The sequence below is a fragment of the Momordica charantia genome (assembly GCF_013281855.1).
Source record: "Momordica charantia cultivar OHB3-1 chromosome 2 unlocalized genomic scaffold, Mcharantia_2.0 BLBB01000002.1, whole genome shotgun sequence".
Taxonomy (NCBI): domain Eukaryota; kingdom Viridiplantae; phylum Streptophyta; class Magnoliopsida; order Cucurbitales; family Cucurbitaceae; genus Momordica; species Momordica charantia.
In genome coordinates this window covers 4,479,095-4,613,744 of record NW_028275160.1, presented here as the reverse complement: position 1 = coordinate 4,613,744, position 134,650 = coordinate 4,479,095, and the positions used below count along the sequence as shown (strand labels likewise).

Here is a 134,650-nt window from a genome sequence, read left to right as displayed (position 1 = left end):
ATTTATTAGTTAGGGTACTTTTGTATAGGTTAGGCTTAATAATAAAGATAGTTGAATGTAGAGCATATAATATACATGTAATCCTTTGGTGTGCATCTAAGAGATCAAAGTAAAAAACTTAGCTCAGCTCGGTGATAATTAGCATCCGACCCAGCACCTGACCAAGAGTCAATAAGTTTAAAACTCTCCGTCCCATTGTTTTAGATACCAACCAAAAAAAAAAAAGAAAAGACAACGGGCCCTAGGAAAAGTATGATGCCTCTAATTGTTCCTAACAAACAAATATTAATCTTACATAATAATATAAATTTGGGTGAAAGTAATATACATTTATAATTATCTTTAAAAAAATATATAGATATTTATAATATAGAAGAAAAGAAAAATAAATATTTATTTGCGCCAGGTGAGGTGATTTGCGTGAATTGAGTTAAGAAAAAAAAGCAATTAAGTAAATTATAAATGGATTTAAAATAAAAACATTAATTAGGATTAGGAAAGGGAATGAAGGGGGTCACATGTCCGCAACCGCCAATCACGCTTCACTTTTAGCTCCGCTTGCCAACACATTCAAAAAAGTGAAACCCATGGATTCAATTTCCACTGTTCATCTCATTTTCTAAATTTTCAAAACTATTTATGCGTTCGAGGAAAAAAACATATATATATATATATATATATATATATTTTTACCCCGCTACACTGGCAGATTCAATTTTTAAATTTTATTTCACTAAATCAATTTATAAATTCTAAATTAGTACCTTCAGTTTCACTTGTGGTTGAACAAAATCATGTTTTGGGTGTTACATTATTTGCTTAAATTTGGACTAAATTTGAGTAGTTTCTTTGGTTGGTTTTAGGTATTGTGTAGACTTGGAATATGGGTCTTGCACGTGTCGAATTTTACCTCATGTTCTAGTTAGAATTCAAAAGAAAAAAAAAAGAACAGTAATATATAAAAAAAAAAATAGATAAAACAGTTTTAGTATTAAAATAATTTTCATTAAATAAAAAGAAAAATCGTGTGATCAAATGGTGAATAAAACTCAAAATTTAGCAAGAAGAAGAAGAAGGAAAAGGAGGGGGGAGATTTTTGTTTTGTTTTGTTGGGTTTACCTGAAAAGTAACAGAAGAGAGGCCGTCTCTTCTGACGAATGAGGTCTTGGAATTTGGAACCCATGCGTGAATCATACAAGCCAAAGACTCCCACTGGTTCAAGCTCAACGAATCTCCCACGAACATTATTTTCTTCCCCCTCCATTTCTCCAGAAAATTCAGCCCATTGAACCTGCAAACAAAAATCAAATCATTCCTCATTTCTCAGCGGGGAGGAGAGACGACATGTCGCGTTTGGGTTTGAACTTGGAATACCTGGGGAGAGCGCAGGAGAGGGGCTGCCAGCGATACTTGAGGTACGACTTGTCGGGGCGGCCGTACTTCTGGCAGTTGAACTGCGGATCTACGAAGGGGCAAGTGGAGGAGTCGTAGAGAGGGTACGAAGCGTCGAAAACCCACTTCCCCTGGAACACGTTGCATTTTCCGGCCACTTTTCCGGCGGCCCAACTGCTGTTCGAAATCTGGGCTTGCGTTTGGAGGAACAAAACGCACAGAAGCAGCACTGCAAACGCAGCTCGGAATAAGAAAGAGAAACCCATTGTGATTGTGTTGGGTTCCGATCCCCTGTTTTTTCTTCCCCTTTTTGAAGTAAAAAGGAGGATGGGTGGGGGTGGGGGAAATCTTGTCTGAAACCATCTCCTTTATATAATATCCATACGAGAGACTAGAGAGAGAGGGAAAGGGAAGAGAGAGAGAGAGAGAGAGCTGTTTGGATGGAACATGGAATGTAAATGGAAATGGGTTGGATCCAAATCTTGAGAGGGCGATCATTTTGGTTTTAGCTTTAATTTTACTCTATAATTGACTCATTAAAGATTCCCATAGGATTATAATTCAATTGCTTAAGCTATTTATTCTCAATTAAAAAGTTGAATTCGAAAATTTCTTACCGACCCAATCGTAAATTGATTTACACTATATTGGTTTTTCCTTTTCTGTATCTTTTTCTTTTGCCAGGGTTTTTATGGTGCAATAAATTAGGGAGGGGAAACAAATATTGAAAACAGCGATAAATTCTGTTAATTTAATTATCCCACCTGCCTTTTGAGAAAAAAAAAAGAAAAGAAAAGAAAAAGAAATAGAAATAGAAGGCTATCCCACCTGCCTCCACATCACTATGAGAGGATGAATACACACTCAAAGTTTCTAGAATATATCATCTTAATCACAATATTGGCTTTTCAATATTACAATTCAAATGTGAGATTAGACCAACATAAATATTGCTGACCATTGATGACTTTACTAATTAAACTTTGGACTAAAAAAAAATATTTAACTAATTTTAGTTGATAAAGCTAATGTTTTGGTTAAACAATGACATGGGTCGGTCATAGTTTCAATTTAGTCCTATATAATTTTATAAGTTTAAATTTCTTTTTTATGATTTTGTCGAATTTTACAAATTATATTTGTGTTGTCATCTTGTTGAATATGCGTGACATGTTCTGTTCTTTTATTTATGTGATAGTATTTGTTACTAAAAAATCATGTTTTAGTCAAGTGTTTTAAGATTCAGAGTTAAGAAATTGAAATTTTTGAAATTATAAATACAAAATTGAAACTAAGTTTGTTGGAGAGAAAATATGAACCGATTAAGTCAGCTTACTTAGGTCAAATTCGTCCAACTAGTCTAAGAGAGAAGGCCTACCTACCACATAAGTCGACTTGAAGGTCAAATTAATCAGAGAATCGTCCAGGTCCTCTCCAATCGATATGAGAACACCGACTTGGGGTCTGACAGCCAACCTGGGGTTTGACAACCCGTATGAGCCTACGGTCCCCTCCCGCTACTTAAAGAAAGAACACTCCTCTAAGTCCACTCATTTAGGTACGTCATTTTGTCCGAGTAGACATGAAATAGCTCAAACCTTCATTGACTTAAGCTTCGCAGTGTTTATTCCATTTGTGTAAGTCACTTCTCATGTGCAGCTTGTTCGTCCTTAGTTTGTTCCGACTCGATGTGGGTCGATTTATCTAGTTCAACAGAATTCAATATCAACAAAGTTTAAACCATGGAAACCGAATTCATAATTTAACATAATTTATTATAAATTATTTAAAGAAAATTTTATATAAGATGTCTTTTGTTTATTTAATGGATGAAGGTCTATATAGACAAATATTTTGAATTCATAAGACAGGATTTGAAAAAAAAAACGGGGATGAAGGAGTTGTCAAATCAAAATTAAGAAATTTAAATAAAAAGGTTAGAAACGAAACAGAGATGGAGTTATCAAAATACAATTTACTATTTAGAACAATTATACGTAAAAGAGCTTTTAGAAAAGGAAACTTTTTATTTGCCTTTATCTTTTTTAACTTTTTAAAATTCCTGTATAAAGTTATTTTCTTTTCATTTATTAATTAGTAAATAGTGTGTCTAACGTTGGTTTAATAAGTCAAATTCAATATAACGAGGAAAACAAAAAAACAAAAAAAATTCAATATAATGAGGAAAGCAAAAAACAAAAATTTTTTGTGTTGCAAAGAAAAAAAAAACCAAATTCTATGCTACGAGTTTTTTTCTTATCTAAAAAGAAATATTTGTAGATCTCGATTTGGCCTATTTTTCATTATATCAAACTATCAAAGGCAAGATCATATTTAAATAAAATCATTAAATTATATAGAATTAACAAAAATAACTTTTAAAAATAGAAAAAGGCCACACGATTTAAAATAAATAATTAACTTTAAGAACGGCACTGGCAATTTCACATTGTTCTTTTTTAATAATTATCAATATTGTCTTTTTTAATAATTATCAACTTGGGTATAGTTCCGATCAAATTTAAATACTCAAAAGTTAAAAGAAAAATAATAATTGATCTTAAAAAAGACAAATTTATAATATAAGAATAATATTGAGCACAGTTCAATTGGTGAAGTGAGTTATATTGAAAATATATGTATATAAATAATGTATATAATATTTTAATTATTAAATGAAAAGAGACATGCTGTTACTTCTTTAATAGTGTGGGCCCGTCGAAGCCAATCAAAACTGGGGCTGCTAACACCGCATTTATATCAATGTGCGAAATATAGACTTTTATTTTTGGCATGTAATTTCCTGAGATAAAGCCTTGAATTTGTAATGAAATTTTATTCCCATTTTTTATTTGAAAAAAGGCTCCACCAGAATAATCTTTTTGATAAATAATAATTATTTAGCGACAACAACTGCAATTATTCAAGTCCAAACGTTAACGCTTGGAACTAAAGATTTCTTGTATGTATAATTCGAATATCTTTCCTCGAAAATTAAAAAAAAAAATTAGAATTTGTTAGAAAATAAAAACCAATTAAAGAGGTGAATGACTCGTATAAATGTTAAACGGATTAAATATTAGGAAGTAGTTCAAAAATAATAATAATAATAAAAATCGTATTTTAGAGTTCAAAGCTGGAGTTTATTGGCATTTGGACTTGTATTATTCTAAGCATTGAAGTCCAAAAATTGAGTTGTCAGTGTAATGAATGAGTGTACAAAGTCAATTGCTTGTCCAAACACAAGTCCTTTGAGATAAGAGATAACAATTAATAACGCCAAGAACATCATTTATTAAATAACCAAGTATTTGAATTGAGCATCTTATTGTTTTATCAATTATCATTTACATATAAAATAATAAGAATATTCTTCTCGTATCCCAATTTTTTTAATTTCATTAGTAGTTTGATTGGACTTCAAAGCACCACTAGAGTAGTATGCCTCAGCCACATACACTCTAAACCTTTTAGAACCTAATTCGACTTCAAGCTTAATTTGAATGCAATAGATTCTTTGTCTTTTGAAGGTGGGAGTCTGTCATAAGGGGAGTATTGGGAATTAAGACTCTGCAACTATAGCTGTCATATTCAACGTTTTTCCTTGTCGCTTGAAAAATTCTCTGACGGAAGGATGATTCTTCCGTCAAATGTGAGCAGATTTACAATAAGTTGAATCAATCCCCTTAAGTCGAAGTGAATCTTAGCTATGCTTAATTTGTCACAAGCCCTTCCTCCTTATCTCAAGAGTGTTTGAGTTGGACATGTTGCGCTTGATTTTATTCCCTAACAATTTTTATATAAATAAATATTAAAAAGAATCAAAATGTAGAATACTGTGTTTGTATCCCTAATAATATCGACTCTTAACTAGCTCATCGATAATTGACATATACTATTTTTCTCAAGGTCAGAGGTTCAATCGAGTTATATCCCGAAATGTTGTCCTAAAATATATATATATATATATATATATATATATATATATATATATATATAGTTGACTAAAAACTTTGGGGGAGGGTTTTCTAGGTGGTGGGCATGTGCTTCTTTTATACTCACACCTTCTTTTACGAGGATTTTGTCCTTTTACTTTGAAATTGGGTTGCTGATCATTGAGACTCACAACGACTTCAAACTTCAACAAACCTCTACCACGTACAAAGAGTAAACTTTTTTTTTCTTTTTTGATGCATTTACCATTTTATTAACTACTCACATGTTACATGTAACAAACATATATATCGAAAAAGATATTCAACCGATCATCGTTGTCTCTACTCGAATTATCATAAGATTCATGGCCCATCAGATTAGGCAAAACAACATGTTATCCTTATCTTTCCATTTTATATGCTGTTGGTAAACATTAATGGCACATTTGAAATCAACATTATTGTAACATTTGATTGAAAAATAAAGGAAAAAAGGTTGTATGGTCCCTAAATTTGGAAAGAGACAACGAAAGGTTTGAGTGCTTTGCCCACTCGATCCCATGAAAAGTAGATGCAAATTACGAATAAAAAAATATAAATAATTTTAATTGCGATTCATCTCAATCGTTGTTAATTAAGAGCAAAAATTAATTCAACTTCCAGTAAGACTGCTTTTCATTGAAAATCTGATGGGAAACAACATGAATTATTTGTTGTATATTTGAAGTTATAGTTAAGATTTAAAATAATAAGATGAAAAAAATAATCATTGAAACAATCATATTGAATGAATCTTCCTGGAAGTTGTCGCCTTGTTTGTCGTTATAATTTATCCACCGCCTGCCTGCTCTAATTTGCCCTCCCTTTTTCAAATTTCACTCCCTCTGTATTATTCATTTAAAATTTAAAATAAAATAAAAATTTTAATAAATCATCAGAGACAAAACCCATTATGCCCACATGCCATTCACCAGAACACTTAACGTCCAGACTTTTAAAAACTGTTTTTGTTATTTTAATTAATTTAAATTTTCTTTTTTCTTTTTGGTATAAAATTTTGTTTCTTTTCACTTTCAATCAAAGTATATATCATAGACATTTGATATAATCATAGGAGTTTGATTTGATCCATCAATATGAACATAAACTCAATAAACCAAAATATTACTTGATTGGAGTTTTAAATCTTCCCATCTTGTGTGGTAAGGAAGATAATTAAATACTAGACCACCACTACCAATATCTCTTTGTTCATGAAAATAAAAACTTAAAAATAATAATGTTAATAAAAATATTTTCTTCTTTATCAACAAGCAAATGAAAAAAAGAAAATTCGAACTCGTAATGGATTTGTCTGAAATGTGTGAAGTAGCAGCGCACACTCGGAGTACGAAGGCAGTTGTCAGTGGGTTCAGGCCCGGTTTCGCCTTGGCACTTGTCAACTGGCCATGGCGCTGCCCCACCCCTCAAATTTGACATCAGTCATATATCACACAACCTCAACTCAATACCAAATAAAACTCTATAATTCATTAATTATCATGTTTCTCTATCTGTTTTATGCAGTTTCGTTAAGGGCACGTTTGTTTGTGGTGTGGGGAAACCCAAGAAATAAACATAATAATAATCACTTTTACTTGTAATTCAATCAATTAAGCCATTTGCTATTTTTCTCCACTGGGCCCAACCAATGTAAGTGGGCCCAAAATGAAATAGTGCTGAAATGGGCCCACACTCAAGTGGGTTAGAAAATTCTCAAGCAGCAACAGGTGGGTCCCACCATAAAAATAACAGCAATACTTAGCCATATGAAAGTCTTATCCAGAAAGTTCTCTTTTTTGGGGAAAAAGGAAGAAACAAAGGGGAAGAACTAAGAAGAATATTGAATCTTAAAAGTGAAGTTAATTCACAATTATTTTAAAGAAAAAGGAGTGGTGGTGTCATTTGACAATTGGGTTTGGAGAGTTGGGCCAGGTGGGCCAGGTGGGCCAAGTGGGCCATTGGGCCCAGTGGCATTGGATGTTGTGAAAGTTGCTTTCTATATTGGCAAAGAGAAGAGGTGTGACTGTGACATAGATTTGGTTTGGGAAATTCTTTGTTTTTTGTCTCATTACTCATTCATTCATTTGGCTTAATCACATCATTTGGTTCCTCATTTTACTTTCATCTTGTGTGTTTTAAAAATTTTCAATCAAAATTAAATGGAATAACAAAATCATAATACGATATTTCAAATATATTATTTGTTATAAATGTAATATGTTAACGCTCTTTCGAAGCTAAATCAGTATTAAACTTGAAGATGAAAATCTTCTTTTATTTTCTCGTTAAACTGATATTTTGGTCGCTGTACTTTCAATCTTGGTTCATTTTAGTTCCCATACTTTTGAAAATGTTCATTTTAGTCGATGTACTTTAAACTTTGGTTCATTTTAGTCCCTGTACTTTGAAAATGTTCGTTTTGGTCCCTATATTTTTAAAAATGGATTATTTTAGTCACTTTTTACAAAATTTTAAAACAAATTTTACACCTAACGAAAACTCTTCAGTATCAAGTAATGTTTACTTTTTAAGAAATATATTAATTTTAGTGTCGTGTTGAAATTGTGATAGAAAAAAATGAGATTGAATAAAATTAAGGGACCAAACATTTTGAAAATACAGATACTAAAATAAACCAAAATTGAAAGTATAAAGACGAAAACGAACATTTTGAAAGTATAGAAACCAAAATGAACTAAAACTAAAAATATAGAAAAACAAAAAATTTTCCGATTTAAAGTGAGACTAAGCTCATTAATCTATAATCAACTTATAATCCTAAATCGAAACAAATCGAAAAGATTTTATCTCTTTTAGGAAGGGAGGTGACATGGGACAAAAAAGGAAAGTAAGGGACGGGGAAAAAGCAATTTTTATAAATTTACCAATAATATTATCTTAGTAAAAGAAATTTATTCGGTGAAAGAACTTTAAAGCGCACCAAAAATATTCCTCATATTTTATTTCTCTTCCTTGCATGGACAGGGAATCATCTACTTTACATAGATGTTCTATTTTGAATAAGCATGAATTAAAATAAAGTTACTAAAATTCCTTTATAACATAATAAAGAATATATCGTTTTTAATCATTTAGAAAAAAAAAACCCCTTCTTTTTCAGTATGTGGCTTTCAAACTATAGTGCATCTTGCCCCCTTTCAAAGTTCAATGATGGCAGCTAACAACTTGGAACAGCACATAATTGACAGAATATGCTTCTTTTTTTCTCCTTTCTTTTTTCTTCGAAATCGTCTCTGATGTATCATCTGTTTGTTGCCAAACATATAAAAAGTTTCAACAGTGCAGTTCTTGATGGTTTCCCTCCAATGGCTTCATCATCTAAAATGACAGTACAGTACAGGCTATTTGTTTTCTCTTTCAGAAGCAAAATCAAACTCAATCGTGATATAATATGCACAAATTATCATGATAACTACTACCAAGCAAGATGGTTATTGGGTGTAGTTAACTATAATACAGAGTGTACCAATGGGTCTTGCCACTTCTATACATGGGAATTAGATAATGTTTCTGCACATTGAGATTCTGATACTTGTTTTATAGATTGCTCACCTTAGCTAGGGGGGAAGGTGGAGTTTATTTTTTTACATGTCGTCCATTCAAGTGTATTAACAGCCATGGAATCTGTTTTTACAGGCTCCAAGCCTGCAGAAGCTGCCAGTCGTGTTCCGAGACTTCTTCGGTTGGTAGTTTCTGTTCATGTTTCTGGTTTGGGATTGGACTGATGCCAAAACTGTGCTTCACTGCAAGCTCTTTGTATTCTTGCTTCCTCTTTGACTTCTTTGTGAAAGAAAATGCTCCAGTTATCTTCTTCTGGGGAAAAAGTAGACAACTCTGTAAAAGATGAGTAAATTGAAACATACCCGCAACTCGGGGTTAGATTATGTTCAGGGAGAGAGTAAATGTAGTACCTTGTAAGGTCTACATCTGGCTTCTTCATTGGAATCGAAATGAAAGTCATCTTCATTCACCAAGACACATGCTTCATCTAGTTTCGCCTCATCTGCATGTTGAATGTTCTCTATTCCATGTTCAAGGATAGTGGCATCATGCTCAATTTCATCAATACTCCAAGCATCTGATCTTCCTGTGTAAAATAAAGAATCCATCCATGTTTGTCAGTCACTAAAATAAAATAAAATCATCATTGCAGAAAGAGTGTAACAAAGTAGAGTTACTTGAATGATACTATTTCATATTTGTATTTTTGATAAAATATGATCGGTCTTTCACGGTTTTACCATGAAGGCTCGATCTCTAAATCCTTGATTGTTAATGACTGTACGACCAGGGGGTGTTGGAACTACTCGAGAAATGTGCAGCGAGTTGCCAGTCTGCCAGACAGTTAGTTGATTGCCTTTTGTTTTCGGGGCTAAAGTGCACCACAAAGACAAACAATTTATGTAGGCTTGTAATAGCTAAAACAGAGGTAAGAAATATGAAAAAGGAAGAAGAAAGAAGAAAACCCAATTCCTAAAAGATAAGTCCCTATGTTGAAATCAAAGCTTAAGTGAGTTGATGGGATGGGGATGGTCTGGTTGGCCCAAGTCTATGAGTTTACCAGCATCTTTCATGACTTTTTTTATGCTGAAAAATTATTACAATCAGCATCAAAAAGTTCCCCCATCACACGAAAAGCTAAAAAATCGGGTGGCTTTAAACCAAAATGAAACATGCTGATTTCCTCATCAGGATAGCCATTAAACTACCTACACATTTTCATTCAGAGAGGATTCTCTCTCTGTGATTGCCCCATCAATGGTTGAAATATCTCCAGCTGCCAAGCAAGAACAAGAGAAAATATGACATAATAAGTCAGAAGATATCATTACCATCTAACTCAGCTGACGAATCACCATAGGATAAAAGTCTCGTCTCCTTTTCATTGTCCCCAGTGGATTTTGACGAAATGCCAGCTGATAAGTTATTGCTTTGAATTTCAGTCTCATTAGAAATTTGCATCACTGAATCACACCTTGTGTCTTTGACCAACAATGGGCCTGCAATATCACCTGCGAGTTCGCTCGAATTTTCACATTCACTATTTGAAATTGCACAGCATGATGATGCATCATTTGCATATTTCCACACAAGGTTTGTTGAAGAAGTCTCAGTAAGACACTTGCATCCTTCTGATGTAGATTCTCTTCCATCAAGTCCTAGCTTATCATGTATATCCTCATCATCTTTTTTTCTGGAATATCCATCAATATGAACTCTGTTAGCAGAATATGGAGATGATACCAAGTGGGGATTATCAGCATGGTGATGTCCATGTGGCAGCTTATGGATAATCTCTCTTTTGGTATCAGAAGTTACTTTTGAGTTCTTAGTTGACTTTTCTTCATCAAATTTCGGACGCTCTATCTTCATACTCATCACTGGTTTCTTGCATATAACAACATTTTCATGTCGGTCAGGAGCTGAATTAACTGCCACCTTCTCATCATTCAATGCAGATGGGGGAAGTAAATCTTGTACGACTTCAGAATAGAACTTTTTGACGCTGGCCCCAACTACTTCCACCTGATTCTCAACATATTTAACAGTATCCTGTCTCGAGATCAGGAGAAAAGAGTAGACCAAGTTAATGGGAGAGTGACATCTTCAAACAAGAAACAAAATTGAAATTACACAGACAGCAGAATCAGACAAGGAATGATATGAAAGAAAGAGGAGGAGATGGAGTAGACAGCTGAATCAAAATGCATACCTGACATATAATGTCTTCTACCTCCAGGCACATAGTTTCGAACTTTTGGTACAAACGGCCAACCCAAGCAATGCCTTTTACATCCATCGCGAGTTCAAATTTAACCACTCGGAAGAAACTGCTGACAGCCTTCTTGAGTGATTTAATGATATTAACAGCTCCTCAATTGCCAATCCCGACAATAAGATGATACTACTCTGTTCTGCAAGATGTATCATATAATTTAGAAAAGCACCAAAATCGGTGGGCCTTAATATACCATTAACGTAAGATATTTTTCTGATAGATGGTCAAAGATCATATCCAGTCCAATATTGTAACTAAATAAGTTGCTAAACTAGCTAATTCATATTGTAATAGGTCCGAAATACCAGTTTCACAAGAATAACAAAACCACAGGCAATTATTGTGATAATAGAATTATTAAATATAAAATATAAAAAAAGAATCAAAATAAAACGGCAAAAATGAAGTCAGCAATTTTAACAACTTGTTAATAAACACTTCAAAATCAGATTAATGAAATAAGAATCAGAAACAACAAACAAAACATAAAGTCCTTGTTATTTCAATGCTACCACATTTGATTCTGAAGAGCAAGACCAGCGTAAATCCTAAAAATACGTGATTAAAGCTTTAAGATAGACAGGATCATCTGAGCTAAAACGAACACCATCTAGCAAAAGTAGTGGTATGATACAGACTACAGATCAAATAATCCAGCAGAATAAGTTGTAACTACCTCATCACAATATCAATTAAAATGCAAGCCTAAGCCATGACCTTTACACATAACCATAAACCGAAAATTGAAGGGCTATCCGGGAGCTATTCTTAAGACATGTTTAGGGAACTATCTTTTTGTGAGTTGTTTTCTCTGGTACTATTTGATTTGCTCTTACAGATTACTTGCGTTTAGAACAAGTGAAATTATTCCTTCGAAAATCATGGGCTTTTGAACGGTAATTTCAAACGCACTATAAACTTAAAAAGCCATCTAAAACAGCCTTCAAAAGCAAAATTGGAGGCAAAAGCAGAAATAGAGTGTCGAGATATTTTGTGTGTTTGGACCTTTAAGATGTCATTTTTTTGCATTATGCGTGATAAAAACAACAAAAACTCATCATAAGGAAGGAACATAATTGTGTGTTTTCGGAAGCCTTGAGGTTAGGGGAAATCTATCAACCAAAGCACATAATGAGCACTTAGGAAGTTCTTTCAATATCATACATGTGCAATTGTCATATTGTCATAAAAGATAACCAATTTGATGAGAGAAACCCCTCTAACTCTCATAACTAATTCTGTTTCTCAACATGAATTTTCAATATACTGTTGCCACAATCTGAATACCGGCAGCGATACGTTTGGTTTCATTAAACATTTGTCTGGGAGGTGTCAGGAAACACATAGAGATGGGGAATTTTGGTTGGAACGAAGGAGGAAGAACCCTTCATTATTTCCTTCGACAGCAAAAGTTTTCCCTCAAACCAGAGCATCAAACTCAAAACACCAACATCTCAAAAATAATTATAGCTAACTGCAGTAATTGTGCAGAAAACTCACTCTAATCCTCAATAATTCATAAATGTAAATGTAAGCCGTAAATTTTGGTACTTAAAAATATAATCAGCCCCAAAAATGGCCTACCCACTATAAGAAAAGGGTCAGAAACAAAGTTCTTGGAGAGAATTTCGAGAAAACTCCAGCCAGATTCACAGTGATCATCAAAATTATCTCAAAAACCACATTTCAATCAACAAAGAGGACTGCAATACAATAAGATAACATATCATCTCGATTACCAAGTAAAAATGAAGCTGAACAAAATACAAAAGTGGCAAACTTAATCAAACAAAAGTCAAATAATCGGGGAAGAAAAAAGTTCATAAACAATAGTAAGATAAGAACAAGGCGATGAATAGAGCGAAACAATAAGGTTTAGTTGCCGACCCTTGAAGCTTCAGAAATTTGTAATTGCAGAATACGGTCAATATTCGATACCCAGAAGCCTAAAGCTTAAGAAGGCGATTAAATTTTGCATAAGCCTCACAGTTTGGCTTTCGGAAGCCCAAAAGTAAGAATATCGGGACGAGAAAGCAAACGGGGGAAAGAGGAGAGAGAAACGTAGAAGGGTAGTTTGAGGAAATTCCTATACCCTTAGAGTCTGCCACGTGTCAAGACAAGATAGAATGAAAATTCTATCATTCTCTGGAACTTTGGGTTATATACAAATTTTATGCATGCAAGTTTAGAAATTGATTTTTGGAAATATTTCTCTCAACTAAAAAAAGTATTACTTGCGTCCTTAAGATTTAAAGTTCGAATCTCCGATCCGTTTTTTAACTTAACATAAATGGAAAAACAAAAAAACAACAAAAAAGGAAGTTAATTTTATAAATTTAGATAGGGTTAAAGTTCTAACTTGAAACATAGTTATTGTTGGAGCAGTCATTTTTTTGTTAAATTGTAAATTAAATTGTTTTGCAAGAAAACTACTTCCTTATTCTTAGGGATCACAACCTGAATTCATCAATATTCGCAGCATAAAACAGATAAATACTATTATTATTTTATTCATTCCAAAAACTGTTTCCAAAAAATATCCACCAATACAAACCCTAAACTCTTGATAATTATTCATAGCAGCAGACAGCAAACCTACGCTGTTTTCAAGAGTTGTTTGTTGAACCGTCCACACAGCAAGATAAAACTTGTGAGAAATAAAAATTTTCATGATGTTCCATATTCCCTTTTGTCTCTTTACTTGAGCTTCATCACAGTTAATCTTTTTAAACTGCTGAGTTTATGGTAAAATCACATAATTTTTGGATCACTCTTTATTGGCAACTCTCCAAGCCTAATCTCACAACTAGGTTAAACAACAGTACATGAAATCTCTGAACTGTAAAGTGAAGCCTAAGCAATTCGTAGCGCGGAATCTACTGAAAACAGAAGATCAATAGGGTATTTGAGAATGTACAAGTTCCATGTCACAGTCCACATGTCACCCAGCTGTCTGGAAATCCCCGAAGTCATCATCAGGTACATCGAGTGTGCTTTGAGCTTCAGCAGGATTGGAGTCTTCTTTTGCTGGTTCTGAGGTCTTGTGCTTAGAAGGTTCTTCCAGATTGATATTTGGTGGTAAATTTGTTGGAGATTTCTGAGCTTCAACAGGTGAAAGTGGTGATAGGGGAGGTGGAGGTGGTTTGATACAAAAAATGGACTCTTTTTTTGTGCTGCCATCTTCTTCTGATGAGGAAACTTTCACATCCAGCTCAGAGCACTTCTTGATGTTGCTAGTGCTTTTCTGTTGGCAACAAAAAGAAAATATGTAAAGATAAAATCAATCACAATGAAGCAACGAACAAGTAGAATCAGTCATCATTGAAATGGAAATCGGCTTACTTTGCTTTTTAATTGAAGTACTATAGTCTCGCCATCTTTCAGACTGTAATCAACTGAGGATGTGTTCTGGAACTGTTGTTCCATCTCTTCTGCACTCTTCTTTTTATTGAGATATCTTTTTTCAAAAAATTATATAAAAAGTTCATTAGGTTTACTGATATGGTAGATCATGTCATCGCTAAAAGATGCAATTATACTTCAAACTTCACAAGCAAGTTCTATTTTTTGGATGACCAAGTACATGAAAATGGAATAATTGCAGAGTAGAAGGAAGTCTACTTCATATGATCATGCAAAGCTGCTTGGAAGTCATAAGCCTCAGTTCTTTCCCGAAATCCTATGCCAATAAATGCATGCCGACGGCGACCACCTGCATAGTTTTTCTTTTCACAGTTAGTAATTATCCATTGGAACACTTCGTGGTTTTCTTTTTTGTCACCGTGAAGTTTCACCTTAGCTAACATAAGACCAAGTGAAGAGGGAAAAAAATGAATTACTTAATTGGCCAAAGACTGAAAATGACACAAAAAGGTGAAGCATTAAGTTACTATATTACAATGAATTGAGATAATTAAAAGTCAATGGAAAATGTGGGCGAGAGAGACAGCCAGCTCACCAATATTCTCTTCTACGCGAAGAACAAAATACCTGCAACAATTGAACATTACATCAGACATCTTTAAATATAGCGTTAAGACAAGATAAAGATGTAGACAAATATATCCAGCTGAACTGAACTTCTAACTTAGACACTGACTACGATAGCAGTTAACTACTAGTACTAGCAAGCTCAACAAAACTTACAATTTAGACATAAAAGGTTAGGCCAACAAAGAATGTTGGTATATCGATTAGACTTCAATTAAAAATGAAATCAACCTGCTGCTATCAATTACAGTTTCAACTGGATGCTGTTCTCCATCTCTTAAGAATGCCCGAGCATATAATTCACCTATTATAATAATTATCAGCCGGTTAGTCTTTAGAAACACACCAAATATACCTCAACTGCAATAATATAATTCACCTACCATTTCAATACTACAGATCCACAATACTTCTTTTGTAGCAACTAAGAGATAATCTCACCTGTTTGTTTCTTGTTAAACAAACAAACAAAAAGAGAGAGAGAGAGAGAGAGAGAGAGAGATAATCTCACCTGTGCTCTTGTCTTCAAGTCTGATAATGCATTCTTCCCCCTTGCTCACGACTTTCAGTTTTCCCTCCCAGGCCCATTTATTCACATCCCACTCATCAGCCCTTATAAGAGCACATGTGGAAAACTAAGTCATAAATGGCGAGCATACACAGTGGATTTTTAAAATATTAAACATGATTTAAAGTATTTATTCATTAAGCATCGGAAAATGACACATTTTCCATACTAAAGTATTTATTCTTCACAGCTAGGGCATAAACCCAAAAATATATATAGTATGCAAAAAAGAAGTATGAACTATTCTGTTACGAACTATTCTACAGCTAAAGTTATCTGTTTATAATGTAATAAACAGATAACTTCTTTTTAATAAAAACCGATATTTCATTGTAAAACGAAATTATACAATAAATAGATTACTTTATTTTCATTTTCATTGTTTTTTCCTTTTCTTTTGGGGTAGGGCTTGAGATTCTAAAAATTTGGAAGGTAAGGAACCTTTTTAATACAGCTCTTATTGTTTATTCACTCAGTATAACCGTTAAGATCATAATGACTGAGAGTTAGAAACATCAGCTCTGTGACAATTGAGTGCTAACAGCTCTTATTGTTTATTGTCCCTTCAGTTCTAAAGTGTGGTCCTTTGTGTTCCCATTATTCAATATCTGTTGGTGTTAACAGGCCCTACAATAGATAATAACGAATGGCTACTGTGCGGGCATAGCTTTAAGGAAAAGGCCAAGACTTTGTGGCCAATGCAATAAAAGATCTTATATGAGGATATTGAAAAGAACATAAGACTCTTCAAAGATAAGTCCACGCCTTGGGGAAAATTTTTAGATCTAGCTAAATTCCAGGCATCTAGTTAGTGTTCCAAATTCATATTGTAATTATACTCTCTTTGTAATATTATCTTAAATTGGAATAATAACAAACAAGTCAGCAGCCGATATATTTATATTGGAAACTAAGTAACGAAATCATCAATTTGATCTAGGGGAAATAATATTAGTCAACAACAAAGTTTCTGTACAATATCAAGATCATATTGCAATTTACAGTTATATCCATTGACCATTGCTATCAAGGAACAATTAAAACCTGTAGGAAGCTGCACTTTTTCTTGGGGGTATCTGCAGAAAATCAAAAACATCAGATTAAGGACTTTAAAAAAGATCAATCTAATTGAAGATTATATGTCCAGTAGAACCTAATATTATCACACACTCGAAAATAACTTGTGTTTTTACGTTACACAGAAGTGAAAACCCAGCGGATGCAGCACACTAGCTTTTTCACGTTCTACGCAAAAACATAAATTCCACAGAGAGAGCAAATGTGGATGCAGAAACATAGCAACACAAATTACACGCACCAACAAAACATCAAAAGCAACAACATACATATTCATTACTCAGATATGTCAATTTCACGATTTACAAAAGTAGAGCGTAAGCACAACAAAAACTCTTCAGAAATGGAAGACATTGCTACAGCAAATGCACCAAAAAGGCCAAACATGATACCAGCAAGAGAACATAATGAACTGTGGTGCTAGCAACTACTGCACGTCCGAATAGTGACAAAAGAAGTCCACAGAAAGCTTAGATTTCTGCATCATAAGTAAAAACTTGGATTTATATGAGATGCGTACTCGGCTTAGGCATAATCTACTTACCAAATAGACATAACATTCAGAAACTTGAAAGAGAACAATCTCAATTGCTTCATTCTCCTCGTGATCCTCCTTGACTGCTTGATCGTTCGCCGTCTTCTGCTGCTCCTCCATGGAGAAAAAGAAGGAGATTCAAGAGATCGTGAGATCAAGATCGAGATCAGAGAACTACGACAAGCAATCCCCTGAGATTAAACCCGGCTTTGAGAAAATTGAAACAAATAAAGTAATTTCTTGTAAATTAAGAATGAGCAGAGAAATTGGATATGGAAAGAAACTGGTAGCCAGGAGGAACGAATCGCCTTCAGTTCCCTTCTCTGCTTCGAAGAAGATTGAAGAATCGGGTACAGACGAAGCCGGAAGGCACCCATAATCCAGTGCGTCCGGTATCATTTGCAACCGTGTAGCAGAGCAAAAATCAACCGTTCGATCATGACGTGTCATTGTAGTCATGTCATGGGAGAAACGGTGATTGATTGGGTTGGGATTAGAAAGTCTAACAAATTGACGGTCCAGATGAAGAGGACTTTTAATAATATGAGTCTAATATTAAATATCGTCTGGATTAATTTTTGTTTCTTATTTTTTTAATGAAAAATAAAATAAGGTCTGGATAATTCATGTTCAGATTTTAGAAAAGTAAAAGGCAATATTCAGATGGTTGGAATAGAACACCAAACTATTGGAGTGGTTTGGAAGATATTAACAGGGTAAATACAATTATACTGTAAAGTAGATCAAAATAATCATAATCAATGTGGTTTATGTATATGATTAGAAAAAATCATTAAAACCGTTTTAGGATTACCCATTTTACTCGTTAAATAGCAAAACAATTTGCAGAGCACTTGAGATTAATTTTTTAGCATCTTCTTGTAAGGGGTATGAAAATTTTTCTATACTACCTTCCTTCATTTAATTTTTGGCTATTGAAGCCGTATTTAAAAATAATGCCGACCCTATTAGATAAAATAATATATTACTTTATAATGAGTCAAAATGTGAATGAAACGAGTAAGTAAAATAGTGTAGTCAAGGTATCGATTATAATACTAACAACATTTCGAGGAGAAAAAACATTTTATTTAATTTTTTTTCTTTTCTGTATTAGGAACAGTGTTTCATTCAATAATAGTTTCTTTCAATTATTGTAAATACTCTCAAACTCAATATTACATATTCATTATCAGTTTTAATTATGTGGGCAACTTTTTTACCCAGGCATCGAGAAGTTAGACAACTTTTTTTACCTCCTAAGTGAAAAGTAAACTTTCATATAAATAACATTGGGTATTCATAGTGTCGATCCAGCTTACGCACACCTCAACTAATCTCACGAAACAACCGCATGACCCTACAATATTTGATGCCGGGAAACACATAGGAATTACTAATTCCTAAAGTAGGTTGTATTATAGAGAACAATGAGCATTCTTGCCTAGAAAATAAAATGAAGACTAGGCTAGGGTGGCAATGCAGAATAGGAAAGGGCCGAGCTGACTGATACGTGCCCAATTCTACAAATTCTCATATTAGAAAGACATGAATCAAAGAACAAGCAATTAATATGAAGACTTGAAGCAAATTCTCATATCAAATTTCTTGTGTTGTATAAAATTGTCTTTTTAAGTAGCATTGAATTTGTAATGTAGCAATGAAGTTTCAACATGTAGATGGTAGCAAGCATTAAAGTGGAACGGTTGCTGTCACTGTAACATGTCTTGGGTCTGTGAGTTTTGATCTCACATTCACAAATCCAATCTCTCTCATTCTTCCTTCCAAATCAGTGAGGTGATACTCATCTAGATAAGGCTCTGTGCTTTTTAGTAATGTAAACAACACCGGAGACAATTCCTGTAACAACACAGAACAAAATGTATATAAAGATTTCAGAATTTTCTTTTATCCTATGAAGCATATAGCAGGGAAAGCCAATGTTTTCTTGTTTTCATCAAAATCATACCTGAACCGCCTTTGATTTGGGCTGCACAAGAGAGCAAATGCAGTATTAGACTTGTTATGCTGCAGCAGCTGAGTTTCTATTATTCATATTGAGACATAAATGCATTGACAGCTTACCGCTTGGTCAGTAACTACAAATTCGCCACCGGGTCGAAGAAGCCGAAATGATTCCTTGAGAATACTGACTATTGCTACTTGGGGACATTCATGGAACTGAAATAGTATAGACAAGAATCATGTAGAAAGTAAGGGTCCGTTTGATAACGTTCCCGTTTATTGTTTCTCGTTTCTAATTTTCTTAAGAAATCTTGGCATTTTACAATTAAATTTGTTTTTTGTTTCTCCTTTTTGGAAACATTGTCACAATTGTATAGAAATTTTTTGGAAACAATCAAAACAAGTTTCTCATTTCTTGTTCTCATTTCCAATTTGTTCCAAAACATCGATAAAACAATTGTTTTATCATACTTGAATTTTTGGAGGTTTGAACCATGCAATACATTTTTCTTTAGAAACAAGAAACAGGAACGTTACCAAACGAACCCTAAATTTCCACATAACTGCACAAGCACCATGAGGAACTTAATGTCGTCCCAATCTTGATCCTTTCTAATCCAAATGTTATCCAAAACCTCATTGGCTACAAGGATAGAGTCTCTAATCTGCTTTTACTGGAAATAGTGATTAGGAGAAAAAATCTTAGTTCTAAGTGTAAGGGCTCTAGAGATGAGTTTGCAGATAAGATTAATCAATCTAATGGGGTTTTTTTCTCTAGAAGCGATCGAAATAAGATATTCTTTAAATTATCATTTAGAAATCCAATTTTCAAAAAGGATTTGCAAATTTTTACTTTCTTCAGATTCCATTTTCACGCCCAATTCTTGTTTTAGCCTAACCACTTTTGGTCCTAAACATATTTTTAATCCTAGTGTTACAAATAAACTGGGTTCTTCTAATCCTAATCTTCACTCAAATTTTCTACTTGGCGGGAACTTCTAATAGTAAAATAAATAGATAGCATTGGAGTTATCATATATAGCAACTTCAGAATAAGCATGGTTTTCTACTCTGTCCCACCACATTCAGTACATATGGCATCTCCAAGAGAAATTTCTTAGGACGTTTGATCAGAGAAGAATTCTTACCATAAAAGCAATGGAAACTAGGTCGAATGATCTTGAAGGCAAGCTACTATTTTCTGCATTTCCATGTAACCATCTTATCGAATTCTTTCTTGGAGCGCTTTTCTTGTCCATGTATTGAGCCACCGCAAGGAAGTAAGGAGACAAATCAAGCCCCTACAACCAAATGAATTCAACCTCAAACATTACTCCAAATTGAACATTTACCATCTATGCAAGCCTCAAACAAGTTTAAGCTCTCGTCCCATTATTAGGAGGTTTTGTTCATTTGGAGGGAGCTAAAGGAGAGTAAATTTACTTACGGTCACTTTGGCTAGGGGAAACTTGTCAGCTAGTTGCCTTGTACTTAAACCTACCGAACAACCAATATCAAGAATGTCTAGAATAGGATTTTCTGAATATTGTAGATGATGCTCTTCAATCGTACGAAGCCAATTTCCAAACACTATTTCCTTTGCTTCATCTACTGAAGAGGCATCGGGTACTGCTCGCATAATCATTGACATGGTTGCGGGCTCTGCTTCTGCTGCAGCCTACCAAGGAACATATATACGACTTACATACATAGCTTGTATTTACTTATCAAACTTAAAACTTTTCTTAGAAGATATCATCTAAACAAGACAATATCAATTGGTAGCATCTATAATCTATTTATCACAGAGTCAATCTACGGACTTCTGTTGCATATGTTCTGTAAGGTGACAGGTGACTACTTACAAGCCATGAAAGATGACCCTCATCGTATGCATGGAAAGGCTTCAGGTAATCTGTTCAAAAAGAAGCAATCAATTTTGATTAATTACAAAACAAGTTTTCAAAAACTCCAAATGTAACTGGTAAATAAAAAAAGGGTTTGAAAAGATCCCATGATACAAGAATTAAGTATATATAGCTCTGTTTATCCACAGTTGCACCAAATGATGTCTTTAACCCTTTCGCGCTGGGAGATGTCTAACTACTAAATCTTATTTTTCCTTCAAAAAGGTGTGAGAATGTTGGATAGGAAACAAGATGATATTGGTGCAACTTACCATGACAGAACATCCCAAAACAAATAAAAAACTTATAATGGTCTTCTGCAAGCATTAACTTGATAATCTTAAGACATTGAACTTAGGCGACTAGTCCTGTAATCGAACAAACTATTTTAATGATAATTTCTGAAACTCAAATCCACAGTCCAAAGGAAATCAAAAACACGTTAATGCAATGAAATAATAGTAGATGAAGAAATTAGGAGATTACAGTCGGGGTAAACAATTGAGAGATCTTGAACGCTGTCGAGCTCCTTGTAAACGTCAGAGTCCAAAATCTCAGAAGTCATTTTTCGCCATGGAATGTTCTTCTTCTCCGCTGTACTGCTCGAACCCACATGCCAAAACTACATTACAACCCAGAACCAGAAAACTAAAAAGCCAAACCTAAAACGAAAACGAAGTTCCCCAAAAGAAGTGTACACAATGTAGACCTGATCAAGACTCGTCTGGCACCGAGCTTAAGAAGGGAAAAGAGGGGTTTGAAGGAAATTAGAGCGCCCACAAGCCGCGACAGAGATGTCTCTCCGGACCAATTTGGACGCTCCAATTTTCCCTCTTCGAACACCGCCATTTCAGACCTCGCCGATCTCTGAAATTCTATCAAGCCCCTCTTGCTGCTTCTTAGCCGTCCGATTCTCCGGTGACCATTGCCGGAGGTTAAAGCGATCCGGTAACTCGGTCCGCACAATGCCATTGGAGGTAATCGACTCGCCGGTGACCCCTCGCAAGTTTTGGAAGAAGTGAAAGAAGAAGAACAGAGGAAAACAGCCGCGTATCTCTCGTCATATGAACCGTTCTATCATATTATGACACGTGGATATTCATCAGGATTCTCTTATCCATTCAATTTACTAAAATTGTAATAAACAAGCCCATGTTATGCTTATGGTTGATGTTTTTAATACTATTGTCTGTTCTTTTTCCTTATAATATTCCCAATATGAATGTTTGAGTTAAAAATCTTTCAAGTAGAGAGCTGGAAATTAAAGATTTAGGATAAGCAAAAAAAAAAAGATATTACTAAGAAATTGTAGATAGAGTTGGTAATAAGTTAAAAAGATTATGAATGCAATGAAGTTGATGATATTGATATTTTTTATGCTAGTATTGTTCGAAATCTTAGGTATGTTATGGTATGTATCAAGTGTTGTTAGAAGATTTTTTGTTCGTATTTACGTTCCACACTTGTATTTTGTGTCTTCTTCTTACCTTAATTTTCATTTCTCTAAAGTTTAAAACACATATATATCAATCCGTCATACATATGTTTTTAATTTTGTGTATGATTAAAATTTTTTAATTTAATACTTACAAAATTTTTATTATTTAGTATAAATTAATAAATTCATCATTAAGTTTCATTTCAATGTAAGATCAAATAAGAGACTAATATAAATAAATGTGTAATGCAGTACACATAGAATGCACTAACCACAAGAATTCTCACTTATACGGTAAATATTCAAAATAATAATAATAATAATAATAATAACTCAATTAACTAATAATTAATTATTTTTATTTTTTAAAAAAGGAAATAATATATCAATTTAGTCATGATTCAGATTACTAATATTAAAATGTTAATATTAAATTCGAATTACAAATTAAAAGAAACAAAGAAAGAGAATTAATGAATGATGGCTCTAATATGAGCATAGTTCACATCTCCAAATGGTGGTACATTTTACCTCTATTTCCAAAATTATTTTTAATACTTTAAAACAGATTTTTTTTTTCTGAGAAAGATATGTTTAAACCGATTAAATGATGATGAGGTTATAAAAGTTATGTCAACTTAATTTTATTAACTGGATCTACCGATCTATTACATATCACTGATTTTGATATATAATTTGGTTTAAAGTGTAGTTGATTTACCCATCTTTATTTTGTCCTTTTGGTCTATTCCCTTACGTAACATGGTGTTAAATATCATCCTTAATTTAATGGATGTGTCACATCAACATTTTGAAAGTAATGAAATTAACAATTTGATAACTTTAATTGATATTAGAAATTGTAACTTAACACAGTTTCTTTATGTAGGCTCACTGGCCCACACAAGAGTCGGCCCACACAAGAGTTTCCTATCCTTCTACTAGAAGAAATTCATTTTTTCACTGAGTTTACTTTTTTTTTTTTTTTTACACTCAAGATTTTTTAAATGTCGGTACCAATAAAGATGTTCATAAAAAATATTTAAATTAACAAATAAGTATTTCACCGCTTTTAATTAAATTTAAAATGATTAATACTATGTCTATATAACAGTGATATTTTGTTGACATTTTTCATATTTTGTCGATTTTTTACAATATTATGAAAACATCAATTTACTGCTTATAACAATGTCGGGCCCATGAACGCCGGAGATGTCGACATGTTGTCGGAAATTTATTACCCGGGGTATACTACACAAGCTCACTTTTTTATTTGAAACCACTTAACATAGTTTTACTTCAAGAAGCTAATAGTGTTTCAATGGGGAACGGTTGCTGTCACTGTAACATGTCTGGGGTCTGTTAGCCTTGATTTCACATTCACAAATCCAACTTCTCTCATTCTTCCTTCCAGATCAGTCAGGTAGTACTCATCAAGATATGGCTCTGTGCTTTTCAGTAATGTGAATATGATTGGAGATAATTCCTGTAACATTTTCAATGCAGAAGGTAGAATGAATTGATAGCCATTTCAGAAGAAAGCAATTCATTCATTGAAGCATATTAGTAGCTAAATCCAATATCAAGGAGGATTTTAACTTTTAAGTACCTGAGTAATCTTTGATTTGGGCTGCAGATGAGAGCAGATGTGATATTAGATTTATTATATAGTCCATGGATTTTTTTTATTAATCTAAAACATATATGTATTCTCAGCTTACTGCATTATCAGTAATGGCAATTGTGCCACCAGGCCGAAGAAGTCGAAATGATTCCTTGAGCAGATTGACTATTGCTACTTGGGGACATTCATGGAACTGAAATATTAGACAAGAGAGCCATGGAAGTAAGTTTTCACATAAGTGTAGTGATTCGATCACTTGTGTTTTATTTTTATCTCATTCCCAGTTACGAGATTGTAGAAAGTTTTTCAATTGGCAGAAATAAAAGAGAAGTTTATTAGAAAACTTGGATCAATGAAGAATTCTTACCAGATAAGCAATGGAAACTAAGTCAAATGATTGTGAAGGCAGGCTAGTATGTTCCCCATTTTCATGCAACCATCTTATTGCATTCTTTCGTGGAGCTGTTCTTTTCTTTTCCATGTATTGAGCCACAGCAAGGAAGTAAGGAGACAAATCTAGTCCCTAAGCAATTGCATTAAACATCAAACATTGACACGAAACAGAGCATTAACCATATACGCAATGGAAGCCTCAAAGAAGTTGAATGATCTAGAATTGTATTTGTAGTTTTCCATCTAATTTCTAGTAGGCTTTGTAAACTTGGATTTTACTTACAGTGGTTTTAGCCAGTGGAAACTTGTCAGCCAGATACCTTGTACTCAAACCTATGGAACAACCAATGTCTAGAATGTGTAGAATTGGATTTCCTGAATACTGCCTGTGATGCTCATCAACTGTACGAAGCCAATTTCCAAACACTACTTCCTTTGCTTCATCTAATGAAGAGGCCTCGGGTACCGCTCGCATAACCATCGACATTGTTGCAGGCTCTACTTCTGCTGCTGCCTGCAAGGAACATATATGGCTCACAAACATAGCTACTATTTCTTTATCATAATTCACTTTTTCTTAGAAGAGAATATATTATTGGAACAAGACAATAGCAATTGGTAGTATTAGGAGTGTTATCGAGCCCGTTCAGGTCACAAGGTGCAATTCCATAACCGTTTGGGACGGGTCCCATATGAAAAAGTAACATCGTCTGACCTTACTACATTTTGTTGTTAAGAAAACTCGTAGGATATTAAATCTTAGGTAGATGACTACCATGGTTCGAACTCATTCTCCTAAATTCTTTAGAATTGACCTTAGGCTCATTTGAACCAATGGCCAACCCATGATAGCTGCATCTATTGTCAATTGATGATCCGTAAGATGTTTATGGAATTGTATCCAATTATTGCATAGATTTTGTAGAATGAATACTTACAAGCCATGAAAGGTGACCCTCATCATATGCATGGAAAGGCTTCAAGTAATCTGTTAAAAAAGAAACAATACTCTGATTAATTACAGACCAAGATGATATTGGTGCAAAGTAAATGAGCAGGAACAGGGCACCCTGTAACTAATCAAAACTTGTAACGTTACTCAATGGGGATCTAAATCAGGCAACTGATCCTCAAATCGAACAAACCGTTTGTACAACAAGTAGCTAAAAATTGCAATATCTCTTCATGATATCAAATCCACGAGTTTTCAGAAAATTAAAATAAATCAGTCAAGAAATGAGCAAATTACAATCGGGGTAGACAATCGAGAGATTCTGAACGCTTTCCAGCTCCTTGTAAACATCTGCAGACTCCAAAATCTCGGACGTCATTTTTCGCCATGGAATGTTGTTCTTCTCCGCCGTACTGTTGCATCAAATCACAATCCGAAACGCTAATTAAAAGACCCGAAGAAGAAAAGCGATGCAGAGAATATAGAGAGACCTGATCATGACTCGTCTGGCGGCGAGCTTGAGAACGGAGTAGAGTGGTTTAAAGGAAATGAGGGCTCCAACAAGCCGAGAGAGAGGGGTCTCGCCGGACCAATTAGGATGCTCCAAATGTCCCTCCTCGAACACCGTCGCTTTCGACCTCATCGAATCCATTGTGATTCCTCTTGGTCGCGCCGTTCTCCGCTGCCCATTGGCGGAGATTATAGGGAGCTGGAGACTCGGCCCGCGCAACGCCATTAGAGGTGAGCGATTCAGCAGAATTTGGAAGGAGCGGAGCGGAAGAAGACGAAGGAAATAATTTCCATGTCCATGATCGCTTTTTCGTCGCACTTTGAAGGGAAATTGTTAAATAAAGACCACTGGTATTGTGCTGTGTTTGGTATTTTGCTTTTAATAATTCCCAGCTACAGAGTTGTTCTTGTTCTTGTTCTTGTTCTTGATAAGAAATAAGAATAATTTGGGGATTGAAATACGAGAAAATTTTGTGCTTATACGTTATTCCACTGGCACCTTTCATGGGAGTAGGTTGATTCGAGCTGCAACTTTGATGTTGAAGATATTAAAAAAGAAAAAGAATTTGAACTTTGTGGCTGGATTCCAATCGCATTAGATTTCTTATTTAATTTGATGGAGTGTGACAACATGTAAATCTTTTTAAAGTTTTTGTTTATATATTATTATGTAACTGAGTTAAATAGTTATGTTAATTATCTTGGAATTATGTTTGACATGAAAAATTGAATCAATGAATTTATTTACTTTCCAGTGCTTATAACATATTAACACTCATTGATCTAATAGTGTTATATGTTAACATTTAAAGAATGAAAATTTTAGGAGCTAAATAAATATTATTAAAATTTATTTATTAATTTCGTAATGTAACATTTATAAAATGATCAGTTTTGCTACATTTGGAAAGATTTTGTTTGATGATATCTAGTGTAGTATGTCAAAAAATATATAATAGCAATAGTGTAGCAGACATATTTATTTAAGGAGGTTTTGTAGAGATATGTTAATTACCACTTGTTTTGACTATCTGCGATGGTTCTTAAAAAATATGAATTTTTTAAAATTAAAAAATTTTCGTAATACACGTGAATAGAGTTAAGTTGGGCGTGCGCATTACATTTCTTACAAACAGATTTCATCTAAGATGTCGGTTGTGGGTCCCACGTGTGACATGCTTGGGGTGGAAATGGTCTTCAGTAGCCTGGGCTTGCAAATTACTTTGGGCCAGAAAAGAGCCCACCAAATACAGTATATTGGGCCGCAGCCACCTTTCCAGTCATAAAAAACTCTTACAAAATCCAAAAAACCTCGAAATAACATGGTTTCTTGTATGCCTTTCACGTCACTCTAATCCCATTTACAGCCCTCGAGAGGAAAGGGAGTGCAGGAGATGGGGGACAAGAGAAGAAAGGAAAGGGTAATGAAGCTGCACGACCATTGATGCTAGATTCCGTATGAGGTGACATGTCATGTGTGAACAAAATCTTACACCGATGTGATATTCGACCACGTACACTCTAAAGCTTAAGTTAGTACTTAATATAAGCGATGTGTCAAGCCAAGTTTAGTTGAAGGGATAAATATCGTGTACGAAAGCGGACTCTACCTTTAAGAGAAGCATTGTCAAACATCACCTTATGATTACAATGTCCATACTTGTCATTCAACAAATTTTCTACTTTATCAACAAAAGTGACATTATGCCGACTGTTAGGATCTTCCATCAATAGAATCTTCCTTCCAGGTCAGAGCTCCACTTTAGACATATTTGGCTAATTCCTTCCCATCATCAACTAGTCCAAGCCTTAGCTCGGACACATGTTTTGATGCGAGAAGGCCACCTATATACTTTTGGTTTCACCTCTAATCTTGAGTCACATAAATTGAAGCAACGACTCGGTTACTAACTTTTAATTTATATTTATACACTATTAAAAGATACAATGTCGACGCAAGTGAATTCGAAAATACTGGCACAAACATATCAGTAGTATAAATGGTATATCCTTGTACTGTTCTAGTAGAAGGATTATGGGTCATCACTCACTTTTAACCAGACAGACTGTTTCTTGAATCTTATGGACATATGCTATAATCTTCTCAAAGATGGAAAAACCAGCAATCAGCACAAATGGCAGCATTCGCTCACCAGAAATCACCAATGGAAGATGAGCTCGAGGAATTGAAAACCGAAACTCGCCGTCTCTTGTTCGAAAATGTCATAAACGATAACTCTTGCGGATCGGAGAAGTTGTTCAGTACAGATTGGATGGCCTGGTGCACGGAGCTCTCCAGGAACCGCCGCAATTCACTAGTTTCAATGCTTCCTTCTTTGCAGCTGGTTAACACAAACACATTTTTCATTCTGCCGTTTAAGGTTGCAATCTCTGCCCTCTTTATGATCAGGTCAAGAGCATGGAGTGCGCGTCTCAAATCGGGCAGGAGGCCGGGTTTATAATCACAACAAAGCGACGCTCTAATCGAATACGCCACTCCATCTAGTCCATCCTCCTGTTGTTCAACTGTGATTTCGTCGATTTCTTTCGGTATGATATGAACTTCACTAACTTCTGCTGCAGCTCTTTTCAGCACTTTCAAATGGCTGATTACTTCTGCAAGCAGTGTTGCTTTATCCATCTGGTGTTTGGAACACACAAGTCAGCATGATACTCATGGACAAAAAAAAGCATAAAACAAGCTTATACTTCAAAAGGGCTCGACGAAAAAACAAAGCCAAACAACAGAATAGAAGAGATCTTTCATCTTAGCAATTGTCTTGACTTGGGTTTCTGATTTGATGGTCAATACAAATCTGGTAGATGCATTAAATGAGGCAAATTGAGAAGTAACTCAACAGATCCCCTGAGTTGGATGATGTCCTTCACCACCAAAACAAGCTCAATGATGGATTCTTAAATTAGAATCAGTTTCACCATTTCAAAAATTTGTCATTCTCTAGGCAAACCAGACATAACGACCCAGAGCCTAATCAGGACATTTAAGACGTCCTTACCATAAACAGTGTCTTGGACAAATCTCTTTAACAGGAGGAACTGATCGGTTTTCACCAAATCTGTACGAGCTACTATATTATTAAAGACAAAAGCAAAACCCCAATTCAGAGCTCAATCAAATCCCTACTAAAAACGGCAGAAAAGAAAGAGAAAAGAACGAAACCCCACCTTCTTCCCACCGGGCAGGAGGCTCCGAAGACTGCCGAGATGGCCATTGATCCTGGCCCTGCGCCTCCTCTCGGCCTCGCTGTGGTTCTTGAGCGCGGCGGCGCTCCTCTCAGCCGGAACCCCTTTACTCTCCAGCTTCAATGGGGCTTCCACGAGCTCATCCTTCTCGCAATCCAGCACCAATGCGGAAGTTGAGGCCGACCCATTTCTCATTGCCGCCGAGTTAGCGGAAAGCCCATCGTTGGGCCTCTGGAAACAAGAAGTGTAGGAGTAAATCCGGGAAAAGTGCCCCATCAGGGGAGATTGCGGATTTCCGATGGAGAGGAGAAAACAGATCAAAGATGGGGTTTCAGAATGGGAGAATTGGAAGCGACATTGGGGGGCTAACGCGAACAGAGAGTGGGGTTTGTGTTATGGCGAGTGAGTCAGCGTGCAATACGGAAATAGGAATTGGAATTGGAAGAAAAAAAGGAAGAGCAAAAGTCCTGCTCAGGTCACAGTCTCTACTCTGTTATGTGATTTAACAGCGGAACCCATTATCATGTCTGCAACTAAATCATCAGATCGCTTCTGCTCTACACTCTACCTCCAAGGAAATTTTTTTTGACCAATGCCTGAACCAAATCGTATTTTCTTTCCCTTTTTCTTTTCATTATTATAATTTTTTGTTTTCGTAAATCCATTGGTCCACTTGGCATCTATATCATAATCTAATTTGTGTTTTAACATTATAGTTTTCAAATGTTATAGAATTGGAAAAAATTAGGTTGGATTGTAATAATCTGCAATGATTTTGTGAGTTTATAAAGGGTGACTGATCCAAAGTTGGAGAATATAATGAGAACAACATTTACAATTTAGAGGCAATTTTTGCAAAATTTTCAAAGAAAAAAAAGATATTTTGATTCTTAACTTATTTCAAATATTGAACACTATTCAATAGTTACTAGTTAGGTATCTAAGTCTTTATCTATGAGTATACATGTTAAATAGTCTTCTTTATTTGTGACCTAATATGTTCTTTTAAAAAAATTTGATGTTGCTACGTATTTTGGGTGGGTACCACGAATTTTCTATAGAAGAATTCGAATCAACCTGTAGTATAAACTAAATTAGCATCATACTCTAATGCCAAGTTAGAACTTTGAAGGAGCAAATAAGTATATTGAGTTAAGCTTTTGGTAGAAGGTTATGCAACTTGTATGAAAATATCAAGTTTATTTTTATTAAAGAAGCAGTGAAAATGGAGAATGAGAGGCTCTCTTAAACTCGTTACACCATATTTATTTTAAATATTATAGTGGATGGTTTGTTCAGAATTTTTTTTTTATTTTCTTTATTTTAAATAAAACGTTTCAAACAAATAAGAAACATCAAAATAACATTTCTAGCAGTACAAAAAAAAAAATAATTAGATTCATATATTTATTAAGTATAATGGATATGGACCAATACTAACAAATCTTATTTAAACATGAAATACCAAATCTTTGCTACATTTTTTAATGCAATTCATATATTTTATTTATTCTCATTTCCAATCAAGGACAAGTTAGAGTTTTGGAGTAGTTTTAAGATTTAAAGAAAGATATGATGGAAATTAACACAATAAACTAAAAAACAATGAGTTGTAAAGTTTCTCCATTATGACTCACTACTCCTACTTTTACTTGATTTTTAATAATTAACTTCAAGTAAAATCAAATTTATAATTGAAATTAAAAACTAAAATCTACCTCAGATAAACATAACTCAATTAGTTAAAGATATTATTTATCTTTTTAAAACTGGAAGATTTAAATTCGTCCTAAATCATACACACTAAGAACATTAATGGTCATGGAGTTAAGAATAAGTATATAAGAGTTCGTTTGGTAACGTTTTTCTCGTTTTCCTATTTTCTAATTAATTAAACATAATTGTGTTTGGGAACTCTATCTTGTTTCTTGTTTTGTCTTTTTTTTAATTAATTGTTCTTTAAATTTTAAATTTAAAAAATAATATTTTTATTAGAAAATTTTAATTTTTCAAAATAAATATAACAAATTTGTATGTTATATTTATTATGTATTTTTTAGGTAAAAAACCATAAAATAATGCTTTTATCTATATTTTAGAAAAATTATAAATAAAAATAAGAAACAAAAATTTGGTTTCATTGTTTCTAGAATTTTTATACAATTGTATAAATGTTTCTTAAAAATGAGAAATGGAAAAAAAAATAGTTGTCCGTCGTCATGTTTCTTAAATATTAAAAAAACGAGAAAATTACCTAAAGAATCCATTAAAGATTTACATTTAAAAAATTAAACAAGAGGAAAAGGAGCCAAAGCGAGTTTAGCTGGCATATACTTCAAATCAACGGATTGTGCAAAAGAGAATTTGATTGGTTTAATTATATTTTAATTTTTGGAGGTGGGTGACGCCCCACTACAGTTGAAATCTATTTTGGCATTAAGCAAAAGGTGGGAATTGTGGATAATTTAAAGTTGTGTAAAGACAAAAAGCTTAGAGGCAACTCGTGACTTTATAATAAATAATAATAAACCAAGTATAACTATAAAATAAAATTATCACTAAGATTTTTGGAGCCTAATCTCAAATTCAATTGGTGGGAGTGGCTCGCTTAATTAAACAATTAATCAACTTTTGTCTTTCTTTAATTTAATTTAAAGAGCTCGAGGCCTCTGCTGCTACTTCTAAAAAAAGTTTAGGCAACCAAATATTCCCACTCTGTTAAAACTCTGGGCACTTTTTAACTCATGGTTTTGATACACATAGTTTGATAAGCTTGGGATTAAAAGAGGGAGCTTCAAAAGATGATATAAAATATGAATTTTGTATAATATGTTTAAAAAAGTTAATAAGGTATGAAGATTGAGTCAAATAATAGTTTGAGTAATTTAAATTCATAGTAGCATTGTAAAGTTTATGAATGTGTAGTATAAGAGATTAAAAGAAACTCGTAGAATTTCTTAATCTTAGGTTTACACAAATTTAATGGAAAACTTTTAATTGTCAGTTGAATTAAAATTCATCCTATTTATCCTAATTATCGCTAGTGAAAATTAAAAAAAAAATTTATGAATCTAGTCTCCAAAAAAGTAAATAATAACCCCTACTAGTATCACTTTAATCAATTTAATTTAAAACCCCGCATTATTAAAATAAAATTTTACCTCATAAAACCAAATATTATCTACATTCATTTCTAACTTATTTATAAATTATTACTTCCTTCCGACCTAATAAGAACGATAACAACACAAATTTGACAACTTTTAACTTCTTGATTTTATACATTTATTTATTTGGTAAGAACTCTTCTTGACTATCTCAGTTAAAATTGGAATATGAAAGGAAAAATAGAAAATTTCAAAGTGTCAGGACAAAGTTGAAACTCAACGAGAAATGTCAGAAAAAAAATTTGAGATTAAACTCAACAGAGGAAATATTAATTAATAGATGGAGGGTAAAATTAAGGGATTATTTGGGGCATCATAAGTTTGAGCTTAGCATGTCTAATAAAATTTTGTTTAAAGGGCAAGTTTAGAAATTCAAGTCCAGAGAAAAACAATGTGAATGGGGGTAAAAGAGGAAAAAGACACAGTAGATCGACCATATCCGCAATTTATCAATGTTTTAGCTATTTTTCATTAGAGTGGTATGATATGACCACTAACCCAAATTTTCCTAAAATTTTCATACCTAAAACTGTTAAACAAACAGAAATTCTCCACAGCCGTCTGAAACAAATGGGCCGCGAGCCTGTCAAACATTAGTGCCTATTGGGCTGCGGGACGGGGCTGGGCTGGGCCGTGCTTGGGAGGCCCTACGAGTATGAAGACCACGAGGAAGATAAGATTATTGGAATCATGTGATTATTGATTTGATGGAATATTGGGAGATAGGGGTAGATTTGTCCATCCCTGAATTCTAACATGTGGAGAGAAAAATACAGAAATAGATTTATTTTTCGACAAAACTTAATTACTTACAAGTAGTAGTTAAGTATCTCCTACTCATTAGCATTATGCTAAGAGAGATGAAACATAAAAGAAAGCGAAAAATAAAATAGGTAGCTCTCGATTTTTTGTTAAATTATAAAATTATCTCTAAATTTAGTCATTTATTTTAAAAAATATGTTATAAAATACTATTTTTTATCTTTAAATTACTTTAGTTTGTAATGATTTAGTCCATATACTTTCAAGTTGGTAACAAAAACTTTAATATCTAATAACAATTTAGTTACTTTAGTTTAAAGTTTGTAACAACTTAGTATTTGTTGAGGAAAATGTTGGTAATATTTAATATGATTTCTTATATATATAGATCGATAAATTGAAATGAAATAATAAATGTGTTAATAAATTACAAATACATGAGTCCTTATATTATAAAAATCAATACTTAACCATCATGAATTGACTCATTAGTTTAAAGGGTAGATGTAAATCAAAATTATTTAGAGAGAATGAATTAAAACTCTATAATAGGTACCTAATAACACGAATTAATTTTTTATTATCAAATATGGGATGATGAGATTTTTGTGGTAGGAACTAAATTGTTAAAAATTTTAATTTTATCGCCAAAACGAACATAGTTGAACAATTAAATTGTTCTGGATTAAAATTTGAAGTGTAAATTGTTACTTGATTTTGTTTCTAAGAAAATTAAATAATTCCCAAATTTTGAGTGGTAGTAAAGATAAGTAACTTATTGTTTGTTCCAACACCGCGCATGGTTGGATTCAATATGTGGAGAAGATTTTACACGAGAAGCAACACATATAGGGGAAATGATGATTTTGATATCCATTATTACTTGAAGATCAATGTAATAATTTATGAATATTCCCAATAGCACAGTTTCAAAAGAAAAAAAAAAAGCCAAAGACAACAATGGCAATAATTATAAGTTGCATTGCATTTGATTTTATTTGTTGGTATAAAATTGGAAAGATGGATCACTGGCCGGCAGCGAAGGCCTGGACGGGGAAAGTCTTGGTGACACCGGCGAGGCTCTTGAAATGAATCTTCCCGGTGGGCGGGTCGTCGACGGAGATGTCGTTGACCGGCGGCCACAGCAGAAACTCCTTGGCCTTGACTCCCTTCAGCTTCTTAATCCTCTTGTTCAACAAGTACCCAGTGATCTCGGTGTCGTAACTCACCAGTTTGCTGACCATCTTGAACTCGTGCTCCACCTTCTTCCGCTGCAGGATCCACACGTAGCCAGTCTCCTTGACGTAGCCGACCTCCACCACCTCCGCCAGCGGCAGCAGCCCCTCCGGCAGCTCGAATTCCCGGAGAAGAGAAACCGCCAGCTCCAGCCCCTCCTCGTGCCCCTTCTTCACCACCCCGCCTTCCTTCTCCGCCATTTTAATTAATATTCTACTTTAATTAATTTGTTTCTGGTTGGGGGATTTTTATACTTGGGATTCAGTATGGTCGGTTTAATTTGGTCGACGAAATCGAAGTGGCTTTGCTTTGTAACGCTCGCCGAATGAAATCCACGCGTCTCATAATTTCGTCATTTTGTCCCGACTGGGATGGGAAGATCAGCTTTTTCCGTTATTTACGATGCATTTGCATATTGGGTTTTCAATTCAACTAATTTACTGCGTTTAAATAGGTAATAAGTAATTATTATTAAACTTTTAATCTTCTATCTAGCTTGTGGATGCAAAAATCTGTTAAAGGCACAGATCACGAGGAGCGAGGTGGGTGGGCGCTGCTTGCTACCTGCAAGATTGGTAAGCAACTCCGACATCCAAATTAGTTAAGAATTCGAGCTCAGATGGATCCGTTTTATACAGATTTCATACTTGGACTCGTTGGATTGTGGTATATTTATAATGTTTAATGGGGTAGTTACCCGCCCATATGGGTATTTTCATGCTCGCGTCGAGCTCCTTCATGTGACCTCTAGTACATGCTTTTGATCGATTCTCTCTCTGCCTTTAACAATGGAGCCCTATCTAGCTCCTTCATTTTTTACCTAAGTACTAGTCTCGACATAGCTTAAATATATATATTTATATATTAGATATTTTTTAAAAATTTACCAACGAGCTTAATTTAGCGGTAATTAGTGTATATATACATGTTAATTTAACTTTTAATTAATCCAAACGAGAAGAAAATAAATAATTAATAAAGTTAGTTACTATGTAGATATATATATTTTTTAAAATATAGTTACTATATATTAATAGCATCATTAAATAATTCAGTGTTTAATATGATTTGATTTTTGTGTTAAATTTTATTATTGTGCATTTAGAAGTTTGTTATGGACCATGGTGGGGTAGTATTTGATTTAAGTACTTTTGCCTAACCTTTGTCAAAATGAGCATACTTAAAAGTAAACTTTTGATCCATTGCCATCTTGAGCACTAGTTAGGGAATATTTTGTTGACTTTAGATATTCAAATCTTTACTTCAAATTAAAAACAAAAACGAAAAGCAAAAAGTAACTTTTCAATTGAAGGTTATGTATTTAAAATTTAATAAAATGGAAATAGCTTCACTTAATTTAGGACATCACTTAAAATTTAATTGAAATAATTTACGAGTTAGGAAATTTCAAAATTCATAAATGATTATAAATTTTCATATTATATGAAATCGCCGCATTATAACTACAATTTGGTGGATCCAAAACTATATATTAGAAGATATTGATATCAATTTATCAATTTTAGTTATTAGTTTGTGCAATAAAATTTCTAAAAAAAAAGTTTGTGCAATACAAAGTATAATTGTTTTTTCTAATAGAATGAAACTTGAAATAAAAGTAGAATTCTTATTTATTTATAAGAATTATATATTTCTTTTTTGTGATTACTATCTTAAACAGTAATTTATTAAAAATCTAAAAATATTTTTATTGATTTCTATTTATATTTGATATACAAGAATTAAAATATTAATTATTAATTATTAAACCATTAATCTCCAACTTGTCAACTGCTCTAAATTTTGCAAAAGTAAAAAAGAAAAAAAGAAAAATATATATATATTAAAGAACAACTTAATCTTGAAAATTTGTTGATTTAATTTATAGAGAAGAAGAAAAAAGATTGTAACATTCCTTTATGGCAAAGATATTACATATATGCAAGAAACTAACAACAACATATAACTAAAAAGAAAAATGTCTTAAAAGGTTGACTGATCGAGACTCGGACCTTCTTGACCTATAGTAAATCTGTCCCTAGGAGGGAATTTTGGAAACTTGCCTTTCGTTGTTTGGACAAGAAACTTGGAGTCGATTACCAATTTGGTTATCAAATTGTGTGATTAAAAAATGAAGATGACTGCTATAGTTTTATAACTACGTGTTTCTTTTTGCGTATCTTATTTTTAGTCTATTATCTATCTCTTGTTCTTTATTTTTAGTCTATTATCTATCTCTTGTTCTTTATTCTAAATTCTAAAGTATCCAAAATAGAAAACAAGCATATAGTCTATTATCTATCTCATAAATGAATCAATTTTAAATTGACATTTTGAGGGTAGATGAATTAAAAAAATGAATCAATTTTTATTTGAAAAAGCATAGGAGCTGAATTAAAAAAATAAGTTGGCTGAAATAGTATTTAAATTAAAAAAAAAAAAAAAGAAGCAATTGCCCGCCCATTTCCCGCCGGTCTTTCTCATTTGATAACTAACTAAAATTCTGTGAGAGTCCCATTGGCGCGCTAAACAGAACTCGCAACGGAGGAGCGATGGAGAACCGAAAACAGAACACAGAAAGGCTGGGGAAGAAGAAAAGTAAGATCTCACTCGAAGACTACCTCGATTTCTTCTCCTCTAACAACCAGCTTCTCCTCACCGTCAACTATCTTACTCAGGTTCTGATCTCTTCCATCTCCTACATTGTCGATTTCTTTTCTTCCTCGCCAATTTCTCTCGGATCTGCTTCGATTTTCCTTGCTAATTTCTAACATGTTGATCTCACTCTCACCATCTTGTTTACCTCGATGTGCAGATCATTAAGATGCACGGCTACAGGAAAATCAATGCTCAGAAGGTGAGAATTGAGATTGACGAACTAGTGAAACTAATTTGATGTTTCTCGCATTAATCTCGCATGCTTTCTCTTGCTCATTCCTTAGAGTGTATTGAGGGAGGCCGTAAGCGCAATTGATCTGATCAATCCCTCTCGTTCCACGCTCGAAGAGAGCGTCTCATCCTCCGCGTCCATTCCGCTTGAGGACGTAATTTCGGACCTCAAAGACCTCGATTGGCTAGAATGCTGTGCCACGTCGGTTGTTACATTCAGTTCGCGGAGCCAGAATAGCTCCAGTCCGAGTCCGGATCACCAGGAGCCGACTTGTGCCTCAAAGAAGCCGGAAAGAAAACTCCGACGATTGGTAGAACGTCTTGATCAAACGGAGGCCGCCAATGATGGAGTTTCCTCGTCTTGTGCCTCAAAGGACCTGGAAAGGAAATTAGGGCCACAGAGTAAGAGAAAGAAAACAGCAGCTTAAAATGGTGAGAAAGATGGTTCTCTGCCTTCATCAGTCCTCTTTGACTCTGTTTAACTTGGATCGGGCTAGATCCGATGGGATAGCTGACATATGTTTACTTATTTCTGAAACTGTTTCAGTTTGATAATTTTTGCTCGGAAACAGTGGTGTTTTTGTTATTCTACATTTGCAGCATCAGCTTGGTGTATCCTTCATTCATCCATTAAATCCTTCGAGGCACCGCAGCTAAAGGTGAAATCTCTCTGAATTCTTTACTTTTATGACTCAGTGTTTTTACTTCTAGTTCGATCTTGAAAACAGTCTGGAGATACTTTAATAGACAAACCACTCTCAAAGTCAAATAAATAAGTCCCACTCGATAATGAACAAGAAACATCTGAGTTTCCTTGCTCTCTCCCCTGTTCATAAGATGCTGATACGTAAAATGGAACATTATTACTTTCCCAAAGCATGAAAGACAAATTAGTGCCACTGTCGTTTCATATATGGTGGTAGTTCAGCATCAATATTACAAATAATATTTCATATAGATGAGGAAGAGATCGAGATTTCAAGATTCGTAACAAGGTTATAAAAAAAACTAATAAAGAGATAACAAAATTTTCATAATCTATCAGCAACTCGCCCCCAAAAATATTCTTGATTAGCCTTTCGAGTTTTTGGATACGGTGCTAAGGTTTCTATCCAATTTCTTCATCCCACACTGATGCTTCCAACACTGACACTGGCTCTTCTTCTTCAAACCCACCATCTCCTCCCCACCATCCTTTTCAACCTCCACTTCATTTCTAGCTATCCCCGAAACCGATCTCACAAGTTCCGCCGCCGCCGCTTCATGGTCGTCGCTCTCCACCACATCAACAGCCTTCCTCTTTTCCCTACTCTTCCACAACTGTCTCATTCTCTCCCTAACCTCACACACCTGTTCCTCGTGCGGCCCCTCACAAAACCCACACTGCAGATACCGCTTTTTGCCAGATGAACGGACGCTCCTCACTTCTTCGAAACCAAACGCAAGTCTCAAAGCCTCGTTCAAAGAACTGGGTTTCTGTGGAATCATCCATTCCTTAAACTCTCCCCTCAATCCGTCCACAAAAATCGCTTTCAGCAAACCATCCGGAAGTTCATTATCCGGCCATTTCTTCACAATCGATTGCAGCCTCAGAAAATAGGAACGCACCGTCTCCTCCTGCCCTTGATTGATCGCCATAAGCTCGGCTCGCAACTGATCAGCCAGTTCAACTTTGTTATATGCGTCCAAGAAAGAGGACTTCAATTCTTCCCAAGAAAGCGGAGGGTAGGGCTCGATGTTCAAGTCGTACCAAAGAGCGGCCTCACCCTCCAGCGTCACCGGGAAGATCCTCATCATCATGTCGACAGAGGACGCGTTATTCGCGCGGCAGACTTTCGCGAACCTGCTCAAATGCATCGCCGGACACTCGTCGGAGACGCCGTGAAAAATCGGCAACGGCGCAATATTGATGTATGAGGGAGATACGGTTACAGCGCCGGTGGGACGACGCTGCGAGTACAATGGACTGTTGGAGGCCGAGTCCGCAGCAGATGTGTTTAAATCGGAGCCCTTGATTTCTAGGGCTTTCGATTTGGGGTTAACAGATTCAGAGGCATCGTAGTTGTAGTCTGCGCCATCTTCTTCACTGGATGCATAAAGAGATTGAGATTGAGATTGAGATGGCGAAGCGTCGTAGTCGGAAACAGAGTCGGTGTTATGGCGCGGCGGGGAACGCCGGATTTTACGCGCCATCCGAAACTGGAAGCCAAGGGAATGAAGGAGAGAAACCAGAAGACGACGGCTCCGTTCAGAATTTGAACGGTGAAGAAAGACGAAGGAAAGGAAACTGCCCGTTCGCGGACGTTCGTGTTTTTTGGCATTATGGGCCGTGGTTTGTTAGGCCTAGTTGTACACGGCCTTAGCGCAGGATCCAATCCGCCTCGGCATGTCGCTTGTCGTCTGGAAAGAAGTCATCCGACATGGCGCTAGCCTACCTAGCCCTGAAGTTTTTATTTATCCTAGGAGATTTATTTTTTACTTTTTAATTTTTTTAGTACAACATATGATATCGAATTCACAACTTTTTAATTTAAGATATATGTTAATTATCGATGAGTTAGACTCGCTTTGACAACTTTTAAATTTATTTGAATTTAAACTTAACATATTCTCAGAAAACGACCCCACCTTCATGACTTTAAATACTCATATTCATTTTCAAAATATAATTGAACTTCTCATAAATGTTGAATATGAATGTTATAGATTTTGTATTCCATCTTGACGATCCAGACGTCATCTATCATGAAATTTCTTTTATCTCCAAATTTTGTAGGGTCAATTTTTGATTTGTTGTAGGAGTGGTTAAAGAGAAAACTTATTATCTTTGGGTAAATATTATCACAAATTTATTTTTGTTAGTGTCAAAGTCAACGTAGACGAGTAGATAAAACATCGTTTCCTAACATACAACAACAGTTGAACTAAAAAAACTTACTTTTGTAGGTTCCATTTCAATAAATATTTATTAATATTTTACTATTTTTAACTCCATTCATGTTAATCATTTTTTCAAAAAATATATATTTGATATTCATAAACCATATTAATCAAGATATATAATATATGCACAACTAATAGATCGTACTCAAAGTTTGTACTTTTAAAAAGTGATAATTTTGGTTGTTTTTTTGTATCTCATTTTATTTCAATCATAATTTTAGCATAACACTTCACTCATTAAATTTATCGAAATGTAATAAAAAAAATTGTATTAAAGAGTTTCTGTAGTATATTAAATTTGTGTTAAAATTTAAAAAAAAAATGAATAAATTGGCATTTTTTAAAAGTATAAAGACCCTAGTAGAAGATTTGGAAGTACAATAAATCAAATAACCAAAAGTTAAAAGTAGAGTTCAAACTTCAACGTTCGGAAAGAACAAAAACCAAAACTAATCGAAACTCTCAAGGGACCAAAATAAGTATTTATCTCAAAAAGATCAAATTTGATGAATATACAATATATAATAATACTATTGAAACTCAAACAACGTGGGGTGGTGGCGCAGTTGGCTAGCGCGTAGGTCTCATAGCTTATCGTGTGATCCTGAGGTCGAGAGTTCGAGCCTCTCTCACCCCAAATTTTTTTCCTTTTTCTTTTCATTTTCCGCTCTGTATATATAATTAAACTTCCTGCAAAAAAAAAAAAAAAATAATAATAATAATAAAAAATAAAAATGAAGGTATATAAGAAACAAGAACTTCATTTCGAGAAAGTGTTTTGTCCTTTCCCGCGATCACAGAGGCCTCAGCAGCTGGAGCAAGGCCACAAGATATTTTCCCCTCTGTTTTCTTCGGCTTTTATTTTAATTTTGAAAATTATTTCGATAAACGGAAGCCGAGTAGAGAAAATTCTGAAGCAGACCGACCTTCAACCAATCCCCATCTCTAATTCCAATGGCTGTGCTCAACTACATCTCAGCTACCTCGACTCCCATTCCCCAGGATTCTTCAATTACGCCCCCAATACCAGGCCCAAGGCAAACCAAGATCATTCTACCCAAAAAGAAGCCAGAAAAATGGTCCACCGGAGTGTCTCCGGGGGAGTACGGCGGCCCCCCGACGGCGACGAAGCTCCGCAAGTACTGGGGTGGCGAAAAAGAGGACCCTCTAACCTCCGACGACTATATCTGGAATAGAGAATTCATGGGCCGGATGAAAAAATTAATTCAGGACCAACCTAGTGATTCTTCTGTTCAACCCAATAAAGCCAAGGTTTCCCTTTTAATTCGCTTTCTTTCTCCGCTTTTTCTGTTTGTATTATGTTATAGCTCACTGTCATTATGTTAGAATGTTTGGATTTAAGGAACTTTACGGTTCTGTAACATTATCTGTTTTGTGATGCCATGTGTAATATGTTGGTCAATGATAATATGACCGCTGATGACTTGATCTTATTGTATTAGGACGAGCCTTCTGGATTTCTTAGCTTGAATAGAGTCATGACCCTTGATAGGTTGGTTCACATTCATGATTCTATGTTAACTGCAATAACGTTTTCCTTATAATGCTGTCTTTCAGCATTGTAATGTTTCAACTTTCAAATAATGCATGTGTAGTTTGGAAGTTGATCTGAGTAAAGAATTGATGGCCCCTCCTTCAATGCCTCGGTCAGAAAAGTTGGTCGAGGAAAATATTCAGGTATGGTGTAATTATCCCACTCCAAGTTCAAGTATGCTTAGATCTCAAAATATATCTGTTTTGTTACATTCTTTTTCATTAAAACGGTAATGAATGATGGTTCAGATTGATAAGCACAAATCACCCAGATGGAAGTTAGCACCAACAAGGCGCGAGCAAGAGAAGTGGGATAGGGCAAATAAGGCAGCTACTGGAGGAAGTGTAAGTCCTTTGCTTTGACTCCCATGGTTTATCTCTATAGTCTCATCTCAAGATCTACCCTTTCTTATAGTAATATTAAATTGAAATGACGTTAACTTTATGGTTTGATAATTGATTTGAATTTCTTTGGAGATTTAGTAAGCATTGAGGACTTCTAATATTTAGAATGAAATATTTCTTTTAGATGTTACCCTGTTTTGAAGATAAGTTTAATGCTGAACTGTAGGATGTGATGTTTCGAGAATTGAGACGGCCTCGAGGGGATCCAGAAGTATTGGCTTCCTTGTATAGGGAACAGTATTTTAAGGTGCTTTGTTGTAAAATGTCTTCATGCTCTCTACTAACAGTTAAAATCCTGTGAACCATGTATTGAATGTTTTCACCTTCCCTTTTATTCTGTCTTTGCAGTTAAAGAATAAGATGGAAATCTTAACATTGGCAATAGGTGGTGTTGGTTTATTCTCAGCTTATGTTTCTTATTCCCCAGAAGTTGCTGCTAGGTTTGTTCAATATTGATCCTTAATCAAGTTTCTGGTATTCTAGTCATGATGTGGGTGGTTTATTTGATTGAAACATAGACTGCTGCAGGTACATTTAGTTTTAGTAATCAATTTATGCTGCTTACCATTAAGTTGATCTGATAAAATGTTATCCTGGTGGTTATTCATGTGGTTTGTGCTAAAAATGTTCCAAGAAACTTCACTTCTTTTAATCTTTTCTCTTTGACTTCTAAAGTAGAGTAGTCATAAAAGACCCACGACCAGCTCTCAGAAGCAGTTCGGAATATAATTTTTATGCATGCTTCATTCATTATTAAATTGGAGCTTCAAATTCTTCTTTCAAATTTCAACCAAGACCTAAATAGTAGAAATTTATTGCATTTTTTTTTGTCTTACACAAATTCAGACAGTGGTTTTGAAACTGGATCTTTTAAAATGTCATCAAGTAATTTATATTCTTTTGCTTGTGAGTTCACTAGTTGCAAGTATCCAGACGATCTTCTTTTCTTTTTTGGGACAAGAAACAAAACCTTTTACTGAAAAGAGACAACATATTGAAAAAGAGGGGAGGATGATAGATAGGACGTCCTTCCTAATTCAAGGGCTCAAAACAGTCTTCAATTGGTATCAGTAGGAAAAGAGGAGCATTTACAGAAATTCTTGCATAAAGAGGTCCAAGAGGATGCCATAAAAGACATAAGCTCCAAAAGATAAAATATACATACATACATATATATATATATGTACATATATACACATATACATATACATACATACATATATATATAATATATGTATAAAATACTTCTGTTTTATTTCTTACTAGATTTCACATATTAGTGCCTTAATTGCATTCAACCACAAAATGGCCCTAAGAAGATGGTGGAATAAGAGTTAGCAAATTTTCCTTGAGACTTCTTTGGAAATGCTATTGAACCATGTATTCGTGAAATAGGAACCATTAGAGTGAGGAGAAATGGCAATGAAATAAGAGATGATCTGGGTCCTCATTTCTATTTTGGCAAAGGCCTCATTGGTGATCATGCTTATGACATTACGCCTTTTTATGTCTGATTGTAATGGAATTGCTCATTTTCTTCACTTCATTCAAGCGGCAGCTCATATTTCATATCAGTACAGTATACTGATATTTGGATAATATTGTTAAATCGGGATCTGCAACAGAAGTAGAAAGAAAAGAAGAGTGCTGAAGCCTGTGAAATGAGGGAATGGAAATAACCTTACCTCCTTAAGATGCGCATCATCCTCCCAAGATCAAGAATGAATATTTCTTTTTAGGTATAACTTACAATAGAGGAATAATCTCTTTGGTAAAATGAAAACACCCCGATTGGAACTGAAGGGGAGTTCTTATTATTCCCTATTTTGCTTATGGTAACTAAATATGATCCAATATGATTTGTGTGCTGGAATAAATGGACCCTAAAAACCAACCTGCACTTTTTTCTTCATTTTAATTCTTATGTTAGAGATAGTTGATTCCCTGATCTAGGATCTATGAGCTGTTGAAGGAGGCATAAGGACGTTATCAATAGGCATTCATGTAGATGATGTATGTGCTTTTCAAAGTGTGAGGTGCATTGAAGGGGAAAAAAAACGATTATCTTTTAAAGTGCACAATAGAAAAATAGGCTTTAGGACAACATATTTTATTATTTATTTTATAAAAATTAAAAAATAATAAGTAAGTCATGCAGTAACACACACTTCTTGCATGGAGGCTTAGTGAGGGTGCCTCTCTTCAGGAGAGTGACGTCTAGCAGTGAGCCTTCAAAACACTGATTAGTGAAGGACCAGTGTAAGCCATTCTTGAAAATCTCAAGAGCCTGGTAAAATGCTAGTCATTCTCAAGTATCTTAAAAACCAAATTATCATCACTACCACTAATAGTAAGGATATATGGAAAAGTCCGAGGGGTAAAATTCCTAAGAAAGTTGTGATATTTGGCTTGTTGGCTATTTTGGGAGGCCTTAATATGACTGAGACTGTGTAGAGAAGAAATCTTTTTGTCTATATTTCCCCTAGTTGGTGTAGATGTATGAAGAAAGTGGGGAAGGCTTTAACCCCATCACTACAGATGTAAATTTATTTTAAACTTGTTTTCTATGGCTTGGTATGCCCTGAGAGGCTTTAGGCAGCTGAACAATATGAACGTACCCTTTGCATAAGAAAGAGAGAGTTTTTTGGAGAAATGCTATTTGAGGACTTGTGTGGTCTATTTCATTGGAGAGACACTAGAATCTTTGAGGGAGTTGAAAGGGATGTCCTTCAGAGTGATTTCTTATCCCCTTGCCACTATTTTTTTCTTTTGGTGGTTTAACATAAGTCTCTGTTTCCTATTATAAAAAGGGAAAAAGCGGAGTGCTTTGGTCATGAGTTATGAACACTGTTCACCACTTGATCATTCCACCAAACTATTATGGAAGTTGAATTTCTCATAATTAAAGAAAAAATCCTGGCAAGTTAACCACCAGAACTGAAACCAGAATTACCATTTATTCTGAATTAACAATTTATTGAGGATATGGAATGATGTGGTATGATATTTTTTGTTGAAGGATATATTCATTCGTACACTATTTGACATGTCCTTCCCATTTCAGCTTTGGTGCTGGGCTAATTGGTTCTCTAGTGTACATCCGAATGCTGGGAAGTAGTGTGGATTCTCTGGCAGATGGAGCAAAGGGACTTGTCAAGTACGTACTACATACCTTTTTTTTTTTTGTTACAGTTGAGTGCTGATGAATTTCACTCTATAGGAATATGCTAGAACCCATCACTAAAGATATATTTAAATATAGAAGATATAACAACTACAATAACTACAAAGTAATTCGAGGTATATGGATCCTCCCCTTTCTTGCCTATTCTAACTCAAGCCAAAACCACACTCACTAATTTTCTACCTTCATTCTTACCCCCTCCCCGTATTCATAACCAGACCTCTAACCCAATTACTAATATACCCTTCATATCCTAGTGATATCCCAAATTCTATCCCAATAGTAATCCTATCAGAATATATTCTTTCTGATAAGATTATGGTGTAAGCCATAGTGAACTACTATGTTGTTTGTTTAGCATCATTGATCTTAGAACACATTTTTGCGAGATAATCTACTATTCATCTTGCTGATACAGGTGATGGTTTGGAAGTTTTATTTCCATAACAAGAAAATCCATGATTGCAAAACTGACATGGACCATATTATACATTTGTATTGATAATTATTTCTGCTAGAATAATGATATTGTTGCAATTTCATTGCAGGGGAGCCATCGCACAACCCCGGTTACTAGTTCCAGTTATACTGGTGATGGTATATAACCGTTGGAACGGGTAAGTATGCTCACTAGCTTGCTAATTCCAGCATTTTTTCTGTGTGACCATAATCCTCCTATTCACACCCAATTACTGGAACCATTCATTTCTCTTATTCTGAAACTTGAAAATCTTTTAGGAAATGAGACCATACATATTATGAGATGAAAATCCAGTTGTGCACTATTATTATTATTATTATTTTGGAATAATGCCTACTCCTATTCTTGATTGATCTGTACAGATTTTGCATTTAGAATGTGGAATGAACAAAATATTTTAGCAGGCACAACTGAGTCCTAATTAGCCAATATTTATAACCTTTTTTTCCCCCTCTTCTGTAGGATTCTTGTTGAAGATTATGGAGTTATGCAGTTACAGTTGATACCAATGTTAGTTGGATTCTTCACATACAAGGTTGCTACTTTTGTTCAAGCGTTAGAGGAAGCACTTACTGTTACTAAGGACGAACCGCAATCCTGAGTATACATGTGCATATTTTCCCGGTTCAACATTTCCTGTGGTACATAATATTTATACATATACATATATATCTTTGTAAGGTATTCTTTGACCATATTGATTCTTCATCTCTTTGCCCAAACATGAACTTCTATAATTACAAACAGATAAGGCGAAAAAGATAGCAAAGATATGAAATATTTGGTGATAAGATAACACAGCTGAATACACCAACTTATGTCATTTTCTGTTCAATCTGTGTAGCTTTAAGCTGTCCATTGCTGATCAAACCTGACATATTTTGTACTAACAACACTGTAAATGGGTAGGGGTGGAAATTGAAAGGAAAAGAAAATAGAGAAAAGTGGGTAAATTATGGTGGCCCCGATTCTTGAATAAAATGGCATATTAAGATTCCAATGTAGCTTTCTTTGAGGGATAATCATGGTGGGAGGAAAAAAAAAACAAGAAATAAGACAAGTAGGTGAAGATTTTCATCCTAATGATGAAAACAGACGAATAGTATTCTGGTTCAATCATACAAATTGATTTGTCAGATTGGTGATCAGCCCCCTCTTCAACCTGTTCATTCACACCAAATGAAACCAAAACTTACATTTACCCTTATTCCTTTCAGATTTACTGAACAATATAATCTTTTCGAGTTGGTAGTGGTAATCAGAAAGATGATGGAGGATGGTAGAAAGTAGAATGTGGTTAAATTGTAGGTGGAAAAAGTTATGAATGATTGAAAGTGAGATTAAATATGGGTATGGTCGAAGGTTACCCCTCACTTTCAAGAAAGGGGAGTGGGCAGTGGGGGAAAAAGAGAGAAGATTTGTGGGGTAGGGTACCCTACACCAAGTTACCAGCTTGGTGCGAAACAAAAACAGAAACAGAAAATATACTCAAAGAAGAACAACCAATTGTTGAGATTCTATGAACCCAAAAAGAAGGCACTAAACAAAGGAAGACGACAACCAGAAAGTTGGCTTTGTCTCTTCATCAGTCGGTACAAAATTCCAAAAACTTCATTACCCTGTTTGTAGTTGTTCTTTTCATCCTTCCTCCAACTTTGGGGAGACGATAAAAAAGCTTACCCTTCTCTTCCCTTCCCTTCCCTTCCCTTCATCAGACCATCTGTCCTATTCCTCCATCCATTGAACCAACTGATTAACAGATCTCAACCAAAATTAAGAAAACTCTGTTCCAACTCGCTGACGTGGAATTGTCTACCGTCATCATCACTATTGACCTCTCGGAAACTGCAATAAAATGCAGCACGATCTAAGCTAGGATGTGTATGGCTTTGTTGGTTTCTCTTTAAAGGTCTCGTACTGGTAGAAATAATTGTCTTTTACTTATTTACTATGTATCTCTCTCCTCCTTATCCAGTTGATGTGGAACTTGTTTGCATTCCTATTAGTATTATATTGCATTTTTGGTCGTTGAGTTTGAGGAGTTTTAGAACTGACAATTTAGTCTCTGACCTTTAAGAAACATTCTAAAAGGTTCCTAGAGTTAAACTGTCTTGATGCTAGTGTCACTCATGAAATTGGCATTTGCTAACGTGGTCTGCTAGTGACAATGGTCATTGAGTTGCAGGTTTTTCCTAGCTTAGGTGGTGGTGGTGGTCATTGGTGATAGTCTTCATTAGGAGTTCTCAATCTTTTAGTTTTTCCTTCCATAACTCAAATGGTACATCATTTAAATCAACAAATCATAAGATGTCACTTGGTTCTTCAAACTCCCATGTTAGCATTATGTGTATGACACTAACGACGCAGTTTGCCTCTAGGGATCTTTTAGAACCATTTTTTTTAAGTTGGGTAGTAAACTGTCAGTTTTTTAAACATAGAGACCAAATTGAAACATGTCCTCAAACTCACCGAACGTGTGTTTTACCCTATATTATAACTGATTTAAAGTGGTCATCTAATAATTGTTTTTTCAATGTTACGTTCATTTTAATTTGATAGTACTTCAAAATAACTTTGGTGTCATTTCATCTATAATGATGTCGAATGTTGAAATTAATAGGGAAAAAAATGTATAAAGAAGTCGGTGATCCTTTCTTTTAGGTAAAGTAAATAACTATATAAAAAAGGAGGGAAAAAATCCTCCAAATCAAAAAATTCATATCTTATAGGGTTATAGGGGCATGTTATTGTCTTCTATTATTTTCGTCTTATAATTCACAATCTTTTTAACACTTTTCAAACTCTCAACAACCAGAAAGTTTTTTTTTTTTTTTTTTTTTTCCTTTTCCTAATAGAGATCTCATTCCCAAAGTAGGAGTAGAAATTAATCTCAATTTGAAACAAAATTAGGATGTATGAATGCAACCACAAATCTCTCCAAAATTTGATAGATATCATTTTTCCATTAAAATAATTCTCCCAAACTCATATTTTCTCTAGAATTGAGATTAAACAATGTATCTCTCATATTATATATTTATTGATTACATGACCAAATATTAACAAAAATAGTCCTCTTATCGAAGTACTAGACATATTTTTTTTTGGGATGCTCGCATATGGCAAAACAAACCCAATTAATTACAAATATAACAACGTTATGGTTTATAGAATAAAAAATTCCAACCCTAAAGTCACCCACTAGAAAAATAGTTTCATCCTTACTCAATCATAATCTTGTTGTTATATTTGAGAATATGTGTAATGCTCCAGACCTAAGATTCAGATCAGATTTGGAATTCAAATTTGGCTCTAATTACCCCGACATCCCCTGTGACCTGGCTGTGCCACCGTCTTTAAGAAAATTCCTTTGGAGGTCACACCCAACTCAAGATTGCTCAAAGTCAAGCATGCTTAACTTTGAAGTTCTTATGATTGAGCCATGGAAACGAAGGTACACACGCTTAATAGTTTCATCCTTACTAAATCATAATCTTGTTGTTATATTTGGGAATACGTGTAATGCTCCAAACCTAATTGTCCCGACATCCCCTGTGACCTGGCTGTGCCACCGTCTTTAAGAAAATTCCTTTGGAGGTCACACCCAACTCAAGATTGCTCAAAGTCAAGCACGCTTAACTTTGAAGTTCTTATGATTGAGCCGTGGAAATGAAGGTACACATTTGTTAGTATAGGTAGTAACTATTTAAATGCGGTATCAGTTCATCCGGGGTCACAATATGACAATATAAATTGCGATCGGATGAATTTGGCTAATAATTTTTTCATGGATTGGGAGGTGGGGCAATGGAGTTAATGAGTGGGAGAGCGGAAAAAAAGGAAAAAGGGAGAAAAAAGAAAAGTTGTAGGAAATGGGAATTGGAACATGATATATAATATAAGGTGTGTGATAAGACAATTAAGCAGTAAAATGTTATTTAGGGTTAAAGTTTTTGATGTAAAAGAGAAAAAGGAGATAACAAGTTTGCACGTTTGGATGTCACCTAACAGCAAAACACTTCTTTCCTCATTTCAATCAAACAATGTTATATAAATCTGTCCTCTCACCCATTCTTTTAGATTCCCCATTTTCACTTTTTTTTTTTCAATTTCCCTAACTTATTTAATTTAACCCCTTTTCTTCTTTTTAATCCAATCCTTAAGATATAAGATTAAAACAATAACATGGGGTTTTCTTAATTGATCTAATTTAATGATGGTATACTATATGTTGTGTTTTTCATTTTGATCCATATGTAATATACGCAAATCCAGTCTACAGAGTATCATTATTTTGATCAACACGAACTCGGTACCTAAGCTACATGGATCCAATAGGGTTATGTATTTTGATTTTTTATTTTTTGGATTAAGAGTTGTGTGTTACTTTAGATAACTAAATCTTCTCACCGTAAAATATTTAATTGTCGAGTTAGATTGAGTTTATCGATATCGTCAAAATATATAATCATTTCAGTTGGATATATAAGTTTACTTCTCAAACGATTGTACTGGGTCTACAAAATTACTTTAACTCACATCCATTAATCCTCCTAAATTGCCCTCTAACTTTAGGACGACACATCGTAGAATTGTAAATTAAGGTTGTGATCTCTAAAGTTAATTAATTATATATCAATGCTCTTTAAAAAGAAAAAAAAAAATGTCTACCATATCAATAAAAATATCGATAAAATGTATCTTTGACAGATATTTAAAAAAACCATAAAATATATTTAAATTAATAAATAAAATTTATATATTTTTAAACACAAACCTCTCACCAAATGCAACTGCACATTAATTGGATAAGCAGCCCAACAAATCAACCTCTAAATAATATTTAATTTATATTCTTTTGAAATAATAATAAAATAATAAGTTACATGACTTGATTGGTTAGTAATTGGGGTCCATCCTTAATCATGCTTCCTTGACCACCTGGAAGAGAAATAATATAAATTTCTCTTATTTTTAATTAGAAATTCGTAATACCATTGCATATAGTATATTTTGTAATCATTTAAAATTACAAATAATTTTAATTTTTCAGTCACTAAAATTGACATAAGACATATTTCATAACTAATTTAGACTATAATATATTTTATGTCAATCATTGATTTGCTAAAGGTGACAAAGTTTTAGATGATTTTGTATGCATATCTAACTTTTTTCCCCTTCATATATTTATTGTGAAATTTAAAGAAATTCCATTCATTGACTGAGATGTAATATATTTCTTCTTTTTGCTCATTTATCTTTTAAACCCCTATCCCATTTGCTATTCCAAGACAACAACTTTTCATTACAATTTCAATTGTATTTAGAAATAGAGAAAAATATATATAGAAGGAATATAAAAGAACTTTTAATTACTTAAATTATAATTTTTTATACGTTTATAGCCCTTCTCATTAGTCAGTATTTATCACCCTGTTCATAATTTTTTTTCCCTAATATTAATGTCAATGCCACCTTATGTGTTTTATTCCATAATTTCTCAATATCATTCAAATATTTTTCAGAAAAAGCAACTTTTATTTGAGCTTGGTAAGTATCAAATTTTGCCTTAAATATTCAATTTCATCAAATTGTGTGGCGGTGTTAGCAATCTTTGCTTTAAGACTTTGATTTTTTTTTGTTGGTGTAATTTTTACGATTTAATAGGTTTTCGTTTGAAGAATTATTCTGATAGGCGTACCTTATAGAACATATATTTGTTTGAAATTTTGATAGAATTTAACAAAAAGGATTGATTTTTTTTTTCTAATTTGTAAATTTTAGTGGTCGGTTTTATAAATTTATCAAATTTAATTCGGTGTCAAGTTTGGTTTTTGTTAAATTAGCAAGTTTTTAGAGTGCTTACATTATTATTATTATTATTATTATTATTTATTGTTGAATTTAGTGGATGAATTAGAAGAAATTGAATAGAAGGTAAAAATACGTGACCTAATTACTAAATTTAAGGTCTAATTTGATGAATTAGAAATTAAAAATTATATAACTTGACGAGTTTAGTGGTAAAAATTGATTTAATACTGTTCATCAAAAATATTACTCAATAAAACGTTTATTAGTTACTAAAAGCTTTTCATTTTAAGATATTACTCTCAAAATTAAAACACTCTTGAAAATATCTTAATATTTGGGCTTTAGTTTTAAGTTCTGACATAATTAAATACTATATCGTTATCAGTTATGTAAAGCTAAATTATACTTCAAACTCTTGAGGTTGATGCAAAATGGTTCTCAAATATTATTTCAAAATGTACTTCTCCTGCATGCACTTTTATACTCATTACATAAATATATAGGAAATATATGAAATCAAATGAAAATAATACATTATAATTTGTGTATTTCCATAGTTGTAAGGAAAAAATTATATAGCATACATGATACAGATCTTATTACATATCTATTCAATAGCATATAAATAACTATCTACTCCACGGACTAATTTTGAATTAACCCAATTAAAATTTAATGGTATCACCTATTATGAGGTCTTGTGTTAATTATATAGAAATACGATGGTCAATTTTTTAGATGTATATTTAGTAGTGATGCATATATTAATTACTTTGATAGTTAGGGTATAGAAATGGAAGAAGTTGGATATTTTGGTTATGAAATATGAAGAAGGTAGCTAAGGGAGTGATATATAGGGGATGAAATGGTTTAATCAGAGGGTGAAGAATTGATGTGGGGATTTTGATCAGACGGCTGAGATTGAAGGATATAGATAGTTGAACTAAATTAAAATAGAGAAGAGGGTATGATCTCCTAAGGGTGAGATTGGTTGGCCATCATCTCGATTCTCCATCACTTTTGACGTACTACGTGCACTCTCTCCTTTCAAATTATGCCCTTTAAAGAATTCAATCCAAAAATCACCCCCTCCTTTTTCTTTTTCTCATTTTATATTTCTTTTCCAATATAATTTCACCATGTCCAAATGTCGAAAATCTCCACTTTTACATCGGTTACATAAATTAGATGGAGATGATTGAATCATAGCGTATAAAAGATTTAGGTGTCTTAAACTTCTGTGCTCTAGAGAAACAATCGTCTCTTTTTCAGACAAGCATAGACCAGTCATTCTGTGGGATGATATAAGAACGGCTGCTTCCTATTATTCCACCAAATCGTCTTCCTTTTGTAATTATGACATTTCCACTATTTCTTAAAATTGGAGTGTTTCTAACCCTAGCCTCCGAGCTATGTTTCTAACACACTTTTTGAAGGAATGATATTCCTCTCTTTAAAAAAAGGTATCTATTACTATATCTACAGTGTGAGATGTATATAATTGAAAATGTTACGTACTTGTTCTTTTTTTTTTTTAATATCCGTGAGTGTCGGAGTCAGATTGTGGACATTTCGACTAATCTCACGGAACAAACGTCTAACCCTATTACATTTGGTTTGCCAAGAAAACACAGAAAAGTTAATTTCAAAGTAGGTGGGATCACTTGTTGTTGTAAAATAAAGATAATGGAAGTATGATACAATATAACATTTGAAGGAAGGAAATCTGTGTGGGTAGCTAAGCTAGGGTTTCTACAATTTAGTTCCCATATCCAGGTTGACAAGGACAGCTCAAATGGAAAACATAGGATCTTTAATTAATGATAATATCTATTATTGAATCCAAAATATGGATCTACTTTTTCCACATATTAATTAATGACCCAAATATAAACACATGGATAACCACACAATTTTACAATGATAATTTTACCAAGTGATCTGATTAATTAACCCACTTTGAAAGTGGGCACAGCGGTATCATCATAATTTATTATACTAATTAGCCTAATTAAATTAAAGACAAAATGGCAAGGGGTTTGTAGTGACAAAGCCCTCTTTAGATTATTGTTAATTTCTAGATAAAACGTATACTTAATTCTAAGCACTATTATAAGAAATTCTTTATATATAAAAAAATAAAATCAATAGGAAAGGAAAAAAGAGAAAAAAAAAAAAAAAAAGATGAAGAGAAAGCAAAGTGTTATGGCCCATAACACGTCTTCTCAGTAGCCCACGATGTGAATTTCCTCTCTTCTCCTATTCCTTTCACCTCTCTCTCTGTCTCTTCCTCCATACTTGTTCTTATAATTATTATTGTTTTTTCTTCTCTTTCATAATCAACTGATCTAGTATTATTCCTGAGAGTGTGAACCAGGGATATCATAATATGTCTGGTTCTGGTGAAAGAGGCAAGGACTATGCAGAAGGATCGTCAAGCTCGTCGCAGCAACCGACGACCCCGAGTCGATACGAGTCGCAGAAACGGCGGGATTGGAACACTTTTGGGCAGTACTTGAAGAATCAGAGACCTCCTGTTCCACTCTCTCAGTGCAACTTCAACCATGTCTTGGACTTCCTTAGGTACCTAGATCAGTTTGGGAAGACCAAAGTCCATGTTCAAGGCTGTATGTTTTACGGACAGCCCGAGCCGCCCGCCCCTTGCACCTGCCCTCTCAAGCAAGCTTGGGGCAGTCTTGATGCACTCATAGGCAGATTGAGAGCTGCCTACGAAGAGAACGGGGGATCGCCAGAGACGAACCCTTTTGCCAGCGGTGCAATTAGGGTTTATTTGAGGGAGGTGAGGGAGTGCCAAGCCAAGGCGAGGGGAATCCCTTATAAAAAGAAGAAGAAGAAGCCGAGTCAAAATAAGGGAACCATTGAAGAATCGAGTAGTAGTTCACCGATGCAGTTTTCAACTCCTTAATCGTTAAAAAGCTGTTTCTGTTTGATGATCACAAAAATGGTAATTCATTTCATTTTTCCGTTACTTATATATGTTTCATTTGGATTAGTTAATTAATTAATTGATTAAATTCTTCCCTATCCTTCAAAGTTTCTTAATTATAGAATCCAAATATATCGCTATTGTTTTAATTTGCCAATCCAAAAAAAAGCTAAATAGAACACATTTTTAGAAATTGTAATTGATAGATGGGATTAATAGAGACGTAATGAAAACTTATAACAACCAAATTAGCAATAACCCAATTTTAATCAAATTTTACCATATATATTACAAATGAACTGACAGCTCAAATGCCAGGAATTAATCCTAACTTTTCTTCTAATCTAACAAACAAACAGAAAAAATACAATAAACCAAAAGATCAAAACATAAACACACAAGAAAGTGAGATAACTATAGAGATTGTTTTCTAATTTGTTTTATGCACATGCCATAATACCAATGGATTTCATACTAATTGTTTTGTTTTTTTTAATAATTTCATATTATTAACTTAGCCTAATGAATTATCTTTCTCTTCGAACGCATCCAATAAAATGGTGAGTAATGGAGATTGTCATTTTTAGATTGAGCATCAATATATGGATACAAAAACATTCATTAAAAAAATGCAACCAAAAAAATATAGAGAGATCATATATAATATAATCAAAAAACATACCCAAAATACAAAAAAAAAAAAAAAAAAAGTACTGTGTTTATTGTGAATTATTTAGACTATATATATATATATATATATATATTCCAGTTTTTAATTTATCATTTTATGGAGTTGCTTGAAGATTCTTTCTATGTAGATAGTGCACTGATTAATGGTCATGTCAGGTGATTCACTTTTTATCATATCAAATATTATTTATACAAAAGTTTCTTCTTTTATATATACATAAATATATAAAGAATATGAGTGGGGTTGGAAAAATTTTAAAAACCCGAATGAGAACTTTTGATCATTAACTGCGAAAATTTGATTACTTCAATTATCATTAAAATCAAGTGTGTTTAAGGTTTTGCTAATGGCAAATTCTTTAGGATTAATTACCCAAAATTTTGAAGGGGGGTTTTGTAATCTTCACATGTTTTTTTTTTTTCGTCTTTTTGGCCTCCACCTCAAATTTGATTATTTTATTACACCAATCAAATAGAACACTCATCATTCTCAATAGAATCTCTCGAGTGTAGTGTAGGGGAGAGAGACCCATTTGGGCATTAAAAAACTATTTGCTTTTGAATTTGTTGAAAGAAGAAAAAAATGAGAACTTTCACAAGCTGTGACCACCACCGACTGTCTTTTTTGTGGTTTTGGTGGTGAGTTGCAGAGAAAATCTATGGTAAAGGGCATATTTTTGATGCTCTGAACCTCCATTTTCAGCTTTCCTTTGTAGATTCTGAAGATGGATTATGTGGGGCAGTAAGTTTTTATATTCTCCCATTTCAGCAGACACATGTATATTGATTAGATTCTACATGTCTGAAAAGTCATTAGTTTGTAAGAAAACAGTGAAGTTTTGGTACTTTTTTGCTTCCCATTTACCTCATTTTTGTGTTTTAAGACAAGGGTTTTGGTACTACGTTGCCCTAAAGTCTCACATGTTCTTGTCGGCTTCATGGGGAAGTCCAATTTTCTTTTTTTTTTTCTTTTTTTTCCTTTTTTTGTAGGGTATATATTTCGAAAGAAATTAAAAATACAGTCTTGGATGGAGTGAAATTTTATTTTGTTCTTCCCCAAACACACTGTTTTGTAGCTAGCTTTAGATTTATTTATAGAGTTTGTGCACGTGCAATTTCCCTTTTTGTTGCATATTTGGTTGTAAGCTTGAGGTTTTTGATGCATATTTTCATTGGGAAACTTTTCACAAGACATTCTTGGTCTTGGCTATCTCTCCTCCTCTTCAACTTCAATTACCAAGGATGCCATTTGTCTCTAGGAATTTTTTCTAGTGAATTTCTGGCTTCTCTCTCTCTTCATTTTGTGTTGGTCTCTCTCTCCAATTTCCAATCCCATTTTTGGGTATTCTTTTAAGGGAGTGGACAAAGAGTACTCCAACTAAGTAGAGTGTTTGGTATTAAAAAGAGAGAGAATCTCATTAAATATGGGTGACCCAACAATTTTTAGGATTTGATTTGATCGGTTTGGAGTAAGATATTCAAAATTTAAAAAAATTATTGAATACCATTTAGGACAACTTTGCTATATGACATATAAATATAGAATAAAATTTAAAGTGTTTAGGTAAGTTGGTATCTTTCTTATTTACCGCGATTACAAAATTGACCAGAGATGAAGGAAGAAAGAAAGAGAAACAAAATAAAATAAAGTAATGCCGTAGATAAATTTTATCTAATGGGGTTTCTAATGGGGTTGTCATCATTCTTTGGAAGTTGTTATACTGATTTTTGTTATAGGAGATTTTTCTCCCTTGTTTGTTATTTTTTTTTTCCTTCATTAAATCTAGTGTTTTATATTCTTTCATTTTGTCAAATGTATATATCTCACGATTTTCATAAAAATTAATCTTATGTTAGAGCCGATTAACACTCTTAACAAGTTTCAAATGTTGAAGTTCTAATCGACGCACATGTTTAGACAATTAATTTCCAAATTTTCTCTCTTTAAGGTTCTAATTCAACCTTGTTTTTTTTTTGTTTTCGGTGGGTTCTTATGATTGAAGTTTAATTATTTTAATTATTGAATGCAGGATCGAAGACGATGCATCAAAAAAATGAAATTGAACAGAAGGAAAACTTTCTTCGATGCCTAAATTATTATGTGTTGAAGGCTGAAACTTTGACGTTGCTTCCACCTTATTCTCTACATATAATTATTATATACATATCATTACATTGGTAAAAACTATATTAAGTTTGTGTATACAACTGCTATATACAACCATATGCATGCATGCCCTTATTACATTTGTTTTAATTTGGTCTTCTTCTTTTCCCTTTTTGCCCTCTCATTTTTCCAAGGTGTTATAAGATTTTATTATATGTTTCATGAAATCCCAATTGTTGGACCAAATTTCCTAAGTTTTCATGAAATTAATGAAAGATTTAAGTTAGCTATATGATCTTTCATCAGTTGATTTGTAACAACTAGAAGATATATAATGGGTTTTGTTTTAATTTATTACAGGTTCTTATAGACTCTTTTTTATACACACTAGTTTTTAGGTTTTGATAAAAAAGTTGAATATGCTTTTGCTTTTTATTTTAATTACAAAAAAAAGGATGGTTCAAAAATATGAGTTGTATTATCTAATAGAAATTAAAAGGATGGAAAATTAAATATCATACAAGGAGAAGTCTAATAAAACCATCTTTCTTACCGTTATATAAAGCTCACGTTTATATGCCTATCTAATTCCTGTCGATTAGATTTTCTTGATTTAAACGAATTAACGCTACGATTTTCATACCAAAAGTGAATTGTTTATAGACCTTTTTTTTTTTTTTTTTTACCTAGAGTGAGTTTTGGATGACTTTTGAGAAAATAACTTTTATTTAAAAGTTCTTTCTCCGTAAACATTTTTCGAGAAGCAAAGTGTTTTCCCTAGAAGTATTTAAGTATTTTTTACAGTTTTTTAAACCACTTTTTTGATTATCAGTAAAAAATTATGAAAATTTTGAAAAATACTTTTAATGATCTTTTTTACTCTTTCTTCCATATATTAAGAACCATTAGCCTTGTTAGTATATTGATTATAATATTCTCTCAGATTTTTCACACGTGATTACTAGTGAGACTAATCGAGTATAATTCAATAAATATACAACATTGTGTTAATATGCTGCCAAAATAAAAATGGTTTGGAATATTGAAATTTTTAGCAATTACCCATTTGGGATACATATGAACATGTCCTAACGGTTGCAATTGAGTGACAATTTATAGCCACCATAGTAGCATATTCAATATAATGGGATAGATCAATCATTAAAAAATTAACTAAAAAAAAAGATCAACCTTTATTCTTTCTAAACTTGGACACAAAGACATACACATATATGTGGTCTCACGACCTTTTTCACGAGTGACAGATTTTTTAAGAGCAAATTCCTCACTTTTTACAGATGGGATTTCATTGCACTGAATTTTACCTCATCACAATTAGAAATCCAGTATAAATTCAAATTCAAACTACAGTATTATTGTTATTTACATGTCGAGATCAATTTGTGCATGTTCAATGTCCATATATATAACCACCTGAATAGTTTACATAGAGAAATGTGACTTTTTAGAATTAACTTCTTAGTCTTGAAATAAGTCCTAGGTCATTTGAATTTTTACTGGGACCAGATGCAGGAGAATTCACAATGTTTGTTACTTTGAAAGTGTAGAGACATGCAACCATAAAGAATAACGGGTTTAGGGGTTTGGATCTACACGTGAGATGATGAGTATTAGAATTTTCAACTTTTTGGTCAATGATATCTATCTTAGCCGAATCATGTTCAAATTGATTCAAACATTCCAAACTTGTATGGAGTACTCTCAAATTGATATCAAATAAAGAAAAAAAGAAAAAACCTATCGCCAGAGATGATCTTTGCAACAAAACATTTTTGACCGGAAAACCATTTTGCCGACAAATTCTGAAAGTATGGCGACAAATTTAAGCGTCGAGAAAACTCGAATTTGTTGTAGTGATACTTACGACCGTAACAATACAATATTACCATATACCAAGAAGTCAATGAAAAAAGTAATTATAGAACTAACCAATGACTTATCTAGATTGAGTAAACCGACTATTATTAACAACAAAATGTTGATTTTATTTCCGATAAATTCTGGTTAATTGCAAGGACTAGGAAGGAAAAAAGGAACGAGTGGACAGAAAAAGCTACGAATTACACGTTATTTAAAATTAAAAATTCATTAATCGAATTTCTACATTTCGTTGAAGGTGATGGGGACTCTTTTCACACATATTTGATGGATTTTTATTCAAACAGAAACAAGATTATACTTATTTTGCCTACTTACATCTACAAATGCAACAGGATTTCAAATCTAAAAGCTGAATTTTGAACTAAAAAAATTAGAAATCATGTTTGACAATGAATTCTGAAAGTGAAAATATATGTTAAAAAAAGTAGAATGTATAGAAAAATCGTATCATATGGGTTTGAATACAAGTTCCAACGGTCTCGCCTACTGAGAGATTAAACATAAAGAAATTGAAATGGACGTAATAGTGGAAACTGGAGAAAGAAGGTATTAAAGATTGGACCCAGAACTGAGATTGAGATGGTTGGTTTTGCTTTTCATATCACAGAAACCATTGCAAGATCAAAACCAACAGTTTTTATCATATAACAATGGTTGGAAAAATCGACAAGAGTTCACAATTGGAGCCGAGAACATCAAAGTAGCACCTCTACCATGTTTTCTGTACACAAACAAAAACAAACTATATCAAGAAAGTGAGTACTCGCAATCGAGCAAGCGTGAGAGAATCTCTTCGCAGCTCGGTCGTTCGTTTGGCTCTGCCCAACAATCTGTGAACCAAAAGACAGTGAATTATTGTTAGTTCAGTAAGAGAGCCTGACAAACAAGATTTCCAAGTATTTCAGGATTTCATAAATATGCCAATTGACAATAATGTAAAAAAAAAATGTTTCCCCCTGATCAACCTGATATAAGCCTGCCAAGTGGCCCTTCGGGAATCTCTAGGCGGGATCCTTCGGTGCCAACGGCATAAACTACCTGGATGGCAAGAGGGTACAGTTAATAAATCACTCATTCGAATAAAAAGGAATTACCACAAGATGTATAATATAAGTTAACGGGTATGAAAATGTATCACATGTAGGCAATACAATGGCATACCCGCTCCGGTGGAACACCCTCCCAGGGTCTACTTAGCGTGCAGAGCTCCCACATAATCACTCCCAGGCTGAAAATATCACACTTTTCAGTGAAGGGTTCGTTTCGGAAGAGCTCAGGGGCCATCCATTCTGGAGTTCCTGCAGATGGAGACCCTCTTGCTGGTGCCGATGTCAATATTCTTGAAAGTCCAAAATCACATATCTTGACGGTCCAATGCTTGTTCACTAGGCAATTTGCACTTTTTAGGTCCCGATGAGCTATTTTCATTCGGTGTATGCACATCAAGCCCCTTGACATCCAGCCAAAATCTCCGGTTAGTAAAATGCATGATATTTTTCAGGGGGCATCTATTAGGTACTTGCAAGTAAACCATTAAGTGCATCATCCAAACTCATCTAAGAATCGATTGAACGCTTCATCAAAATCTTGTCTTTCTACCTTGCCCTTCAACTACCATGCCATAATCTAGAACAAGTCAGAAGCGAATTGCAATAAAAAATTCCAAACTTTGTTTTTTTTTTCCTTTTTTGGATAAACCCCTCGTGAAGATAATGGACAAACAAACAATAAATTAGAAAATCATCTCCTAATCATTAAACCTAATTCTCTGTGAATCAACAATCTTAGACTCTTAGTCCCTAATATACCGTTGCTTGTACACTTTACTCAGGTTACCTGGTGGATCTATAGTTTCATTATCTCTCCCAACTCCTGAGCTTTAAAATTACGAGGCAAGTCAGCAAACATGCCTATACTTCATGTCAATTGCAAAAATCTACGCTCCCATGGCAGTTTAAACCTAAATTTTACTAAATAAAATATAAAATAGTGCATGAAGCCAGGAAAACAGATACTTCATTCACTATGGTCGGTAAGAGCGTAGCGACTGAGCATAACACACCTGCATATATCACGCAACATCTTCAGTCTCCTCCGCCAGCTAAGCTTTTTTTTCTGACCACTCAAATGGATCAACGAGTACAAGGAACCCATTTCCATGTATTCAGTGATCATTGATAAGCGTGGCGGCTTTGTGCATGCACCCAGAAATAATATAACTGCAGCAAATATAATCGTTATTAGTCAAGTCAGACTTAGATTTTTAAAACCATAAAAACAAGAATGAAAAGAAATAAATCAAGGACCGATAAATTGCAGCATATAAGGTATGCCATGTAAATCAGTACGTCCAATCTTACACGAAGAGAAATGCAGTAGTGATAATTTACTACTTGAAGGATAAGGAAGTACCATTAGGATGTCGAAGACGACTAGCAAGAAACCCATGCACAAATACAAAAAGAATGGAGTAAGATAATGAAAGTCAATGGGGATAAACAAAAAATTAGTGCGTCAAAGAAAAATACCTAAGAATTGATATCTCATTACAGAAGTCTTCAATATTTTCAGGAGTTAGATCTTGCTCCAGGAAAACCTTGATTGCCACATCTGTTCCATTCCAAATGCCACGAAAAACTTCTCCAAAGAATCCTGTATATTGACATAGCAAAGCTCTCTCAATGAAACATTTGATTAGAAAATTAAAAACTAATCCTCTGAGCCAGAAACTTCCAGAGAATCTAATTGTAGCATTAGATTCAGGTCAGGCAATAATAAGCGGCATCACCACAAAATTGAAATTTCAGACAATGACATGCTTGAAAATGTAATGCTCACCAATTCCAATACGGATTCCAACTGTAAGTTCTGAGTAATCAATGTTCCACTCTGGGTAAGGTAATAGTGGTTTGTCGTTCAAGGTGAAAGATTCGAGAACTTTAGTGCATTTTGAGGCTAATTCATTATTAACATATGCTGAATGTTCACTTCTATCAGAGGTTTGACCCCTATACACATGTGGCGATGACGGTAATGATATTGCTCTTTGCGAACCCACTTGATCCTGAAAAGAAATTAAAGTAAAAGCCTTTTCACTAGCAAATTCCTTTGACCATTTAAGTGGTTTCAGAAACAGTTTCAAAACTCTCGTGCTTCATCATGATCACACAAAATGACGGGACAAAAATTTCACGACAAGAATCAAATTAAACCACCCCTTCGAAGTTTCTCCCTGATGCATAAATCTTATCCTCTCTCACATGATTCAGTCTCATCTTATTCTCCAATCATTCAACCTTTATTTATCAGTTTTCAAGTATTTTTCTTTTATGATACCAGTAGTATGATATTTACCCATATATATATAACAATAGTATGTTAAGTTCATACCAACTGGAATCCAGCAAATGTTGTTTTAATGATGAAATGAGAAGGTCAGGAAAAAATCTCATCAAACCCACCCAGGAGATTTCAAGAGCTCCCCCCACTTTCCTACAAGACCAAATACTGTAGTTGTATCCCTTACCCAAAATGCCTCTCTACTTGACAGTTCCTCTCTTCCACCCACTCAACTCAACCCCACTTCCATAACCCACCATAACATGATTTTTATGCAAGCCTATAACCACCTCCACACCCCTCCTTATAAGTTACAACATATGTAGGTGAAACAGATGGGAGGCTCATTGTAAAACAATCTAAATAAATTACATTAGCATATGCCATCTATACCTATAGTTTCCCTATATTTGTGTGATCATTGGGTTCCAAATTAAGAATTATTATTAGACCTTTCAATGATTCTTTTAATCAAAATGAGCCTCATGAGTGCTAAAAAGCCTCACGGCTTTTAATCGCTAAACAACTCGAGATTTTTCATATCCTAATTTTGAAATAGATGATCGGAACAGGTTTGAACCATGTCCCATAAAGGGTTTCCCCACCATGGCAGACGCAATGGTTAGTTTACTGCATTCATTGTGCACCTGATAGTCACTTTCTAACTTGAAGAAAAGGGGAAGAATAATTTCAATTTTTTACTTTTTTCCCCTTTTAAAATAAGAACAGATGCCCATCAAAGATGAAATCTCAACGTGATGCAAAAAAGCAATATGTTGAAGAATATTAAGTCAATCCTCCATTACCAGGACAAATGAAACCTACATTTCTCTGAACATCTGAACTACTATTTCTTTCATTTGAAGAGTGGGAGAACGACCTGTCATCTCCTTGTTCTCTCAAAAGACGATTTTGCTTCAATGTTTCATTCATTGCTCGCACAGCCCTGAGATTGTCAAAGCAGGCAAGCGAAACAAACAATTAAAGAATTCTGGTTGATTATACCATTTAATGATAAAACAGTATAAGCACAATTACTTCACCAAGTACATCCGTAAATCTAAACAAATAGATAAGGCACTCCAATATTAAATCGAGCATGGCATGCCAATATCCAGTTATGCAGTTTAATCCCAGTCAGTAAAGTTGATACTTGATAGACTAATAAGAAGTGCATGTCTAAAAATTCACAGTTCAACAATCTAGTTTTTGATGAATATTATGGCAGTGTGGTTTGGATATGGACTAATGCTGGCTAATAAGAATGCAATCGAAAACAGAGTATTGTCCAACATCAATGAACATGCGAAGGCAGGAGTTCAAACTCCTTGGAAAAAGTTTGCCAACCATTTAAATGGAAACAAAGAAAGTCATTGAAAAAACAAAAGCAAAGACTAACCTCACGATATCATCACCAATCTCTGTAGTAATGCTCATGCTTCGTCTTCTTATTCGACGTGCATCAGAAGTTGAAGGACCATCTGATCTGTAGCTAAATCAAAAATGGGGGAAAATAACATTTATCATGAATAGATAACGTGATAACAGGAATAATAGGGGGTCTCTACACATAAACAGAAATAGACTATATATAAACAAATTATGTAGTCTGAGCTACCACTAAGCCAGCATTTGTCCCTCCGAACTCTAAATAACTATTGTCTTCAAAATTCCATTTATAAAGTTCAAATCCATGTCCAATTTGGAAACAGTCTCAACAAAGTTATGGATATTGAGCTTCACGAGAAACCAAAACTATAACTATTTTGACTTTAATGATCAAATACCAAATTACGGGATGCTAGAAAATTATAATTTTGGTCTTTTCTCATCTCTATCATGCCAGATTTCCCTTTTCTTTTAAATTATCAGAGAACCAAACGACACTATTGTAATATTGATAGAACCAAGCAACATTATCAGCAAGGAGATGAAAATACATCTTTCTAGCAAACCAGAATGAGCTACATACTATGGGACCATAACTGACAGTGACATGATAGTATAAAATTCAGATAACCCGTTAATAATAAAGATTAAAATAAACCTTGAAGTAGAGACATCATCAGGAAAATCTCTGAAGGCTTTCCTATCCCCACTAAGCATGGACCGGCCACGTGCCCGAAATGAAGGGTGCTCTGGACTGCAGAACAAAACTATTATAATTATTTAAACTATATTTCCTTAAGTATACATGCTCATTTTCATGAGAGAGCACAAAAGAATATAATCATAAAACCGAATATTTCAGAGATCCACTGTTCCGGTAATAATTTTTAATATGTATAATTGAGCATAATGTGAATTTTAATTATCTAGATTATCTTCATCAGCAGGAAATAGGAAAAAAACCATACTAATAAATTCTTTGTTATTAATCAAGATCTCCATCACAAGGGCTCCCCCCCTAAGTATTTGAGTATAAACCGACCTAAATTATACTCAAATTATGGTATCTTATTTGACTTAGGCCATATCTCTCAACTCTTCCACAGATCCTGACATTACGAGCTTATGGTCATCATGTCAGTTTAACTAACAATAAACATTGTGTTAAGTTATCCAGAAAGGGCCATCGTGAACAACATGCATAAAATATAAATTATAAATTATCGACCACTGTTGAAGGTAGCACTTCCTAGGGTTGCCAAAAAAAAGTGACTAAAATAATTAATTTAAATGGGGAGACTATAAATTTTTAACACCATAAATAAAAGATGGCCATATTATCCAAGAACAAGAATTCAAGAAAGACCTTGAACTAGCAGTCCGCTGTTCAGCAATGTCCTTTCTCCGGCTACGTCGCCAAAATGCATTTGCAATGTTAGGTTCACTATGTGATAAACTGAGAGATTTGAAAATAAGATACAGTAACAGAAACCTCAGTGCATTTCTGGCATGTTTGCATCAGAAAAAAAAAATGACAATGAAAAAAAAAATGAAACAACTCATTTGAAGTAATCAATAAATAAATGGTTTTCTAACTCTTGTCGCTTGTGACGCTGACTGGAACAATTTATTACCTCATTTTCCTGTCAAGAGTTGCACTTGATCGCAACATCATGTTGCACAATGAAGGACCATATGCATTTGAAGCGGCTTCAAATTTTCTGTGGAATTGAAGGCTGTCATCTTTTTCGGTACTGAGGCAAAAAGATCAAGTTTAACACCAAAGAACTACATGATAAGTTTTAGGTTTAAAATTCTGTATCAGATTGGAAATGTTGTAGAAACAGAGGCTTAAGCAACCTCCCACCTGTCAGGATCAACTCTCTCTGAGAACCCATAAAGAGGGCTATTAGGTTCAAGTGGTGAATCACAGGAGTCATTTTCTGCAGAATCACTTTCCCCAGCAGCAGAAATATGTGTCATAAAAATTGCCTTAGTTGACCGAGGTAACAACTGGCCAGGAAATCGCATAAGATCAATTACTAGTTCCACAGAATTCAACACAACTGTCACAGACATATGCTTGTATGAGTCCACGCACCCAAGAGCCCCATCATTTGGCAAGCCCTGAAAAAGAATAAAAAATGTATGAGGGTTGTCAGCATGCATTTGACCATCAGATTACTCTATTCTGTTGTCGCCCTATGAAAATATAATTAAATGATAATTCACAAATAGACAAGGGGAAAACCAAATTTACAGCTTACCACCATGAGACGACTTTCAAGCCCAACAGTGTCCGCCAGAACCTTAAATAAGATAGCTCTAGGGCGGCATGAACCAAATTTTATCTGTCCAAGCAACTGGATCCCTCTATCCTCGAACAAGTGGGAGGTTTCTTCTACACCGGCTTTTGCAGGACTTTCTAAAATTGGTCGTTTATAAAAATCGGAAACCTGTGAAGATGAATTAAAAAATCACCTGCCGGTAGTAAAGAAAAAAAGGGCTCCTTCTATAGACATAAGGAATGCCCAAAGAAAAGGTTAACGACATAGAACTTAAAAACAGTTTCCTTTCCCAAAAAAAACTGCTAGAGAAAGGGTACTGCACCCTGTATACATTCTATATTAACCGTCATTTTAGACAGTTGTGGGAAAAAACTAGGAAACCTAACAGAAAAGGTGAACTACTACAGCTATACTATACAGTTACAGGAGGCCAGCTAACAGTTCTAAAAATCTACACCAGTTAATCCGCAGGGGATCAAGTAACAAATGGTTTCTAAATGGGTAAAATACTACACACCAAAGAATAGAATAAATTATCCTTGATGTTACAAAATCAATTTCAGGTTGGAGGCACATGAACTGTTAATAATTTTCATTTTTTTTTTTCCAAAATTTGGAGGACTGAACCATCAACATTTAACCCACAAGTTGTCACATTCTGAACCACAGAGAATAAATATTATTAACTATTTCGAGGTAAAAGAAATTTGAGGTTCAGAACTTGGTAGGAAAATTAGTTAGGGGTCTAAACTCAGATTTTTCCCTCAGTCGGCACCTTCAGATAACCTCATTGTAGGTGTTTTTAACAGCTGAAAAACCATTCCAAACATTTGAAGAGAAATCCAGTGAAATCAATGGAGAAACAGTTACAAAATGTATATAAGAGGTATCAACAAGAACTATGACTACTTAAAATGCTCCTTACCAGTCCAGCAATCTTCTTGATAATTGCAGCTGGATTTGAACTCAATCCTTTAACCAGTGTCAAGATTAGTTGCTTCAGCATAGAAAGCTTTTTATCTTTCTCCGTCTCCACAAGAATAACATCGTTTCTGTAACCTTCTGCTTCCAAAGCACGAAGCTCATCCAGCAAAGGAATACTATGGAACCGCTCTTTTAGCCTTTTATCCTGTACATATATTATAAAATCCATTTAGGCTCTAATTTATAGAACCAAGTTATACGATGAAAATTACAACAACTGCCAATCACTACAGTAAACATCAATATAAGTATGAGATTAAAAAAAATGTACAGCATTTAATGACCGTATGTAAGAAAAACACGATGCCAGATCCATCAGAAACAAAGCTCACATAGAAACCATCTGGACTGAAAAAACTTTTAAATGGGAAAAACATCGTACCGGAATAACAGAATAGAAACCATCTGGAATTGGTTCACATAGCATTCCAGTACGCCAGAGAATTTCAGATGCTCTTTGAGGCGACAACACATCTTGGTCAGAACTGGTGATTTCTTCCTTTTCACTTACAATATCTTCCCGAGGACCCAAAGAAACAGATCCAAATCTATCCACGAAATCAGAAGACCACCAGGATGCATTGGAAGGCCCTTGCTCTGATGGTGCAACATCATCTCGCTGATCTTCCATCCCTTTAAATATTTTGAATGCAAAACCATTTCCCCGAGTACTTCCTACCCCATATAAAGTCTAATCGAACTTGCAGTAACCTTCAGTCAACAAAAAGACTGATAAAACCCTAAGGTTCCCCCAAATATCTTCAAGCTGGAAAGCATAATACCCGAGAAACTGAAGCTTCCAAATGTTTGGGCATAAGTTCTATAAGGGGAAAAAGAAATAGACCATTAACGAATTCAGGATTGCAGAAGAAAACAGCGCAAAAATCATAGACCACAGTTAACAAACCAAGACCCACAAAGATTACAAAATTAAACCAAAATCAAAATTCTGAATCCTCTCTCCCAAACCAAAACATTCTCCTCTCAATACAGACAGAAATGACCCGATAATCTAGAAATACCCATTTGGCAATAGCCTAAAAAGCATTACAATTATTACACACCTCAAGAACGATGAACCACTGAATATTAAGCGGCCTAACCTACAGATACAATGTACAAATTAATTTCAAAAACTTGAAACAGGAACTGCTCCATTCATCGGAAATAAATGAGAGCCACACTAAAACCGACGGCTCTCTTTAAAGAAAACTGAAATTCAAATAACGATCAAACAAAAAGAAACGTTAAATCATTTCTATATACGACATCAAGAAATTAAAACCCAAACTGCAAACACATTGTCTCAATCCAGAATTGACCGAGTACTGAGGAAATCACATACGAAAGAGATTACAACAATTTAAATTCAGTGCTTCGAAAAATTAATGACACAGTACCGAAACTGAGTAAGGTCCACGTACAACTCCAAATTCAACATTGCAATAAAAAAAAACATTCCATATTCAACATTCCACATTCCACATTCAGGAGGGTAAAGAAAAGTGTAGAAACAAGCAAAGAGCGAGCAAATTCAACATTTGGCAATCGAAGAAATAGAAGGGGGGCGTTACCAGAAGCGGATCGAAGCATTTGAATCTTGATCCGGTAGGTGGTAGAAGTAGAGATTAAAATCTCAAAATCCGCGCATCCAACCCAGAGATTCCTACAGAAGAGAAGGAAAAGAAGGGGGAAAACGAATAGATAGAGTGAGAAGAAAGAAAGGAAGATAGTGAGAAAGGAAGGGGAGAGGGAGAAGGATTTGATTTTTGGGATATAATTTGATCGACGAAGAAAGCGATGGACTCTCTCTCTCTCTCTCTCTCTCTCTATCTCCTGCCTCTGTGACTGTGTTTATGTTTTAGAGAGAGAAAGAGAATGGGGGTGGTGAATCACGTGCAGGAAGGGGAGGGGGTTGGGGGATCTGGCTCCGGGACGCCTCTCTCCGACAGCCAGCTGGCGTACCGGGTGGCTCACCAACATCCACACCTTCGTCCGCGTGAACCTTTATTTCCCCCTTTTTTTTTCGTACCTTTTTTTTTCTTACATTACATCTTTAAATTATAAATTTCATATATCGCACCAAAAATTCGAATTCTCTTAAAATTAAATTTTTTTATTCTATTTTTGTAATTTGGATATAATTTCAATTTGGTTCTGGTAAGGTTCGAAACTTTATATTTAGTTCCTTTCTTGTTTTAATTTGTCTTTATCGATCATCCATGAATTGGTGTTTGCTCATGTGAATAATAAATTCACATCATATCAAATAGTATAATTAATTAATCAGATAAAAATAAACATCTAACGCATTATCGCGTATGTGTCACTATAGTAATGACATTGATGATTTTATGAAATTTGAGAGAGTTATGGTAAAATGTACGACCTTTAAAAGTTTATAAGTAAAGATTGAAACATATCTCAAATAGTATAGATTAAATTAAACATTTTTTTTAATGAGCATTACACGTTGTACTGAACTAAATAAATACTACAAGGATCAATTTTGTAATTTAATTTTCTTAATTGTGTCTACTTTTTCTAGATAGATATTGAACCTTGTTAATTTTATGTCTAATGAGTTTTTTATATTAACTTTATTAATTTAATATTTACTTAAAATATTGAAAATATTATTTAAGAATTATGCTAATTTTGCGGATTTAAATATTTGGTAGCCAAGCCTTAAATTTACAAAGCTCGTTACAATAAATTATTAGACATAAACTTAAATATAAGACCTTATCAAATAAAAATTTTAAAGTGCAACAATTAAATAATTAAATATAATTCAAGAAAATTCATAATCTTTTTTATTTTAAATTTGATTATAATTTAATAGATAAAATACGTCAAAGCGAGCATATCTCAATGTAATTGACATATACCTCTAATCATGGAGGTTGTGAGTTCGATCTCCGACGCAATTGTAGAATAATAAAATAAAAAAGAAAAAGAAAAAAGAAAAATCTTGATATTTTTAATTTAATTTATTTCACCCCTCATATAAACCGACGGCCGTGATTAAGTCAATGGGGTTATGCTTCCAATGCATCTCCTCACATAACACACGTGGGCTCTTTTTTAATTTCCCACTTTCTTTTTTATTCCAAGACGTACTATTGAATAATTAACCATTGTTTAATTTATAAATACTTAATACTTTATCAGATACTTTAAATCTCCTTTACCAATTATAATACGACTTTTCAATTTTTGATCAACACAAATTAAATTTTTAAATGTAGTTTTTGTTAGACTATCAGTCAACACTTGTTAGAGAAGGCATTGTAGAGTATAAATAATTCTAAATATAAATAGACAAACAAACAACTTCAAAATATTTATACAATTTTTTTTTTCACCAGCTCATTTATAACTATGGTATAAATTTAGATATTATTAGTGGAACTCGTTTCGGCGGATATAATAATTTAATTATATGTATATTATTATTGGTGACGACTAAAAATGGAAATAGTTGAAATATAAATTATAGTCAAAGTTTGTTGATGACATTAGGCTTATATTTGCGGTTGGTATCATTATGTGGAATACAATTATATAGATTACGTAAAGGAGTTGGGTGTGACACCGATTTCCTAATTAGCCACTAGTGCTCATTTTTTGTCTGATTTTTCATTTTTTCAAATATAAATTTTTTATTTTGTCTCCAATGTTCTAAAAATGGCAACTTGATTTTTTTTGTTTTTTTTTTTGGTGAAGATGGATCTTTTTAGACTTAAATATTTGTAATCAAATACTTACTCGATAACATATATAGAGTTAGAATAATAGAATAATGATGATGTAATGTTTCAGAGTACTATATATACTAATATTTGATTGAATTATATGTATAAGATATTTGGTGATAATATCTTATGGGATGAATTTTAAAATTTAAGCAGGATCAATTGCATTTAAGAATTTAATTAAGGTAAAGTATAAATTTAACGTCAATTTTCTGTTAATTCATATAAAATACCAAACTCTAAATGTCATATTATTCTTTTTTTAAAAAAAGGTCATATTGTTCTTTGTTATTTAATTTTAATATGAAATTTAAAATAAGTCGAAGGATTAAATATGAAATCTTAAAAGTTAATTGTGAATAAAAATGAGACTAAATTAAGAATTTATATTCAAAATTCATATTTAATCTTAAATATTAATAGGACGAGAAAGTTATTGCTTGGGCCTTCAGTGAAAGTGGGCTATGCTTTTGTGGCCCTGTTGAGATTTTATGTCGACCATTAAGTAAATTAATTGAAATGAGGATGTTATAAAATTTAATGAAAGTGAGATAACAAATTAATTGATGTTTGTTTGAAATTAGAATATCATACATAACAATTATTATAATACTCATTTTTATTTTTAGATAATTATAAATATATTAACTAAAAATTCTGTTAACAAATTAAAATAATAATAAATTTAATTTAGTCTATCACTATTTAAACAAAACAATAATAAAATTTAATATCATTTTTAATTAAAACAACAAGCTTTTTATCTTTATCAATTCCCACCTCCCCATCCCATTAATCTTTTATCTTAGAACAACATTTTTAGAAAGATATCTTTTGCAATTATTTAAAAAAAAAATACACACATATGTAATGACTCAAAATACTTAAGAAACGAATAAATCCATTCAAAATTTACTTATTTACCCATAAAAAAAGAACAATATGACATTACAAAATATTAAGTATGAAATATTGATATTTATTAAGTAACATCAAGATGTGACTTTACCTGATCACGTCCTATTTTCCCAAGCGCTTCATAATTGCAAGAAGGCATTGACACGGGGCAAAATTGTCCCCATGAATTTAAGGAACAGTAGATTTATAAAACTATACTTTATGATAGATGAATTTTGGAGAACATTTCTCTTGAAAAAGGCAATTGCAAATCAATTTGATTACACTTTGATGATCTTTGAAGAAATGAATCTCTCTTGAAGATATGAGGAGATTCTACATCGGGTGCTTGAAAATAAGCAATTGCCTACGTGGACTTCATGCTTTATATATATCTGAATCAACCCATCATTTTTATATTATAAGTGGCAAATTAATCTTCCATATGATTCTTTTGCTGCCATGTTATTGCAATAATGATGGGAACTTTTTATTTTTTTGGGCACCATGGCACTTTAATCATTTCAACTCATCTTTCATGCAAATTTCAAATTTTGAAATGAATCTATTCAAGACTCTTTAGAACCTTTTTCCTCCATTTTTATTGGCATCAAAAATTGTAGTTTTAGATTTTTTTTTTTTAAACTAGAATGAGCAATTTTGTAGTAATATATGCCATATTTTTTTTAGTGGCAGCAAAATGCTGAAACTGCTATCCCCTTGAAAAAAAATTGACAAACAATTGAATTGAGAAGGTTTTAACACAATTGACTGGAAAGGCGAAGAGTTGATTTCACCGATTAAAGAATTAAATTAGTGAAATATCATTTAAAAGTGTGTTTAGAATCATATTTACACATTAAAATTTTGTTTTATTTTTTGTAAAATAAATTAAGTATTTAGAAAGAAGGGACTAAGAGTGGATTTGAGATGACTCATTTAGAATAGTGAAAAATATTTGTTACCACCTAAAATTATTTCTTGAAGTTTTCGTGATATTTGATTTTATAGTCGAACTGGCGGTCAAAATAACTCTTAAACACATCTTTAAAATACTTTTTTAGTACAATATATAGGGTGTGGATCGAACTTACAATGTATTGGAAATATGTGTCAATTATCACTGTATCATGCTCCTTCCGACCCTTTAAAACTTGTTGATAGTGATTTGTAATCCTAATCCATTAGCCTAATCAAGATATCCTTTTCGTATGATTTTTAAAATTGGAAATTCAGAAAATACCCATCTTTCAATGAAGAAGATAGAGGACAAAATTGGGATTTCACAGCAAATTATAGTACATCAGCATTCAAAATTTTCACCCAGGGAAATAAATGGATCATAAAGTTGATAATTAGGTTGGCATGATATGCAATAATGAGGTGTAAAGTGAGTGTCATTTTGTGTTTTTAAGCAATAGTGGGAGTTTTCAAATTTTTATTTAATTTAATTTGAAAAAAGGTGTAATGAATCAATGAATCATATATATATATATATTTTGAAACAAATCATATTTATTTCTTAATTCAAACAAAAAGCTTCTAATTTTTAAAGAAGGTCACTAATGTTTTAAATTAATCAATGATATTTCTTAAGTAAATTTCAATTAGTTAAGATATACATCTTCGACTAAAATGTAAAATTAATTCATATAATAATAAAATACCCCTAGTAATAACATAGAAGTGATTTTTAAATATTTTTTTAACCATATGCGGGATGAAAATTCAAACATTTGAATTGATGATAGATGTATTATTTTAAATTTTTTAACAGTTAGAAATATGTTTGGATTGAGAATTTTTTTTTTTTTTTTTTTAAACTGAATACAGTTTATCTTTTCCTGGGATTATAAGACAGTATATTAAATGAAAATATTTAAAAAAGAAATTATAGTTGGAGTTTTATTTTTTCTGAGTACAATATGGTTGGAGTTACTGTAATTAAAGTTTATACTGTATAGTGTGTAACGTACTGCATTTGGCGACATTTATCATAAAAGCTCCAAGGGTCTAAAGTGCCAATTAATGGAACGTGAAATTATTAATATATAATTATTCAACCACCGCTCTTATATTTAAAAACTCGTGAGGAATAATTAAAAAAAAAAAAATTCTTCTGAAGGAACTATAAAGAAAAATCTAGATATTTGTGGAAATGAGGATTCAAACTCGTGATTTTTGGTTCGAGATGGATGCCTAAACTAAGTTGAACTATATTCTTGAATATTACTTGACAAATTTTGTCAATTTAAATATAGTTTAATTAGTTAAGACATTCAAAATTTGTTAATATGAATCGAAAATGCAAAAGAGAAAAGGTAAAAGTTTCCAACTTAGAGTATGTTATTGACTCAACCACAAATTTGTTGAGCATGTCGTAGAAGGAGATATCTAGTGGAGCGTTCTTCTCGGATCGCTCCAGTACGATGGATCAAGGGGTATAACTCAACCAATTAATACATGAAATAATCCTTTTCAAGATCCTCGATTAATCTCGAAGAAATCTAATTAGGGTTTGAACCTATTCCTTTTAAATACTTTTAATTTACTTGATCTTTTTGTTTACAAGTGAGTCAATCTATAATTACTTATCTAATATTTACCAAAACCACCATAAATCTTGTTTAGTAGGAAAATATTGTTCCATTATTAAATTCTCATTTTACCTCCCCAGCAATATAATTAATTTTGTAAATTAAAATTGAATAGTAGAGATAAATACAATCTTTTTAAAAAAATAATATTATTTATTTTTAGTTCGACAATAAATAAAATATATAAAGGAAAAGTTCAACATGTAAAGTATAAATTTAAACTTCATATATTTAAATAGATAAGATATGCTTTAGAGAAAAAAATAAGAATATATATATTATATATATTTTGAACCTCGCCAACAAATAAGAATATTGATTATCTAAGAAAAAATAATAATAATTATATGTTATATATTAGAGGTATATAAGGAAGGGAATTTGACATTAGAGCCTATTATTTAAAAGGGAAAACTATAAAATTTATTATTAATGATTAAAATACGAACTTGGAAATCCCTAGGTTTGCGGTGTGGAATTGTTTGCTTCCTTGATGCGACATTATTTTCACTGACATCCCCAGTCCTACGTGGTAGATTTGTCAGGCCTACGTGGAACACAATCTTTACCCCCATAACCTTACTTGGCATCAAACCCAGGAACAAATTCACTATTATCACCATTTCTTTATTTTTTTTTTCCTTTTCTAAATGCTTAATAACTAAAATGAATAAGACAATTTCAGATTTTTCTCCCAAAATATCCCGATATCATTGTCATATATTAATTACACATCAAATTGATTAGCTCCTATTATAAATCATTGCCACTTGAAGAACTTTTTTCTTTTTGAAACTATTGCCATTTGAAGAATTAAATTAAAAAATCTGCTGTTTTCTAAATAATACAACCCAAAACATTCCATTATTTATAATGTGTTTAAACAGTACAGAGAAGAACAAAAAGAAGGAACAAAAAAATGTGATCTATTATATTCCAAATTCCAATGACTTCCAAAAAAACTGTCGTGTAAATTTCAGAGAATAACACCCGAAAAATCTCTACTTCCAAATATGTTATTTTACTATTATTGTTTTGTTTCAAAGATGCAAAAACGAACAAGAGAAATAGAAGAAGAAGAAAATCCATTATCAATTATCAATCTTTCCAAATGGGTTCATCGTGGAATGAGAGAGAGAATAAATGAACAGAAAAAAGAAAAATCTTCACTTTTTTTCCCACAGAAAAAGGTCCTCTGGAGCTGTTCTTGAAAACTGAAATCAAAGTTTCCTTTTTGTGCCTTACCCCCTTTTTCATTAAAGGCGTGTGCGAGTAAGTAATTAGCTCTGGCGTAGAATCTAGTTTATCCTTAAACCTCCCTCCATTTTTCTTTAAAAGTTTAAAGTTTAATCCTCCCTTATTTGAATATCTTCTTTGTCCCACCCAGTTTTTCATCTTTTATTTACTACTCTGCAGAAAAGAAGAACAAAAAGAACAAAAGAACCTCGTTCGTTTCTGGTTCTGGGTCACTCGTATTTCACAGGTTCGCTTTTCGTAATCCTCTTTTGCTTCTGATTGATGGGTATCTTTGTGTATGATCAGAATCTGGAAAAACGTGGTGTTATTTTAAAAATTTCCCACTTTTTGGGTTGTTTCTTGGTCATCTTTTTTTCACTTTTTGCTGCTTTGTTGTGGCGTTTGATTTTCTTGTTCGGTGGATTTTGGATTCATTGTTCCCTGTTGCTGATAACAGAGCTTTGCTTATCGCTCTTGAACTGGACATGTCGTTTTTCCACGTAGAATTCCAATCCTCTTGCTATTGTTCTGTGCTGAATAGACTGTTTTGGTTCATTAGAAAGTGATGGAAAACAAAAAATTGGTAGAGATTTTTGAGGCTCGACGATTCTTCCTCCATGTTCATCTTGTTTTGAATTTTGATTAAACCGATTGCTTGGCAGAGGAGATTTTCAAAATGCTTTGTCGGTCAATGGAGGTCAAGTTCAGAGTGTAACCATAACCATTTCTTTTTCTTTTCTTCTTTTTCTGTGTAATTTTTCAGCTTTAGTTTGGTTCCTTCTTTGCATTTCTTATCTTTGGTTTCTCAATGCTGCTGCTGAATTAGGCTTCATTTTTCCATCTAGCATCCCGTAGTAATATTTGTATGAAGCTGAAGAATCTGATGGAGAACAAGCAATTGGATTTCAATCAGCCGTTTCTTTCAGTGAGGCGGTTTTCGTCCACGGAAACGTCATCGAAAGCTAACGATATCCCGGGAACGGATAACCGCTGGCCGCCTCTTCCTGTCTATAAGTCGGAATTGAAATCTGGCCCAGTAAGTAATCCGGGGAATGTTCCTTTTCTATGGGAACATGCCCCAGGAAGACCCAAGGATGGAAGAAAGTCACAAACCATAGCTTTTAAACCTCCTTCCGATGGCCCGAACCGCGCCCCCGGGATGTCTTCAGATTCAAAACAACAGCGTTGTAGCAAAGGCTCTACAAGTGGAGCAGCTACTCAGTCGTCCACAGGAGGGGATGCATTTCCTAATCCTGACCATTTCCCTTCTCATAAAAACATAGTTAAATTTAGGACCCTGAAGGAGAGGATTGAGAGGGATTTAAGTTCTGGTTCGGAGGATGGTCATGAGGCTTATCTAGAAGCAAATGACACGCTTTCTAGGTCCGAGTCGTTTTCGATGAGCTGCAGCGTAACTGGTATGAGTGGATTGGATGGAGGCAATGTTAAACCATCGGGAGCGTTCGCAAAAGATCAGCAAACTTGCGACTTCATGATGGAACGATTCCTGCCTGCTGCCAAGGCATTGGCTTCAGAGACACCTCAAGTTACTTATAAGAAGCAAAGTGTTCAAAAGGAGCAGCAAAGAGAGACAAAGAAGATAGTAGAAATGGATAAGGAGCACCGAGCAAGTTCACTACCGATGAAGTTTCCATATCATGCTCCTCCGAATCCACACGACAAAGAAATTAGCGAAGATGAAGATAATAATCTTGATGAATCTGAATACTCATCTGCTAAAACTTGTGGTTTGTTCACTCGTTTTTGCCTGAGAGGTTCCTTATGCCTTCTACACCCAGTTCCCGGGATGAGAATGCGAGGCTCCGCTGTTGCTTCAGCTCATAGAGTTCAGAATGGCAATTTAACTGATAGTTCTTGTAACAGCATTAAGGTACTTCAACACTTTTTTCTTGATTCATTCTATGTTTATCTTTGGAGTTTTATCATGTCAAGTCCTCTGAGTTTTTGTCTGGTCCCATTTGCATAGAATCTAAGAATTGAAGAAAAACCACTTGATGGGAACCGGATGGTTGAGCTACATGAAGAGAGTAGTGTGCTCAGAGGCCGATTGAATGACCCGAAAAAACTAAAGAAATCTCTCGTTTCTGAAGGAAAAGTTTTTCCCACTGGCCCAGAAAGGGTCAAGAGTTTCAAAGTGCAGAATGAACCGCATGGCAGAGGACGGAGCAAATTTCACGAATTATTAGCCAATGAATCATGTTTGGAGAGCCCAGTCGTCGTCGAGAAAACCTTGTATGTAGATTCTGTCCACAATATGAAGTATAAAAGCTCAGATTCAAGCCCTGCGGATAAAATGGGAGTAAGAGATCAGTTCTTGATGGCTGATTCTGACAAGTCAACAAGAAGTAGTGAAACTAAAGAAACACTTCATTTGAATTCTTCATCTCAACATGTCCAGCCTTCAAATGCTGAAGATGGAAACAAAAGAAGGTTGACATCTAAAAGTATGGAGTCTATGGATTCATGTACATCTTATTACGATGCAAAAACAAACTCGAAGGGTTCAAGTTCGGAAGTAGATCTTATTCAAGATGCTATGGTATTACCAAAAGCAAAAGTGGTGGATGAAAGAAAAGTCGATTCTGCAAGCGAGCAATCAGAGAGGTCGGGCAATCAAGAGAGTTTAGGAAGCCTTCATCATAAAAAATCAAGTCAAGAAGAAAGCTCAGATGACTCTTCTGAGGATTTTGCCTCATTTACAAGTTCAGAAACCTCTTCTAACAATAGGGAAAAGTTCCATTTAGAGAGCAAAGTGCCAAAGGGATCAGATGTTGAAGAGAATTATAATGGCCATGTCCAGGACACAATCACATTGACAAGCTCGAGACGCACAGCTCGAGGAAAAATCGATCTCGAAAGCACTCGTGGCCCGAAAAGTTCCCTGCCCATTTCTTCACAACTTGCACTTGCTCCACCTCTACCGAAATCTCCATCCGAGTCCTGGCTTAAACGCACGCTGCCAACCATTACGTCGAGAAACTCGGCGCCACAGTCTAGTACTCTTGCCGCTCGCATTTATGCTACAAGGCAAAACACTGTATTCTGATCTCAAGAGGGAAGAAATTGCTGAAAGTCCCCTGCTTTGGTTTGATGATGGAGTTATGATCAAGATCACAAATGTAAATGGTCTTCTTGCTGCTCCCATTTGTGTTAATTTTGTGGAGAAGTCAACATTGTAATTTGTAGCAATTGTAAAGGGAAAAAAATAGTGGTCACAATTGTATACGCCCAACAAGTTATTTAAAGAGAGAGAAAAAATTGTGAATCGGCTTCTAAATGTGATTACTAGTTCTAAGAATTTCTCTTGGATAGAGGATGATGAATTTACTTCCATGTTCATAAAGAAAAATTATGCTAGCTCTTTAAATTTTTGGACTTAACTTTCACCCCTTTCTTTGCAGAAAAAAAAAAAACTTCATTTTGAATTTATTTTTTTAAATGCAATTGTGACTAAAATTAACATATCTTCTCAAAATCAAGTCAACAAGAACATAACTCAACATTTTAAAGTATTTTATTCATTATTTTGTTCATTCTTCCTCTTTGAAGTAAGAGGTTTTTAAGTGAACTAAAAAAGTTGCCTTAATTAAAATGTTTATCTAAAATAAGAAGAATGGGCTGAAATCATTGGAAAGGTCATATTCACCCTCTTGCTTTCTAATGGACAAATCCTCATCTTTCAACCAACCATCGCCCGTGCCTCCAAAGTCAAAACTATATACTCTATTATTAATTTTTGCATATATTTATTATTATGCTTTTTCTTTTTCTCCTTTACCCATGCTTATCTATACATTAATTCCAAAAATGATATATTAATTTTTTTTGGTCAACATAGACTTCTAAGAATATATATATTTTAAGGGATATATCAGCTCAATTAGTCGGTGTAAATAATTTGTTCCAATCTCTCCTCTTTAGTTAAACAGAGCTCTTGAAAATCATATAATTTATATTTATTTCTGTCATAGTCCTCGTTGATTTTAAATAAAACTATTTTAGTCATAACTTTTAAAATATCTATTTTTCATCCATAAACTTTTTTAAAAAATAACGATTTTGATATTTGCATTATTTTTTAATATATACCTATACTGTGTTATTTTTATTTTATTTATTTTGAGATATTATATTGCGTTATTTCATGTATTGGAAGCAAAACTATAATTGGAGAGTAGGGTGAAAAAGTACCTAGATATTTTATAAATTTACAAATGAAAATAGAAAAACAAAAAATTTAGATGTAAAATAGATTTAAACCAAAATTATTATATACCAATGACAACTAAATTAAACCACCAAATTACTACTACTAATAATAATTATTATCCTCCTTATATATTACCACTTTTTTTAAAGGGCAACAGCTGATGTATCATGGAAAATATCCACCGTTGAATTTTCAACTAAATTTCTTTTACAAGCAATAGTGAGAGTGACACATACAATTAAATTATTGGATATTTTTTGGGAAATTTCACATCTATCTAACATTTTCTTTCAAGTTATCAGTACGGAAAGTAATTTTCTATTAAGCCTATAGTGTTATACAGTTAACTAACGTGGCATTCACTACAAATACTATAAGTTTTGGGTGTTCATATAAATTATAACGCTTGAAAATATTTAGCATTCAATAAATTTCATTAAGTGAAAAATTATGGCAAGGCCAATTCTTGCTACCGCCGGTGATGGCTTTGGAGATGTCACCCTTTCCGGTGGGTTATTTTTGCTTTCTATCATCTTTCTATCTATCTCTTTCACATCGATGATCATATTTGTTTGCAACGATTCTCGTGATCTTCGAAAGAGAAGAGATGATTGCGGTGGGAGTTTCGGCTGTGGAGGCGACGGATGCGGTGGCTGTGGTGGTGGGGGTTGCGGCGGCGGTGGGGATTGATGTTTAATCATGTCTCGCGCTATTTTGATGGAATGCTAGTTTAATTTTATGGATGTATATAAAATATGTTCTGTTTCCTTTTTTTTCTTTTTAAAATCATTAGATGGTCTTTTTTATATAAAAAATACTGGAACCATTTCATTTCAATAAAGCAGATTATAAAGGAGAAAGAAAGGATAGAAATGTCATAATTATAAAAGAGATTTGATTTTGATGACTGTATAGAGTGAATGTACCTTCGTATCCTCCAGAGTTTGAAGGCATGATTTTAGGGAGTGAGTTTGATTTTAGATGAGGCTGTCATGATGTAGTTATCTTCTATTTGTTGTGTGCTTTTTTTTCTTCTTCTTTGATTTTATTTGTTATATGTGTATCATGTTAATTACTATGAGATAAATAAATATTCATATGACGTACTTAATATAGATTTAGACAAAGCTAATGTTATGGTTATGATTCGTTTATTGAAGTATTTTTTGATGGTGAAATTATTTCAATATGATTGATAATAAAAACAAAAGTTATTGAGTTGTTCCATAATTAAGTTAGCTTAATTAACTCTACATCAAAATATCTCTACTTCTTCGAAAAGAAGTAGAGATATTTCTGTGATATTTTTTTTGTATTGATATTTTTGATGAAGGCAGATATAAAGTTGGGAGAGTCTAATATTCTTATCCCTATCACTAGAAATTTATGCGAGGGGGAAAAAAAAAAAGACCATCGTGAATATGTGAATCGCACACGTATGTATTCATGCGCAACACGAAATTTATTTAAAGTTATCTTTAGGAAAAAATTTGTAATCAAGCAATCGGTTAACTATTTTGTTTTAATCAAAATTTATTTTATAACAATTTAGATTTTGAAATACCTTTTATTTTCCTAAAACATCCGTGCATAAAATAAATAAATTTGACGAGTGATAGTCATTGAGTCATACAAACCCCCAACTGCATACTCCCAATTTGGTGTATCTTACCGTCCAACTATTATTTAAAAAAAATGTCATGCAATTGAATCTAGTCCTATATAATATTTATTATTATTATTATTTTTTGAATAAGGTGCTCTCTATAATTAATTAAAATATATTTTGATTCCTAAATTTTGTTTATTTATTTTATTTAGTTCTTAAATTTTAAAATCTTTATTTTAGTCTTTGAACTTTTCAATAATAACTTTTTTGATGCTTCAATAAAAACTATTAGGGTCTGTAAGGTGATTACAAACAAAGTCACACATTAACTAGAGAAGAAAGTGATCATATATATTAAGATAGACAATTAAGACCTTAGAACAATATTAAAGTAGACAATATCATATCATATTGTGGAGTACAAGGGATGCGATGGGCAGCACCGTTGTCCTTAATAAAAAAATATTTTGATACTTGAATATTCATATGCATATTTTTATCTATGATCTTTTTTTTAAATAATAATTTTGGTATCTACATTGTTTTATTGTTAGCATTTATATATCGAAGTGAGCATGCTATATAGAGCGGGGTAGATATTGACAGCAATAAAATAGGTATTTAAAAGTTACAAACCCAAAAATTTTACCTTTTAAAAGTTCCAAAAGTTCTAAGATAGACGCTTTCAATGTAGGATTTAATAGAGGAAAATGAGATTTAAATTAATTATATAAAAAAGATTATATTCGTTAAGTAACCATATTTTCTAAAGGGCGGTTCGTTGTTGACGGAAGATCCACATTTGAATGTTCTCCTAAACTTATTTTGCAAGCAAAGAGTGTTCCCATACAATTAGTTAATCAATATTTTCCTGGAAAGTTCACCCCCGACTCTTAGCGTTCTTTGAGAAAATTAATACACAGAAAATGTGACAATCATTATAAATACCAAACCTTCTCTTCAAAATATACATCGTTCAACAAATTCTCCTGCGCAAAAAATGACCCGATCAATTCTTGCAACCGATCGCGGTAGCTATGGAGATGTCGCCTTGGTCAGCTCTAGCGGGTTATTTTTGCTTTCGGTCATCTTTTTATCGATATCTCTCATATCAATGATCGTATTTGCTTGTGGAGACTCTAGTGACAATCCTAAGAAAAGAAATGGCGGTGGAGGTGGAGCTGGTGGAGGTGGAGGTGGAGGTTGTGGTGGTGGCGGCAGCGGCGGTTGTGGTGGTGGTGGCGGAGGGGGCGGAGGTTGTGGTGGCGGCGGCGGTTGCTGATTCTGAATTTGATATTTTGTCTACAAAATATATATGTTATATTTGTGTGCTTTTTTTTCCCATAGGAAATGCTCTTTGATATTAGTAAATTAATATACTAAATTTCTAAATTAATTAGTAGTTAATTACTCAATAAATTGAGATTGCGAATGGAGTTAATTTCTCAATAAATTCAGATTTTTCTTCAAAGGAAGTTTTAGGCCACATCATTTTGCTTCTATGGAATTTGGTTTTGTGAGTGTACATTCTTAATATTCCTACCACCCAAAGTAATAGCTTCTACTTTCTTAATTATGTATTTGTTTGTATTTATTTAACTTTTTTATTTTTTATTTTGGGTTCTTTAACCTTTAAAATTTTCCTTTTATCCCTCAACATTTGTTAAAGTTCATGTTTAAAGTTCTAGGCTGTAAAATTTATTTTTCCTAAATCATCTATTTCACAAAATTTTGTGGAACTGAGTGTCAATGCATGGTATTCTTGGTAATTGGTAGAAACTACATAGAAAAAATTTCTTATTCATGAGATTGAAAAAGAAGTTTTGAATTGTACTCCACGTCACAGGTGAGCATAGTTTAGTAGATAAGGTAGCTATTATATGTATCTTTTTATTTGAAATTTCGATTCCCACTATCCATTTTTGGTTAACTTAAAAAAAATTACGTGCAAAATAAATTATTTGTCACTCCTATAATTGATGGGATAAGAATTTTACTTCATAATATAAAGAAATGAATTCCTTTCCCTAATGTAAATAATTATTATAAAGAGGTGATTTGGATTGTACAAAAGAATAATGGAATTTCTAAAGATATAATTTCATTTACTTATTTCTTTTCAATATTGTAATGTCAAACTGATAAAATGGTTTCATGTCGCCGTCTTTTTCTCACGGAAAATCCACAATTGAATTTTCCAATAGATGATATTAGAATTTATAAAAATCAACAATTGAAATCTCCTATGTTGATATTAGAATTTAGAAAAATAAACAATTGAATTTTCCAATAATTATATAATCATTTTCAACCAACCATCGCTTTTACGAGCAGCAGAGGTGAGACATTTGTTCTAAAAAGGAAAAAAAAAAAAAATCGCTTGCAATTAAAATGGTGTTTGGTTAACTTATAGGGTATTTGGTTATAAATAAAAATTATTTTGAAAATAATCAAATTGATTCAATATATTTTTATGAAAGTCATTTTATTAAAATTATTATTCATCAAAAATCACTTTATGATAATTTCGTAACTCCATCCGATAAAGCAATTGGAAGCCTTGAGTACAATCTACCTTGAAGAGTCTCACATTCAAATTTTATAGAGATTCACTAACGTAAGTCACACGACATCTATTTTAGAATTTAAAAGAAAAATTCTTAGATGGGAGACATCCATGCCCACCTTTTCAAGGGTAAGAAACATTATTAATTTGTCAAAAATAAAATAAAGATAAGATCCAAATATAATTTTCTTTATAAAGGTTAGAACTGAATTTTCAAAAAGTTGAAATGCGAAATTAAAATAAACCCTAAAAAATCTTTATAAACTCAAACCGGCCGGCGTTGTGAAAGTTGCTCGACTACAAGAAAAGAAAAGATGTGTTGGAAGTACAATTCTGATCTTATGAAATAAAATTTTAAGAGTCGATGAAACACAAATCACATTATAATGGCAACTGGGATAAGATTATTTTCTTAAAAAAAAGACCTAAAAGCACCAATTTTTAAGTATCATTTTGTTCAAAACAGAGGATGAAGAAACACAAGAGAAATGGAGTAAAGAAATATTAATGTAAATTTTGCTTTCCATTAAGAAAAAAAATGATAAATGTTAACTTAATGGACATGATCATGAGAGGACACAGAGTAGTTACAAGATCTCAGGTAGCACAGATCAGAGCAGGTTCTTAGCCTAAATTTTTGTGTTGCATTGGTCAGATCCTAAAGTAGTGAGGCTTTGATTTTGAGGTATATTTGTTTGATCTCCAGAGTGTTGTTTTTTGGTGTGGTGATGGTGTGGATGAAGGACTAGAGAGAGAGAGGGAGAGAGAAAGTAATGTATCGGCCATCTCTGATCTTCTTGATGTAATATTAATGCTGCTGCACCTGCACCCATCTTCTTCTTCATCTTCATTGTTATTCACCATCGCTCCACCACCATTTTCAAAGCTTTTACCACCTAAACTCAGCTGTAACTGCAACTTCCAAAATCAAATATTTGTTAACAATCAGTTTGTAATCATCTTTGGAGAGCTACTTTTCTACTTTTACGTTCTACACGTAAGTAAATATTGAGATATCTATATATGAATTAAATTTATCTAGTTTTTGGGTTGAGTTGTAGTTTATTCATCCGAGCGAGAGGTCCTTGCACTATTATTGCTCTTTATTTATTATAATTTTCATATTTTTTCATCTTTACCACCAAGAATTGGTAATAAATATAAATAATTTAAAAAGAAAAATCAAAAGAATTTTAGATGGAGTACAAGCAAACAAAGTTCTAATTGTACGTGTGTGTGTATTTGGGGTTTTTTTTTTTTTTTTTTTTTAAATTGTTTACGAAGGACTAAAAATAAACTAAAAGAAAAATGGCAGTGTTTTGGTTAAAATTTTGAGGAGTATTTTTAATATTAATTTTTTATAATAAAAAATGGTTTTAAAAGTTTTAGAAATAGATTAAATAACTTAATTAGAGTTTGAAAAGGTCAAGTCTTTGAGTTGGGAAAATTTTGGATAGGAATCCACGTCTAAACTAATTAATTTTTTTTGGTTAAACAATCTATTTCTAGTTGTTATGGAACAATTAAACGTGTTTGAGGAAATCTCAAAACATACCTAAAATCTCTTAGTTATAAGAAAGTGTAACATAGTATTCTAATTCAAACTAGTTATAATAATAATAAAAAAAAATTTGCTTAAACTAAAAAGTATATACTGTGAAACTCACTCTTACTATTTAATATTCTAATTCAAGCTTTGCTAAAAAACATTTGTCCAAAAAAGTATTTCCATCCAAAAATTTCTATTTTTTTTTTTAAAAGTCATCTTAAACTCACTCTAAATCAAATCAAGAGTTAATTAAGAAACAAACTTACTTCGGTGGAGGGACGTTGGAGGAGGCTACCGGAGTCGAAGCAGCGGCTAAACTCGAACAAATTAGGGGAAGATACAGGTGGAAGGGGATGAAGATGATCATGGTTATTGAAGCTTCTGAGTTTAGGGGTCCATGGAGAATTAGATAGCTGCAGGATTTTATTATTATTATTATAAGGTTGAAAATGGTGAGCCCTTGTAAATACTTGCTGCGGCGGCCATTTCTTGTCCTCAAGGAATCGGCTTGGCCTAATGGGTGGGGTTCTTGATATCGCGTTTGCCACTTCATAAATGTGACAACTTTGAGGTGGGACTGTATCTGTAGATATGATCTTCTCCATGTTTGAACAATAATCTGTGCTCCATGAAGAACATGCCCTAATTGCCAAATACAGATCGATAATATTTTTGTAAACTGAAATATTCAATCTCTAATTTTCCAAATCTATTACAACATGGCCGCAATAATTATAAGATATCTGGTTAATTATAATGTATATCTCTACCTCTAACTTCTTTATAAGAAGTCGAAAGTTTGAATTCCTACTTATATCACATTCTATATATAAAAAAGCGTGAACTTATCAAGCCACGTTGATAATATTGTTGACATCTTCACCTAAATGACCTCTAAGAGGAAGCAAGAGATGTCGGAGTCATATGCTCACAGTAAATAGAAGGAACGACGAAGGATTGAACCTCCGACTTCTAGAGGAAGAACAAAATGTCTTGACTGTTGAATTATACTTATGATGATTATGTGCTATATGCTCATTTCTTTTTCTCCATTTATAATTTTTCTCGAGCTATATGTGTACATATATACGTAGATTTTGTTGTAAAGAATTTGGGCATATTTAGAGAGAAAATAATGGTATTGGGTTGAGTTAAATACCTTGAAGAGTTAGGAGGTGGTCTGAATTGGTAATTAGGCTTTGTGAAGTGTGAGAGGAAATTAGTTGCATTATTATTGAGCTCTCTCAAATGTCCATGATGGTGATGATGATGATTCAATCTCTGGTACATTTGCACAATCTGATTTCTTCCAAACATTGTCTGAGACAAAACTGCACATTATAATTAACCATAAAAACAATAACAATAACAAAATCAAATCAACTCTTTCTAATTATTTTTATATATGTCCTCTTTCAAATTAAAGCAAATTAAATGATTTTATTTTTATTTTTAAATTTCAGTGTCCAGTTTGTTTATACTAAGGCCAAACACGTCCCTAATAAAAATACCTCCCACAATTACGTTCATTCTCGAATAGTTATGTTTTTTAAAACTTTATTTAAATGTTTGAAATGCTGTCTATTTGGGTCGTTTATACTTTGGATTTTGATTTATTTTGGTAGGTACACTTACAATTTTGATTCATTTTGGTAGGTACACTTTCAATTTTGATTCATTTTAGTCATGAAACAATTTTAATTTTTGTTCATTTTAGTCCATGATTTTTTTACTAAAAAAAAAATGATATTTTGGTATAATTTACAAAATTTTAATTACATAGATTTTTGTACACCGTAGAAACCCTTTTGATACAATTTTATGACTAAATTTTAAGAAAATTTGTGAAAAAAATATCACGCTAAAATTATGGTAAAAAGAAATGAGATGAACATGAAAATAAAAAGATCAAAATGGTTATTTTTTAAAATTAGAGTACCAAAAATAGGCATTAACACTAAAATGAAAAAAATAAAAAATAAGAGACAAAAAATAAACTAATTAATGGTGGGAAACTATCTTGCTCATTTCTAAAATGTTGGGATTATGCTCCAGTCCCCAATAAACAGGTGTAGGCATGCAATTGGTAATTTTTCATAGTCCTTTAATATAATTTTGTAGTTCTATTTTGGAAAAGTTTTTATTTCATTTTCTTGATCTAACAAAACAACATTGGTTTTTTTTTTTTCTAATAATGTTTCCATTAAAAAAAACAACAAACAAAAATGACTCTTTGCAAATGAATAAAGCTTAAAATATATAAGAAAATAAAGGTCGGTTTGTTTAGATCAGAGCAATAAATACCATTTTATGGGGAAAAAAAGGAGAATAATTTTTAAATAATTTGTAAAAATTAAAATCATTATCCATATATATATAATTAAACTCGTAGTTTAAAAAGAAAAAAAAACATATCGAAACAACTTTTAAGAAATAGTTATGGATCATATTTCCAATCATTTGTTTTTTTTTAAGAAGAAAATTATATTAAAACCCTTTGTTTTATGAACCTCGAAAAGGTAGAGAATCCAGGTAGGTATTAAATTAGAAACTGTACCTTGTCCAGTCTCATCCAGCTTCTTACTTCGATACATCTACATTCACAAATCCAACATATAAATTCATAATCAAAATCCAAAAAAAAAAAAAAAAAAAGAAATTAAAATGCATGGGTACCTGCAAATGACTCTTTACATGAGCAATGCTGAGCCCTCTAACATTCATCAACTGAAGAACCAACTTTGGAGTTGCTCCTGCAAATTCAAGATTTTGATCACCAATATCATATATAATATTATATGAAAAATACTTAAATACCTTATCATTAGGAGTTCCTATTAACTTTCTGATATGAAATGTTAAATTTAAGGGTCTAATTCTATAAATGAATCCTACAAATTAAATATCTTTGATCTAGTGGATAATGTTTAGTAACATATATTCTTGTTAAAACATAAGCATATTCCAAAAATTGTATACAAACTTTGAAACCAAACCATAACTGGTTTTTTATTTATCACTTTTGGTAAGGATCTATATTGATAAAATAAGGAATCTAACCGTAGTTTATCTCATGAATATTGATCATGGGTAGTTCTTTTAACTCATTGATCTTGGTTGGATTCCATTTTTGGATCGGATGCTCGTTTGAATATTTTAGATTCAACAGAATAAGAAACTAGTTAGAAGGGGTGTTATCAAACACTCTCGTGGAAAATGAAGGACACCGAGAGAACGTGAATTTGATTTTACCTTTCGGGAAACAAGAAAACGGTAGCATCACTAAACGGGGAAAAAATCAGTAGGATCGGAGTGGAAATGGAACAAATATATGCATAAATTAATTGGGAGGCTTACTTTCTTGGCCACCAAGTCTTTCAACAGCATTTACAAAGGCAAGGTGAAGATCAGGAGTCCAACGAAGCCTTGGCATTTTGGACCTCGAATATTTTCTAACACTTCCCCTTCTCCTCTCTTCTTCTTCTTCCTCTTCCTCTTCTTCTTCTTTCTGATCTTCTTCTCCACATCGGCCACCTGATGATCTGATGTCTTCCTCATGATCTTCAATGGCGGCTTCTTCATTCAAATCAAACCTCACAACTGAACATGACTTCCCACTACTCCCTTCATCTTCTTCTCTCCCCTCTCCTCCTCTCAACATCATTTTATTTAATTTCCCTCTCTACACCTGAAAAGTATATATATATAAGATCATAATATAATTAACCAAAGTAATTAATAATATATATTAACCCTAGAACTAGAATTGCATTGTTGTTTTGTTATTGGACATCTCCAAATTAAACAGGCAGCTGTGTTCATTAATTAAATTCAACTTCTAAAGGGCATCTTCTGTTCTCTCATAGTTAATTATTGGGTCAAGGAAACTGCAAAAATCTGAATAAAAATAAAAATAACAACACCAAAAATCAGAAAATTATTGAGTAAAAGCATATATAAGAAGCTACGTGAAACTACTTTAATAGGCAGATAAAATTAGTACTTTAATTCAAAGCATGAAAAGAAAAATCAAAATCAAAATTTGACACTTACCCCAGATAAAATCAGAAGATTTGTACACCTAAGGATCGATCTTCAAAGAAAAAACTACACAAAAAAGCAACACATGGAATTCAGATTCAAGATCATGAATAATGAAGGAGAGAGGAAGAGAGGATCCATAAATATGAGAAACCCACCAGATTAATAGAATACAGAGAAATATAACACCCACCATGGATCTATCCAACAGGAAATGAAGCTGTAATCCAATTTCTTGAAATTGTGTCTGAATTAATCTGAATAATCATCAACTGAGAGAGTGAGAGAGAAGAGGGAAAGGTTTAGGAAGCAAAGAAAAAAGGGATTTGGTGGGAATTTGTTGGAAAATGGATGAATGTTGTAGCTAGAGAGATTGACAAACAAATACCAAAATATTCTTGCTACCTCATTTAATATATATATAATTTTAGGACGAAAGCCTCAGAGGAAGACAATGGTCGGATATATGATGCCCACTTGATCAAGTTTTTCTTTTTTTACAATTGCAGTCTTTGTCAATATTTGTCATATATAATAATAATAATTAATCATGTCACCTGGAGGATGGCGCAATGGCAAGTGTCTCGGGGTTATGGTATCACCTACCATGAGATTTTGGATTCAAATCCAATGCTGGTCACTGTATTGTTCGGCTAGACAACGAAGAATTTCGATTATAGGAATTTACAGCGTAAGCCACGACTAAAATAAAAATTTAAGGAAAAAAAATGTATGGATGGGTCTCTTTTGGAAGTGTCAAAAATCATGTGATCTCTGTAACCCTTTTCTGAGTTCGATTGTTCTCTTTGACAGCTTGTTTTTGTTTCTCTTTGTCTCGTGATGATGTTTAATAGTTGACCTCTGCATTCTGCAACTAGGCCCCTAAGCCACTGCCCCATCTGTTTTTGTCTTTACAGATACATTAATATTCAATATTTTTATTACCCCTTTTAGCTTCTCTCGATTATTAATTACACTAATTATATATATTTCTCTTTTTATCTTCTAGGGTTCTACTAGCTGTTTTCTAAAGTTTTGTTTTATATATTTTAACTCTTCACTCAACGGCTAAGAGAAGACTGCACTCTCTCACTCTCCTCCACCAATCAGAATATGGTTGTGATTTTATATTGATGGTAATTAATAAGTGTGATTAAGAAAGGGTAATTATCAAGTTATCTACTTTTCGTGATCATAAACTTATGACTTGAAGTTTTGAACTTGAGACCTTTAAGTCGGTATTCTAAGAATTTCAAATCTTATTTTATAGGTATATATTTATATAATATCATTTTATCCGTATTGAATATTATAAAAGGTCCGTACACAATAGGCCTCATGAGATACGAGGATGAATTCTCCATCCAAATTAAAAAAACAAAAATGATCTATCAATATCCAAGATTAATTAAAGTAAAGTTGGTAGGTGAAAATTAATTGGAACAAAAGTATTAATGGCAATCTGTGGTCGATACATATTTATTATAAGTGAGAAATTTTTGTGTTGTCCAAATTAAAATATGTGTGATTTGTTTTTCCCTTTTTCCTATTGTCCAAGAATTTACTTTCCAAGGCATCTTCTAAAGAATTTCAACATTTTGTCTTTGCATTTGGCATAAGACCCACCCCCCTACTTGTTTATTATATATTTGCTTTGGAAAGAGAAATGCTGTCTGAAAACCCACAGAGAGAGAGACAAAATAATAATAAAAAAATATTAAAAAAATAATAATTATTATTAATCTTTCCTATAAAGGATTAGGTTTAGCTACACTACAAGACACCTAATTTTGACTTGGATTTTTGTGAGCTTACTTGAGACACCCATGCACCAAAGAGGGAGACTTCATATTTAAAATTAAGTTTAAATATATTTTTTATTCGTATATTTTAAAAATATTCACTTTTAGTTCTTCTACTTTCATTTTTTATTACTTTCAAAATCTTCGTGTTGGGCGTGTACTTTAAGAAATGACCAATTTTGTTCTTATTTGTAAAATTTTATCACAAATTTTACGTACATTGAAAACTCTTTAATACAAAGTCATGGTAACACATTTGATCAAGAAATTTAGAAAGTGGAATGTTATACTAAAATTATAATTCGCAAGAAATGAGATAATAAATAAAAATAAAGAAATCAAAATAGATATTTCGAAAGTATAGTGACTAAAATGGATAAAAGTTGAAAGTATTAAGAATTAAAATAAGGCACGAAGAATGAAAATAAATCAAATACAAAAGTACTGTGGAATAAAATAATATTTAATTTGGAGAATGACCAATTAATTTTAAAATTGGAATATTAATTAGTTGCTATAAATATATTTTTAGGGCCTAGAGGGAGATGTGGGCAATTTGTAGGTAGTTCATTAATGAAAGACAAATATTCGTAGAATTAAAGTGAAGAGTTGTGAGAGAGAGGGAGAGAGAATTGGGACTCGTGTGGATGGACAAAATGGAATAATTTCGTATCTCTTGATTGAGATTAATTAATACCTTAATTTACTTATTTGGTGATTTATTACGACCCAAAGTTGACATTTTCCCTCTTTTTAGTTGCAATTCAAAGCACTTCCCAAGCGACAAAGGAATCTTTCTCGGAATCAAACCCCAATTTATCAGTTTTGGCAATATATATATATATATATATATACACTTCCAACTTGGAATTAAGATTATACTTTGTTAAGTTTTTAATAATTAGTTCCTATTCTAAACACGACATCGCTTAATTTACTCGATCTACTAACTGGCCATAACTTTATATTTACTGATCAAAATTTTAATCTAAGTTGGTTAAAAGATCGGGTTAAGTTATAAGTTTAGTTTTAAACTTTTATGTTTGTTTCTCTAAATAAGTTCTTTTTAACTCTCGACTTTATATCTAATATATCTCTAAAATTTAAAAAAGTGTATGATAAGGTCCTTAAACTTTCCGGTATATCTTATAAGTCTTCAACAATTGTGTCTAATTAACCTTGACCTATATTCATCTTTTTTTTTTTTTGATTTATAGACCTATTAGACACAAAATTGAAAGTTTAAAATTTATTCGTAAAATTCAATTTTATGTCAAATAAATTCGCTTGATGCTTTTGATTAAATTTGTAATTTAACAAAAAGATTTTTAAAGTTGGTTTTTTGCGATGTGTTGTTAAATCAAATACCATTTCCTTCCAAATCAAGAGCAAAAGAAGAAATGGTTTGAACGCCTCTTTTATACAAACTAGTTTGTTACCGTGCGCGATGAACATTTATATATCTAATATGATACCGTTTATAATTTTATTAATAATTAAAATTAATTCATATTATTTTCGTTCACAGAAGTGTTAATCTTTTATATGTTAACCTACCCCTTATTTGTATTTCTTGGCGTTAACTTTTCATGAAAAGGAAAGCTGTTATTATTAGAAATTAGTAATTTACGGTGGTTTATAAGAAATTTTAATGAACTCGAATTAGAAATTACAAAAAAGTGTAGCACGAAGTGTTGGTGAAGAATGGTGGAAGAAAATGCCTATTTATATTAGTGGAAGGATGAAAAAGTTACAAATCTTTTGAAATTCTAAAAGTTTTGAAATTATATTATTAATAATTATTACTGACAACCATTAAGCTATGCATAAATTAAATAACAACCTTTTAAATAATTAACTTTTTAGATTTCATGTAACTGTTATAGTTGATAATTAATTAATGATTTTTTATTGACAATTAATTAATTATTTTACTATTCACCATTAAATTTTAATTGAATGTTTTATAATTTTATAAATTTAAAAAAATATATAATGATCTAAAAATGCTTTTTCAAGATCTCTAAAAAACATGATAAATTTCTTACAAAATTTAAACATTTAATGAAAAAAAAAAAAGCATGCGCCAGCATTTTAAATAAAATAACATACTAATACTAATTATAGGAACATTAACAAATAATAATATAGCAATTATAAAATAATAAAAATAAAATAAAAGTAATAAAAATAAAAAAACTAAAAACTAAATCAATACACACATATTTGAAGATATATTTATCTTGTTAGACAAACATCATTATTTAACTTCATCAAAGTAAAATTGTAATAAAAAAACTTACGCACCAAGATATAGATTTGACATATAACTTTCGTGTCGACTTTAACGTATCAGGTATGTCTAGAGTTGCTTTCAAGATTAGAAACTGAGAGCAAGAAAATGAGAGAACTAAAAATAAAAGAAAAATATAGCTCGATGTTTGGTGATAATGGTGGAAGATAATGTTTATTTATATAGGTAAAAAATGAAAAAAGTTGCCAATCTTTTAGAATTATATTATTAATTATTACTAATGAAAACTATTCCGCTCTTCATAAACTAAACAACCATTTTTGTTACATATTTTAACTTTTTAGATTCCATATAATTATTATGGTTGATAATTAATTAATTATTTATTATTGATTATTAATTAATTAATTTACTATTTACAATTAATTTCTTTTTCTTCCCAAAAAAAAAAAAACTATTTACAATTAATTTTATGTTTGGTATTAAAGAAAGGATATAATGGTTTAAAAATACTGTTTCAAGATCCTCTATTTTTATATATAGTATAGATAATTTTTCTAACGTTAGCTGATGAAATGAAATTAATTATTGAGAGCACTAATTTTATGGGCTAATTATTTTTGCCTGGTGGAATAATGTCTCATGTAAGGATAATTGATCAGATATAATTTTGAAGTGTGTGAGTGTGAGATGGGAAAAAAAAAGGAATCTAGTTTCTGAGCATTGGCAAAAGAGCCGCCGCAAACAATGCCATTTTGTGAGATCTCAAATTCAGAGAGTGAGTCAGTGCCATTGTATTTTAGAATGTCAGTGTTGGAGATCACATGTCCATGTTTTAAGGAAGAGTAGGATCAATCAAACCTTTTTTTTTTTACTATATTCAGGCATACCCGCCCCCACCGGCTGAATACTTTAAATTTCTGAGTCAGTATGATCAGGAAATTCTATGACCAACCTAGCTACCGTTTAAGGGTCTCTTTTTTTTCCCTTTATATTGTAGCCAAAAGAAGAAAGGGTCAAATGAATTTCCCTCTTCAATCGATTTGATCAATTTTCATTCTGATTCTTAGTAAGTGAACCTAAATTCTCAAATCGAATAATTCCATCATGAACACTTATGATTGAATAGCACCTGAAAAGTGAAATTACCGTGCAGTTAGGAGGAGCCACTGCAATTATTCTCATCCTTCAGAACAAACCATAGGAGAAAACAACTTTAAATTAAAATTCATCTCGTAAACTTGATAAAAACTTTCCTCTTGTTCTTGGCAACTAAAAGGTTCACATGAGAGCCATTCACGTCAGACCTTTTTTATCAAATTCTGCATTTGTCTCTCCATTATCACCTGTGGACACAAAACACATTTAACAGTTACAGAAAAGGATATAAAAAGCATATGAAACCAGCCAAACTGGTCTCACAGTGATGAGTTCCACATCCTTGTCACCTAGTGCATTTCACTAAGGACAAAACTTCCTAATTGGACACAGCAAAATTCCTACCACCACCATTAAGATTTTGACATGTTTGAGAGAGAAAATTTTCTTTTATTTTCTTTCTTTCCCCACTCCCATCTATCAAAATACTGGTGGTGATCTGCTAACCAGATAGTTTGGGAGTTTTATCCTTTTACCAAGTCCAAATTATAGAAGAGAGGAGGAATATTAATTAGGCCAACAAAGCCTAACAGTAGGATCTGCAATAATCTAGTTGTCCAATGAGAACATGATTTCTAAGTCGCATCATATCATTGTGCCCATTGCCCAACTTCACTATGGTTTTTGCCTGCCGAGGGCAATGGTGTGAATAAACCGACAAGGCACAGCCAGAGGCCGGAACCCATTCTCCCACCTGAAATTCAAATTATCCCCACAGAAGCAGATTAGCAACTAAAGCGAGGTCGATAAATGAAAAGATTAATTTGGTGCAATGCAACATGTGTGCAAGCCAAATATGCCCAGCTAATTCAGTCGATATCACTATTTTAATGACTATGAACAACCCATATACCGGAATTTCGCTCAATCATTCATAGTTAGACGATGCAATTTTTCCAATGCATGGTACAACTAAAACAGGAATACTGATCAAGTTCTAATCACAGGTCCCTTGTACAGCCCTCTCCGGATCACAAAGTTGTCGGGAGGTTGAAATTCCTCTAACCAAGTCACTTCAGAAACTGAAACTCCATCTCCATCCAATTGAAGTTCACCTAAATTCCAATAAGAAGTGTGTAAGAGACACCAAAAATTAAGAGGAATAGTATTACGCAAGAGTTCACCGATGGACAAACAAGTGGAGAGGGGGAAGCCATAATGATGATTGATGAATCACAAATGGTATTACCAGGAAGATCCTTTCTTGGGGACTTCCGGAAATAAGTACAGTGTCGTCCATGTTCTGATGAATAAGGGGGAGAAAGGATGTCAAAAATAGCACAGGGTGTGATGGCTCTGAAGCTATGGATATTGCCTCCACTTGTGGGATATAGAATAGTAGTTGGAGTAGGTGCAGTCATCTCTGTATCTTTGACAAGCATTGCGGGTCGAGCTGCGAGGATACCAATTACTGTTAGCACTTAAATCCAAAAATGAAAAATAAACAATTATGTGCATCTACTTCAAGAGGAAAGGTACGGGAGTTGCAACAATTAAACCCTAAACAATAAAGTTAATAGAAACTTTTCCAACAGCTTCTCAAATACGAATGTTTCAAGTCTTATCATCTCTCTCCAACATACAATCTTAATATCTACACCTCCATAAACACCCAGCATCAAGCGTGAAAATTCATCAACTAAAGTTAGTTTTCAGAAATCTGGAACCACTAATTTGGATATAAAAGTAAAACCAAGTGAGTATACTCAAATAAGTCTTCCACGATTATTGAGACATTCCATGAAGACGGTCACCAACACATGGACCTCCTCTTTTATTTTACCAATCTGCCTAGTCATTAATGCTGATTCGTGAAACCAAAAACTCTTATTCACACTTTTATCTATTAAAACCTGACACTGTACATTTTGTCGTGCATTTGCACATACATAAATCAGGCTGAAAAAAAGTGATGCCCAGGTTTGAAATATAAAGAAGATTAATATTGTACAAACATACAGAGTCAGACTAATGATAAAAAAGTTGAGGTGGCAATGTGGCATCGGTGTTGGCAATCTCGAGGAGAGGAATTTAACCTTTTTTCCCCCATGAGTCAGTTTAGAGATCTCCTCATAAAAGGGGTTCTTCATGGCATGTGTTGATTTTTAGTAAATATAGTGTGTATGAATACGGGGGTTTACTTCTAAGTTCTAACATAATAATACCAAGAGGAATTGCCCCTGGGAATTTTGTGTACAATGCAAGAAAATATGTGAGGAGCTTTTTACTAGACAAAAAGAGTAAGGGAGGTCCACAAGTTTATGGAATGATTCATGGTTGCTGATAAACCATGAAAAATAACCTCCCCCAGGTAATTTCAGATTCCCTGTACAAAACATGAGGTTGAAAATCTTTGAATCAAAGAAGCAAGCCACTACAATTCATTTCTTAAAAACCCAGTGTATGATTAGGAAATTGGGAGGTCGATAGATCTTCTTCTGGAACCCACAAGCTGAGCCACTCTCCTGATACACTATCTTGGACCTCAGACAGCACCTCTTGCAATTATTACTTCCTTTCTGAAGATAGGCTTCTTGCTATAACAATCATTTTTCTTTAGCCACGCGGGAGGGGTTGATGTTAGGAGCCTTAAACATGCTGAATATCATTCAAATAAGACATCCTAATAGCTGCAATCACCTAGAATATGCTGTCTATGTAAAATAGAAGTGGAAAACCAAATACCATTTGTTCCTTCACTGCTCTTATTTTGAAACACTATGGCTGCCTTTTCCACAAGAATTCAACAAGGCGTGGTATTTCCCTCAATCTGTTTTTCTAGCTCTTTAAAAACAAAAACTTCTTATTGCCATTCTTTAAATGGAAAGTCAATTTTTGTAGGTAAATTTTATCCAGGGGATGGTTTGGCATTGGCTAGAAATAAATCTTAGAATTTTTTATAATTTACAGGGGTTTGGAGGTTTGGAACTTTATGCATTTCAAATTCTCTTTCTGGAGCTCTTTCTCTTTTTATTTATTTTTATTTTTTGTAATTGCAATTTTTTCCTCATTAATGCCAATTGGATAAAGTTTCTTTAATCTCTTGGCTCATTGGGGGCTGATACTTTGATAATGCGCTGTACTCATGTTCTTGTTAATGAAGGTATGTTTCCTATTAAAAAAAGTAATTATATGTTCAAGCAGACAACAGTTTCATGCCCCAAGATAAGCCACTTCCTTTTTAAGAACCAAGAATAAAGCAGGAGATAAATTATATCTTCCAATTACGTTGATTCTCTAGATGTGTGTATATCGAATCAATAAATCAACATAATAAAAACTGAGGATGAGTGACAATAGTGAGTAATGGTAACAAACCTTCTGAAAGATCATCAAGTCCTGGAAAATCAAGCCAGTCATATGACTTGACATGTAAGGAACCATAAATTAGTTTGCTCAGCACGGTCATTCCAGGATGGTTGTGAAAAGGTATGATAGAAGTTGGTGGCATACAGAAAATTCCTATCTGCAAAAGAGTTCATAACAGTGAATTTCACTTAGTTCTTACCATCTAAGGCAAAGCCCAGTTGTTTCCAAGAGTAGAGCAAGTATATAGCCAATAACTAATTATCAACGGTTATATTTCCAATAATAAAATGATTAGAAGATATATACTTACGGAGAAGCTATCACCCTCATGCAAATGCAAGTATTTAATCGGTGGCAATGATTGCCGTCTCCCATTGCGTTCCTGCACAGGTTCCGACCAATTACGAACTACTTGTGCCTCCTGTTCAAGGCCTACATCAGAGGGCTTGATTTTTTCTGCAAGCATATTGTCTATGATTAAAGGTGCAAAACTACCAGAAAATAGGCAAATGTAGCCATGATGGGCACTGAAGAGCATGATACAACATTCAGAGAAAATAAATTGTAGAAATATCTTTAGGTATATTATAGAAGAATAACACAAAGATAGTATTTCTGAACATCAATCTTTTGGAATTTCCGGTTGGCCCCACCCCACTATCTCATGTAATGCGTCCTACCCTCCTCATTTTAAGCCATACAGCAAATCACATGAACCATCAATAACTGCATAGTATTTCCAATATATGCGGGTAAGTCACTCCGCTTCAAGCCACGAACCAGATTACTTGTGCCAACGTATTTCCTATCTATGCTGTTCAAGTCATTCCATTTTAAGCCAGAAACGAGATTACCAGAACAAACAGAAGTGCCTTATATTTCCAATATATGATGCATAATTTTCGGAATTTTCAGAATTTTCATAATTTCCATAATACTAACAAGTAAACAGCTTAAAATCAGGAAATTCAGAAGTTCACTTGGCTCGATGACACTCAATGCACTAATTGAAGATAATGTAAGATAATTGGACTTGCAAGCCATTTTAGTACATGCCAACACTAAAGTAACCAAATCATGGACTAATTGTAGAATATTTTCATCATAACCTCTACAGTGTGAATTGTGATTATCCTATAAACTAAATATCATTCAAAGGTAATTGCAATTGCACCAAAGACTGTGAAAACTAGTAATTTCCATTTCATGTAACATCTTAATCAAGATCTTGAACAGTCAAATAAGACAAGACAGAAGGCTGAACTGACAATTGAATGCTAAATGGAAACCATGGTGTAAACAAAAAATCATACCTAACATAGCGCGAACTTTTTCTAGGGCTTCTTCTGACACAGGTCCATTAGGAGACAATGCAGCTTTGCAAGTATTATAAAGTCTCTGTATATAATATGGCATGACGCAAAGACGGTACCAACTTAACTGAAAGGACCCGAAGCCAGTAAGCTGATAACGTCTTCACAAGAAGTTTAAGAACTGCAATGATAAAAACTTCTATAGGGTGGTAACTCAAATGTATTCTGCATATGAAACCAACAGCAATAGATCTGCATGGCAGTGGATCCTCTCTTTAAACATTACTCATCAGCCCCTAAAAACGATAAAAACAAGTGACAGTAAGTTCGAAATAACAATACCTCTGCAGAATATAACAATGTGTTTTAAGTAAAAACAACCGTCCGAAGCATTTTTTCCAACCGGAAGGGAACAATAAAATTCATCTAGTAATCATAAGCTTTAGAAACAACATAACCAGAATGAATTATTCAATGTACTAGTTATCACTGCTGCAGCTAAGATGGTGCAGGAAAAATAAAAGGATTAGGAAACTGAATACCGTGTTTTTCGTTTTAATGCGAATCAATAAATCATATGCTAAGCACGAGATACCCCATGTCCTCTATCATTTCCAATCATATTTCAACATCCAATACAAGGGCGATATAGAGAAAAGTGGAAATTAGTAAATATCTTGGCATAGGGAAAAATAGAAAACCTCATCGAGGATGGAAAACCCATTTCCGATGAAGTATAAAACAATTAAACCGGAGCAGCAAATGTCAAAATTCAGTTGGAAAGCACATGAACAAAAATCGAAGTGAAAGACGGATTTACAGAGCAGGTACTATAATTGTGGGCAACACAAACTTTTACAGAACCATAATCCGAAAACGCCGGCGATGAGACCGAAGCGGCGGAAGGAAAATAGTGAGGAAGTGATTTGAAAACTAACAAAGAATGAAGTAGTCGGAGGATTTCAAACCTGAGGAGCTGCACCGAACCGGAGGGATCGCACGCAAACGAAAGAATTAGACGAAGGAGAAAGAAGATGACAGAAAGGCTTTATATTACGTCATTATTGCCTCTTGTTTTCTCTTTTGGTTTATAAATATTTTGCTTCTCTCAGGATTGAGCTCTTCCTTGGCTTGTCTCTCTTCACAAAAACCTCACCGCTGGCGCCGTGCCTATTTTTTTCATAATTTCGAACACAAATTGTTTTCAGTACAATATGTTTGGGATTCGAACTCACCGCGAGTTAAATATCTAACCAATTTAACTACATTCAATTTTATTATCAAACAACAATAATTCATGAAAATTTATAGATAAAATAATAATATTAAACATAGATATTTAAATCAGGAAAATAAGCAAAAGAAAGAGATAAAGATATTTTAAAAAATTAAAGAAATAGTTGATATGTGAAATAAATATTATATTCAACAAAATGATGTTAATAATTATGTCGTGATATTTTTATAATTCAACCATGTGTGACGATAGAAATTTGAACCTCCTCCAACTTAGTAAAGAATATATCATTTAACGAGCCTGATATTTTAGGATTATTATTATTCTATCAACCTTAAAAATGATGCATAAACCTAAATATAAGTTTACTTCAGTAATTAAGACAGATATAAGAGACTAAAAAAAAAGAGTGTATATAAGTATAAGTGGGCAGAAGTCGGATAATTCGGGAACCCGATTATTTGGGCCCGAGAAACCGACGTTTTCTTTAATTGTTCCTCACGGCTGGAAGTAATGGCGTGAGTTGACTGCGTGTCCTTCAAGCTATCCAGACATTTTAATATACTCCGACCAAAACCCTAATTCAGATTCTGCGTACTTCCTACCGAGCGAGGATTAGGAACCTCTTGGAAAGAAGAAAAAGGAGACGGAGAAAGTTGAAATGGCTGGAATCGGACCACTTTCACAGGATTGGGAACCGGTGGTCCTCAGGAAGAAGGCACCCAACGCGGCTGCCAAGAAGGATGAGAAAGCCGTCAATGCAGCGCGGCGAGCCGGGGCGGAGATTGAGACTATAAAGAAATGTGCGCCCTCTAATTTTGATAATTATTTCATCCCTTTGATTTTCTTATTTGAAATCTCAATCACTCGCTTCTTGTTTTTTGTTTGGACTTTGAACTCTATTTTTGCTCAAGTAGTTTAAAAGTATAGGATAATTATTAAGTCGGGAGTGATGATATCAAATTATATCCAAGTTTTATGTTGGGAGGCAATTAGGACTGGTTTTTTGAACTGGGCATCACCTGGAATGTTTAAATTTTTAAAAGATCAGTGGGCAATCATCGTTTGTGACTTGGTGTCGACCCTTGCAGAGTTGGGCTATGCATATCTTTCTGAATCCTCTTATATTCTGCTTATGTTGGTTCAAAACTCGTCCGGAGTTTGTTTTATTAAGTCTAATATAGCGTTGCTACGATACTTTTTTTTGGCCTTTTGCAGCTGCTGCTGGGTCAAACAAATCTGCCTCTAGCAGTACTAGTTTGAACACTAGGAAGCTTGACGAAGAGACTGAGAACCTTTCTCGTGAGTACTTCTGGATTACATTTGCATTGCATCGTTGGATAAGTTTTATCATCCACTCGTGTTTGTGGTTTAAGCTCTTAGCAGATTAGTTGGTCTCTTGACTCTTATTAGAGATATTAATTATAAATTTGGTTGCTAGACTTTCAAAGTTGTATCTATTTATTCATCGTACTTTAAGAAGTTTATTATAGATTTACGAAATTTTAGGGTTATGTTTATCCAGTTCTTCTATTTTAAAAGTTTTTAATATGTCCCTGAATTTTAAAATTTTTGTATTGTAGGTCCCTATGGTTAGCTCTTTTAATACTTATATGCATTCATTATGTATTGTTTAAGGATTATGTAACGACACAAACCTTGAATAATACAGTCAGACGTCAGTGATGTATTTGACACGCAATTGAAAGTTTAGGTATCTATTACAAACTTTTTGAAATATAGGGACTAAATAGACATAACCTTGTAAGTTTAGGGATCGTTTAGAAAATTTTTTAAAGGACATGAATTAAATAGGCATAATCTTTTAGGTGGAACTTATAACTTAACCTAGTGTCGTGCAAGCAGTGGTCATCACATGTTATACTATCTCAATTAGTTTTAGGAATTTTAATGTTTTATATCTCTTTAGATTGCACATCCAACTGCATGATGGTTCATCCATCTTGTGTTGGTGTTGTATTTTTCTTAATTCATTATGCATTACTTATTTTGTTAATTGGTTGATCTAATTTGACCCTAGATGATCGTGTACCAACTGAGCTGAAGAAAGCAATTATGCAAGCTCGAACAGAGAAGAAGCTCACCCAGTCTCAGCTTGCTCAAGTATGTTTGTCCCTCTCATGTTGGCTTGTTCCGTATTATGTGCATGTGTTTGTGATGACCTGGATTTATTTTTCTTCCTGTAGCTTATTAATGAGAAGCCTCAAGTAATCCAAGACTACGAGGCTGGAAAAGCTATTCCAAATCAACAGATAATAACCAAACTTGAGAGAGCTCTTGGGGCAAAACTGCGTGGGAAGAAATAAAGAGATCTGGAAAGTTAAGTATGAGTTCTATTTAAGTTTTTGTTTGAACCGTGCACAAAAGTTCATACCCTACTGTGGTTTCAATGTGTAACTATATGAAACTGTCCTTGTGTGCCTGTATAAGTACTTGTTGCAGTGTCTCGTTGGTAAGTTCTTACCTGGAAATAAATAAATATCATGTCTGTCATGTTGCTTTAATTTCCAGATGTTTTGGCTGCCCTTTTCACATCAGAAGTAAGCTTGTTAAATGTTCGCACCCATGACCTTTAACAATTCAGCAACTTGTATGGAGAGCTCTTGAATGTCGTAAATTTTCTAGTTTGGTTCTGAACTTTATTTCTAAATTCGATGTCCATGATGCAATTTGTGTTCTTTGAAACTTCCCCCCTTGAATTGGACCAATGGTAGAGGTTCTTCTCTTAAGCCACTTTCTAGGTGATGATCGTGACAAATGTATCATGTTATTCAAAGAATGTTTTGAAAGTTTAAATCGACAAAATTGACTGAACTAAGGAAGTCAAGGTTGGTTTTGGTTAGTATCTTCTCCTTGGCTGGATTTGGCTTGCAATATCTATCTCTCTCTCTCTGAGGACTCTTCCAGTGCACCACACACCCCTACACTTCTCCCTTCCTCTCTAGCTCCCATGCTCTCTCCCCTGGTGAAACTTCATCAAGTTCAAGAAATTGTGACTTATTTCTGCAGTTCCGCAATGATGAGAAAGTAGAACAGTATTCTCCCAAATTAACAAATATGGTTTCTATTTGCCTGTTTGATCAATGGAAACTGATCTCTCCCTTGTATGAAGTCCACTCTCTCCCTCTCCTTCTTTCTTTGAGGTCTCTGCCACGCCAATTCATATCCCGTAATTCTCCTGGCCTCACCCTGATTGAATCTTTAGCCAGTTCAAGTAATTGTGGCCATTCAAGCAGAACTGCACTAGGGGAGAGAATAGAATGGATATTGGCCCGAAATAATGAATATGGTTCTTGTCCAATCAATGGAAACTGATCTCTCCTAGTATGATGCAATCAACTCTTGGAATCTTGATCTGTGGGATCTCCTTTATATTCTTGATGCATTTTGCCATATTTTTTTGCAAAATATTTTTGACCGTTTTGATCTGAACCGACCCATGTCTTACCTTCAGTTAAGAAAATGGGTTCACAACAATCATCCTTTGGATCACTTTTTGACAATAGCTTCTTGTTACAGAGCGTCGTTTCGAGGTCTAATGAATAGTAAACTATGTCCACTGTAAATCTATAGTTGACTTGAGGCATAGGTTCTCTTTGCCATTTCTGACACCAAGAGATGTCACTAACCAAACAGAATAATTAGAAAACTCTCTGCCATATCCTTCAATTGCTCTCTCTTCTCTTCCATGTTGTTGCTATTGAAGGAAAAACAGCAGAGAGCTAGTTTTATCCCAAGTTGGATAGATATTCTTTCCTTGATGCGTGAAATGCGAGAAAGGCTCATTATGATGCCTAACAGCAGGAAATTCAAAGCATTGTTATAATTTACGCCATTGATCTGATTCTTGGAGCCTTTATATGCTTAAAGTTGGGTGGGCACCGAACTTCTTTTTCCCTAGATAATGGTGTGCTTGAAGTTTTCCTATTTTTGCTGATAAACTAGTCGTCTAAGACATCAAAATAGTTTATATTAAGTTTTATTTGTTTAAGTGGCATATTACTATTCTGTTAAAAGGTATTGGTCGTATAGTTTGTACGTTATAGATTTTCAGAGGATGGTTTGATTATCCATGTGAATCATTGTGCTAACAATTACAAATGCTTCATTTCTACATATCGTTTTCTTTTGGCTTCAACCCTCAAAATAATTCATTTATTCAATTATCTATTGAATTCTACGAAAACAATAATATATATTAAAAAAGTATAAATGTGATATCACATCGACAAGGAATGAATATATGCTTGATGAATCACTACTTTATGACTTGAATAAGAATAACTTCTATAAATGGGTTAAGTAAATATAATTCACAACTTCGGGTAATAGTTAATTATAGTTAATTATAGTGATCATTTACTTTTCATATAGTTAATATAGAAAACTTGTAGCAAGTAAACTTGAACCAAATTCATGCAATATCTTCTTGGTTAAAATAGAGCTAGACAATTCCTTATTTACACCTTGAAATTCTTTTACCATGTTCTTCCACATATGTAAATAAGTTTTACAAAGTACGACAGAAGATACCCAACAATTATATAATTATTGTCAAGTTCGTAGATAAAAATATGTTTATCCTATGGTCTTGATTGATGGGTAGAACAAGTCATTTCAATCCATGTGAAGAAGGCTTCATAATTTTGCATGGTTTAAAAATGGTCAAATCTTAAGTCAAGAAATGTATTGAGAAGCAAAATGTGGGGAAGATATGGTTGACATGGTCTTTAATTCATTCTAACAAAGTGGTTACCAAGAAGAGTGGCACATGGGTCCATTTTCCATGCACTAGCCACATGGTACACATAATGAATGGGCTCCTCTCTCCCATCCTATTTTCTACATTTTTTGCTAATTAGAGCTCCACATATTTTTTGGAATGTAAAAATTCAAGAATACGCGTACCTGTTTCAAAGTTGAAATCCAAAGCTACTAAATAAACATTTTTTCATTTGTAACAATGCTACTTATTTCAGTAGTTGCTTGAGTTAATATAGGACTGTAAAAGTCAAAATTTTTATTAGTGACCTAAATACGAAGAAATATGTATTAGATTTTGATAATCTAACTTCATTTAAATAACACTACACTTAATGTTTCTGTGTGACATAAATGACTTGAAGTACAAATTGTTTTTTTTAAGGATATTGAATCTTCAACTTCTAAGAAATAAGCAAAATACCTATTAAGTATAATTGGACTGATTTTGATTATTAGATTTTTTTTTTTCAATGAGAATTTGTTAAAAATTTATGTATAATTAATTAAATAGTTTGAGCACTCTCTTTCCCGATGAATGATTGGTGGTGATATAAACCGTTTGGGTTCCATTCCATGTGATTGTTGTCGAAGGGTTTCCCAGAGGTGTATGGGAGTTACCGTGCAGCCGCGTTGCACCGGAGTTTGGTTACTTCCTTCAGACATAGATAAGACAGCAATGGAGCTATCTAATTGGAGCGTGCAACATCTGCCGCGAAAATTCGCGCGTGGGTCTACTCTATCTATTTCTCTAACGAGACGAGACAGCGGAAGGAGAAAATTTAGATAATTAATAAATGGAACAATTAAAAAAAACCGAAAATAGGAACAAAAATCGGAAAGAGAGAGAGAGAGGAGAGAGAGAGAGGGAGCTCTACTCTCACATGGCCTCTTTGCCATTAGGGCCTCGCCATCAACCTCCACCACAGCCACAGTCACAGCCACAAGTACAGCTGCTACAACAGCCTCACCCTGAAAATGACCGTCTGAATCTCAACTCTCACCGTACCTCAGCAATGGACTCCGATAAGGTTCTCTCTCTCTCTCTCTCTTCTGGTGTTGTTTTCTGCTTGTGATGTGTGTTGTCTCTCTGTGCGATGTTTTGCTTCTGTTGATGCTTTGTTTGTGCCTGATCCAGCTCAAGATCCTCATTTCTTGCTAAGATAGGAGCGATCTACGGTGATTTGATAGTTTTTTTCCTCGATTGGAAGGCCGGATAAGCAGCCGGAAGTTCTCACCGGCAATTAGATTGGAGATATTTTCTGGCTCAGTTTTGTTTGTTTGATCGATTCCGAAATTACTAGTATATATATATATATATATGGTTCAGTGTTTGATCAAGTATTTAGCTGAGATCTTGCAGCTTGAGCTGAATGTGCTCGAACTATCTTCTGTTAGTTTAATTGCTCCGAGAATTGAGGGAGTGATTTATTGGAATATTTCCGTAGCTTGTTTTATTTCTCCTAGCCTTGATAATTGGGAAATTAAGTGGAACTGTGTGTTAACGCGGTGTCTGAATTGACCTCGTATCGTAAATTGATCATCTAATTGATGTTTCAGAAACTTCTTTCCCCAGTCTTTCAATTTGTTTCGATCTTCTACAGTTTCGACTATTGTTTAATCTTCTACAGTTTTGATACTTTTTAATTATGGTTGCTCTTCTCCGTGAATTTTTTGAAAAGCAATTTATAGTTTGCTTTGGGAAGTCGATAGCGGCTGATTCCCTCCTTAGTTCCTTGGGTGGAGATGCAAGCTCTTTGAAGCATGTGATGCTTTCTTGTAAGCAATAGCTATCGATATTGCTTTTCCAAGACGTTGCTCTGGATATATTAATCTGTCTTCAACCCTACATTTTGAGACCCATCTTCAATTCCTTCAGATACATTCCGATCCTTATCAAATCCCAAAACACCATCATAAATTTTCAGCGAATATACCAATTACTTAATTACTGTTAAGTTGGTTTTGTATTTGTGTACATCGTCCTTCACGTCAGCATCAAATACTCTACTTCCTATAGTCAATCGTGGGCTTTCCTACTAAAGTTGCCTGGACCTAGACGTGTTTTCATTAGATGTGGGTAATCATATGAAAAGATGTTGATACTTCAATATATCAACAATAAAAAGGTCTTTTTACAGACTGTTTAATCCTCCTATTTGCAGCAAAATTGGCTTGACTTCTACTATTATAGGGTTCTATGTGGATAAATCCTTTACATGTGCCCCCTATGCATCTGGTATATATCCCTCATAACTGCAAACTTTCTGCCTCACTTACCATGCTTTATGCTACAAATTCCAGGAAATGTCAGCTGCAGTGATTGAAGGGAATGATGCAGTAACTGGTCATATCATTTCCACTACGATTGGTGGAAAAAATGGTGAACCAAAACAGGTTAAATTCTCATACCCACTCCCTCATAATTTGTTTCAATCATTTTCTCCTTTAGTTCACTTGTGGAATAAATATGTTTCATTCTTCAATTTGGTGGACATTGTGTAAAACAAAATTTAATCTGAGACGGTAAATGTATATCTTAAACAACCTACCTTATTAATCAATAATTCTTTTTTCTTTTTTTTTTCTTTTGCAACTTTAAAGTGATCTAAAAATCTTCAGTGTAGTCAAAATTAACCTTGAAATATTGAGTTACTGAAATGTTCAAATTTCCTTGCTTGTAATGTAGACAATCAGTTACATGGCTGAGCGTGTGGTGGGTAGTGGTTCGTTTGGAATTGTATTCCAGGTAGATATAAAATTATATTTCACCATATGACAAAGTTTGTGCAATTTCCATATTCTTGAAGTTTGCCAATCATTCTTTCAGGCAAAATGCTTGGAAACGGGAGAAACAGTTGCCATAAAGAAGGTCTTGCAGGATAAACGTTATAAAAACAGGGAGCTGCAACTAATGCGCCTGATGGATCATCCAAATGTGGTTTCTCTGAAGCATTGCTTCTTCTCTACTACTAGTAAAGATGAGCTCTTCTTGAATTTGGTTATGGAATATGTCCCCCAAAATATGTACCATGTTCTTAAGCACTACAACAGCATGAATCAGAGGATGCCACTCATATACGTCAAACTTTACACATATCAAGTATGTCATGTTATTTCATATGCGATAGAATAACTTTCTGTCGGTTTTTTATATGCTAACACAAAGTTAATAAATTTTTCAGATTTTTAGGGGCCTTGCCTATATTCATTCAGTCCCCGGGGTCTGCCACAGGGATGTGAAGCCTCAAAATATTTTGGTATAGTGCTTTTTTTCTCCCTTCATTCTCCTCTTTGTCTATGTTTGAACTATTTATCTGAAACTACTCCATGGAATTTCTGTAGGTTGATCCTCTAACTCATCAAGTTAAGATTTGCGACTTTGGGAGTGCAAAAGTATTGGTATGCACTAATATTCCACACCTTCTGGTGGATCAAATTTAATCAATATGTCATATATTATGCTTAAGATTGAGGTTGGACATAGTAGTAAACGCCCCCTGTTCAAGCTTACTACTGTATGTTTTTTTAATTATTTTTATAAAAGATATATTGATAAGAATCAGTAAAGTAAGTTTATCTGATCATCCAAACTAAGTTGGTGTAATTTAGCAACTTCATTTTCAATATATCATTAGAAAGAGAATAAAATAAAATTTTAAATAGATCGGCTAAATTTAAAGTTTAAACATAGTTTTCTACATAGATCGTCCAAAAAATTGATTACAAAGGTTAGAGGAACCACTACCAGGTGGGAAAAATAATATGAAGACTTCTAAAAGCTAAGCAATTAGTAACTCGAGTCTTCTAAAAAATGTAAGTGGGTTATTCATTAAAGGAAGCAAACATAAACAATTGTTTGAAATTGAGTGCCAATGTTCAGAAAATTTGTAAGACGAAGGAGAATCATGGCCATGGAGTTAGCATAATCACTTCCAACTATAAATTTCCTCAACCAAAGAACTGTTCCAATACTTTAGGGTCATAGGATATTCTCTGTTTTCAAATTTTTTTTAAACATGATCATTGAGGTTATAATTTGTGCTTTTCTATAAGGGTGAAATGGAATTTAAAAGACTGCCACTTGATTGATTTACATTTTATGTTCTTTCTCAAATAACTTTTTTCCTAACTCTTCTGTTTTCGGATTAAGGGTGAAGCTAATATATCATACATATGTTCACGTTATTATCGAGCTCCAGAACTCATATTTGGTGCAACAGAATACACGACCTCAATTGATATTTGGTCGGTTGGTTGTGTCCTCGCTGAACTTCTTCTAGGCCAGGTCAGTGACTTTGGTGGAGGGTGGGAATTGATACACTTCAATTTATAATAATTTCTATGAACAGATGAATTTTTTCTTGCGTTTTTTAACTAAATCTTGCTGATTTGTTACAGCCATTGTTTCCTGGGGAAAATGCAGTGGACCAACTTGTAGAGATAATCAAGGTGATGCCTCAGTTTATGGTGATTTTAGGACCAGACAAATGAAGCTTCATCTCATGTATATATATATATTTTTTTACCTTCTTATAGGTTCTTGGTACCCCAACTCGAGAAGAAATTCGATGCATGAATCCAAATTACACAGATTTTAGGTTCCCTCAGATTAAAGCCCATCCTTGGCACAAGGTATACAATTAGGTATTGACCCACTTAGTTAAGTGGGTAATTTTTTTCATTTTACATACATATATATATATATTACTTCCCCCACCCCACCCCTGTGTCCTGTATTCTCTCTCCATGGAATGTAACTGCCACAATCGATTGACCATTATGGGTTTTGTGCTGCACTATTTTTCCTGCCTTTACTGCCTGAAATACTGTTGCCTATCTGCTGCTCCAACATTTCTCTAGTTGAAATGGTTATCCTTATGTTCTTTTGTTTAGGTTTTTCACAAGCGAATGCCTCCTGAAGCTATTGACCTTGCTTCACGTTTGCTTCAGTATTCTCCTAGTCTTCGCTGCACTGCTGTGAGTTGAACCATTTTCCTCTGTTCTGCGTCTGAATTCTTAAGTACATGTAATGCTAATGCTTGATTTTCTCACCTTAAACCAGTCCTATAATGGACTCCATGAAGCAAAGTTTAGCCACTACATTCTATCAAGTTTTTATCTAGCTATTGCCTAATCACGATTTTGGTTTTTGGATGTCAAGGCAATTTTGGTTCATGATATTGATGATGGTCGGTGGCTTTTATTTATCTTCTCTCTCTATTCATTGCAGCTAGAAGCATGTGCACATCCTTTCTTTGATGAGCTACGGGAACCCAATGTTCGCCTCCCTAACAACCGTCCATTGCCCCCTCTATTCAACTTTAAGCAGGAAGTACGTTAACTTTTCATTTTATTTCCTATTGAAGACTTAATTAAGATACTTCATAGGTTAAATCCAGAACTTTTCGTATCTAAGATGTCACTTAAATTTCATAAAACTAAATCGTCATGTACTGGGAGAATACCTAATTGCCACACTGCTGGATACTTCTTTTACTTTTAACAACAGTTCCAAATCCTTCTTTTGTTTCCGGTGTCAACATGATCACCTGAGTTGTTGACCACTAGAATTATACAGGTGTATGCCTCATCTACATTGTGTGTCTGTTTTCTTAAAGTTAAGGTATCGGGATAAAAGTACATTCATATGTAACAATGAGCATTACCTTTCCTTTTGGTGCCCATCTTGCTAACTTGTTTGTTCTGCGCTTGGAAATCTGAGGTATAAACCTGATTACCTGAATGTGGGATTTGTTCAACTGACATGAAATGTTGTTCTACTACTATGACATGGCATCGTTATTTATTTATTTATTTTCCCTCTACATTAATCCCAGCAACAATGTAGAAATTTGAACAAACCCATCTGTATAAATGAGTTGCTTCCGGTTTCGCTGGTAGCCAGTTGGTCTTTTAACCTGTGTACTGGTTGGCCTACCTAATAACATTCTCTTACTAGAAGCATTTCGTGCTAACATTTTCGATCTATGATCTGATTGCAGTTATCTGGAGCATCCCCTGAACTGATCAGCAGGCTGCTACCGGAGTATGTGCGAAGGCAGATTGGTCTCAGTTTTCAACACCAAGCAAGTACATAAAATGAAGACACGAATCAACATATAAGATCCGTTTCTTGGGTGGATGGATAAAATGCAACCAAAAGCTCCTTGCAGTCTAGATAACCAAGTATCATGGCCGAACCCCTGCCCTGCAAAGATTTACGAATATACCACTGGGTGTTCGGCTTAGCGTGGAAAATGGTGATCAACTACTTTATTTTAGCCAATACATATTGATTTTGTATTCCCCATGTCTAGATTTTTTGTTTTTGATCCATAAAGTCGGAGAAAGCTGGAAGTATGACCATGGAAAGGTATGCCATTCATGTCTAGCTAGGCAGTGCCTCCAAAAAAAGTTTAGTAGGAGCTCGTGGAGCTTATTTGTAGCTTCGAATTGGAATTGTTTTGTCCTGGTAAGTTTTCTGTATGTATAATTTAGTCTGTTTCCGGACCATATTTAGTGATGGAGGTTACTTTTCTTCCATTCGTTCTTCGATTGCTTTACTCTGTTTTGTTGTTTTCTTCATTTTTTATAATCTAAGAACGAAAGAAAACCAAATGGATGCAAGGGGCTCCTCAGGTTTAAGAGATTTGTTATTACTGTTATATGACCTCCTTTGACATAAAAAGATGACTCCTGGTCCTGGCTGATGGAAAAATGTATTGATTGAATATTAAATTGACAGGTTCAGCAACTCGGGAATCATTTTCAGCTCGAAACATGGCCATTCTAAAGGACTCGCTTGAAAATTTTATAACTAAAGACCAAATTCTATAGGAATCAAATTAAAAATTTAACCTAAAAAGAAGGGGAATAACACTTTTTGTCCAGCTTTTAGTTTAGTTTCTATTTGATCCTTAAAAGTTTTAAAATATTACACATTTACTTTAAATTGAGTCTAGTTTTCCTTTGGTCCTTAGATTTCAAAATATTACACTTTTACCCTTGAGTTTTGAGTTTCATTTTCATTTGGTCCCTAGTTTTAAAATGTTACACTTTTAGTTGAGTTTATGCTTATGCTCAATTTTGATCTTTGACACAGCAGAACCCTTAGTAATACTAACCCAATAGTGGTAGGTCTATTTAATATTAATTTATATTATTCAACAATAATGAACAATACTTTCAAATCATGTTAAGGATGAATAAAGCACCACTCAACCTTAAAAACTTAAGTAGATGAGTTGGATAAATTTAATTCATTTATATGATGCTCAACAAGAAGAGAGAGAATGGTGGGGAGGAAACAGTATTAAAATATTACGATGCTTTTATATAAATAATATTAAATTGACTATCAGCATTTTATTAGATTACTAACAACTCTGTTATGTCGGGAATCAAAAGTGAGCATTAATTCTGAAGACTCGAGTGTAAAAGTGTAACATTTTGAAACTTAAAAATCAAATGAAAACTAAACTTAAAATTTAAGGATAAAAATGTAGTATTTTGAAATTTAGAGACCAATGAAAACAGAACTTAAAATTTAGACACTGAAAAGATATTTAAAAAAAAAATTTTAATCTCTAAAATGTACGTTTCAAATCCACTCTTTCCTACTAAAATATGAGTGATGAAAATGGATAGATAAAAATAAGAGGAAAAGAAAAGAATAGCATTATTAGTTTTATTGTCATCAACATCCATGCATAATTAATGGTTCAGGAAAACAAGACAATTTTTTTTTAATCTAAACAAAACAAATTTAAGCTATAGGTTACATAAATTTAATTTATACTTTTGATACCATGTTAAAATTAATAATCAATCAAAAAATTTAAGTTGATAGATTATGATAAATTTTATATTGTATAGATACCTTAACAATATTAGAGACTGAAATTAAGAAAAGAAAAAGAAAAAAATACAATTTCAAGAAAAAAATTAGATTCGAGGTCAAACTTCAAGATGTAATTTATAATTTTAACATTTTCTTTTATTAGGAAAAGATTGACGGAGGCGTAATAATATAATTTCTTTCAAAAGTATAATTTTTGTCTGTCAAAGTCAAACCCTTAGCTGGCATTTCTTTATCCAATTCCTTAATTAGTTGCGACCCTGTTAATGTTATTGAATCACCCGGCAAGTTAAACGAGGGGCGACTCCCGAGTTTCTATTGGCTCTCGAGTTTTCAAAAAATGGGGCCCATTTACCCGCTGCTGCCACGTGTCACCCTTGCTGCCATTTGACCCTTTGCTTCAGATTGTCGCCTTCCTCTACTGCCCACTCGGGTAACAGAAAGCTTGAGCTTATGATATAATATGCGGATTTATAGCATGTTTTCTTAATGAGAATTAAAATTTTATAAGTCTCTGATTTTCACTCAAAGCACAGACTCTATATAATTGCCAAAGCCTGCCAATTTCTCAGCATGACATCGGTTTCCTGTGTGTCCAAGAAAGTTGGCTTCAAGAATCGTACTAACTCAGAGAAAGATAAAGATCAGACCTTTATTTTTTTCCAGATATTCGAGCTACAGTTTCGACTTTTCAGAAACTCAGCGATTAGAATTTCGCAAGAATTAAGAGTTTCGAAGGTTGTTTCTTGCGGGGAAGTCCAGAATCTTGATGGGTTTAATTTCTTTGGTTGTTCTTGAAACTGGTTTCGAGTTTAACTTCTGATTTTTCAAGGGGTAAGAGTTTTGATTCTTCTGTTGCTTTGGGTTCTTGGGGAGATTAATGTGGGGTGGGGGAAAAGATGATCTTTAAGCTTCTGCATTTGTTGAAAGATGAGCATTTTACAGCAGTTGAAGGGGATTTCTTTTGTTCATTCTTGTTCTTCATTTCGTTTTGTCAAAAGAGTTTTAAAGATACTATACTTGATTGTTGTTTTTGGGGATTGAATTCCATTGTCCTCTTTTTTGTCTGTGTTTGTTTTTTGAGGAAAAAGAGTAGTTGTGGAGGCTATCTGCTGATTACTAATCTGGAAAATTTGAGCTGCTGGAAATTTCTGAAATGGCTGGGACAAGTGTTGACTCTACAGAGGGCAGACTTGAAGGATGTGACAATGGAGCACGATGCGTAGATTCGAGCGAGTCGGTTCCAGTTCGGATGGTAATTGTATCACACATGCTTCCTGTAAAAGCAGAGCAAAGAGATGATGGAAATTGGAGTTTCAGTTGGGATGAGGATTCTTTGCTTTTCCAGATGAAGGATGGTTTTCCACAACAGATGGTCGTTTTTTACATCGGATGTCTGAGTTTGACAGTCGAAATTCATGAAGACAAACAACACGAGGTGTCCAAGACATTGCTAGAAGAATTCAACTGCTTTCCTACATTTTTGCCTCGTGAAATCTTGGACAAGTTTTACCATTGTTTCTGCAAGAGGTATCTGTGGTCTCTTTTCCATGACATGTTGCCTTTCTCTGTTGAGCACTCAGATCGGCCTTCGTGGGATGCGTATGTTTCAGCGAATATGTCGTTTTCGAAAAGAGTGATGGAAGTAGCTAACCCAGAACAAGATTATATTTGGATCCACGATTACCATTTAATGCTGCTTCCGTGCTTCTTAAGAGAGAGCTTCATCCGGATGAAGCTAGGATTTTTTCTTCACACCCCATTTCCTCCATCTGATATCTACCTAGCTCTTTCTGTAAGAGAAGAAATACTCACGTCTTTGCTGAACTGTGATGTCATCGGGTTCCACACGTATGATTACGCTCGACATTTCCTTTCGTGTTGCAGCCGAATTCTGGGCCTAGAACATAAGCTAGAGAAAGGCTTCCTTGAATTGGAGTACTATGGAAGGACTGTCAGGATAAAAGTTATGCCAGTTGGGATTCATATGGGCAGAATTGAGTCAATGATGAAAAGGGTAGAAGAGGATTCTCAGGTAGAGACTGTTATTAAAGATTACATTACTGGAAAGACGCTCATTTTAGGCATAGATGATGTCGACGTTTTCAAGGGTATCGATTTAAAATTTCTTGCAATGGAACACATGCTAATAGAGCGTCCTTATGTGCGGGGAACAGTCGTATTAGTCCAGATAATGAACCCTGCCAGAGGGAAAGGGATATATCATGATCAAATACTAGCTACGATAAGGGAAACCACCGAAAGAATAAACAAAGAATTCGAGCAGCCAAATTACCAACCAATCGTTCTCCTTGAATGTCCAGTTAGCACCAAAGAGAAGTTCTACTGTTATAGCATGGCCGAGTGCCTTGTTGTTACACCTTTAACGGATGGGATGAATCTTTATCCTTATGAATACATTGCCTCTAGACAGCATCAGGCCAGAAAGAGCATGTTAGTGATATCAGAATCTATGGGGTGTTCTTTATCACTGAGCGGAGCACTGCGTGTCAATCCATGGAATATCAGAGAAATTGCCGAGAAAATATACGAAGCAATTTCAATGTATGATTCAGAAAAACAGTCACGACATACGAAGCATTTTGAGTATATTAGCAACCATGATGTGGTTCACTGGTCAGCAAGTTTCTTTGAAGACATGAAGAGAACTTGGGATGAACAATGCCACAGGATATTCTGGGGAGTTAATCAAGGATTTCACTTCAGGGTTTTGTCTACTGATCTCATTTCTGAAAGGCTTCCATTAAATACCATGGAATTAGACTACAGAAAGGCAAAGACAAGGGCCATTCTTTTGGACTATGATAGCACATTTATTCCCCCATACTCTGCGGATAAGTCTCCAAGTGAGCGTATTATCTCAGCCCTCAACGATCTTTGTGCAGATAGTCTGAATCAAGTTGTAGTTGTTAGCGGAAGAGGAAGGGACAGCTTGAACAAGTGGTTCAAGTCTTGCAAAAATCTTGTAATAGCAGCAGAACATGGATTCTTCTTGAGGTGTGATCTCATCTTTCCCTCCCTCGCTAACCTTTTTGATCCTTTAACCGTTTGAGCAAACTGATCAGCTTGTTTGAGATTTGTATGCTTAGTGCTAGAATCAGCATTTCTTCCATTTTGGCAGGTTTCCAGGAAATGAAGAGTGGGAAACCATTGGTCAGAATTTGGATTTGAGTTGGATGGAGTTAGCAGAACGCACCATGGAATCATATACTGCTGCTACAGACGGTTCTTTCATCGAAAGGGAAGAACGCTCTCTGGTGTGGAACTATCAAAATGCAGACCCACGATTTGGATCTCTCCAAGCTATTGAGCTTGTGGATAATCTATCAGATGTTTTGGCCAATGATCCTGTTAGTATCAAGAGTGGAAATTACGTTGTGGAAGCAAAATCTCAGGTATTTTCCTAGTTTTTGTGTGTAAAATCCATTGAACTATCAGAATGTTCCATTTAAAATAACTGCTCTTTTATTCTTCCTATATGCACTTTCCATCTTTCTCAGGGAGTCAACAAAGGCACAGTTGCAAAGATGATCCTCGAATCCATGGCAAAGAAAGAAGCGAAAGGGGACGAGTTTATCATGTGCATAGGCGATGACAAATTTGATGACGACATGTTTGAAATCCTTAATGCAGCAACAGTAGAAGGCAAACTTTCATCCCGCAGTCCAGTTTTCATATGTACTATTAATGAAAATCCAACCAAGGCCAAATATTATTTGAAAGGCACAAATGAAGTGATGGACGTTCTTGAACTTTTGGCTTTAGCATCCAAGTAGCTTCTTCCTTCAAATTGGCAAGTTTTTTACCCTTTTTTGGCAGAAGATGAGCTTGAGCTCTGATTAGAAGGCAACCATGGAGTTTTCATACTCCATAGAATGGAAGGCAGAGTAGCATGATTTAAAAAGCTACCATATTGTGAATTGTAAAGACCTAAAAAGTGAGGGACAATAGATTTAGTTTCAGACTGTTGTAGGATCAAAAAACATACTGTATTGTTCTTTTTCGAAAATTTCATTGAAATATATGTTTACTTCTTCGATACTGCATCGATGATCTCAACAAGAACGTAGAGAAACAATTCTTTGAGACTATAGAAATCATGTTTGAACCAGTAGTGAAAAAACTTCTATGTGGCATCATCCTTGGCTTCCTGTTTAGCTGTGAAAAAGTAGATCAGTTTTTAGAGATATTCAGTCAAATTGTAGAATTTCTGTAATTTGTGGAACTAAAGAATTACTACTCACATGGATTATGCTCACAGAAATCATATACAGCTAATTTGAGAAGTATAATAATTTAAGTTTGATGGACATTACACTATGTTTTATTTTCTAAGCTGAAACTGGTGCGGGTGCTGGAGGAGGAACCCGATTTTCAACTGGGATTTCGACGAACTCCGAGAGAATAGCTCGGAATTCATCTCCAGACATGGTTTCCTTCTCGAGTAGGATTTCCACTATCTTGTCAATGGCCTCACGGTTGTTCCTAATATGGGCTAATGCAATTTCATAAGCTTCATCTGATATCCTCTTGATTGCCATGTCTATATCTTCGGCGAGCTTCTCCGACATCGAATTCCTCGCCATCATTCTCATAATGACATCAGCACTCTGAGCTGATGGGTCCATAAGTGACCATGGTCCAATTTCAGACATCCCAAATGTGGTTACCATCTGCAAACAGGTTGAAATTACCTTAATCTCATTGAATTTTTTTAGTGGAAAAAGCAGAGAGTTAACAAAAAAGGGTCCCATTTACCACCCCCCAGTCCCCATATACAACTGACGAATGTGGGAGAATCTTTAATTCATTCCTTGAATTATAGCCCTTTACAGAGAGTGACTAGCAGGCAGAATGGAGACGTTCTACATACCTGTTTTGCCAAACCAGTAATCTGCTGCAAATCGCCAACTGCACCAGTGGTCACCTCGGGCTCGCCGAATATGACTTCCTCTGCAGCTCTACCACCAAGTCCACCGACAATTCTTGCAAAGAGCTGCTGCTTGGAAATCAAGGTCGGATCATCTGCAGGAATAAACCATGTCAGACCCCGTGCTTGCCCACGAGGAACTAAGGTAACTTTTTGAACAGCATCATGTCCTGGAGTCAGAGTCCTGCATCAAAGATATTACTTTTTGAGTTAACTTCATCTGCCTAGCAAGTCTAAAGTTCAAACAAAAGAAAAAGAAAAGTTTTTCCAGCAGTTTAATATGGAGGATTCCTCGTAAACAAGACAAGCAACTATTATTCTACTCACCCACAAATGGCATGCCCAACTTCATGATATGCCACAAGACTTTTACTCTTCCCATCTGTCATTATCGTTCCTTCCATTCCAGCTACGATCCTATCAATCGAATCATCAATCTCTTTAGATGAAATTGCAGTCTTCCCACGCCGACCAGCGAGTATGGCGGCCTCGTTTAAGAGATTTGCAAGATCAGCTCCACTAAAACCAGGTGTTCTCATTGCAATGACATCAAGAGAAACATCAGTATCAAACTTCTTATTGCTAGCATGAACTTTTAAAATATCTGTTCTTCCCCGTATGTCTGGGACATCAACTGTTACCTGCAGGCATCAGAGTGCTAGAGTAAGTCAATAATGTAAAAATCAATAACGAGGAACAACAGAAGCTATGGTATTTACTTGTCTGTCAAAACGTCCGGGTCTTAGTAAGGCAGAGTCGAGAATATCTGCCCTGTTGGTGGCAGCAATTACAATGATACCGGTATTACCCTCGAAACCATCCATTTCGGTTAAAAGTTGGTTGAGTGTCTGTTCTCTTTCATCATTCCCTCCACCAATCCCAGCTCCTCTTTGTCGCCCGACCGCATCAATTTCATCAACAAACACAATGCAAGGAGCATTCTCTTTGGCCTTCTTGAATAGGTCGCGAACTCGAGATGCACCAACACCAACAAACATCTCAACAAACTCAGAACCTGATATGGAGAAAAATGGAACACCAGCTTCACCAGCAATTGCTTTTGCCAGCAGAGTCTTACCAGTTCCAGGAGGACCAATAAGAAGAACACCTTTAGGAATCCGAGCTCCAACTGCAGTAAACCTCTCAGGCTTCTTCAAAAACTCTACGACCTCCATGAAGTCCTGTTTCGCTTCATCAACACCAGCCACATCATCAAAATTCACTCCAGTGTTTGGCTCCATTTGAAACTTAGCTTTTGACTGGCCAATGCCAAGGGGAAACCCTGGCCCACCAGGACCACCCATTCCCCCAGATGAACGCCTTGAGAGTAAAAATAGCCCCCCAATCAAGATCAGTGGAAAAGCTAGGTTCCCAATCAAGTTGAATAAAGCAGAACCAGATTCTTCTTGAGCATTATGAGCTGCAAAGTCTATGTTTTTCTCCCTGAGCTTCTGAAGAAGCTCCTGACTCAGACCTGGAAGTTGAACACGAACTCGCTGCAACCGATTCCCCAATTCCGGGGAGATAGCTTCAACAATAGCTATAGTTCCATTCTCGTACAGGTCCACTCTTGTCACTCTATCCTTGTCCAAATACTCCAAGAATCTAGAATAAGACATCCTTGATGAAGAAACCCCTTGTTCTTCAGCATTAGCCCTCCCACTTCCCAGTAGAGCAGGAACACCAAATCCCACATTTCCAACCAACTTTAGAAACCCTCGTCTTCCTTCATGTTTCCCATGTCCCAGAGATGCCCTTACTATAGCTGCTCTGCTAACCTTACTCAACGAAAGAAGAGTAGGAGAAGGGACAATATTCACACCATAGAAATCTTTGCAGAATTTTAGTTTAGCACAGTGGGAAGAACCACGTCCTATCAGACATGCTGATGACGAATCCATATCTATTGTAAGCAACAGTCAAAAACAGAAAAAAGAAGAAAAAAATCAGATTCCTACGTTTCTGGAAAGACCCGTTATGAACAAAAAAGAGTTGAAGGAATCAAATTCACACCCACCTCAGAAAGAACGCAAAATCGGAAGAAAGAGGAAAGACCCAAGTTCCAGGAGGAGGCTCTGAGGTTGTGGGCGGAGTGGGAATCTTAGAAGCAAGTGTAAAAATTATGCAGTTGGGGGTGAAGGGTGAGGATATGGCGAATGATGAAATTACGTGTTTGCTGGGGAGTCATCGAATAATCTCCTTTCACCCGTGTCAACTGGCAAGGCAACTACTACGGGACAAAACGGCCAAGGAAACGAAACGTCTTGGGAAGCTATTTTGACTGGGGGACGTGGGCTGCAGAGAGTCCTTCACTTCAGTTCTCTTCTTTACAATAAGATTGAATGAAAATGGGTTAAGTTACACATTATAATGTCAATTCGTGGACGTGACAGATATAAATATATATTCTTCTATATATTTTTTTGGAAAAAAACTAATAGTAGAATAAGTAGAGTATTAGTAGAATAGCAAAAATGTATTCCTCGTTTGCTCGCTGTAATTATGACCTTTCGGGAGAATCTCAATGATTGCATCAGTTAGTACTAATAAATCTCAGAATTATTAATTGGCTAGTTGTAAATAGACCCCATATTGGTATAAATTATCTTTCCCCCGTGTTCGGCTGTAGCGACAACCCCTGAATCTCGAGCCACTTGGCGTTAGGATCTGCAGCTCAAATCGCAATTCGCTTCTAAGTAGAGCGGTAAAAAAAGTCAACTTGAACCTAACGTAACTTGTCAAGACACATATTTTTGAACTAAAAAAAACCATGTAAAAGAAAAATATATTTGAGGGGCAATGTTGGTTTTTATTTTAGTGGAATTAGCCTATTTTTCAACTTGAATACCAATTTGAGCATTGTTCAACTTGCTACACGTATTATGCTGGGAGAAAAATCACTTAGTTGAGCTTTAATGTTACTAAAACCAAATGCCAATTACTCTGTCATCACTAGAGACCTAGCAAGAGGCTAAAATGAAAAATTAAAAAACATAATAACTCAATTTAATAGATATGGTTAACATATCATATTACATTACCAATGTAAGGCTGGAGGATGGATGCAAGATTGAACTTAAAATTTGGACGATTAGTCTCAAAATCTCAAAACCCTTGAGAGTTAGTTTTTATGAGAGAATCGAAAAGTCAATTGGACTGTTCACTTCAAACTCGTTGATTTTCATGGTGTAAGAAATAGAACCTTTTCCCCCTTTTTGATCAGGGCAGAGCATATGCAGATCTGAGGCAAAGGATGTTTGAATCAATCAATTAAATTTGGGAAGTAAAAGCCTGAAAACAAAACAAAATACAGAACCACCCTTCGTTTTTATACACTTTATTTGTAGCATAAGCATTGATGTTTTCCCTGAAATTGATTTGCTTGGCTATTACATTATGATAGTGCAAGAAGCAAATCAAAATCAAGGCTGACGATTGGGTTCCGCCACCACCAGAGCCTGCTGATCCTCCGGATTTGCTTCTGCCGGAACCAGTGCCTGGTGCTCATCTTCTTGTGCTTCTGCAACTTCCGATTCCGGCACAATAAATTGCCGGCAGTATCGAACTATAACCAGAGCTATGAAGGCTGTAGTAACCAAGAAACTAACAGAGGTTAAGAATCGCCATTTATTGAATGGAGAAATTGGCAACATCTTAAAGAATTTCACCTGTGAAGATACGGGTCTTTAGGGAAGAAAAATTCCAGAACACTGTGGCTGCTGATCCCACCACAATCTTCTTATGTGAGCAAGCTTCCCATGCTTCAAACAGCCATCGTATGACAAAATCGACTGTAAAGTGTAAATTCAAACCCCAACTTCTTCTTCAGTATCACATTGTAATTCAAGTGCAGAAACAGCTATATATAGTGGGTTTTCCTGGAATTTTCACTTACCTTTGCTGTTTATCTGAATTTGGTAACATGAGTATAGCTTTGGCACAGAGAAACTGGTAAAGAACCCTGTAAGTAAATGGAGAAAAAGTAAGTGGGCATCAGTAAATGGGCAATTTTGAGCAATTTTTGTAATGATCTTTATTGTAGTTTATACCAATTGCGCAAAGTCTTCTGAGTGTAATAAGATGTCCATACTCAGCTCCTAATATGAGAAATGGAGCTACCTGCAACCCATAAAGATTTATACCATCTAAGCAGGCAACCACATAAGTTTAAATGATTGGATGTTGACATTGTTGAATGAACATAGATGTTGAGTTTTGTGGTTACTTTTAGGGTCATCGATGGCTCTCCAGAGAAAAGCTCCCTTATCTTTGAAATGGCGAAGTTTGCAGCTGGAAGAATCAGTTTCACCAAGCGTAAGATGTCATCTTCTTTAAGCTTGAAGTCCTTATGTTTCTTTTCCTCAATGTTCCTACAGTTTCAAATACAATCTTAGTAAAGAAAGCAGGACTGGGTAGGGTTTTGATATGATTTAAAATATATTAGAATCTGTACCTTTGACAGATTGAATTGGAGACAAATGCAAGACCCAAAAACAGAAGTCCAAGCTGGGAAATCGCCGAGAAAATGCTGTCATTATAATTATTGATATTAAAACTATCACTAAATAATAGTAACGAAGCTGTAATGGTTAACGATTAATCTTGTTACAGAGCCAGACCTAAAGCTAACTCCTCTAGCGAAGCAAGAGGAAAGGAAAAATAGAGAGCCAATTCCAAACCAGAGGCTCGACTTTGCCGCATCTTTCCACATGATCAGATCTGCTATCAGCTGCCCAACTCTATCCAGACTACCATTGTCGTCACTCTCAAGTTCTACAAACACACGAACCACAACATCAGAACACAGAGAAAGAAAATTAATCGAGAACAGTAAAGAAAAGAGAATAAAGAAACATTTGAATTACTAGGGGTTGAACTTGAAGGCGCTAATGCGAGTGGAACCAAGCTCAGCTTCTCCTTCTTCGACCTCCCGCTCTGCCTTCTCTTTCTAGCCTTCGCGAACTCTTCCGCCAAACATAAATCCTTCTCTTCTCTTATCTCCATGTCCGATCGTCTCCTAGACCTTCTGACACTCCTCGGAGAAACACAGCCCAAAAGCCCCATCTGAGGGCCTCGGTTTTTGCACCTTCTGCGTGCGCCGGCTGCCTCCATAACCTCCTCATTCATTTCGAACCGATCCACCAGACGCGACCTGGATTTCCTCATACTATAAGGCGACAGAAGCAGGAGATCCTGAATGGAAGGCGAAGAATTTTTCTTGGGCGGCGAAGAAATCGCGTCAACTGAGAAGTGCGGGATTCCGTCGTCTTCAATTGCAAGGCGCGAGGCTGATTTGGTGCGAGATCGAGGCTCGGATCGATGAGATGGAGGAGTAAAATCCATGGAGAATGAGATCGATTTAATGAAAGATTGCGATATCTGAATCGTAACGATCGCGGGTTGTAGATTTTCAAAGATTCTACTTCTGGTTTTGAAGGAGGAACTAGGAATGGGGCTTTTGCTAGTGCCCATCCACCGAAGCCCATGGAGCCGTTGGAAATTGGAATGGGGCTTTCACGACGCCGTTTCACCTTTGTCTTTATTTAAATTTTGAGGGTGGGAAAAAAGTGGGACCCTCCAAAAAACGCCAACGGTCACATTTTGATATTTGGAATTATTCTTTTTAGCAAATTTTTTCCTTTTGAAACTTTAGCAATTAAGACTTTGTTTACTCGTGCAATTGGATTTATTGCTACAAGTATCTGTATTATGTATACATCCATTCGACACTTTATGTATATCAAAACAAGCTCAATTAATTTTCTTTCTAAAAAAACTCAATTAACTACATACATTTTAAATTTATAAATATAACCACAAAAGAAAAAAAATTCCACTCATAAAAATACTAAAATAACTTTGAAACTTTAGAATATATCATTAATAGACGTCTATTACTAATAGATTGATTAAACATAAATGAGTGATATATGAGCTAACAACAAGTTAATGTGCCTAAACAGAAAGTTGTGAGTTCGATTCTTAATTCTCACTTATTATAATAAAAAATTAAAAAAGAAAAGTGATGTACGAGTGTAAAAAGAAAAATATGCAAAAATCTCTAACTAGACGTGTATGAAAATTTTTTTAAAATTGACATAGTTGTAAAATTATATTTATGTGGCTATATTTAGAAATATGACAGTGTAGATTGCCCCAATAAATCTTTTTTTATACGCCATCCGAAACTGAAATGATCCTTTTCCCAAAAAGGAAAAAGAAATCATTTAACTATTTTACTAATTCTATATTTTTGTTATATATTTCTTGTCATTGGTATATCTATATATGTCATTTTCTGATTTCCTTCTTAATTTTTTAAAAATCTCAATTTATATTTAAGGTATTAAGTTAACTTTTCAACATTTTCATATGCTTGCCATGTTAATTATTATTCCTTTTCTAAAAATCAAGCCTACCACTCAAGAACCATATTGATTACCGTTACTTCTTTTATCATAAGCATATTTAAATCATGATTTTCTTTTGCCAAACCGAACATAACTAAAGTGATTTAGACACCTATCTCTGACTAATAGGTCATGAATTCGAATCTTCACCCTCACATGTTGTATCAAAAAAAAAAATCATGACTTCTCTTAATGAGACAACTAATTATTAGCGTAGCATGTCTCTAAGAGATAGTCATTTTTCTTAGGTCTCGGTTCGAACCTTCCAGTAATCCTAATATCAAAAACTCCGAGCCCCAATTAAAAAAAAAATTACTATTAGCATAGCAGGTAGCAAGCATTTTAATGGGTCCATCTTTTATTTTGATACTGATTGAAACTGTGCTGAAACAAACGTCAAATCAACAACAAGAAGTTGTCGATGCTTTCCAGATAGTTAAGGATCTGCAAATCAATGGGGTAGCCTTTTGGGGCTTGTATGCCTTTCACAGAAGCTTTTCAACCTTGCCAGACCATCTTCAATGGAAGAACGCTCCATGCCAAAGCTCATCCGCAGCCAATTCTTCCACCCAACAGCAACCCCTGTAATTTGTATCTTCAGTTTGGCCTTTCATTTCCATGGCTTTAATAAAAACTTCAACTCTGTTTAAAATAGTAACAGTTCAGTGATGTGATGTTATTGTTTTGTTGATTACCTGGGAGAATAAGCACAGATTCTTCCTTCGCCACCTTGCTGCAGAAGTCCACATCATCACTTATGCCTTCGAGTTGTTCTAGATTCAGCTTCACCTGCAAACATGTACCATCAATTTTTCAGAAAATCTCCACTTACAGAGGAAACCCAGCTCGTGTATGTTCTTCAATGGTGGTACCATTGCAAGAATGGCTCCTTCTGGTTTGTTTGGGCAAGTGAAGCAAGGGATCTCATTGATCTTCTCGTACAAAATGCTGGCATTTTCTCCCATTGTATCAAGAAAATCTGAAAAGAATTCAGCGCTGGTTTTTGCAAGAATTTGTGGAAGTGCACCCTGAATAGTGACGGAAAAGAAAGCAGACCAAGGAACAAAATTGTTAACAACTTGGAGTGCAGTGCTAGGATTAATTGTTAGTTATGGTGCCGTATAGTCCTCCGTTCATAATAAAAAAGTCTCATTCAAGCACCTGAATGAAGGTCGGGGGGTCGGGGGTAATGTCCAGATAGTTCTTAATGCTCTCCACAATCTGCTAAGAATAAGATATCCGTGAGATCTGAACAAATGAAACACAGCATAAACAATATAAGATCCTCAAAGATAAAGATGAACGGAAAAAAGAAAAACGAGTCAAACAAACCCCATGTTTTTCCAGGATGCCATTAGGATCAGTGGTCAAAATCCAACCCAATCTCCAACCAGGAACAATCCATCTCTTTGATAGAGATCCAAGGGTTAGCACTGGGACAATGGATCCAAACTCACCCATAGGAACAAAGGGCTTAGTTCCAAAAGCCATATGTGCATAAACTTCATCAGAGATCAAAAATATCCCAAGTTTCCTTGCAGTTTCTGCAATCTAAATTCAACCACAACCCCCCACCCCACAAAAAAGACATCAAGTATTGGCATAAAATTGGAGGAACTGAAAGTTACACATTGAGCCGATCTCAGAATCTACATTGGTTACCTCTTTCAGATGCTGGTACGTATAGACACTTCCACAGGGATTGTTTGGATTGATAATAACCATAGCAACAGTATTGTTATCTGCAAGAGCTTTGACAGCATCAAGGTCAACCTCCCAACTCTTCTCTGGCATGAGATTAAAATGGCGAACTTCAAGGTTTCCAAAAGCCGCTCGAGATTCATAGTGCGGGTAAGCTGGTCTAGGAAGCAGGATGTTGACACCAGGGCGAGCTAGTACAGAGATTATGATCTCAATTGCTTGTGTGCAACCAATAGTAAGAAATACATCATTAGGGGATAACTGGTATGGCAGACTGTTGGAAAGATATTCTGCCAATGCGCTGTACGAGAAAACGATATCATGTTAAAGCCTTGTCATAAACAATGACCTTCTGTTCTGAACATAAACAGCACCTGAAAACTTGATGTTGACAGTTCTGATATATCGGTAAGAATATTCAATTAACAATGTCCAAGCATTGAATTCCAAAAATTATGTTAATAGTAAATTCATGCATAAGTTAATGGTAACTATCCCAAGTTGAAAAGATAAGCGACCCAATAAGATTTATAATATACAATATCAAAGTTCAAAAAACTCAAAAAATGAGATCTGGCGAAAATCGATGAGCCAATAGAGCCATGAGAGGACATGTTAAGAAGGGTTTGGATAATTGCACAAGGCCCAACAAGTAGAAATCATTATAAATGGGTTCGACCCAGGATTTACCGCTCTAATACCATATTAAAGATGGATAAACCATCACTTACCACTTAACTAAAAAATTTAAGTCGAATGGTTGGATAAATTTAATACATATATTGGTATCTCAACACCCATAACCTTCTCATTAAGTCAAACTGTCAAAGATTTTAATTCCTTAGATCACATTTGTAACGTTATATTCTCCAAACACAATGTTAATGGTACAGACCTCATCATGTGCTTGAAATGCCTTTTGTCATATAAAAAAAAAAGGTGTTTTTTAAGTGAAGCTTTTAGAAGAAACTTAACTATAACATGAAAAGCACTGCGTTTCAATCCATGCTTTAAAATTGTAATCCAACGCTACCACTTTTCAAAAATTCACTTTTGTAAAGACAGGCCAAATACAGGGAACGAAAAGCAGAGCAAAACTCAACATCTGGGTGCTTGTTCTACAAGCCATGCACATTAGAAAGACACTTATCCAGTTTTAGAAAGATGAAATTGAGGTATTTTTGCTGTCGTTTTCGAAACTGATAAAAAGAAGTGCAAGCAAGCAGGGGCAGGCATGTGGTGGAAGAATCTCATCGACCGAGTATGTATAAAATAAACAGCGTAGAATCTGAAATAATACAGGAAACAGAAACAACAACAGAAGAGGAGCAGAGATATTTCAAGTAGGAGAGATTTAGGTTACCTCCTGGCGGGAAGAATACCGCGGGTAGAAGGATAGGAGTTGAAATTAGAGGAGTGGACGGCATCAGCGATGGCTTGAACGGCGGGAGGAGAAGTGGGAAAGGAGGGGAACTCGGAGGGATCGGCACGGGCGAAGGGAATGAGGGGTCGGGAATCATGTGGATTGAGATGGTTAAGGAGTAGGTTAACGGTACCGCGGACGGAAGTGGAGGATTTATTGAGCTCTTCATTGCCCTGGAAGTTCCAGAGCTCGGTGCCGTTCATTTCCATGGCTGTCTGATTCGTTGTGTGGTATAGAGTAAGGGAATGAAGAAGAAGGACGGATGTGGCAGTGGATGCGGGGCCGAGAGCGCTCTCTGGAGATGAGAGATGCATTTGCAAGTGGCGGGAGATTTTTATTTTGGAAAGAGTCCCTTTTTTTTTTTTTTTTTTAATCGGTTGCAAGGACAAAATTTGGTCGTTACCCGACAACGAACTGAACTATTTTCTTTTATTTATTGGTAGAAAAATCATAATCAACCTATTTCTATTCTGATCGTCATTGAATAATTGATAACTGATTATTAAAAAAAGACCAATTATGAATATACATCTCCTCATCTTTATCTCATATTTGTAAGGAGTTGACTTCAATCTTTTCAATTTCTGGTAGACTCTTTTATTCTTTATTTCGACCTACTACTAGAATCTTGTTTTTTTCTTTGTGTTTGCTGTCTTAAAAACGTTTTGATTGGATTCACTTACAAGAATTTCTACCAATTTGATTTAGCAGCTCATCCTAATCTCTATTGCATATCATACTTTTTAATGTATCGCACAACTCTATTAGTAATTAGAAAAAAATACGAGAAGACTCATTCTTCGCGACTCACTTCTCTTATTTTTATTAAACATACTGTAAAAATTTCTTTCTCTTAATCGTCAAATATTTAATGTTGTTCAACACAAGACAGGTCTCAATAAGTGAGGACCTAATTATTTTTCTAAAATAGTATGGGAGAAAGATGAAGGTAAAACATATAATAATGGAATGAGATGTTTTTAATTTAGATACATATCTCAATTTTTTTTTCTCTCATGAGTTGTTGATATATTATTTATGTGATAAAACATACTATATCATCGATATACTAATACAATATATATTTTATAGTTATTCAACAACATCTAGATGAAATTTCCGACCTTTGATTTAGAATACATGCCTTAATAAATATACACAATTTTTGTATTATTGATAAAATCTATCACCCTATACTAATATAAAATAAATCATGAGTATGATATGTTTTGTATCATTGATGAAGTCTACATATCATTAATATACATGTTCTTTGTTTTCTTATTTTTGAAACCTATCTCCAAATTCAACGATTAAAAATGTATTTTAAGACGGGAGAGAGAAGAGAAAGAGAGTAGAGTAGGGTTGGTTAATTACCTCCGGGCGGGAGGAAGACCGTGGGAGGTAGGATAAGAGTTGAAATTAGAGGAGAGGACGGCATTAGCGAGGGCTTCAATGACGGAAGGAGAGGTCGGAAAGCAGGGGAACTCCGACGGGTCGGCGCGGCCGAACAGAATCAGGGGCCGTGGATCGTCGCCATTCACGTTCTTACGGACTAGGTTAAGGGTACCGCGGATGGAAATGGAGGATTTATTCACCTCCTCATTCCCCCGGAACTTCCAGTACTGCTCCGACTCGGACACGGTGCCGGTGCCGGTGCCGTTCATCTCTGTGTGTGAGCTAATTAGGAATCCGATTCCAATGATTAAGAAGAGCGCTCACAGTCACGGAAGATCATGAAAGATGCATTTTCCATGGCGGGAGATTGGGAGATTCTTAATGGACAAACAAACAAACAAACACGTGACCCACACCAACAAATACTTCAGTTCATACACCCTTTATAAAACAAAACAATCTCAATAAACTTAAATAAAAGTAGTTGTTGAACTAAATAAAAATAAAATAATAATAAATAAATAAAAGTAACATGAACTAAACATGATAGGCGGTAATTGGGGGTGGGGTGGGTGTACCTTTTTCATTACAATAGGGTGTGGGTCACTGGGTGTACCTTTTCTCTAATAATACGTAATCGTTCCAAAAACAGCTAAACATTTTGAAATAAAAGAATAAAATTTCTCATGTTTTCAAATGAAAACAGTGTGAAATAATCATTTTCAAAAACTAATTTCTTTTTTTTTTTTGTGAATTGTTGCCAAACATATCGTTTTGAAATATAGCAGTGATTTTGACATTAGTCGTGCTATAATCACTTCCAATTTCCAAATACGCTCTTACAATACCTTGCAAACTATATTTAATATATTACTGCCTACCGACCGTCGTCATATTTTTATATGGAAAAAAGAATAAATTTTATAAGCTTGATTAAGAAATGCATTCTCTGCTAAAATATCAAAGATTCGAATCTCTACATGTTATTGAACTAAAAACAACTCAAAAGAGTTTTGCAAGATAAATTATCAACATAGCTCCGCTATTAGTCAAGATGAGCTTAACTCAGTGATAGTTGACACTAATTTTTGATCGAGGTCATGAGTTCGAATCTCCTACCCCATTTGTTATACCAAAAAACATAACTTAGCTGTTATTTCAAATCTTATACATCTTTAGGGATCCATTAGTGTAAGCTGGAAGACATCAAAAAATCTTATTGCATCTTTTGATTGAATTTATCAAGCTTGACAGATTCGAACATGCCTTTGGCAGAAGGCTTTTATCCTCCGAAGGCTATCTTTAAGATCTGCAATATCAATTGCAAAAGATATCCGTAACCAGTTCTTCAACCCAACCACATCACCTGGATTAACAATATAATACCTTATAGTTAAATCACTGCTTGCTTTATTATGAATTATGATTAATTTTATGCAACAAAAACTGAACTGCAAGTTCAGTTCATTACAGAGTTTACCAGGAAGAATAATCACAGATTCCTCTTTAGCCAGCTGAACACAGAACTCATAATCATCTTCAATGCCTTCCAGAAGGGACAAATCAAGTTTCACCTGCAACCAAATGGAATTGTTCTGTTAAACTGTAAAAATGCATAGATGATCAATTTATACATGTCTCGACGTCATTGGATGCAGGAAAACGCGAAGAACATTTAACACAAACACATGACTTCCACAAAACATATTTGAGTTTACAGCTTGTCTTTCAACCGTTAGACCAATCCGTGGTGGTTGATAATAAAAGACATGCGGTGGGAGTATGCTTCTAAACCCATTGAAGATATATTGCCAAAGAGTGTTTTAGTTAAGGCCTTACTATCATAAACATGGAGCCTTGTGGTTTATTGGGACAAATGATGCAGGGGATTTCCTTCAGTCCCTCATAAAATGTATATGCAGCCTCTCTTAGCAGGCGGTTTATCCTATAGAAGAAATCCTCCTTTGTTGTCTCCAGAATTTGAGGAATGGCTGCCTGACAAACGCATACAACAAATTAAGAAACCAAGGAAGTTTTTGTTTACATCTCTATTTCTTGTAACAAACCTGAATGAATGTGGCAGGAACCATTGTGAAATTGATATATCTCTTGATGCGCTCAACAATCTAAGCAAATAAGAAGACCACAAAAACAGATCAAAACAGGATGCAAGGATTTTGATTCTTTCTCACAGACAAACATGCAAAAGAAAGAGATCAGACCCCAGAGTGATGAAGAATTCCATGTGGGTCATTAGCCACAAGCCAACCAAAACGCCATCCAGGCACAAACCATCTCTTAGATATGGATCCAAGAGTGATAACAGGAGCAATTGATGAAAATGCTCCCATCGGGACAAATGGGTTACAGCCAAAATTGAGATTGGCATAAACTTCATCAGAGATTACCATAACCCCAAGTTTTCTTGCTGTCTCCGCAATCTGAAAGGAAATAAAAAATGAAGTTAAAAATGAAGTATGTCTCAATAAACTATAAAGTATTAAATTGGGAGGAAATAACAATATAAGGTTCAAAAATAAGTCCTACTTGTTAAAACATGAATAAACTATCACTAAACTTAAAAGCATTATGAATGGGGAGGAAATAACCATATAAGGATTCGGACATAGAACCTCCAACTCTAATACCAGTTAAAGAATATTCTACCACTCAATCCAAAAACTAAAGCTGATAGATTGGATAAATTTAATTCATACATGGATATCTCGATGGCCCTTTCTTTTCTCGATCAAATTATCTGCCATAAAATGGATGAACTCACCTCCTGTAGATGTGCTCTTGTGTAAACACTCCCGCAGGGATTCACTGGGTTGATGATGACCAATGCTGCAGTTTTATCGTCCAACAGAGCTTCGACGCCGTTGAGGTCGACTTCCCAATCCTTTTGAGGAAGAAGATCGAAATAGCGAGTTTCAATGTGGGCGAAAGCAGCACGCAGCTCATAGACGGGGAACCCTGGCCTGGGAAGCAAGATATTGGCTCCTGGGGAGGAAGATAGAACTGTCAATATGGTTTGAATTCCTTGTACACACCCAGATGTTAGAAAAACATCATCCGCCGGTAGACGGTAGGGAAGATCACGAGACAGATGATCGGCAACTGCCCTAAAATTAGCAATTGCAATTGATCAATTCAAATACTCGACAAAATTTCTAACTCACAACTCAATCCAAGCAAGAAAACAAAAGAGAGCAGAAAATGTGAAATAGAGAGACCTTCTTGCCTCGGGAATGCCAAGAGGGGGAGAGTAGGAATTAAACTTAGTAGAGCGAACAGCATCAGCGATGGCGTCTTCAGCCGCTGAATCAATACGATAGGAAGCAAAAATGGAGGGGTCGCCAAGGCCAAGGGATATGACAGTCCTCTGGTCGTCTTTATCGAGGCTCTGCCTGAGCCTGTCGAGGGCTACGGCGATTGAGGGCTTCGCCGGCGCGTTCCGTTTGAAGTTGCCTTGAAATCGCCATTCTATCGGCCCGTTTTCCATGGCGTGTTGCAAATCTCAGAAACTCGCTGCTACTGCTACAGAGATGGCGAAAAGAGGGTAGTCTAGTCACCGGCGGTGGCGGCGGTCCCGGGGAATAATTTTGATTATCAGAAATCGGAATCACGAAAAATTTTCTTCAACAAGTGCTGCCCCATCACCAAATGTTTGGAACTTATTCAGTTGCAGAGGGGTTCGATTCCAGTTATATGCCAAGAACACTATATTCAACCAGATATGTCTTATCTGCATTCAAATTTAAAATTTGTCGTCTGTTTCGAGGAATGTTTGAAGCAAAGAACTTTCAAATCATATGATAAATCCAATCTTATTAGAGACTCATGTTAGAACTTTCAAATCAGTCTTTTTTTTCTTTAAGGAGTTCAAATCAGTCTTACTTACATATCAACTACTCGTATAATCTTTAGTTAAGTAGTGAATCTATATGGTTAGTCTCTATGCATTCAAGAAAAATGTAAATATACCCTCAAATTTTAGACTATATGTTTATTTAGTTCGTGGTTAGTAATCTTAACGAAAGAACAGTTCAAGAAAAAAAAAATTAATGAAAAGCTAACATAACAGGTTTATAAATTCTTTTCCTCCCCCTCATTGTCAGTAATATATATATTTTTTGAACGATAACATAATAAAACAAACGGCAAACCACCTAAGTTATACATAGCCTTATCTTAAAGCACCAAACGAGAAACTTCAACTAAAATGCATATGGACAACTCCTCCAACCAGATTCCTTGTCTTTCTGTTTCGACCATCATTATTGCTATTTTGTGGACTACGCGATTTCCTTCCTATTTTTAAAGCAATAATGAAATTGAAGAAAATTGGTATACCAATCGAAGAATTTTCAAAATTGTGAGCCTTATAATCAATATTTTGCTTAGGTAGCATTGCATGTACCCTAACAGGGTCAATTTCCACCTCCATTGAGTTAAAACCAACTTCACCTACTACGATCAAACTTTCACGTAGTGTAATGACAAGGTCTACATAATCTCACCCTTAAAATTTTGGAAAATAGCCCCTATTCTACTTGTTTGGATAATATAGATGGAAGCATCTTTATTAATTTTACAAATTTGCTTGGTAGAGCGAGATGAGGGAATGGAGGAGTTAAATCTTATTTTTTATTTTGTGCCCTAAACTAAGGAATGTAGATTATTGACCAAATAGCATGAAAAAGTGTTTCTGTATTCAAATTGCATCTTTCACAGCTGAGATAAATTATTTTCTTTAGTCTTTACTATAATATATAATATTTTGATGAATGATTAAGTAATTAAAACAACATGATTCTCATATTTTAACTAAAACGATTCAAACTTCTTGATGCTATTAATGATCGAGTAAATTACATAAGTTTAACGATGCTCTCAAAATTCAACAATGAACTTAAAATAGAAATATCTCTCAATCTTCATTCATCAAAAAGCTATGGAGGATAAAAAAGAATTTCCTTCATTCAACATTTTCCCAATCATTTACAAGTCTCAAAATGAGGTTTAAATAACCCTGAGGTGGCTGGCCAAAGCAAGAGAAAATAAAAAAAGTAAAGGTCTATTTCCTATTTTCCAATTTTATTAAGAAATCTAAGTATTTTGCAACTATAGTTCTAAATATCTATC

General features: G+C 34.2%; 21 protein-coding genes and 1 non-coding gene across 40 annotated transcripts in view; 8 read left to right on the top strand and 14 right to left on the bottom strand.

Moving 5' to 3' along the window:
- Window positions 1–1,828, bottom strand: part of LOC111018100 (protein trichome birefringence-like 39) — a 3,056-nt gene extending 1,228 nt beyond the window's left edge. Inside the window, exons 1-2 of the mRNA XM_022294052.2 lie at window positions 1,375–1,828; window positions 1,120–1,291 (exon numbers count right to left, since the gene is read on the bottom strand). Coding sequence (XP_022149744.1) covers window positions 1,120–1,291; window positions 1,375–1,658 — 456 coding nt within the window. The 5' untranslated portion in view covers window positions 1,659–1,828. The remainder of the gene's footprint in view (window positions 1–1,119; window positions 1,292–1,374) is intronic.
- Window positions 1,829–8,772: 6,944 nt separating this feature from the next.
- Window positions 8,773–13,227, bottom strand: LOC111018050 (uncharacterized). 4 transcript variants are annotated; one of them, XM_088121107.1, is made up of 5 exons: window positions 13,057–13,225; window positions 11,104–11,305; window positions 10,223–10,943; window positions 9,302–9,477; window positions 8,773–9,224 (listed from the first exon to the last, which is right to left on the bottom strand). In XM_088121107.1, the coding sequence occupies exons 2-5, from the start codon at window positions 11,188–11,190 to the stop codon at window positions 9,021–9,023; spliced, it is 1,188 nt and encodes a 395-aa protein (XP_087977233.1). In that variant the 5' UTR covers window positions 11,191–11,305; window positions 13,057–13,225; the 3' UTR covers window positions 8,773–9,020. The 4 variants fall into 4 exon arrangements, with proteins under 4 accessions (XP_087977233.1, XP_022149683.1, XP_022149682.1 ...); XM_022293991.2 differs by having other exon boundaries at window positions 8,773–9,200; window positions 13,057–13,224; XM_022293990.2 differs by having other exon boundaries at window positions 8,773–9,203; window positions 13,057–13,222.
- Window positions 13,228–13,652: 425 nt separating this feature from the next.
- LOC111018125 (Adaptin ear-binding coat-associated protein 1 NECAP-1) lies at window positions 13,653–17,697 on the bottom strand. The gene is made up of 8 exons (XM_022294086.2): window positions 17,349–17,697; window positions 16,772–16,803; window positions 15,671–15,771; window positions 15,391–15,463; window positions 15,128–15,159; window positions 14,791–14,881; window positions 14,512–14,626; window positions 13,653–14,413 (listed from the first exon to the last, which is right to left on the bottom strand). The coding sequence occupies exons 1-8, from the start codon at window positions 17,457–17,459 to the stop codon at window positions 14,111–14,113; spliced, it is 858 nt and encodes a 285-aa protein (XP_022149778.1). The 5' UTR covers window positions 17,460–17,697; the 3' UTR covers window positions 13,653–14,110.
- Window positions 17,698–18,907: 1,210 nt separating this feature from the next.
- Window positions 18,908–22,248, bottom strand: LOC111018123 (uncharacterized). The gene is made up of 8 exons (XM_022294081.2): window positions 21,921–22,248; window positions 21,698–21,810; window positions 21,170–21,219; window positions 20,752–20,982; window positions 20,453–20,605; window positions 19,425–19,520; window positions 19,309–19,329; window positions 18,908–19,199 (listed from the first exon to the last, which is right to left on the bottom strand). The coding sequence occupies exons 1-8, from the start codon at window positions 22,181–22,183 to the stop codon at window positions 19,032–19,034; spliced, it is 1,095 nt and encodes a 364-aa protein (XP_022149773.1). The 5' UTR covers window positions 22,184–22,248; the 3' UTR covers window positions 18,908–19,031.
- Window positions 22,249–23,719: 1,471 nt separating this feature from the next.
- Window positions 23,720–26,569, bottom strand: LOC111018124 (uncharacterized). Of its 2 annotated transcripts, XM_022294084.2 has the most exons (8): window positions 26,113–26,565; window positions 25,919–26,034; window positions 25,608–25,657; window positions 24,953–25,183; window positions 24,644–24,799; window positions 24,374–24,469; window positions 24,262–24,282; window positions 23,720–24,138 (listed from the first exon to the last, which is right to left on the bottom strand). In XM_022294084.2, the coding sequence occupies exons 1-8, from the start codon at window positions 26,355–26,357 to the stop codon at window positions 23,971–23,973; spliced, it is 1,083 nt and encodes a 360-aa protein (XP_022149776.1). In that variant the 5' UTR covers window positions 26,358–26,565; the 3' UTR covers window positions 23,720–23,970. The 2 variants fall into 2 exon arrangements, with proteins under 2 accessions (XP_022149776.1, XP_087976804.1); XM_088120678.1 differs by lacking the exon at window positions 24,262–24,282 and having other exon boundaries at window positions 26,113–26,569.
- A 1,449-nt stretch (window positions 26,570–28,018) lies between these two features.
- Window positions 28,019–30,005, bottom strand: LOC111017995 (transcription factor bHLH30). The gene is made up of 2 exons (XM_022293918.2): window positions 29,318–30,005; window positions 28,019–28,772 (listed from the first exon to the last, which is right to left on the bottom strand). Exons 1-2 carry the CDS (start codon window positions 29,609–29,611, stop codon window positions 28,281–28,283), a joined length of 786 nt encoding a protein of 261 aa, XP_022149610.1. The 5' UTR covers window positions 29,612–30,005; the 3' UTR covers window positions 28,019–28,280.
- A 4,108-nt stretch (window positions 30,006–34,113) lies between these two features.
- On the bottom strand, window positions 34,114–34,728 carry LOC111018020 (uncharacterized). Its single transcript, XM_022293942.2, has one exon. The coding sequence runs from the start codon at window positions 34,698–34,700 to the stop codon at window positions 34,290–34,292; it is 411 nt and encodes a 136-aa protein (XP_022149634.1). The 5' UTR covers window positions 34,701–34,728; the 3' UTR covers window positions 34,114–34,289.
- Window positions 34,729–37,021: 2,293 nt separating this feature from the next.
- Window positions 37,022–37,835, top strand: LOC111018022 (uncharacterized). Its single transcript, XM_022293943.2, has 3 exons — window positions 37,022–37,178; window positions 37,316–37,357; window positions 37,443–37,835. Exons 1-3 carry the CDS (start codon window positions 37,053–37,055, stop codon window positions 37,815–37,817), a joined length of 543 nt encoding a protein of 180 aa, XP_022149635.2. The 5' UTR covers window positions 37,022–37,052; the 3' UTR covers window positions 37,818–37,835.
- A 3,048-nt stretch (window positions 37,836–40,883) lies between these two features.
- TRNAM-CAU (transfer RNA methionine (anticodon CAU)) lies at window positions 40,884–40,969 on the top strand. Its single transcript is given in 2 exon segments — window positions 40,884–40,921; window positions 40,934–40,969. It is a non-coding gene; the product is annotated as a tRNA-Met (tRNA).
- Window positions 40,970–41,111: 142 nt separating this feature from the next.
- Window positions 41,112–46,791, top strand: LOC111018112 (ATP synthase protein I-like protein). The gene is made up of 9 exons (XM_022294063.2): window positions 41,112–41,604; window positions 41,796–41,845; window positions 41,949–42,030; window positions 42,136–42,231; window positions 42,458–42,538; window positions 42,640–42,731; window positions 45,356–45,448; window positions 46,024–46,092; window positions 46,419–46,791. The coding sequence occupies exons 1-9, from the start codon at window positions 41,287–41,289 to the stop codon at window positions 46,555–46,557; spliced, it is 1,020 nt and encodes a 339-aa protein (XP_022149755.1). The 5' UTR covers window positions 41,112–41,286; the 3' UTR covers window positions 46,558–46,791.
- A 6,878-nt stretch (window positions 46,792–53,669) lies between these two features.
- Window positions 53,670–57,667, top strand: LOC111018075 (protein LIGHT-DEPENDENT SHORT HYPOCOTYLS 10). Its single transcript, XM_022294022.2, has 2 exons — window positions 53,670–54,738; window positions 57,441–57,667. Exon 1 carries the CDS (start codon window positions 54,163–54,165, stop codon window positions 54,697–54,699), a length of 537 nt encoding a protein of 178 aa, XP_022149714.1. The 5' UTR covers window positions 53,670–54,162; the 3' UTR covers window positions 54,700–54,738; window positions 57,441–57,667.
- A 2,321-nt stretch (window positions 57,668–59,988) lies between these two features.
- LOC111018023 (serine/threonine-protein kinase EDR1) lies at window positions 59,989–69,274 on the bottom strand. 6 transcript variants are annotated; one of them, XM_022293945.2, is made up of 18 exons: window positions 68,994–69,273; window positions 68,484–68,522; window positions 67,802–68,239; window positions 67,361–67,564; window positions 66,415–66,603; window positions 66,015–66,274; window positions 65,782–65,901; window positions 65,514–65,603; window positions 64,806–64,901; window positions 64,158–64,250; window positions 63,584–63,704; window positions 62,258–62,483; window positions 61,948–62,071; window positions 61,832–61,851; window positions 61,482–61,638; window positions 60,581–60,869; window positions 60,385–60,457; window positions 59,989–60,249 (listed from the first exon to the last, which is right to left on the bottom strand). In XM_022293945.2, the coding sequence occupies exons 3-18, from the start codon at window positions 68,048–68,050 to the stop codon at window positions 60,167–60,169; spliced, it is 2,394 nt and encodes a 797-aa protein (XP_022149637.1). In that variant the 5' UTR covers window positions 68,051–68,239; window positions 68,484–68,522; window positions 68,994–69,273; the 3' UTR covers window positions 59,989–60,166. The 6 variants fall into 6 exon arrangements, with proteins under 6 accessions (XP_022149637.1, XP_022149639.1, XP_022149641.1 ...); XM_022293947.2 differs by lacking the exon at window positions 68,484–68,522 and having other exon boundaries at window positions 64,158–64,244; window positions 68,994–69,274; XM_022293949.2 differs by lacking the exon at window positions 68,484–68,522 and having other exon boundaries at window positions 65,514–65,555; window positions 68,994–69,274.
- Window positions 69,275–75,731: 6,457 nt separating this feature from the next.
- LOC111017968 (uncharacterized) lies at window positions 75,732–79,205 on the top strand. The gene is made up of 4 exons (XM_022293872.2): window positions 75,732–75,943; window positions 76,088–76,154; window positions 76,753–77,798; window positions 77,895–79,205. The coding sequence occupies exons 3-4, from the start codon at window positions 76,773–76,775 to the stop codon at window positions 78,972–78,974; spliced, it is 2,106 nt and encodes a 701-aa protein (XP_022149564.1). The 5' UTR covers window positions 75,732–75,943; window positions 76,088–76,154; window positions 76,753–76,772; the 3' UTR covers window positions 78,975–79,205.
- A 5,612-nt stretch (window positions 79,206–84,817) lies between these two features.
- LOC111018097 (uncharacterized) lies at window positions 84,818–90,301 on the bottom strand. Of its 4 annotated transcripts, none has more exons than XM_088120543.1 (8): window positions 90,062–90,301; window positions 89,916–89,969; window positions 89,220–89,550; window positions 88,539–88,615; window positions 88,420–88,456; window positions 87,022–87,193; window positions 86,129–86,504; window positions 84,818–85,231 (listed from the first exon to the last, which is right to left on the bottom strand). In XM_088120543.1, exons 3-8 carry the CDS (start codon window positions 89,524–89,526, stop codon window positions 84,965–84,967), a joined length of 1,236 nt encoding a protein of 411 aa, XP_087976669.1. In that variant the 5' UTR covers window positions 89,527–89,550; window positions 89,916–89,969; window positions 90,062–90,301; the 3' UTR covers window positions 84,818–84,964. The 4 variants fall into 4 exon arrangements, with proteins under 4 accessions (XP_087976669.1, XP_087976671.1, XP_087976670.1 ...); XM_088120545.1 differs by having other exon boundaries at window positions 84,818–85,225; XM_088120544.1 differs by having other exon boundaries at window positions 90,097–90,301.
- Window positions 90,302–95,842: 5,541 nt separating this feature from the next.
- Window positions 95,843–100,870, bottom strand: LOC111018102 (2-aminoethanethiol dioxygenase, putative (DUF1637)). The gene is made up of 6 exons (XM_022294053.2): window positions 100,708–100,870; window positions 99,740–100,035; window positions 98,737–98,882; window positions 98,436–98,583; window positions 96,307–96,510; window positions 95,843–96,172 (listed from the first exon to the last, which is right to left on the bottom strand). Exons 2-6 carry the CDS (start codon window positions 99,840–99,842, stop codon window positions 96,048–96,050), a joined length of 726 nt encoding a protein of 241 aa, XP_022149745.1. The 5' UTR covers window positions 99,843–100,035; window positions 100,708–100,870; the 3' UTR covers window positions 95,843–96,047.
- A 633-nt stretch (window positions 100,871–101,503) lies between these two features.
- Window positions 101,504–103,501, top strand: LOC111018072 (multiprotein-bridging factor 1b). The gene is made up of 4 exons (XM_022294019.2): window positions 101,504–101,779; window positions 102,195–102,278; window positions 103,018–103,100; window positions 103,184–103,501. The coding sequence occupies exons 1-4, from the start codon at window positions 101,638–101,640 to the stop codon at window positions 103,301–103,303; spliced, it is 429 nt and encodes a 142-aa protein (XP_022149711.1). The 5' UTR covers window positions 101,504–101,637; the 3' UTR covers window positions 103,304–103,501.
- Window positions 103,502–106,362: 2,861 nt separating this feature from the next.
- On the top strand, window positions 106,363–112,304 carry LOC111018071 (shaggy-related protein kinase zeta). 3 transcript variants are annotated; one of them, XM_088120850.1, is made up of 12 exons: window positions 106,363–106,789; window positions 108,063–108,155; window positions 108,448–108,507; window positions 108,589–108,861; window positions 108,944–109,018; window positions 109,104–109,160; window positions 109,906–110,046; window positions 110,160–110,210; window positions 110,298–110,393; window positions 110,655–110,738; window positions 110,992–111,093; window positions 111,764–112,304. In XM_088120850.1, exons 1-12 carry the CDS (start codon window positions 106,556–106,558, stop codon window positions 111,857–111,859), a joined length of 1,362 nt encoding a protein of 453 aa, XP_087976976.1. In that variant the 5' UTR covers window positions 106,363–106,555; the 3' UTR covers window positions 111,860–112,304. The 3 variants fall into 3 exon arrangements, with proteins under 3 accessions (XP_087976976.1, XP_022149709.2, XP_087976977.1); XM_022294017.2 differs by having other exon boundaries at window positions 106,554–106,789; window positions 109,912–110,046; XM_088120851.1 differs by lacking the exon at window positions 106,363–106,789 and adding an exon at window positions 106,971–107,537.
- Window positions 112,305–113,779: 1,475 nt separating this feature from the next.
- On the top strand, window positions 113,780–117,796 carry LOC111018068 (putative alpha,alpha-trehalose-phosphate synthase [UDP-forming] 7). 3 transcript variants are annotated; one of them, XM_022294013.2, is made up of 4 exons: window positions 113,780–114,453; window positions 114,716–116,637; window positions 116,762–117,035; window positions 117,141–117,796. In XM_022294013.2, exons 2-4 carry the CDS (start codon window positions 114,776–114,778, stop codon window positions 117,414–117,416), a joined length of 2,412 nt encoding a protein of 803 aa, XP_022149705.1. In that variant the 5' UTR covers window positions 113,780–114,453; window positions 114,716–114,775; the 3' UTR covers window positions 117,417–117,796. The 3 variants fall into 3 exon arrangements, with proteins under 3 accessions (XP_022149705.1, XP_022149704.1, XP_087976928.1); XM_022294012.2 differs by having other exon boundaries at window positions 114,711–116,637; XM_088120802.1 differs by having other exon boundaries at window positions 114,704–116,637.
- A 33-nt stretch (window positions 117,797–117,829) lies between these two features.
- LOC111018069 (ATP-dependent zinc metalloprotease FTSH 2, chloroplastic) lies at window positions 117,830–120,771 on the bottom strand. Its single transcript, XM_022294014.2, has 5 exons — window positions 120,588–120,771; window positions 119,290–120,473; window positions 118,898–119,211; window positions 118,514–118,754; window positions 117,830–118,313 (listed from the first exon to the last, which is right to left on the bottom strand). The coding sequence occupies exons 2-5, from the start codon at window positions 120,469–120,471 to the stop codon at window positions 117,972–117,974; spliced, it is 2,079 nt and encodes a 692-aa protein (XP_022149706.1). The 5' UTR covers window positions 120,472–120,473; window positions 120,588–120,771; the 3' UTR covers window positions 117,830–117,971.
- A 1,041-nt stretch (window positions 120,772–121,812) lies between these two features.
- LOC111017970 (reticulon-like protein B17) lies at window positions 121,813–124,087 on the bottom strand. Its single transcript, XM_022293877.2, has 8 exons — window positions 123,436–124,087; window positions 123,190–123,343; window positions 123,024–123,098; window positions 122,796–122,940; window positions 122,620–122,689; window positions 122,466–122,531; window positions 122,239–122,361; window positions 121,813–122,156 (listed from the first exon to the last, which is right to left on the bottom strand). The coding sequence occupies exons 1-8, from the start codon at window positions 124,040–124,042 to the stop codon at window positions 121,993–121,995; spliced, it is 1,404 nt and encodes a 467-aa protein (XP_022149569.1). The 5' UTR covers window positions 124,043–124,087; the 3' UTR covers window positions 121,813–121,992.
- Window positions 124,088–125,280: 1,193 nt separating this feature from the next.
- On the bottom strand, window positions 125,281–129,933 carry LOC111017981 (tyrosine aminotransferase). 2 transcript variants are annotated; one of them, XM_022293899.2, is made up of 7 exons: window positions 129,482–129,933; window positions 126,643–126,982; window positions 126,313–126,531; window positions 126,142–126,201; window positions 125,853–126,008; window positions 125,676–125,769; window positions 125,281–125,562 (listed from the first exon to the last, which is right to left on the bottom strand). In XM_022293899.2, the coding sequence occupies exons 1-7, from the start codon at window positions 129,769–129,771 to the stop codon at window positions 125,432–125,434; spliced, it is 1,290 nt and encodes a 429-aa protein (XP_022149591.1). In that variant the 5' UTR covers window positions 129,772–129,933; the 3' UTR covers window positions 125,281–125,431. The 2 variants fall into 2 exon arrangements, with proteins under 2 accessions (XP_022149591.1, XP_087977047.1); XM_088120921.1 differs by lacking the exon at window positions 129,482–129,933 and adding an exon at window positions 128,045–128,421.
- A 644-nt stretch (window positions 129,934–130,577) lies between these two features.
- On the bottom strand, window positions 130,578–133,491 carry LOC111017987 (nicotianamine aminotransferase 1). 2 transcript variants are annotated; one of them, XM_022293904.2, is made up of 7 exons: window positions 132,739–133,491; window positions 132,285–132,627; window positions 131,725–131,943; window positions 131,569–131,628; window positions 131,342–131,497; window positions 130,983–131,076; window positions 130,578–130,868 (listed from the first exon to the last, which is right to left on the bottom strand). In XM_022293904.2, exons 1-7 carry the CDS (start codon window positions 133,005–133,007, stop codon window positions 130,744–130,746), a joined length of 1,266 nt encoding a protein of 421 aa, XP_022149596.1. In that variant the 5' UTR covers window positions 133,008–133,491; the 3' UTR covers window positions 130,578–130,743. The 2 variants fall into 2 exon arrangements, with proteins under 2 accessions (XP_022149596.1, XP_087977048.1); XM_088120922.1 differs by having other exon boundaries at window positions 132,747–132,938.
- Window positions 133,492–134,650: the final 1,159 nt, after the last annotated feature.

What these genes read in the sequence shown, in the direction of transcription:
- LOC111018097 (XM_088120543.1), bottom strand. Translation starts at nt 89,526, where the DNA reads ATGATGTTGAGAGGAGGAGAGGGGAGAGAAGAAGATGAAGGGAGTAGT. An exon ending in CCACCTCCTAACTCTTCAAG is followed by an intron (nt 86,505 to 87,021) that starts GTATTTAACTCA and finishes TTTGGCAATTAG; the next exon opens with GGCATGTTCTTCATGGAGCA. An exon ending in TCCAACGTCCCTCCACCGAA is followed by an intron (nt 85,232 to 86,128) that starts GTAAGTTTGTTT and finishes TGATTTTGGAAG; the next exon opens with TTGCAGTTACAGCTGAGTTT.
- LOC111018023 (XM_022293945.2), bottom strand. Translation starts at nt 68,050, where the DNA reads ATGGAAGATCAGCGAGATGATGTTGCACCATCAGAGCAAGGGCCTTCC. An exon ending in GAGAGAGTTGATCCTGACAG is followed by an intron (nt 65,902 to 66,014) that starts GTGGGAGGTTGC and finishes TTTTTGCCTCAG; the next exon opens with TACCGAAAAAGATGACAGCC. An exon ending in CAGCGGACTGCTAGTTCAAG is followed by an intron (nt 64,902 to 65,513) that starts GTCTTTCTTGAA and finishes TTTGTTCTGCAG; the next exon opens with TCCAGAGCACCCTTCATTTC.
- LOC111018022 (XM_022293943.2), top strand. Translation starts at nt 37,053, where the DNA reads ATGGAGAACCGAAAACAGAACACAGAAAGGCTGGGGAAGAAGAAAAGT. An exon ending in CCGTCAACTATCTTACTCAG is followed by an intron (nt 37,179 to 37,315) that starts GTTCTGATCTCT and finishes CTCGATGTGCAG; the next exon opens with ATCATTAAGATGCACGGCTA. An exon ending in GGAAAATCAATGCTCAGAAG is followed by an intron (nt 37,358 to 37,442) that starts GTGAGAATTGAG and finishes CTCATTCCTTAG; the next exon opens with AGTGTATTGAGGGAGGCCGT.
- LOC111018124 (XM_022294084.2), bottom strand. Translation starts at nt 26,357, where the DNA reads ATGGCGTTGCGCGGGCCGAGTCTCCAGCTCCCTATAATCTCCGCCAAT. An exon ending in AGGGTCACCTTTCATGGCTT is followed by an intron (nt 25,184 to 25,607) that starts GTAAGTATTCAT and finishes TGTTCCTTGCAG; the next exon opens with GCAGCAGCAGAAGTAGAGCC. An exon ending in TTCCACTGGCTAAAACCACT is followed by an intron (nt 24,800 to 24,952) that starts GTAAGTAAAATC and finishes GCAATTGCTTAG; the next exon opens with GGACTAGATTTGTCTCCTTA.
- LOC111017981 (XM_088120921.1), bottom strand. Translation starts at nt 128,418, where the DNA reads ATGCATCTCTCATCTCCAGAGAGCGCTCTCGGCCCCGCATCCACTGCC. An exon ending in GGTATTCTTCCCGCCAGGAG is followed by an intron (nt 126,983 to 128,044) that starts GTAACCTAAATC and finishes TTTCTCGTACAG; the next exon opens with CGCATTGGCAGAATATCTTT. An exon ending in ACCCCCCGACCTTCATTCAG is followed by an intron (nt 126,009 to 126,141) that starts GTGCTTGAATGA and finishes GTCACTATTCAG; the next exon opens with GGTGCACTTCCACAAATTCT.
- LOC111018069 (XM_022294014.2), bottom strand. Translation starts at nt 120,471, where the DNA reads ATGGATTCGTCATCAGCATGTCTGATAGGACGTGGTTCTTCCCACTGT. An exon ending in CCGGACGTTTTGACAGACAA is followed by an intron (nt 119,212 to 119,289) that starts GTAAATACCATA and finishes TGATGCCTGCAG; the next exon opens with GTAACAGTTGATGTCCCAGA. An exon ending in TTACTGGTTTGGCAAAACAG is followed by an intron (nt 118,314 to 118,513) that starts GTATGTAGAACG and finishes ACCTGTTTGCAG; the next exon opens with ATGGTAACCACATTTGGGAT.
- LOC111018072 (XM_022294019.2), top strand. Translation starts at nt 101,638, where the DNA reads ATGGCTGGAATCGGACCACTTTCACAGGATTGGGAACCGGTGGTCCTC. An exon ending in GATTGAGACTATAAAGAAAT is followed by an intron (nt 101,780 to 102,194) that starts GTGCGCCCTCTA and finishes GGCCTTTTGCAG; the next exon opens with CTGCTGCTGGGTCAAACAAA. An exon ending in AGAGACTGAGAACCTTTCTC is followed by an intron (nt 102,279 to 103,017) that starts GTGAGTACTTCT and finishes ATTTGACCCTAG; the next exon opens with ATGATCGTGTACCAACTGAG.
- LOC111018102 (XM_022294053.2), bottom strand. Translation starts at nt 99,842, where the DNA reads ATGCCATATTATATACAGAGACTTTATAATACTTGCAAAGCTGCATTG. An exon ending in AAAAGTTCGCGCTATGTTAG is followed by an intron (nt 98,883 to 99,739) that starts GTATGATTTTTT and finishes ATATGCTTGCAG; the next exon opens with AAAAAATCAAGCCCTCTGAT. An exon ending in CCCAAGAAAGGATCTTCCTG is followed by an intron (nt 96,173 to 96,306) that starts GTAATACCATTT and finishes ATTGGAATTTAG; the next exon opens with GTGAACTTCAATTGGATGGA.
- LOC111018050 (XM_088121107.1), bottom strand. Translation starts at nt 11,190, where the DNA reads ATGGATGTAAAAGGCATTGCTTGGGTTGGCCGTTTGTACCAAAAGTTC. An exon ending in TAGAAGACATTATATGTCAG is followed by an intron (nt 10,944 to 11,103) that starts GTATGCATTTTG and finishes ATCTCGAGACAG; the next exon opens with GATACTGTTAAATATGTTGA. An exon ending in CCAGATGTAGACCTTACAAG is followed by an intron (nt 9,225 to 9,301) that starts GTACTACATTTA and finishes CATCTTTTACAG; the next exon opens with AGTTGTCTACTTTTTCCCCA.
- LOC111017995 (XM_022293918.2), bottom strand. Translation starts at nt 29,611, where the DNA reads ATGGGGCACTTTTCCCGGATTTACTCCTACACTTCTTGTTTCCAGAGG. An exon ending in TCCTGCCCGGTGGGAAGAAG is followed by an intron (nt 28,773 to 29,317) that starts GTGGGGTTTCGT and finishes TCCAAACACCAG; the next exon opens with ATGGATAAAGCAACACTGCT.
- LOC111018123 (XM_022294081.2), bottom strand. Translation starts at nt 22,183, where the DNA reads ATGGCATTGTGCGGACCGAGTTACCGGATCGCTTTAACCTCCGGCAAT. An exon ending in AGGGTCATCTTTCATGGCTT is followed by an intron (nt 20,983 to 21,169) that starts GTAAGTAGTCAC and finishes GTTCCTTGGTAG; the next exon opens with GCTGCAGCAGAAGCAGAGCC. An exon ending in TAGTTTCCATTGCTTTTATG is followed by an intron (nt 19,521 to 20,452) that starts GTAAGAATTCTT and finishes ATACTATTTCAG; the next exon opens with TTCCATGAATGTCCCCAAGT.
- LOC111018071 (XM_088120850.1), top strand. Translation starts at nt 106,556, where the DNA reads ATGGAACAATTAAAAAAAACCGAAAATAGGAACAAAAATCGGAAAGAG. An exon ending in CAGCAATGGACTCCGATAAG is followed by an intron (nt 106,790 to 108,062) that starts GTTCTCTCTCTC and finishes TACAAATTCCAG; the next exon opens with GAAATGTCAGCTGCAGTGAT. An exon ending in CGTTTGGAATTGTATTCCAG is followed by an intron (nt 108,508 to 108,588) that starts GTAGATATAAAA and finishes TCATTCTTTCAG; the next exon opens with GCAAAATGCTTGGAAACGGG.
- LOC111018125 (XM_022294086.2), bottom strand. Translation starts at nt 17,459, where the DNA reads ATGGAGGAGCAGCAGAAGACGGCGAACGATCAAGCAGTCAAGGAGGAT. An exon ending in GCTTTGCATGATCATATGAA is followed by an intron (nt 14,627 to 14,790) that starts GTAGACTTCCTT and finishes TTTTGAAAAAAG; the next exon opens with ATATCTCAATAAAAAGAAGA. An exon ending in TACTTCAATTAAAAAGCAAA is followed by an intron (nt 14,414 to 14,511) that starts GTAAGCCGATTT and finishes TGTTGCCAACAG; the next exon opens with AAAAGCACTAGCAACATCAA.
- LOC111018075 (XM_022294022.2), top strand. Translation starts at nt 54,163, where the DNA reads ATGTCTGGTTCTGGTGAAAGAGGCAAGGACTATGCAGAAGGATCGTCA.
- LOC111018068 (XM_022294013.2), top strand. Translation starts at nt 114,776, where the DNA reads ATGGCTGGGACAAGTGTTGACTCTACAGAGGGCAGACTTGAAGGATGT. An exon ending in GAACATGGATTCTTCTTGAG is followed by an intron (nt 116,638 to 116,761) that starts GTGTGATCTCAT and finishes CCATTTTGGCAG; the next exon opens with GTTTCCAGGAAATGAAGAGT. An exon ending in TTGTGGAAGCAAAATCTCAG is followed by an intron (nt 117,036 to 117,140) that starts GTATTTTCCTAG and finishes CATCTTTCTCAG; the next exon opens with GGAGTCAACAAAGGCACAGT.
- LOC111017970 (XM_022293877.2), bottom strand. Translation starts at nt 124,042, where the DNA reads ATGGGCACTAGCAAAAGCCCCATTCCTAGTTCCTCCTTCAAAACCAGA. An exon ending in TCCAATTCAATCTGTCAAAG is followed by an intron (nt 122,941 to 123,023) that starts GTACAGATTCTA and finishes TTGAAACTGTAG; the next exon opens with GAACATTGAGGAAAAGAAAC. An exon ending in AAAGACCCGTATCTTCACAG is followed by an intron (nt 122,157 to 122,238) that starts GTGAAATTCTTT and finishes TGGTTACTACAG; the next exon opens with CCTTCATAGCTCTGGTTATA.
- LOC111018112 (XM_022294063.2), top strand. Translation starts at nt 41,287, where the DNA reads ATGGCTGTGCTCAACTACATCTCAGCTACCTCGACTCCCATTCCCCAG. An exon ending in AGAGTCATGACCCTTGATAG is followed by an intron (nt 41,846 to 41,948) that starts GTTGGTTCACAT and finishes ATGCATGTGTAG; the next exon opens with TTTGGAAGTTGATCTGAGTA. An exon ending in ATAGGGAACAGTATTTTAAG is followed by an intron (nt 42,539 to 42,639) that starts GTGCTTTGTTGT and finishes CTGTCTTTGCAG; the next exon opens with TTAAAGAATAAGATGGAAAT.
- LOC111018020 (XM_022293942.2), bottom strand. Translation starts at nt 34,700, where the DNA reads ATGGCGGAGAAGGAAGGCGGGGTGGTGAAGAAGGGGCACGAGGAGGGG.
- LOC111017968 (XM_022293872.2), top strand. Translation starts at nt 76,773, where the DNA reads ATGAAGCTGAAGAATCTGATGGAGAACAAGCAATTGGATTTCAATCAG. An exon ending in GTTCTTGTAACAGCATTAAG is followed by an intron (nt 77,799 to 77,894) that starts GTACTTCAACAC and finishes CCATTTGCATAG; the next exon opens with AATCTAAGAATTGAAGAAAA.
- LOC111017987 (XM_022293904.2), bottom strand. Translation starts at nt 133,007, where the DNA reads ATGGAAAACGGGCCGATAGAATGGCGATTTCAAGGCAACTTCAAACGG. An exon ending in CAAGAGCACATCTACAGGAG is followed by an intron (nt 131,944 to 132,284) that starts GTGAGTTCATCC and finishes ATTTCCTTTCAG; the next exon opens with ATTGCGGAGACAGCAAGAAA. An exon ending in TTCCTGCCACATTCATTCAG is followed by an intron (nt 131,498 to 131,568) that starts GTTTGTTACAAG and finishes TGCGTTTGTCAG; the next exon opens with GCAGCCATTCCTCAAATTCT.